The sequence below is a fragment of the Dermacentor andersoni genome, chromosome 1, assembly GCF_023375885.2.
Source record: "Dermacentor andersoni chromosome 1, qqDerAnde1_hic_scaffold, whole genome shotgun sequence".
Classification (NCBI taxonomy): Eukaryota; Metazoa; Arthropoda; class Arachnida; order Ixodida; family Ixodidae; genus Dermacentor; species Dermacentor andersoni.
The window spans coordinates 155968914-156113092 of NC_092814.1; the positions used below are offsets into that span (position 1 = coordinate 155968914).

At 46.8% G+C, this 144179-nt stretch overlaps 3 protein-coding genes and 1 long non-coding RNA gene across 6 annotated transcripts in view; 1 reads left to right on the top strand and 3 right to left on the bottom strand.

Moving 5' to 3' along the window:
- The window catches only part of LOC126535228 (phosphoenolpyruvate carboxykinase, cytosolic [GTP]-like), a 21496-nt gene extending 16433 nt beyond the window's left edge, over positions 1 to 5063 (bottom strand). The window contains exons 1-2 of the mRNA XM_055071934.2: positions 4892 to 5063; positions 44 to 310 (exon numbers count right to left, since the gene is read on the bottom strand). Of these exons, the coding sequence (XP_054927909.1) occupies positions 44 to 310; positions 4892 to 4998 (374 nt within the window). The 5' untranslated portion in view covers positions 4999 to 5063. The remainder of the gene's footprint in view (positions 1 to 43; positions 311 to 4891) is intronic.
- A 37726-nt stretch (positions 5064 to 42789) lies between these two features.
- Positions 42790 to 44286, bottom strand: LOC126535300 (uncharacterized). The gene is made up of 2 exons (XR_007600478.2): positions 43916 to 44286; positions 42790 to 43540 (listed from the first exon to the last, which is right to left on the bottom strand). It is a non-coding gene; the product is annotated as an uncharacterized lncRNA (long non-coding RNA).
- A 7-nt stretch (positions 44287 to 44293) lies between these two features.
- On the top strand, positions 44294 to 101300 carry LOC126527668 (proteasome subunit beta type-5-like). The gene is made up of 7 exons (XM_050175522.3): positions 44294 to 44489; positions 44552 to 44702; positions 58044 to 58155; positions 62899 to 62998; positions 71769 to 71798; positions 89456 to 89660; positions 101155 to 101300. Exons 1-7 carry the CDS (start codon positions 44343 to 44345, stop codon positions 101244 to 101246), a joined length of 837 nt encoding a protein of 278 aa, XP_050031479.1. The 5' UTR covers positions 44294 to 44342; the 3' UTR covers positions 101247 to 101300.
- Positions 101301 to 129349: 28049 nt separating this feature from the next.
- On the bottom strand, positions 129350 to 143865 carry LOC126527673 (uncharacterized). Of its 3 annotated transcripts, XM_050175552.3 has the most exons (4): positions 143661 to 143865; positions 143017 to 143061; positions 133867 to 134595; positions 129350 to 133688 (listed from the first exon to the last, which is right to left on the bottom strand). In XM_050175552.3, the coding sequence occupies exons 1-4, from the start codon at positions 143722 to 143724 to the stop codon at positions 133441 to 133443; spliced, it is 1086 nt and encodes a 361-aa protein (XP_050031509.1). In that variant the 5' UTR covers positions 143725 to 143865; the 3' UTR covers positions 129350 to 133440. The 3 variants fall into 3 exon arrangements, with proteins under 3 accessions (XP_050031509.1, XP_050031491.1, XP_050031500.1); XM_050175534.3 differs by having other exon boundaries at positions 129350 to 134595; XM_050175543.3 differs by lacking the exon at positions 143017 to 143061 and having other exon boundaries at positions 129350 to 134595.
- Between the last annotated feature and the right edge of the window lie 314 nt (positions 143866 to 144179).

Genomic DNA, 144179 nt, shown 5'->3' on the forward strand with positions numbered 1-144179 from the left:
AGCTTAGACATGCTCAGCACCAAAATACAGACACGGCACGCACCAGTTCCGGTACTTGGGCAGCGGCACGATACTGCCAGCCTTGAGCATAAGGTCGAGAAGGTGATTGTTCTCGGCCTCGCTGCCGTCGCAGATGTGCACGGCACTGGGTTGGCACAGGCGCTGCTTCTCCTCGACGTAGGCGCGAACATGGTTCGGCAGCACCGACAACGTGGCCGGCTGCGGCTGCTGATGGAACGACGTCGAGGTACTCAGCGCGCGAGCGCACGCGCTCATGGGAGCCAGTTGCGACTGCAAACATTTCAGGGACCTGCACAGAACGACACGTTGCAATTCAGATAATGTAGAGAGCTGCAACTGCCGCATAACGAGCAAATTCATCGCTCAGTAAATCAATGCCCTGAATCGAGGCTGTGTTGCCAGCGTCATGTGTTGAAACGTCATGTGTTGCCAGCACGCGCGCGCGCGTTCGTGCGTGTGTGGAGTAATAGGAGGAAGAGCTAACCCAATTCCCGGTTGGACGAGAATACACTGGCATCTGTTTTACCAGCAGCTAACACTACCCTTGTCCCGCTTCTCTATACCCCCCCCCCCCCCCCAATAATGTTCCCCAAAAAAATACAGAAAGAAAGAAGCCGGTGCGTTATCAGTGCACAGTACAGCTTCGTTAATCGTTCCCCTCGTACTTTATGCCCCTGGAGAGAGCCAGGCGGGCATGAGCCTGCATCGAATAACCTGCACTATGAGCTGCTGTTGAAAACGATTCGAGCACCGCTTGTACGAATCCTGCACAACGTACTAGCAATAGGCAGAAACTTGTGGCTAGGTCAGTACGCCGCCTTATATCGTCCGATATTTATGCTGCCAAATGGTGGCACCACGAGGTTTAGTATAGTTCAAGGAGCGAGGGTGATTGTAACGAACTTTGCGCGCCACCAGAGACAATCAAGGAAGACCACACGCAGCGTCTCGTTACAGAAAGAACGGACGACTAGCCAGACCACTTATTTCCAATATTGTATGGCTCGCAACGCATGCAGCCGAGGTCAGAGAAACCGCGCTAGTTCTTCACCACCTCGACGCGCAGCAGAAGACATACGTCCTGTTATCACACCAGCCGTCTTAAGGACACTTATTCAAGGTGAACAGTATTCATGACGAAGAGGCGCACAGATAAGTTTGTGCGAGTGGCTTCCTGATACCACCCAGACGCAGAGTCTAGAAGATATCAGCTGTCACCTCATTGCACTAAAGAATGGATGAGAGTTATCTTATCGATCATCCATGCGGACGAATGCCCGTGAATTTCCATGGAAACGCTCGCATGCAAGCGGCAGCCTGCAAGTGCACTGCAAAGGTTATCTCACGGCGGCCCGTCCACTTGGTCACAACAGCCACACGTGTACCTTGCTCAGGCATAAGTTCAACACCGAGCACCGTCGCCGCGCGCGAGGACCAGGATAAGTTTTAAAGAACAATAAGAAAGCTGCAGAGAACGAAGTCTCCAGGAGAGCACGTGCGAACGTCGATGAGGCTGGAATGCCTAGACCAATGTCCACGATGGTACACTATGTAAACCGAACTACTGGGACTATCAACAAGGACACAAAGGTAATTCACACTGACAGGGTTCACGTGGGAAGGTACAGTACCGCAGCAGAAAAAACAAAAATTGGTTTACTGACCCGACACTGCAAGTGCTTTCATACAGGTGGCTAAACAATGGCAAACGTGCCGTTGTGTCCTGGCAAACAGGTCGGTTAACTTGCCCGAGGAAGAGGTACCCATGCAAAATAGGCGACGGGTGCTGCGCGTATAGGCGCAATGTTAGGCCAGCAAGTTTCGGCCAGTGCAACAGTTCACAAGATGCTCGTGCAGCTCCTATCGTGAAAGGTCACACTTCAGAGGTGCGAGACATCAACATAAGATCAACCAGGGCTTGCCCAGGAGGCATAATGAACAAGTGTTGCCAACCGTCCTGGATTTTGCAGAACCGCCCCGAATTCCCCACTTTAGAGGAAGCTTTAGCGCGGGTCCAACTCCAATGCGGCCTATTAAAATACATGTAAAATGCAGGGACACTTTTCGGAGATTAAAAAAATTTGTTGCACTTGAGAGAGGATGTTCGAGTCTAGCGACTCTCGGAAGTGGAATTTCAATATAAGGCCTGAAATTCTCAAACAGAATTTTCAAAAAGTGGTTAATTTGAAAATTTTATATATATATATATATATATAAACATATATATATATATATATATATATATATATATATATATATATATATATATATATATATATATATATATATATATATATATATATATATATATAAGCACGAAGTTGAGAAATTTGTAGCTCTGCACCAAGAACAGTTCTATAAACTGCATCCATTTGAGAATCCAAAGCGGACAAATTTGATATATCAATTTTTATCTTAGGTTAATCGGTTACATTGTTCACGAGGGTTTTGCTAAAGTCCAACTCACACTTCAGCAATCTATTTAAGAGCCATGTATAATACTTCAATTTTATAGATGCGACTTGCAAAATTTTGCTATCGTTATTCATTGCCGAGTTATAGTTGCAAACCTGATAGTGTTTTCTGAAAATTTACGATTTTCAACACTTCCTAATAAAACATTGACGGCCTAAATAAAAAATGTACTACCAATAGTCACTAGATTTCTTTTACAAGCAACAAGCCTAATCAAAATTTGGTGCAGTGGTTGCCGAGGAAAATTATTTCTCCTTTCACATGTATTTAGATAGGAGCCCCGAGCTAAAGCTATGTCTTACCCTGGGCATGGACGTTGTTACCATCGGCCAAGGGGAGGAAATGACCTTCTAGCGTCTCCTGTCCCGCTGGGACGAATCGCTTCGTGAAGCCAACACTGCGTCCCCTTCGGACAGGCGTGCGACGCCAGTAAAGCGAGGCACGTTTGGCGAACCGAGTAATGTTTGTTGGTTCACTGTCGCCTTCACGGATTAACGGGAGCAAGAAAACTCCTGGAAAAGGGTGTTCTAAGACAATTTCCTCAAGGGCCCCGGCAACCGCCACGGTCGTCTGACAAACGCTCGAGCTAACTGCGAGGTCATCCCAGGAATCAAGACGCGCCAGCGTGACAACCCCTGTCTACGAGACCCCTCCTTTCTTTGTATTCAGCGAACAAGGGTGCCGGAGTGCCTGTGCGCCCCCTCGCCCTCAAGGCGGATCCTTCGGCGACTTTGGACGCTCCGATTAGACGAGGGTGTGACGGCAGATTTTCCTGGCCTAGGGACCTAGGGAGGACTGAGGTTTTAAACGGTCTTTTTCGGCTGCTCAGGTGTGCTCTGGTATGTGATCTCCGCGAAAGATGTAGTCTGCTGACCTGGAGCTCATACTACGAGAACGTTGTACTGCACACCGTGCTGCGGCCGGTACGAGTACCCGTTGTTCTATGTAAATAAGTTTGCCTTTCCTATGTAAATAAACTCCCAGTTTCGTTACTCAATCCGCTCGACCCCCTGCTCTTCACTAAAGAAGCAACCCTCGTCAAGAAAGCACGGACGACGGCGTGGGCTCGCTACCCATTACGAGACGCACCGGCGGCTTAGGCTCGAGAACGACCCTCTGGGGACGTCAAGACTCCGAGGCCACGACTCCCGAATCCTACAACGGCCATTCCTACCGTTGGGACAGCGGCACTCGTAGCCGTATGTCGCTTCACAATTCGGGTGTTGAAGCCACCCAAACTGCTCAAGGGTTGCCAAACTCGCGCTTTTTCTCCGCCCTTGTCAGTTAAGCAGTGGCGGAAAGTTATCCATTATCAAAACTTCAAGGAAAGATAGAAATAGAATTTGGAACTTCCTATTACAGTCTGGAGTCAAGAGTAACTGCCATCTAGAATACGAGAGCCTCTTGCGAGCAAAATGTTAGAATTGATTAGCTTAGCGCAACAGAACGCACAGGGCAGAAGGCATAGACACACACACACTTGTGTGTCAACGCGTTTCTGTCCTGCGCCTTTTGTAGCGCTAAGAAATTACCAAATAGTACGCTACGCCACACGTACTAAACATGCACTGTTGCTATGTAATCATGCAGAATTAGAACACGCATACACTCGCAGAATGAAAATGGTGCCGAAAACATTTCAGTTGATTTTTTGAAAATCTATAATAACTTCCAATCACCTCCCTCGCCCCACATGACCCCCACCTTCGTCACAGGAGAGTCCGCAATATTAATTCTAACTGGCAGTACAGATCGGATCAGGGGCATATGCGGACCCGGGAGGCACAAAAAGCGAGACTGGGTGTGTGCAGTAGTACTCGTCAACAATGCGCTACTGACGAGCCGGACGGCCCGCTTCTGGAACAAGGTAAGAGTTGCGAAAGCATTCAGACAGGACTGGCGAGTAAGGCAAGCGGAAATGAAAGCGCTGCAATTAACCCTGCTCGACATCAGAAGGCAGAAGTGCGTTTTGAAGGGCCACTTCTATAACACGATCATATATTAAACGTCAAACGACGCTTCGTTGCACAACCGGTACATAAAAAAAAAAAATCTCGGCACTGAATCACTTTCTTACCATTTAAGCAGCTACCACTTCGAACAGTGACAATGCGTTGAAATATTCGTTGCAAAAACACGGCGCAAGCTAAGGTTTACAGACAGCAATTCGAGGCAAATTATGACACGGAAAATGGATAGTGCACATCTAGATATGTCAGCAAGCGCCGACGGCCCACTAAACAAAGCAAAACAGGGAACGGTGATTAATAGAGGAAACGAATTGGACCCTCAAATCGCAGGTCTTCACGAAGATCTGGTGGGGCGCGTATTATGCAAGGCGCACCGAAACAATGGAGACCACTCGCCGGCAAGAGAACGAGAGCGTTCCCCTCACCGTCCGCCGTCCCGTACGCTGTCTGAGGCAGGGCCTACGCGCAGGCCAGTCGCGGCGGCGGGGGTGCTCTGGCGGACCAAGAACTGCGTCGATCCGGAGGCAGACATTTCCGAACTACACGCGACAAGTACTTCAAGTGGGCGGCGACGGTCCTGGCTGTGCTCATCACTAGCCCGTCACGGCGCCATACCAGCCGTTCTTATAGCGCCGCTCTACCCCTCGCCGCCCTCCTCGCCCAGCACCGCTGATCCAATGGCAGCCAGCGGCTGACGCAACGTCACACACTCCGTGACGTTGCGACGCGGTGCTGAAGTAAAACTGCCTCCCAACATCAGCGAAGGATGGAAACTGAGAAGGGAATCACCGCCTCGCCCCCCCCCCTCCGGCCAACAAGTGGTTTCTCATTTTTTTTTCTGGTGCCCCTTATCCTCGTGGCTTGCTTCCTTTTTATTTATTTTTTCGTATCAGCATTCCCCTTTGCCGCTGGCAAGATCCCCAATGCAAAGGACATCATCTAGAGCACAAACAGCGCATCATCATGCACGTGTATAAGAGCGATATAAACGTCACCCTACGTAGGATGATCGAAAAAAAAAAAAAAAAAGCGAGTTGGCAGCGCTTCAAGTATAAGGGAAGCAGATACTGTCCTATTGCGTGTACTAAGGAGTAGTTTGCACGTGCATGTGACAGAATTGATAAATGTCAAAAACACACGCACAAAAATGAAACAACGCCTTCGCGACAGGGTCACTGCTCACGTGCGATGCCTCCTGGGTTTAGCTGGCGGCGCTTTTGTTCTACGGCGATGCCGAGTCGTTAAACAGGAAGAAGGAAAGAAAGACATGAAGATAAGCAGGGTCTATTGACGCGCACATGCAAGTTCGATACTATTTTTTTAATTATGGGGTTTTACGTGCCAAAACAACTTTCTGATTATGAGGCACGCCGTAGTGGATGACTCCGGAAATTTCGACCACCTGGGGTTCTTTAACGTGCACCTAAATCTAAGTACGCGGGTGTTTTTTCGCATTTCGCCCCCATCGAAATGCGGCCGCCGCGGCCGGGATTCGATCCCGCGACCTCGTGCTCAGCAGTCCAGCACCACAGCCACTGAGCAACCAGGGCGGGTGCGCAAGTTCGATACTGTCGCAGAGGCAATAAACGACGGATGCGCACCTTTCAGCATCCTGAGTGTTTCTAGAACAGGGTCCATGCAGTAATTGAGCGCACGTTACCGGACGAGGTCCCCTTTATCCGCGTACATAACGTCACCGCTAAACGAGACAAGTGGCACAACACCCAAGACAAATTTCTTTAGGAAAGGCAACGGTCGGCGTGAAGTAACATCCCTCTAGCCAGCGGCGAAAAAGCGCGAAGTAAAGCGCTTGGGGAATGATACACTGAAAAAAAAAAAAAAAAGAATTTTTTTTTTTTTTTGCTCTTTCTTGAGACCTCCCAGCATTTCGTAAATAAGCATGCCGCCGCTTCAGTGCACTTCATCAAAGCTCAGTACCAATGCCGAAAAAAAAGCGCTCTTGAAAACCACGGATACGTTCTTGTGTTCCATATAATGCTATCGCCTTGCTACCAGAAGCTAATGCACATACATGCTACGTCAAGCAGCAGTACCGCGATGATTACGGGCATGAACGTAAGCGTAGTACAACTTTACAACACCGGAGGAATAAAACCCGTTCTTTGCCTTAAATTAAAAAAAGAATAACCTTCATCGGTTTCCAATATTTCCATCGCGTGAGGATATGCACTGAGGTCAAGAGCACCTGACGAATATGACGAACCTCTCGTACGCCGCTACCTTGCTGAGAAAATTCCAAATGGTCAACCTAATGTACTTTGCCACAACAAAAGAGAACAGTTACCCAGTTACCACGGCACGAAAATACGGGCCCACTACACCGAACAAGTGCGAAAATAAGTGTGTGTGGTGTGGTGCGCGCGCGCGTGCGTGTGCGTGCGCGCGTAAGCCGCAATTCAAACTCGCTTGGTCAAAACAGGCTCTCGAGTGTCCTATTCACATTGAACGCTATAAGCGCCACGCGCGGCACTGCAGAAAAATCTGTGATGATGATGATGCTTGGTGCCTTGAGACGGGCTCTCAGCATGAAGTGTTTATATATATATATATATATATATATATCCGGATACAGCAAAACATTGATGTCCTCTTCACGAGCGCACGTGCTTCTGCTTTTTTCTGCTTTTTACCAAACAGGGCAATGCGACATCAGAACAGGATCCGAAAGCGCTAGCTCCCGCTGGCCACATGCTAACACGGCTTCGCTCCATGCAAAGCAGGGCTGAATAATGGCCTGCTGAACGCGTCATAAATGTGTATCTACAGCAGTGTAACGGCAGGAGAAAGAGTGGCGAAGCGAGGCTTTGGCAGCTCTAAAAGCTGAAGCTTCCCGCCACGCGCTGCTACGTAGGACATACATCCCGACACGCCTATTGCACTCTGACTAGTCCGAAAAGAGAATCCGGCTGGCAGGTACCGACTGCTAGAGAAAGTGGGCGAGGCTGCAGCGAGCCTTATCACACGCTTGAGCGGTCCGCTCTGCCAGAGCTGACACTGTTGACAGAAAGGCCACGCGAGTGCAACTAGGACTGCTATGCGGTGCACAAACGCTACAAACGTTCAAGCAGCTGCTTTGTGCGGCTACACACTCGCGCTCAACGCAGACGCAGCAGTAAGATTCTCTTGGTGTGGTCACCGAAAAACTCGGCGTTTGTTTCTCGTGTGCTCTCGTGAGTGTTATACCCATGCTTTCCAGGCCACGTAGGAGCATATTTCGGCGCAAGGCAATAAAACTGACATTTCTGGGCTTCCCGTGAGCAGCCTACATAGCAACGGCTCTACTGTTGGGAGATTTCAGCGCACCGCTCTATAACGTGTTACCACCCCAGACAGACGCCAAATGGACAGCTGCAGCCGCAGCTCTTGTCCTAGCAAAAGTAGAGGGAATCGAAACAATCATGTCGATAAAGTAACACCTAGATGTTTCGCATATTCGGGCATTTCCGATGACGAATCGAATATCGAGGTTCTCGGTTGTTATTCGAAATTAACAGGCAGCATTCGATTCTACAAACAGTATTCTGATATTCTGCGAGTAGTATTCGAATATATGCGAGCTACTGAATGCCTCCGAAGTGAGCGGCCAAGAGAAGCAGTACGTGTGGCACGCCAACAGCTTCAACAAAGAACGTCACAAAACAATGAAGCCTAGCGTTGCTTAACGCGAGAAACCTACCTGTAATCGCCCAGACAAGACAGGCGCGCGCTGAAGGTAGACATTGCGGAAAACACACATATAGTTGCATTAAAGCACGACACTACCTTGCAATATCTGAAACCTCCATGACAGGTGAAAGACTGTCGTTCACTTGATCAAGCACAGCGCAAAACCGCAGGAAATCGCTTTTTCCAGATAACGATAAGCAGCTTGTCTTGCATGTAAAGTCGGTATGCCCGAAGCTCTCAATTTGCATGGTGCTTGGGCACAACGCAAATGAAGAATACAAACTAAGCCAATCCGTCACGCTTCTTTTAAGTTCCCGAATTTTGTAACGCACATAATCTAAATGACACGCCGAAGCATGTTTACGTACAAAAAAGCGTGAACGATATATGTGGCCTCATCGCCGTTTAAATGATCCATAGGAAAGAGTAAGAAAAAACGCATGGCGGGAGGCTATATATATATATATATATAACATCCCGCCATGAGACCTGAGCGCGTGGGTTTAACACCCTAGAAATCACAGCGCGCAGTTGAGTGCGCCAGGTGTTCATGCAGGCGGGACAGGGAGGTGCTCAAATCAACCCCGACACAACCCGATATACAAAGAAGTCCACAGCGCTATACCGCAGCTCTAGGAGAAGAACAGCAGCGCAGGCACCAGCCATCTTAAATTTCACCCCTTTAGTGACGTCTCAATGGAACCGCGATAGCGACGTCTACCACAGCAGTACCCCGGCCTAGCCATTGTCTTCGCGCGTCCGCACCAGACGGAGGGAACTGACTCGCCGCGCGCCTGGGCAGATGCGGTATCGTCGTGTCGGTGCTAGTATGACAGAACAGCTTTGGTTGCTAAGGCCCCAGCGGCTGCGCATTCCAGAGCGCTGCTCGTACATGCCGCGCCGTATAATGAAATGGTATATGTACTGAGGTAAGTGAACGCAGAACAGCTGGCGACTGCGGCCACGCACAGGCGAGTGGGGCTCGAATCGCAGTTCCGCACTAGGGTACAAGAACAAGAATGCTGCAAAACAAGTGCTCAGCGCCGTCCACATTCGCATATGGGTAATACACAACGGCTGGCAGGTGCGCTTCAGTATATTCCAATAACAAATCAGCGTATGCGTACAAGCAGGGCCATATAGCGAGGAGGTACGAGAGTTTCGTACACAAGTGTCTCTTCAAGCAATAATGCAGTTGATTTTTCAGGTCGTGCACTCTACACAAGAGTGCACGGCATTGCAGTTCATTTAAAAACACGCGCACACATTTCCCCTATGACATCATATTTTCACGTTATTATTGCTTCTAAAGCGGTAGAAAATCAGACGAGTGCAACACGCAGCCGCAACTCGGCGCAGTCCGTGGGTCAAAACCATACGGCGCAATCCGCCGGGCTCGAACTACCGCTGGAATAATATAAGGCGGCCATAACGCCTCCCGACAGCGGAGCCGCAAAACACACATTTGTGTCGCGTTCCCTCGCACTTCAAAGTGTCAAACGCTTTCGCAGTAATGACATGGCAAAATGCGCGACTCTGCCTGTTCGGACCGGCAATGCAATACACACACCCGAAACCGCATCCTCCACCAAGTTTCTCGCTCCGAGTGATGTTCGCGAAGCACAAACATATAAGCGCACGTACACCTTTCCATTCCGCGTTACAAGCGCGAATTTTGGTTGCGCTTTGACCCTACAAAACACATGTGAGAGCGACATAATGCCACTGCTACATTTTTACACTTCTGATCACAAATTATTGCTGCGTGCTCTACAACGACACACAAGCGTCCGCATTCGCACTGACGCATCGCCGGATCCTTGCCAAACCTTGCTCGAATCAAAGGAGATTTGCGAAATCCTACGACTATACTGATACCGGGAGGGTGCAAGCGGCGTGCGTCATAACTGATATAACTTGTCCGCAAACCTACGACGCTTAATTTTCGCACTTTCAGCGAAAAATGTTACTTCAACGATGAAGCGCTTAAGCGCATTAACGGTCATTCAGATAAGCCAGCAAACAAATATTTTCGAATATGATCACTTTCGGTCATTTCCACGCGTAACGGATGTATGTCTGCACATTTGCTAGTTGGCTCGTTAAAAAATATAGCGTCGTTGTATTTGTCACAGGCATCCAGCGATTCAAATTGCGGCAGTTCTCTATCCAGCTAACATTAAACCGGTTGCGCGAAAACCTTCATGCGCCACGTTCCAGAGCAGCATCGTAATTGCCATAAAACTCAGACGCGGTAATACTGTCAGACACGCCATATTTGAGGCTCGCCACCGAAGGGGGTCCTTAACTCAGCAACCCAGCCAACAAGGAGGCGCTCCAGTCGACCACGCTGCGATGGTGAACAATCGTGCTTTACAGGAGGGTTGCCGCCAACGTTCTCTGGATCGGTGTCTGCCCGCCAGAGGCACAAGTCAGACAGCTTGCGTGCCTGGCCTCGGGCCAGCTCTGCACAGTCCCATCCGTAAGCTCGCGCGAAATCTATGCTACGAGAGAAGCCTGGTGTATAATCGAGCACGGAGATAAACCTTCGCGTTCTCGTCTCCTAAACAATAACAAGATCGCTTGGCGTGCACGCAAGAAAAGGAACAAAAAGTGTTCCTCCGCGTCATGCGACAGCCCAGAAAGCTTGTCGCGCAAATCAACCAGTGAGAAAAGAAAGAAAAGAAAGAGGAAAGCAAAAGCAAAAAGAAAGAAAGGAAGAAAGGGGAAGGCTTGCGTGTCATGCTACCCGCGCATTACCCAACCACGCGCACCATTGCATCACACGTAATCCCAGTGCGGCGCGACTGCTGCCCTCTTCCGGTCGGCACGCAACTGCACCGCACGACGACCTCGCCCAGTGGCGAAGCGCATGCTGCAATGGCGGCACACGTACTTCCCATCTTCAATGCAAACAATAGGCAGTCTCAGTTCCCGCAAAACAGACAGCTTGCAAGCAAGCCGTGTGTCTGCAGTTACTAAGAATGGTGAAGCTCGTCCCATGCAGCAACGCGCGCTCAGAGTCCAGGTCGCCTCGCTTTAATCATCTTGCTTTCGCGTGCAGCTGTGACGCCTGCTTTGCCCCCAAGAATGCGGTGTGTACTGGCATAAAAGTGAAACAGTATTGATTCCGGCAACTTCCCGTATCAAGCAAGTTAAAGCGTAGAATTTCGATAACATTAAATAAAAGGTGCAGAAGGATTCTCTTCCACAAGTACAATGCCAACTAAAGTACAAGAACAAGCTGTCACGCTATACCCCAATTTTAGATAGTCACTGTCGAGATACGAACTTGCCGGTTCAACATTTTGCAGTATATAGAACAGCTTGTGCATCCAGCATATGTAAATAGCCCATCGCCGTTGGAATTATCTGATGAAGTTACTACAGTGCTGCCACAGCTGCGAAGATCTTTTGGCATCATAATTAACGTTGGTGTTTCGGTCGGCATACAGCCGTTGGCCTGTTTGTGCTGATTAAAGTACGCTGCTATGGCTATAGGCTTGCGTTATCACTTAGTCGTTCGTATTAGGATGGCCTTGTGCTGTTTATAAGACTGTCAGCGCGAACAGGTTTTGACGCGTTCCACCGCTATCCCGTTCGATAACCCCACGGACTAGGCTGACTGCGTGCTTTCGAAAAAGCTGTCAAGCGAAAAATGCAGCTTCTATGCAACAGTGACCTACCCCAATGAGGACATAACATTGTCCAAACTTTTTTTTTTCACACTTCAAACGCTTAACAATATACAGGATGTTTCAATAACGAAGTTCGTAGTCTGCAGGCAAGAAAGCAAAAGGGACGCTAATGAGAAACACTAGACCAGATTACACTGACAAAGTATCATCATCATCAGTCTGTTTTATGTCCACTGCAGGACGAAGGCCTCTCCCTGCGATCTCAAATTACCCATGTCCTGCGCCAACCGATTCCAACTAGCGCCCACGAATTTCCTAACTTCATCGCTCCACCTAGTCTTCTGCCCTCCTTGACTGCGTTTCCCTTCTCTTGGTACCCACACTGTAACCCTAATGATCCAATGGTTATCTAACCGGCGCATTACATGACCTGCCCAGCTCCATTTTTCCCTCTTGATGTCAATTAGGATATCGTCTATGCCCGTGTGCTCTCTGATCCAAACCGCTCTTTCTGTCTCTTAACGTTATGCCTAGCAATCTTCGTTCCATCGCTCTTTGCGCGGTCCTTAACTTGTTCTCATTGCAAGCTTCTTTGTCAGTCTCCAAGTCTCTGCCCCATATGTCAGCACTGGTAAAATGCACTGATCGTACACCTTCCTTTTCAATGATAATGTTAAGCTTCCAGTCAGGAGCTGGCAATGTCTGCCGTATGCGATGACAAAGTATATACTCTTTCAAAACTATTGTTGTTGACTTCGCAATAAGAGGTTGTTGACTAGAGCAGAAAATAAAGGTCATGGTTCCGTTTATTGAATTTAGCGCCGAAACCACAGCGCCAGTGCGACGTCATTTATTTTTCGAAATTCTGCCAGGTTCAGTCTGTCTCCTAAAATATAATGTAGTTTATCTTGACCCCTAGGTCGGGCACCGAGCAGACACCGTCAAAAATCCACGACGTCACGGCGAGACGATGCGGGAACGCCCAAGGCGGCGTCGCCATCGGTTTTGAGTCTAAGAGTGGCTAATTTACTAGTACAGTTCAAATTGAGCTGTGTTAGTATATCAGCCTTTAGCGCGCGCACAGTGTATTCCTACGGGGTACTAAAGAGAAAAACTAAACCAGTTTTGGCCGATCTATTATTCTTTCAAGTAATTTTCGTATTGTAGAAGGGCAATTTACTAGTACAGTTCAAATTGAGCTGTGTTAGTGTTAGGGCAAATAGCAGTGCCTATAGCCTCTACTGCAAGAATATTGGGCGGCAAAGCGTTGCGCCTCACTTCGACTGCGCTCAAGAGGAAGGTTCTCTGCCCGTTAATAGCCTTGTGTATACTGCAAGTGGAGAGAGAGGGAAGCGATATCGGTCAATGACGCCAGAGAACACTTTGGAGTTGAATCGGAGCGTTTGATGATGTTTGGATTGTCGAGTCGATTTTGCTGGGGTAAGGTGCCTCATGCGAGTTTTTCACACCACGCACATCTGATCATACAGACCGTGGATAGAGGCGTAAAACTATTTCAGTGCGGTTATATCACAGCACTGTTCGTAAAAAGCAAAAAGCAGGGGTGCGATCGGAGATGGTTGTTCGGCGCGTTCGTTCGGTTACCGGCGCGCGCGATTGGCCTACTCCGCGCCGACGTCGCCAGCCGCGGGGCGCGGCCACGTTTTTGGTGACGTCAAAATGACTACACGCTCCTGTCAATCATCCTCCCACCGAGCATTTCGTCTGCTAGGCGCCGAGAAGCCGCCCTCATTGGTCTCCGCCGTACGCAGCTCGCGTCTCATCTTTCGCTGCGCTCGCCGCCGCCGCCGCCGCTCGCCGCAGGAACGGGTGCCTACTGCGCTGTTGAAGGTGTTCTAAAGCAGCGACTGCTTCACATCCGCGCGTGTGTGTGGCACCATGCAGCGCCGCCGCATGCGAATACTTCCCAGCGTAACGGATTCGCCGAATTACTGAAACTGCGTCCCGGTTGCTTATCTAAAATGTTTGGCGCGGTACAGGCACGTATCCAGGATTGCTTTTCGGAGGGGGCTCAACCCAAAATAACATTTCCATGATAATGAGAGGCGGGGGGGGGGGTACCTTTACTAGTACAAACGTGAATAATACCTACCGTTCGCCATAAGACGCGTAAACCCACGAAAGAGAAATGAAATAAGGTATCTAACAGGTACGCCTGTGAGATTCACCTCTCCTTTACTTGACAAACAAGGAATCACATCAAATGGACTCGCGCGTGAAAGAAGCGCAGGAAGAGCACTGCCAAGAACAAGTAAACAAGCGAAAGTCTAAAATAAAGATTTCTAGTAGTGTTTTTTGAATTAGCTCTGGAAGAAATAGAGAAATACATATTTGCGGTACAGTCACAGTTCTTTTGAATCCATCGTTTACTGCTCTACCAAGTGCCAAAACCCACTCGTATTGTTATTTAGGAAGTTGCGTAACGATGCGTAGCTGCCGGTCCCGTATAGCCGCGTAGAGTGCCGGACGCTACGGTTCTAGTCGTACTGCGCCCACCGCGGAAGGTTAGAAAAAAAGCCACATAAGCACAGCAGAGAAGTGGCTACGTCAGTTGGCTCGACTGATAACTGTAGAGTCATTCAAAACACACGGAATCATTCTCCACTTCCAGCGGCGCTTTCTCTACTTCCTTCTTAAATAAAAAGATGTTGATCTATACATATCTTCACAAACAACGGTTAAATTTGTTAATTCTTTTTATTTGCCTTCCCGTTTGACTGTTGCCTTGGCTTTCTCCCTTAGTAGATCGCTTGATTTCTCAACTCCTTATGTCTCTTGTTTCCAGTTGCCAATTTTGCACGAAACGTGCTGTAGAATTAGGGAAAAACCAGAAGAGGTAACGAGGACAGTCACATTGCTTATGGGTTTAACGGTTATTGCAGCGTCTGGTGATGAACGCTGTCTCTCGGATTATTTTATTTTCCACCTTATCTGACCCATATAAAAAAAAAAAACATTACGGAGTTTTACGTGCAAAAACCACTTTCTGATTATGAGGCACGCCATAGTGGAGGACTCCGGAAATTTCGACCACCTGGGGTTCTTTAACGTGCACCTAAATTTAAGTACACGGGTGTTTTCGCATTTCGCCCCCATCGAAATGCGGCCGCCGTGGCCGGGATTCGATCCCGCGACCTCGTGCTCAGCAGCCCAACACCATAGCCACTGAGCAACCACGGCGGGTCTGACCCATATAGCGGGTATATGATTCCGAGGAACTGCCAGCGTCGCGGCCAGACTTCGCTCGAGGAAATAATGAAGGAAAAGTTAACCGCAACTGTCGTTTTCTCCGGCCGCAACTCGTTCCACGAGCACACAGACGAGCTGACTACGAACGGAATCCTTTTCCTGGTCCCTAGATCAGTCTAAACAAAGAAGGTTGGACTAACGAAGCAACAGCGTCGCGCGGGATCGTCATTCAAAACACGCGGAAGTGTTCTCCACTTCCGACGGCTTTCCTGTACTTCCTTTTTAAATAAAAAGATGTTGATCCATAAATGTTTTCACAAACAACGGTTAAGTTTCTTAATTTTCGCTTTTCCTTCCTGTTCGGCTGTTGCCTCGGCTCTCTCCCTTAGTAGATCGCGTAATTTCTGAACTCCTTGCGACTCTTCTTTCCAGTTGCCAATTTGCGCGAGAAGTGCTCTACAATTAGGGAAAAGCTAGACGAGGTAACGGGTTACATTCATATTGCTTATGGGTTTAGCGGTTGATGCAGGGCTTGATGACGGACGCTGTTTCCCATGATCTTATTTTCCTTCTTTCTGAACCATATCATGGTTCCGAGGTTCTGCCAGCATTGCGGTGAGCCGTCACTCGGAGGCAAAAGGAAAAGTTAAAGGCAGCTGGCGTTTTCTCCAGCCGCAAATCGTTCCACCAAGAGCGTGCAGACCAGCTTACAACGAACTGAATCCCTTTCCTGGTCCCTGGATGAGTCTAAACAAAGAAGGCTGAACTAACGAAGGAACAGCGATGCGCGTTACCGTTGCAATAGATGGTGACAACTGAACGCATCTCGACTTAATCGCGCGGGCGCCAAATCGATGAGAAAACTGGCCTTCACATCACAGGAGATGCCGATAACTACCGCCATCCAAAAGGAGTGAAAGATGCAGCAAAACATTGACCGCCGAATAGCTGTCGAGTCTCAAGCTTGATTAGGCGGCGCTTCAGGAATGTGTGTAAGGAGTGGTGGTGTGGGCAGGAGGGCCCTTGGGTACGTGCCTGACGCGGTAGAAGACGCAGGAGACAAGCGTGCACTCGCACTGAGCGTGCTCCTCGCGCGTCACTTCACATGATTGCCTAGTTATTCGATTGCGATTTACAGTTTTTAAATGCAATTCGCAATTCCAATGGAACGCGGTCGGGTTTTATAAGCATCAGCGCTGCTCACCGATTTGATTTCGCACCTACACCGCGTGTTGCCGCAATCATTACATGTCGCCACGCGTGTGATATGCCAAACGTCGCACCGCGACCTGGCACTCGCGGCGGGCAATTCCCGCGTGCACCCCTCCGCTCGTATCGTCACTGATCATCGGCGGCCGCGAAGACCGGCACTTCTCGCTTCGAGCAGTTTTGGTCGCCGGCACAGAAAGCCGCGGCGGCTGCGGCACGTGAGGAGCATGTTCCCTTCCGAAGCGGAGATTCGCGGCCAAGGCCAAGCGCCTGTATCATGGGGAGCGTTGCCAGACACGGCAGTCGCGCTTCGGGGATCAGAAAGCCAAGGGTGGTGCGAGTCAACGGAGGAGCTACATAAAGATATGAGACACGTTCCATCCATTTCCGTGACGCTGCCACGGGTCTGGGAGCGAGAATGCGCGCATAGGGCAAATTGTATACTGAACACAGGAAATAAAGGTATCTCGCCCACATGTGTACGAGCAGCTTAGGACACGCGTAGCACTTTTCCAGCTTCTGCAACAGTTGTTTGCATAAAGAGGTTTCACCTCCATAGATGAAATTAACAGTGCGGGGAAAAGTGAGCACCGTCTGTGTCCAGAGACCAGTAAACCACAGAAGATTCCGAACAGGCAACTTGTACATGGAGCTGGCAGCAGAAGCAGCGTGTTGTTATCAATCATTCAATTATAACATATGCAGTCCTTTTCAACCCCTCTCAATGTAGACCTGCACTGTGGCCTCGAATATCGTATGTTTTATCACCGTTAGTACGAGCGAGTTAGCAATGTTTTCCAGGCATAAACAACGTAAATAGTGCAAACATGATACCAATATCGTTCGAAGAACGCGCGAACCTTATAAGTGTCCGGAGTGTGCAGGCAGCCCATTTTCTCTTTGTAAACCAGAGCGTCTGCGAAGGAAGCGAAACTGACAGCGTATGCAATTAAATAGCCAATGGCCCGATCGGCTCTCCAGCACACCAGAAATGGGTAATAAGAGCAAGCTTGCAAGGCGCACGTGTGGGCAGGTGTCACGCTCAATCCGCGCGGCCTTCCGCCCACCTCCCGCACGCATGAGGAAAACTGCCCATGTCGCACAAAAGTATGTGAATTTCGGCTCACAAAGCTCGTGCGGACTCGATGTAAACCGAAATCTGCGCACCTGCGTGCGTCATGGGCAGTTTTCCGCACGCGTGTGGGAGGCCGTGTGGATCATTGAGCGCAAGTCGGCCCTAACATGCACTAGCTTCGTTTACATACATGGCTTAGACGCGAGCGAGTCGAGTCCGACCCGACCGCGTTTAGACATCTAGCCACGCGGGTTGGTTGAAGTCGCCTCTACGCTGGGCCAAACGCTCATGAACCAGACGGCCGGTTTTCGGAGCGGCAAGCTCCCTTAACCCAACTATATCGGTTTCACGAAGACGTAGCTACTGATCCTCCCGAAAAGACTCGTTCGGCGCAAGGCGCGCCAACCGTGCACGCGATGAATGCGCCGCAGTGCAAGTATGGCACAAACCAGCATACAACGCAAGGCATACTCCACAGCACCGCCAAATAAGATACACACACAGACTGTATTAGGCGTCGGCGAAACATACCGCTGAGTAACGTCCACTGCCGCTGAACAGTGTTGTGCGTTGTTGTGAAATCGGGGGTCCGCGCGGTCAACGAAAGTTCCATGGATGGTGCCGTGCCAGATGCCGGGAGAAAGAAGGGTTCCAAGCGACGTTGAAGAGAACGAAAAAAAATAAAGATTATATTTAAAAAAAGGCACATGGTTCAGTTTTACAACACGGCTCCAACTATCGGAGCACACTACATGCTAGCGTCTCTCCATGTCCGAGCGTCTCTGCATGTCCGAGCATCTCTGCATGTCCGAGCATCTCTGCATGTCCGAGCATCTCTGCATGTCCGAGCGTCTCTCTCCCTTCACAGCCTTCCGGATTCGCTTTTTATGCCCTTTTCTTCCCTCTTTGCCTCGTTAAGGGAATCCACTGGCCAATCACAGGCGCCGAATCATTCACCACCTCTACCGCCCCTCACAGGTCTCCAACGTGGTGCTTCTGTCTTCTACGTGCTGCTCGTGTCTCCAACGCGGTGCACCTGTCTCCAACCTGGCACAACACTGCGAGGCAACCGCGTGGCAAACCGTGAAACCACCGTTGGTTTTCCCGGGAGTCCCTGTCAATGACCCTGGCATCGGTTAGTAGCCTCTTCGTGACGGTCAGGAGGGCGTCGTTGCTGTCTTGAAGCGAAGTGAATGATGAGGCGTGGACATCAACCATGACAGCTGCGTGTCGCTGGTGCGGCATCCCCCCTCTCTGAAGGACCGCCAGGCACAACAGCGTAGAAGCCAACGGTGCAAGCAAAGCGTTGCGTTCCTCCAAGCAGTGCCACCAATATTTTCCAGCGGTTAGAAACAGATAGTGAATTATCAAAAGGGAGAAGACGAAAGACGCTGGCACACGACTGTGCTCACGATCTTTAGGTGTGTAGAAGCTTATATACTATTCATCCATTTCGCCAATAGCTTCGTTTACATGGACCGGATAAAGTCGAGTCGGCTTGTCGGGTCATGCTCGTGATAACGACGTGTCATGGTACCTGCTCTATGACGCCACACGTGTCCACGGCCATTACTGGCAACTCCAACTCCGTTACTTATGCTGGCAACATTGTCCAAATAAACAAAGGCGGCTACGACATACAGTGGTTCTTTGCGGCTGTTTCGCTTGGTGCTGCGCTCAAAGAGTTCTCGTTTGTGGCGTAGAATCGAGGTATTTCGTCGAAACCGAAAGGGCCCTTAGTGCTGATTACCTTATTTTGATCGGTCTCAAGGATTTCAGCGATGAAACCGCGGAATCGTTGCGCCGTGCGTGCAAACGTCCGGCCTACCTAGCGAGACGCATCAGTCTTTTTTTAAAGACACAGAGCCTTTCAAGCGAGCCAGATATTTAAAAAAAGGTAAAGTTATTGTGCGTAGCAGGCCTCCGAAAGGTCCAAGCACTTATTCGCGGCGTTGCTTCACAGCTACAGGTACGATACTTGACTGTTTTCGACTTTCATGGGCAACTCCGCACTGTGATTCGTGTTGCAGTATATCACGTAGCATCCCACAATATATAGGCAGTAACGTCTGTTCCGTTTATAAGTCTCTGCATTCTCTGCATAATGCTCTGCATAATTCTCTTTCTCTGGATAATTAGCTGATCCGTGTAATAAGGTAGTCTGAGGCTGATGACTGGCGCTTGTTCGTGCTCGCAGTACGCAGTGTTCGAGGTAGGGTCCAGGCTTGGGTACACAGCAGACAACCGCCGCACGTAGGAATTCTCAAACTCCGCTGAAACTTGAGAAGTAATAACCAATCGCCGCCAACTTGCGTTTCTTCCAACAGGTTTCCGAAATTTAGTGAAGGTTTTCTTTTGAGCAGTGTCACTTGTATTAGTGTAACTGCATGACTTGGAAAAGAATCGAAACAATTGTAATGGAATTTCGCTGTGTGCAGTGTCGGACAGCTAACTAGCGGTGCTGTGGCCAGGCCAAATGCTCCAAATCTGGAACACTGTTAGCAGTTGTTTCTAAATTTCTTGCGCGCAGATAAACTGACAACTCACCGCGCTGAATGAGAGAACAGCATCTTCCTACACCGCTAAACTAAATCATGCTACCAAAAGGATATGTCGCCTTGCGGCATAGCATGTGTCATGATCAACTTGAGACTTTCCAAGCTAGTCATCGTTCCTGCTACCGGTGCTGCGGACAAAAGCCCATTAGCGAGAATATTCCTGTAATACTAATGCTGGGCAAGAAAACTAAACTAACCAAACCAAATGAAGCTTAAGCATCCATCGCTAATTTATCGAAGCGCCTGTCTAAACAAAGTATCCTCCGTGATCTGGAACGCTTGCGAAATGTTTAAAATATATCAAAAGAAAGCAATGGTCCACTCGAGTCGTCCCGAGTGAAGCGTTTCTTTATAACAAAACAAAAAAAAAAACACCAGTGTAAACCACCCTTTTCCGAATGCGCAAGTTTCTTAACCATGTCGCTCAGCGTTGCGCGTCGTCAGCTATTTTCGGGAAACGATAAATGATGAACTGCTGGTATTCCACCGCGATGACACGCAATAATGGTACACAGCAAAATTCCTTCGACTTCCTTCTTTATTTTTCAGGCTTCTGCACGGCGGCATCACGACGATTTGAGAACTACGAGGCAACGTTGCAGCGCACGCTGTAATGTGAAAACCTGTGGCTGAACCTAGATCGGCTGGTTCTCGGCGCGGCCGCTAGAGGGCGAGCTAAATGGTCGCCCCCTTGGAGTCGCGAATAGATCTGAAATAAGTAGTTTGCGGAGACTCTGCATAAAAAAGGGGGTTGATACTTGCGACAGCATTCATTCAGTTGGCATTTCGAAGATGGGACGGATGACCTCTGCCACGTGTGTGTGTGTGTGTGGACACACCCATACGCAATACTTTTTTTTTCTTCCGTTAACCCCAGTAGAGCATGGCGATTTCTAGGGTTGCTCAATCAGCCCCTTTTTCAGTGCTAAATACGGCACTTTTGAGGGGACAAATGGATTCGCGCATGCCCGTCATTTTATAGAGAGGTGGACGCCAACCAATACTGTCTATATCACACAGGCGGCTTACGCTGTGAATTTTAAGTAAAAAGGGGGGGGGGGGGGGGTAGAGACAAGCATAACTCAACAACGGTGCTCAAGGAACTGCTTCTTCGCCTATGTGGTCCTTTGACCCTTTCCCTTCGCCTGTCTCTCTCTCGGTGTGTTGCGTCGTTTTCATTGCAAGAAACATGCACCAAGTAGCCCAACGACAAGTGTTAAGGTATTTGCCCAGTAGGACGACACAAAAAGGAAGACTGTTGTCAATGTGTCTTCTTTTTTATGTGTCCTCCTTGTGGCAAACACGAGAAGAAAGGTGGTTAACCGAGGGGCCCGATTTTTAATCATATCATGAGAAGCCAACAAACGAAGACACCAAGGAAAACATAAGAGAAATTACTAGTACTTAATTGAATTTAAAAAATGATAAATTAATGGCAATGAAAGTGGATGAAAAAACAATTTGCCGAAGGTGGGGAATGATCCCACGTCTTCGCATTACGCGTGCGATGCTCTCGCACACGTAATGGTGTTCAGTGTGAAGGACTGCCACATATTGTCACAAGAATAGTACAGGTGCACAGCAAGCACTTGTGTGCAAGAAGTTCAGAGATTATTACATTATAGCCTTGAGAACAGTACAACGGCTCAAGCGAAAGCCTGATGCACAGCTGAGCACGCAGCATTTTCACAGTGGAGCTTCATGACCAGCGAGTAGCTGTAAAAATAGTATCACGAGAAAAAATACGGATCCCACGCACTGCGGCAATCGATGTAAGCGAAGCTTTCTACGCTGTTTGCTTTGATTGACGATAATTAGCGGTGATGTTGACGGCGAATGTGCAATTTCTTCAGCGTTTAGTCCAATACAAGAGTGGCGAGTTGATATTAAACATTACCTTGCGTGCATCACTGCTGTCTCCGTAGTACACAGAACACACAGGGAGGGGCGTTTGCTTGAGGCGCTGTTGCACACCATCGTTCATATCTCAGAGGGTTGAGCATTATCATAGCCTCACATGGCACGTCGCATCGTGGCAGAAGTGTTACACTTTAATTGAATTATGGGGCTGTACGTGTCAAAACCACGATCGGATTATGAGGCACGCCATGGTGGCGGACTCCCGATTAATTTTGCCGCTCGGGTATTCTTTAACGTGCACCTGTATCTAAGTGCATTAGCGTTTTTTGTATTGCGCTCTCGTCGAAACGCGGCTGCCACGGCCGGGATTGAACCCGCGACCTCGAGCAATGCCATAGCAGTCAAACTACCACGGCGGGCACAGTATTGATTTGACGTGCGACCGCTTCCGTAGTGTCGCTTAGAACCTACGGCGTTTTAATGCGGCTTTGCGTTTGCACGCACTGTGTCAGTTTACATGGTGTTTATTTTTCATGAATAGCATAAGCGTGCCGTACTATACTGTACCCTTCAGTTTGCCCGTAACTGTTGATTCCTTGCCTTCTCGCGCCATTTTTTCTTTGTCCCGCCATCACCCCCTCCCCCTTTATGGGAACTGCGAGCGAAGAGTGGCAAGCATGTTATTCACTCGTTTCGCGACTGCGCCGGTTCTACGCATTCTCTGCCTCTTCACCCTGCTTCCTCTCTACAGTTCTATCGACACCCCCTCTGGACTTGCACGTTAGTAGAAAGGCAAGGGCTGCATTTTCTGCGATGCTTTTGAGGGGGTCACGGATAATTACAGCTGTCAAGAGGCTAATGTGGTGACAACCAGGGAGCTCCAGAGGGCATTGTGCACACGCGACGCGATGGAAAAGTCCAAACTAGTTTCTCGCGTCGACTTTCCTTCCTGCCACGCATATACACGCTCTTAACCACCGCTTGACGCGCCTGCAATACAACAGCAGCAGCAGCGCAAAGGTAGAAGGAAGGGGCAAAGAAAGCTTCGAAACGGCTCACCAGAGTGCACACGATCGATAGTGGCTGCAAACGCATCATGTAAAGATTTGTCATAGCAACAGCGACGCACTTTAGTAGCTCATGTGTCCTTGAGTTCCAGGAATATGAACGATGCTAGGCTCTTGTGTAATAATCTACTCGTAAAACTAACTAATGTGCGCATTCTGTCAAACCACGACGGCTACCGCCGGTCATTCTATCGGGGGGATACGGAATGAGCAAGATACTTTAATGTTAGTTCTTCCGGCAGCCGGCACCCACCCAGGACATCCCACTAATGCCGAGAGAACGAAGAAGCGTCACTATTAGGCTGAGAAAGAAAAGAAAAAGAAATACCCAGAGGCCCAATGGCGCCTGCCAGTTTTTCCGTTGAGTGCGTGAGCAGGTTATCTAACGGGCGTCTCGAAAGTTCAAACTACGCGAAAGTCTTATACGAGCAGGCCGCGTGAGTCCTCCAGAGCACCGCCACTGCGGTTTATCACGGCGTGGGCCGACTCGTTCACGTGTCCTGTCGCCTGTTCGCACACGGAAACGCGCCAAGGCTGGCCATGCGGCCGTCTGGCCGTCTGGCAGCGCCGACGATAAGCGCTGCATCGTCCACGTCACCGGAGTCACCTTGCAGTCGGCTAGATAACCCGCTCCCCTCAGACGCTGTTGACGGCGCCTCCGTCAGCGGCCTTGGGAGAGCTTCTCCGTAGGGCAGTCGCCTTATCGTGACGACGGCTTCAAGCTCGTCGGTAAATCGCGCACCGTCCTTCCCGTCCACCAGTCGACGCCTCCGGCAAAGATGCCCTGCAGCGCATGCACTCGCACGATGCGGGACCAAAAAGAGCGAGGGTCATAGCGGAGGTAACTGAGCACAGGCAGTGCAAGCTATACTACCACAGAATGACACACCAGCTGCTGCTACTTTGAGGAAGACTTGAACATCTTGGCAGAGCGCTAGTGGGCATCAGCGACAGCAACCAGTTCGCTCCAAGGAATTCACGGCGTAATGTATGCGAAAAAAAAAATACACACCCCGTGCATTTAAGAACCCGGGGCAACCGACAAAAATCGCCCAAAAGAACGGTGGCTCCAAAATCTCCGCCGAATCCATTCACTGCTTTTTTTGTATGCGCTGTTAGTATACGAAGCAGCCAAAGTGGTTATACCTGAAAGCCCTGACGGGAATTATCTCACGAGAGAGTGGTTAATGCAACGCGGCCTGCCCCAATACTGCAGGGCACATAATTGTATCTTGTGCCGCAGCCCGTTTCCAAGTGAGATAAAAGCGCCAAACCGCAATGATAAACGGAGTGAGATAAAATAATCCAACATTCCAGCCGCCGGCACGGTTTCACAATAGCCAGAGGTGCTCCAACGTGGGAGTGCCGGCAGGCCTAACGAGCGCTCAGGTACACCGGAGCGCAAATCACTTCACCTCGACAGCCGTAAAAACGCACGATGCGACAAAACAGCCCTTTGCCCACCGGTATCTACGCGGCCGCACGCGCCAGCACCAGGGTCATCCGTCATTTCCGCGGACTGCGCCTCCACCTTGGCTGCAACACAAGGACAATTAAGCGGCACCTAGACGTACTACACCATTACTGAACAGCGACACCGTTAATGCGAAAACGAGCAGTGCACGTGGTGACGCAAGTACCGAACACTTGAATCATCACTGGCAGCACCCGTAGCGACACCGCTATGCGCGTGCGCGAAAAGGGCTCAGTCGCAGGCCTGAAAGGCGTAGGTGGGAGAAATGCCTTCCATTATGCTCCATTTCAATACGCAACCTGCCACGTTTCCAGTCTGCTTCACATTACAGGAAGTTATTGTAAAAGGAGGCTCTTCCCTGTTGAAACTGATTCCGAAATCCTGCATGTATCGAGCATGTTTGCCTCTTTTCGTCGTTCCATGGCATCACTTACGACTGCAGCTTTACACCCGAACAATCCTCGCGGACAACTTTCTGGGGGAATGAAAGGAAAGCTGAAAGCAAAGCGCGCACGAGTACCTGAATAAAGCCCCACATTCTCATCCGCGTCATGCTTAAGGTGGGGAAAATATACATCTCATTTACAACAGCGAAATTAGACAAAGCACTAGGGGTGGTCGAATAGTCCAAGTTTCAAGTACGAATAGAATACTACACTATTAAAATAACTTACACCCTTTGTGGCTTATCTTGTTCTACAACGATAATGTCATCTGCCTTGCCCGCACTTCCTTTCATTAACGCTGCGAGTCCGGTACTTCCCAAGTCACGAACGGCATGCGCTTTATCAGCGTGACAGAGCATTCTCGACAGGAAAGTAGACGAGCGGAGCATTTTCGAGATACACTCTTAGTCAAAGTTACACCCTTTGGGGTGTATCTCTGCCACACAACAATAATCGTCATCTGCCTTGCTTGCGTTTCCTTTCTTGAAAACGCCGCGCCCGCTACTTTCTTGTCGGGAATGCTATGTCATACTGATAACGCGCATGCCGTTCGTTACTGGGAAGTACCGGGCTCGCAGCGTTAAAGAAAGGAAATGCAGACAAGACAAATGACGTTTATTGTTGTGCGGCAACATACAACCCAAAGAGTAATTTTGTTGTAAGAGTAAAACAAAATTACACCCTTTGGGGCGTATATTCATCCCACAACAACAATCGCCATCTGCCCTGCTTGCGTTTCTTGAAAATGCTGCGCTCGCTACTTTCCTTTCCTTTCCACTCTTAAACAGAAGTGCTCCCTTAGGCGCTTATCTTGCCGCACAACAATAATCGTCATCTGTCTTGCTTGCGTTTCATTTCTTGAAAACGCTACGCTCCCTACTTTCCTGTCGAGAATGCTCTGTCATGCTGATAACGCGAATGCCGTTCGAGACGTTAAAGAAAGCAAATGTGGGTGAGACATGACGATTATCGTTGTGTGGCAAGATACGACCCAAAGGGTGCAATTCTGTTTAAGAGTACAGTCACGTATACACTCTAAAAACAGTTTGCACCCTTTGGGGTGTATATTTGTCCCACAACAATAATCGTCATCTGCCTTGCTTGCGTTTCCTTTCTTGAAAACGGCGCTCGCTACTTTCCTGTCGAGAATGCTGCGTCACACTGATAACGTGCATGCCGTTCGTGACTGGGAAAGTACCGGGCTCGCAGCGTTAAAGAAAGGAAACGCGGGCAAGACAGATGACGATTATCGTTGTGGGACAAATATACACCCCAAAGGGTGCAACTGTTTTTAGAGTGCACCCGCGGACAACTTTATGTGGCTACGAAGGGAAAGCTACGGAAGCGACCTCCTGCACATGTGTTACCACGCCAAGTAGTCCGCCAGCGTTCGACAGTGCTTTTGGTTGCTCGGCGCAGACGCTGAATCGACGCAGCTTCCACGTGCGACGGTTTAGCTTCGCGTTTGCCCAGACGCGGAAGGGAAAAGCCGCAAAATAAGTGAACTTTTACATTCAGTGGTGCGTTTTGTCTTATTTAACTGCAGCTAATAAGGTGTGTATGTTTTCTCTTCCCCATGCTTAAACTAACGCGGATGAAAACGTGGGACTCTTTTCAGAAGCGCTCTCAGTTGTACACGCTTTGCCTCCCTAGCTTTCCATTCATAGCCACAGAAAGTTGTCCACGAGTATAGCAGGTTTATCTTTTTACGCTACAACATGCAATGTTTTCCTTGCAACTGGCGCTTTTACATGTGTCTATACGGCACACAAGTACGAGGGCGAATCATCTTTGCCCCTATTTTTAATTAGCCAAAATAAGCTACATACAGGTAATTACAAATATACGTACTATTCTACGTACCTTACACTATTTTTCCACATAATCCCCACACCAGTTCAGACATTTCTCCCATCGCAGCACTAAATTTGAGAAATGTCATCAGTCAGCGACGCACGCGGCCTCCCCGAACGCTCATTGTCATGCAAGCCTTCACGGCCGTTTGCGAACTCACACCACAACCACCTCACAGTTCTCAAAACGAGGCGCCTTTCCCCATACATGGGCTGCATTTCCCTGTTTATTTCGATGGGCCGTTTGTCGCTTGTCCCATAGAAAACGAATCACACTTCGTTTCTCGTACTATATAGCCATCATACTAGTACGCCGTGGAAGTGTGAAGAACAACCACCATCTTCAACAACTGACAGCAGCGCCGTGCCGCGGAGCTACCAGCAGATAAGGTCGGACCAGTCCAAACAAGGTCCACCGCTGGGAATGGGTATGTAGTCTTCGCATTTACAGCCGTAATTTGGCTAAAAAAGAAATAGGGGCAATGACTTTGATTCGTCCTCGTACTACAGTAATTTTGTTTCCACAACGTTTGAGCTTTTCTCCGCAACCATTTAGCGTTTTTGGTCAGCTAGTCATACAGCAGCCATTCTTTCTTGAAAAGCTTGTTTGCGACTAGACTATTGTTGAGAAGCTGTTCGCGCATTTTTTTATGACAATTAGTGACCTTATGTTTAAAACTGATCATTTGTCCCTGAAATCTATAGCTATCTTGTTAGCATTAGTTAGTACAGCATTCCTTCTGTAAATATATGCGTCCATACTTGAATATTCGATATTTAACATTGGCAATCTATTCGAAAAAGGTTATATTCGTCCACCTCTACAAAACACACTACATTGTGTTAAATTTCACTTTCTTTTTCTGCTTTTCTCTTCCGCTTTGGACAAATGCGAAACCGTCGTACGTGGCAGGTACGAAAAGTACCCACAAACGCCGCCAAAATACTTGGCGCAGTGATACCTGCACACAAGCTCCGCCCCTGTAGCTTTACCTTCATTACCACAGCATGTTGTGAGCTAGAGTAGCATTAGTACAACCCCTCCATTCGCGCGCCACCACCGCTTTAGCTGCCGAACAGCGAATGAATGGGCTTTGGTACGTGAGTAGCAGCGATGCGCACATAAAGCTCTTTGATCGCTGCCGTCAGACACTCCGCTTTTCTAAAAACGTTGAGTCGCTCGACACAGAAACACACATGCAATGTGCCATGTTACGAATGGATAGAGCGCTGATAGATGTACATAACGAAGTGGACAGTCGGCTCCGACCACGCAAAACACGCTAATACAGCAGCGAAGACACCTGTACCAATAAGAAAAATGCGGGGTTTTTTTTTTCGAAAACGCTAAAAACCCGCTAGAATCCTCGAAATATTAAAAATCCGCTATAAGAAACTTCCGAAATTTATCAATTCCTACGACAGCGAAAGAAAAAAAATGCTTGCGACGTAAAATATTTACAACGGTATACAAGGTGGTTAGTCAATGCCCTTTGAATATGCTTTTTTTTTTTTTCAGTGTCTGGCGAAGTCAATTGTGCAGAAAGATTTATGAAAAAAAACATTTCAACATAACTATTATTGCCTGCCTTCTAAAAGAGGCACTCTTAAAATAATTGTATGTGCTCCGTCTATGCAATAACGAAACGCATACGTATCACAGCTAAAACAAATGAAACCTAATGTAAAATGGCGCACACCTCCACACGCACAAAATGTACACATTATCGTCCCTGGAAAATATATCGTCCCTGGAGAATAGCAGAGTATTATAATTCTCACAATGTGCTACCGAGCTACAAGAGAGCAGTAAATCTGCTTCGCCGCGTAGACGTTCGACTGATCGGTAGCGCCTACAACGAACGCTGCTCTTTCGGGTCTTGTCAGCTGAGCATAGACGGTCGTTACATGTACACTCTTAAACAAATGTACACCCTTTGAGATGTATATTTGCCACACAACAATAATAGTCATCTGTTTCGCTTGCGTTTCCTTACTTGAAAACGCTGTACTCGCCACTGTCCTGTCGAGAATGCTCTGTCATGCCGATAAAAAAAAAATTAAATTATGGGATTTTACGTGCCAAAACCTGATTATGAGGCACGCCGTAGTGGGGGACTCCGGAAATTTGGACCACCTGGAGTTCTTGCACCTAAATCTAAGTGCGCAGGTGTTTTCGCGCAACGCGAAAACACCTGAGGATTCTGGACAACATCAAATTCTGCCGTATTGTCAGCCGATTGGCCCACAGGGCTGCCAGGGTGATTGGCTCAAAACGCCGCCGCTACAGAATTGGACAATATGGCGCAATTTTACAATGTCCACAATAGCAACCCGTCTGTTTGCACTGAGGCAGAAATCAGAGTGCGTGACAGTAAATAACAGTGCAGTACACCCGGGGCTGTATTTTCTAACGCTCATTTTCATTTTCCATTCTTTTCGCCCTTCATTGGCTCGGACACTACTCGCACACCGCCGCTATCGCTGGCATCGGCACTGGGCTTGATAACAATTCAAAATGAAATAAAACGTTACAAAATTCGGGCCTGGTGGATGGATGGAACGTAGGAGCGTCCCCTTTGAAACGGGGTGATGGTAGTTGCCACCATGCTCAGATATATTTTTTTGCCTTTTATATTTATTTACCTGTGCTGTGTGTTATTAAAATTCTCGATTTTCTTTAAATACGTCTTCCTACCCTTTTAACCTTATGTCACCTCTGCTTTTGAGCCACCAATCCTCCAATCGCCTTTTGCTAATTTCCACCGCATATTTATTTACATGACTTATTATCTCTGAACCCTAGGGCCTCAGGAAGCGTGACTGTGGCCGCATCGACATCGACATTGATACCATCACATTTTAGTATGAGGTGTTCTATTGTTTCTACAGATTTACCACACACAGTACATGTGTCTTCTTCTTCGTTAAATTTCTTTTTATAGCTCCGCGTTCTAAGACATCCTGACCTAGCTGCAAAGAGAAGGGCACTGCCTCTTGAGTTATCATAAAACGCTTCCTTCCTGATCTGTTGTTTCCAGTCTCGATATAGTTCAACACTATGCTTCTTTTCCATTGAATTTATCCAATTTGTACCTTCCGCGTTTTTAACCTGTCGTTTCATGCTCTGTCTTCCTTCGTCCTCATGTCTGGCATACTTACTGGTTAGCTTCCTAGTTCTTTTCCGCCATTGTGAGTCAACGCTCTTTCTGTATAAGTATTTAAATACCTTAGCTGCCCACCTGTTATCGTCTAATTTCCTCGGGCGTTTTTCGTATAGGATTTTACTCTGAGCTTCCCGTGCTTCGAACGATGCCCAGCCCATATCCCCCTGTACTGCTTCGTTTGTGGTTTTCTCGTGGGCACCTAGTGCTAATCTTCCCACAGCTCTCTGATTTACTTCTAGTCTCGACTGAACCTCTACCCTTAAACACAGGACCGCATTCCCGAAAGTAAGCCCCGGCACCACTACTCCCTTCCAAATACCTCTCAGTACCTCATACCTGTAGTACCCCCACAATGCCCTATGCTTCATTATCCCGGCACCTCTTCGCCCTTTTGCTATGAGAGACTGTTCGTGCTTTTCCGTGTACATCTGCCCTTTGTTTAGCCATACCCAGAGATATTTGTATTCGGCCACTCCGGGTATTTCATGGCGTACTTGGCGTATTTCATGGCGTATTATTACATGGCGTATTTCAGTGTACTTCCCAATGGCTGCCGCAACGGATGACGACGAGACGACGCCGATGTTTAGCGGATCACAAAATCATAATATACTCGCGAAACACTACGGAACAAACTTTTTATCATGGTTTCAACACTCCACACGCTGTACCTTGAAATACAGCCAGCTATGCGATGCTCAGAAGCTACTGCAGGTCGAAATTGCGGGTTCGGCTAACCGAATTTCGTTCATGATCTGGAAGAAAAAAAAATGAAAAAAGTTGGGTGGAGCGGATGGGTGAATACATTCCCTGGTGTCGTAGAACATTGTCTACTGCGACGCAGTGCCATTCACCTGCTGAACAATAGTCGCGAAAACAAGACTTGTCTCGCGATTTCTCTCGTAATTTGTCTATTGTGTCATCTTTCTCTAACCGCTATAAGCTATACTGGTAGCCGTTTCGTGTCGATGTGAAGGCATTTCAGTGAAACTGTACGCACACGCGTTCTGGCTCCGCCCACAGCTAAAATTGTATAAGTAGCGACTCATACAATTTTTTGCTTTCGGGGCGGAAGCGTACACACCCAAGGCTATAAACAATGCATGTTACGCGTTGGCCAAAGTTGGCCTCGCTGTTCTCGAGTCATTCGTGAGAAAGACGAGTGAATCAAGCAAAAAAAAAGCAAATAAGTACGGCCACCGCGCAGCACAGTCAGCAAAAAAGCTAAAAAAAAAGTTAACAAAACGAAACAGAAGAAACTCTAGGAACAATCCACACACTTCCACGCTTATGTTTCCGAAGCCCTTTGCAGGACTAATCAAGTACAAAAAAGTGACAACTTGAACACTTCCCTTTCTGCTACTACGCCCGTCTGAATCGAAGCGCGTGTTAATATTGAAATGCCTCGAGGAGGGTGGTTCGAGAGACAAAGGACAGGGCGAAGTGCCACATGCGATAGTCCGTAGAGGGAAACAAATACTTCAAGGTTACTAGTCCACAATGCGGAGCAAAATTTCGCTTCTTCGCGTCAGCCGGTCACAAATTCCGTTCGTACGCCACTATAGCGAACAGCCTTTCAAATGAAACGAAGAGGCGAGATATTATCGCAAAAACGACTTATTACGGGCTGTTCAGTTTAACTGGCGCACATATTACCTACAGACGCACAGATCTATCTATGAGCGCTCCTTTTCATTTACCGCTCCATGCTTCTCTCCTTCTCGATTACCGATGTGAACTTTTATATCATCGTGCCATGATGTAACTGTCCAGCTGTACATTGAAAACTAGTGGGAAGCCTGTACCAGCTTCCACAACGGCAACCGGCGGTCGCCGGATGGAATGCTGCAGGAACAGAACACCCAGCCATTTCGGCAATATATAACAATTGATCCACATCCCAACACACGCGTGGCCAGCACAGTCCTGACGCACGGCCCCATCGTGGCCATTGGTGGAACCACTCGCATGCCGGCGTTCGAAATGGTGCGTAGAAAGAGGGTCAAGGTAAAGAAGACGGGACACGTGGCTTCTCTGATAACATTGTCCCTCGATCTACGCACATTTGTTTTCAAAAAGTGAACTAATACCAACTACTATTCGCACGTCCACCCTTTCTTGAGAATATACGGGGCTCCTCAGAACAAGTGAAATTAGCAGAGTGAACGCTGACGCGGTTTATCCATTCTAGCTCACTTCAGCGCGGTCGGGCGCGCACTTCCGCGGTTTGCGAGGCAGACGAAAACGCGGAAGGGCAAAGCCGTCTTTTGAAGCTAATTCTGGCGTCTTTTGTCAGCGGCGATCACGCAGTTTGACTTCATTAGCGCCAGTGACGTAGAGGAAACTGCGAAGGTGCAGAAACATGCTCTGGTCAAACAGGCTGAACAGGTTTCTGCTTCCTCGGCTCGCTAAGATCATGTCTTCAAATCGAATAAAATCTTCCAAAACTGTTCTATCCCGAGGAAACGAGCGAGGCACAAATTACGAAGTCCGTTGCCTTTTTTTCTTTTTTGGCATCTTCTCCTATCTTGTTGAACTGCCATGTACTGTGAGCACTCTCAACGAGCCTTTTCGTGCATTTTTTTCAGTGAGAGTAGACTGCATCGAGAACAGCAGACAGATGTGCACGGCCGCAGAGAGAGAGAAACGAATAACAGAGATAGCTCTTGACTTCTTTGAAATCGTTTGAGGGTTTCAGAAACTATGCTTTGTCAAAATAGTTGGAAGTCTAGCTCATCCAGTGGGTGTCCCGTTTTTTAGTACAAATGACCAATTACAACGAAATCGCCATATGCGCTAATCGAGCCGCCTGGAACCCGAGAGAACGTCAGCCATCCCGCGCGCCAAGACTGGAGCAAACTGGTTGTCCTCTCTGCCACGCGGTGGCAGGCTTCCAATACCTCCCCGGGCACAGCCGATGGGACGATGACGAGGCCCTCCGCGCGCTTTTGTCCCGATGACAACGGTCGGCACGAGCAACTCCAGCCACACGCACGCTCATCGACGAAACAACGCTTTGCTCTGCAGCACGCACCCTCCTGTACATCGGGCAAGGTCACGTACCGAACGAGGTTATTACAGTGGCTAATTAGCAAACGCCACAACGGCAATACTGCCCTCCCGCCCTTCTCCCAGCGTCAAAGGTGGTTAAACGGCATATAATACATATGGATGTGTAAGAATATGACAGTTGCGTTCACACACTGTTTTGAAGAATGTCGGTGCACACTACCAAACTATCAAGAGAAATCCCTGTGACCATGTTGCTGGGCTATTTGCTAAAATCCTTCAAATTTATACCGCAGCACTCAAAAAGAACTACATTAAAAAAAAAATATTTTTCTAGATTGGTCATCGGCTTCACACACTGCCTACAAGCAAACAAAGGAACTTTGACTCGACATAAGTGGGCAATGACAAGCGCAGCCATTTTAGAACAATGTCATTCAGATGAAACGTGCATGGACAAGTGTTTTTCACACAGAAGTAGGCAATGCCTGAAACAAAGGGTACATTCCTACATTATTATTCAGTTGACAAGTTTGCATCCATTTACAGTGAAGTCCTTACTCGGTTCGATGTGTCAGATTAACACATGGTGCTATAAGGAATGTCCACAGCAAGAGCACCGATTGATGGGGAAGCTAGAGACTGAATGCTTTTGCTGTCACAAAATATTGCACATACAGGGCGTTTCAGCTAACTCGTGCCAAGCCTTTAAATATCCACATGTACATTAAGAGAATGCAACCAACTTAGTATTGTTGGTTGAGGGTACTAATGTTGCTGCACACTAGTGCTTAGTCATGTGGTACTTTTATCAAATCACATGCACTTCTTATTTTGCAGACCAGAAAAAAAATGCAGCTATCATCATGGAAAGACATTATTTGTGTATTCCTCAATAGGCTTTACAACTTCTCCATAGAAGATTTTGTAATTAAAGCAATACTTCAAATGTTTACTGAATAATTGCTAATTAATTACCTAAGCTAATTGTAAAAATATAGAGCAGAGGACAGTGAACAATACTAAGTTGATTGCATTCTCATAACGCACATGTGGATATTTAATACTTGGCACCTAAAAAGATGAAACACCCTGTAGAGTAGTTGGATGCTTATCTAGGCAAGTTAGTATGGTTGCATTGTGGGAATCAGCGCAAGAACAGCAACCGAGAAAACCCCAATCAGCAACGGGTGTTTTAGGCTCTTCTCTCAGTCAGTATTTTCCTTGCACTGCTCTTTACGACGCAAAATAGGTTACAAGGAACTGGGCACAACCTACAGAGAGCCCAAAGCCTGCACAAATGTCCTCAGTGCACATAGTGCTTACGGCCCAACCAAATCCAGAAGTGCACAAGTGTGCTGAGGAGCAATTGTAATTAAAGAAGTGATACATTTCGTAAATGTACCATTCATCACATATATTTGTCAATAATGTTTGTTTTATTGATGTTTAAGGTAACACTGCTTTCTTCACAACTTCAGACATGCTTAAATTGCTTGCATTGCAACTATATTAAGGTCACAGCAAAGAGGTGGCACAAGAGGTTACTCATGATAAACAAATCAACCAGAAGAAGAAAAAAAAAGTGAGAGAGCCAAACTATAGAAACTACTTTTTGATTCACCGCATCCTCAGAAATCGGTCTCCCCTGGGCTAAAGGTGCCAGTGAAGCTATTTCTCAAATGTTGAAGAAAGGCCTGAGCATCACACACAAACCTATTCCTGCAATCAAATGACCATGCCACAAGAGAAAAGGGCCAAGGCATTGTTTATAAGACCTCAGGAGCTGAATAACATATGCTGCACATGTCAGGAAAGAAAACTAAATGAAAAATTTCGACAAATGTCATGACAGCAACATCACTTGAGAAAGCAGTGTTGTTACCAAACATTCAAAGGATGCTGCCCACAAAATCACCTTCAAAGAAGCTACAAAGGCAAACCCCCCTGTAAAAAAAAAAAAACGGTTGTTGCTGGAAACATATATTCAAGCACATCAAATAGTGTCAATTAAAAGGATAACCACTTCACAATGTATGGTTGTGGCCTGCCGCCCTCAACAAGGAAAGGAGAGGTGATGCACAACTATAGTAGCACCACTACTCCCTTCTCTCTCCTCCACTTCATCCACCTATCAACAATATCAGGAAAATGAGCAATGCCAACCTACATAAACCATTCCCATCCCCCCCATTTTCAAGACCTTCACTTAAAGCTACACTGCTTGTTACCTGTCGTTTAACCCCGAAGGAAGGAGTAGAGTTGGCTCCAAATCCTTTCTTCTAAATCACACTTTTGTTTGGAGACATTCACTTCGTAACTAACCTAACGAGAATTTTGTCAATATATTTAGCTTCCAAACACACACAAGTGCCAGCACTGCATTTATGTCATGTCAATGTCAAAGTGAGACAATAAGCCTGTTTCTCCATGCATAACGATTGCTAAAATCTACTAGCCATATTTGCAGCATTTTACGGTGTTCGCTGAATGAATAACTTTGGCTACCGCATTTTCGTCCCTCAGTAGGTGCTATATCTCAGCTGTATCATTTTCACTTGTTATATTTAAAAATTCAGCATGATATTTATTTTCATATAGAAACACTAGTCTTTAGCCAACAGGCATTTTATTTACATGAATGCTTACCAGTCTACCTTTTTTTTTGCAAATGTTTACATAGAGGGTTCATTCCAGTAATATTTTTCCAGTCAGGATAACATGCTACGGCCCCTGCCAGCTCCATTTATTAGTGGTGAATTGCTGTATATAAAGGGGCTGAGTTGCCGATATCACAAGAAATCAAACCATCGATTTCACTCCAATTCCTTTCCAGAGGATTGTTACAGGAAGTGCAAATAATCAATTCTATTTATTACAAATCTCTGTTGCAACAGACATTAGCTGATCCACATTCTTTAGACTATGTCTTTAATACCCAGCCCCAGCCCATCTTTACATACTACACAATCTTTTTGGGGAAAAAAAAATATATTGCCCTGTACAGAGACAGCATGCAAATCTAACAGAGGTCAGCAGTAACATATGAAGAAATTATTTATTGATGGGTTTAACACCCCAAGACAAGGGCTATAAGGGATGCTTTAGCCAGAGGATTTCAAATTAACTTTGACCACCTGGGGTTACTTAATGTGCCTCCAATGCTCAGTGCGAAAGCGCTTTAGCATTCTGCCCCCACTTAAATGTAGCCACCAGGGTTGAGAATTTAACCTGCAGGCTCATGTTCAGCAAGAGATCATCATAGCCACAAAAATTACATTGGCAAAACTCATAATCCAAACTAGAGAGCTGCACAAAAGTAGGCCAGCAAGAGGACAACCACCTAAAAACAAGCCCACATGAGCAATGCAGTATCTTCAAGAACAGCACAAAATAAGTGCAACATTTCACCTAACAATTTTTTTTTATTTGGGTCACTACAGATGAAGATGCAATATGTATTTGAAATATCCATACATGTTTGAAAAATGGCAAATGATCAAATGAATTACGAATAATGGCCACACATGGTTTGACTGATCAGCATACCATATTGCACTAAGTGATAGTGACAGTAACCAGGCTGCTTTTCTGGTTTCTATATGCAAGTAGTGGATTTCAAGGAGTGCCTTTTTGAACACTCGAGAATCTAGCAAACAAAATGCTCAAGCATGAACAAGTGCAAGCCCACGTGAAGAGCATGACAAAGCGATATAAGAATCGCAAGAGCCCCTAATCAGCACTCTGTTTGCTATGGAGCCTGGTAGTCAGAGTCAGAGGTAGCATATTAAGAGCAAGATGTAAGCATGGACATGGCATGCACAACATAAGGATGGCCAGTGGTGCATTATCATAATAGAATAGGGATCAATGATAGAAAAAAAATAGTCGCAGGAGCTACAGTATAGGACAGAATGATGAAGCGGGCAAGGCCTAACTGTACAGCACTGGGAAAGCAAGTTATTGCTGATTGATGTTGAAAAACTAGTGATACATCACTACATGAAAACAGCTTGCACAGAAGTTGTGATGTGTGAAAGAGTGCAACATTATATTTATTTATATATATTAGTAGCATCAAAATTGCAATTAAGTTCACCACACAATAAAACTAGTTCTTAAATGTAAGTTCTGATTCGCTATAGGCTAAGGCTTGGCTCACAGCTGAATCTACTTTTAACTAATCCTGGGGTTTTACATGCCAAAACCACAATCTGTTGAAGCATGCCATAGTGGGGGACTTCAGATTAATTATGACCACCTAAGGTTCTTTTGTGTGGCAAAAATAAAGTACACAAGGGTCCACGCATTTATCCTCATCAAAATGTGACCGCCGTGGCTTGGATCGAACCCGCGACTTCGAGCTCAGCAGCACAACACTATAGCCATTGGGCTACCACAACGGTTCATGAAGCTACTTGCACTATAGTTTGGCGCGGAGAAAGGTGCATGCCATGTGTGGGCTACCTCAGGCCTTCAGTAATGCTTGATTTGGTAACTCTGAACAGTGTGCTAGATATACATTAAAGAGCATCCATTGGAACAAGCAAGTTGAGAACTGAGGCCATTCCATTTCATGAAAACAACCACTTCTGCACTGGAAAAAAGACAAAATGATCTTCAAATTGGATGAGCACTTGTAAGGCAGCTATGCAACCTGTAAAAGATGCATTGAGTATGCAGCTAAATAAATGTCAGACATTTTGTGACAAAAATCTCCAGGTCACCATCATCAGCAGCACAAGTAAGCTTATAACCCTGGCAACATTTAACACCCAAACTCCCTGGAGTGAAGCTAGCTTAGCAGGACTCTTTGAGGAACTATCAGGCATTGTTTGTTTTATCATTGGCCTCAGCGAGATTAGAAGAACTGGTAAATCTTATACAGTGTTGACTAACGGCCATGTCTTCTGCTATAGAGGTCTCCCAGATAAGAAGCAATACGGGGTAGGATTCTTGATCCATAAGGACATAGCGGGCAACATTGATTAATTCTACAGCGTTGATGAGAGAGTAGCTGTAGTCGTAATCAAACTTAATAAGAGGTATGGATTAAAGGTAGTACAAGCCTACACTCCAACATCCAGTCATGATGATGATGAAGTAGATCAGCTTTACGATGTTTAATTAGCGATGAGAAAAGTACAAACTCAGTATACTGTAGTAATGGGCAACTTCAATGCAAAAGTTGGGAAAAAGCAGGCTGGTGGACAAGCAATTGGCAACTACGGCATCGATTCTAGGAACACTCGAGGAGAGATGTTGGTAGAATTTGCGGAAAGGAATAAGCTGCGAATAATGAACACCTTCGTCAGAAAGCGTAGCAACAAAAAGTGGACCTGGAAAAGCCCTAATGGTGAAACAAGAAATTAAATTTATTTCATACTTTCTGCTGATCCCAGCATAGTGCAGGCTGTAGAAGCGTTAGGTAGGGTAAAGTGCAGTGATCATAGGTTAACGAGGTCTGGGATTCATCTCAATTTGGAGAGAGAAAGAGTAATATTGGACAAGAAGAAACAGGCCAACCTAGGTGCAGTAAGGGTAAAAACAGACCGATTCAGGCTGCTACTTGCAAACAAATATGCAGCCTTAGAACAGAGAGATGAAGACGACAAAGAGGTAATGAATGCAACCGTAACCAGGCAGGCTTTAGAAGCAGCAATTGAAGACCAAAACAACCAGTAGGTAAGCTATCCTAAATAACAAAGGACCTAATAAAGAAATTACAAAGAATGAAAGTGTCCAACTCAAGGGATCAGATAAAATTTGCGGAATTGTCAAAACTGATCAACAAGGAGAAAATAAGGAATATACGAAATCACGCGAGGAAGACTGAGGAAAAAATGGACGCAGCATGAAATCAGAATGAAACTTGGCATAGGACAAACCAAGATGTATGCGCTGAAAGATAAGCACGGTAATATCATCAGCAATCTTGAAGGTATAGTAAAAGCAGTGCATAAATTCTATACTGACCTGTACAATACCCAGAGGAGCCATGATACCTCCATTTGAAGCAGTAATGAACAGGTTGCAGAGGCTCCTATAACTAGCGATGAGGTTAGAAGGGCCTTGCAAGACATGAAATTGGCAAAAGTGGAATTACAGTCGATTTAATCAAAGATGGAGGAGACATAATGCTTGAATAACTGGCGGCTCTCTGTATGAACTGCCTTTCAACCTCAAGGGTCCCAGAGAACTGGAAGAATGCCAACGTTATACTAATCCACAAAAAGGGAGTCGTTAAAGAACTGAAAAATAATAGGCCCATTATCTTACTTCCAGTACTGTAATATATTCACCAAGATAACTTCAAATAGAATAATGGCAACACTTGACTTCAGTCAACCAAGAGAACAGGCAGGCTTCAGGAAGGGATACTCTACAATGGATTACATCCATGTCGTCAATCACGTAACCTAGAAATCTGCAGAGTACGATCAGCCTCTTTATATGGCTTTCATAGATTATGAAAAGGGATTTGATTCAGTAGAGATACCAGCAGTTATAGAGGCATTACGTAATCAAGCAGTACAGGAGGCATATGTGAATATTCTGAAAATAACTACAAAGACTCCACAGCGACCTTGATTCTCCACAAGAAAAACAGGAAGATACCTATAAAGAAAGGGATCAGACAAGGAGACACCATCTCTGTAATGCTGTTCACTGCGTGCTTGGAAGAAGTATTCAAGCTATTAAACTGGGAAGGCTTAGGAGTAAGGATCGACGGCAAATATCTCGGCAACTTTCGGTTTGCAGATGACATTGTTCTGTTTAGCAACACTGGAGACGAGTTACAACAAATGATTGAGGACCTTAACAGAGAGTTTGTAAGACTGGGGTCGAAGATTAACATGCAGAAGACTAAGATACTCATGAACAGCCAGGCAAGGGAACAAGAGTTCAGGATCGCCAGTCATCTTTTATAGCCTGTGAAGGAGTACGTTTACCTAGGTCAATTACTCACAGGGAACCCTAATCATGAGAAGGAAATCTACAGAAGAATAAAAATGGGTTGGAGCGCATACGGCAGACACTGTCAGACTGTGACTGGAAGCTTACCATTATGTTAAAAAAAAAAAAAAAAAAAACATGCACAATCAGTACATTCTACAGTTGCTAACGTATGGGGAAGAAACTTGGAGAATGACAAAGAAACTCTAAAACAGGTTAAGGACTGTGCAAAGAGCGGTGGAATGAAAAATGTTAGGCGTAACATCAAAGAGACAGGAAGAGAGCGGTGTGGATCAGAGAGCAAACGGGGATGGCCGATATTCTAATCGACATTAAGAGAAAAAAATGGAGCTGGGCAAGTCATTTAATGCATAGGTTATACGGCTGTCACACGGCGCACTTTTGATCGCGATTAAGCCTGATCCGGATCCACTTTCTTGGTCGTGATTGGCTCCTTTGCACAAAATTTGCGAGAGAGCCAATCGCAGTCGAGAATTTCGATTCGGATTGGTCCCGATCGTGATTAGAAGTGCACGTGTGACACCGGTATTAGATAACCGGTGGACCATTAGGGTTACAGAATGGGTGCCAAGAGAAGGGAAGCGCAGTCGAGGATGGCAGGACTAGGTGGGATGATGAAATTAAAAAATTTGCAGGCGCTAGAGTTGGAATCTGTTCACGCAAGACAGGGGTAATTGGAGATCGCAGGGAGAGGCCTTTGTCCTGCAGTGGACATAAAATAGGCTGATGATGATGACAATACTAAGGCCTTCCTCATAAAATGCAATATGCTTCTTTGCAAATTGAACTCCAATATTCCATGACTTTTCTTATCTTGTCACCCCATCCAATACCCTGCCATCATTACTTATACGATCAAAATTAATTAGCACAACAGTAGAGCCACAGTGGTCAATCAAGGCTTGAAGGAGTTGGAAGAACACAGTTTTCAAATTGATTCACAAGGAGAAAGCAATACATAGTGGCTTAGAATAAAAAGCGCACTGGTGATTAATGGATGAACAAGCTACTGAAGTTGAAAGAAAAAAAACATGTTGCTAAAAAAGGTTTGCAGCCCAAGAGAGAGAAGCATAAAGATGTTTTAATCTCAGAAATACAGAAATAAAGCAGACAAAAGCAGCTATGCAAACTCAGCAAAGTACACATGCAAAGTAGCTGGCAACATAAAATAGTGAAGACACGTAGCAGAGATGGGGTATGACCAAACTGTGAAGATGTGAAAAAACCAGCAGTTTGAAAATATGAAGAAAAAATTATAGACTACGCGAATGTGCTGTAGAAATGTAGCAAGACAATTATACAATTATTATGTATACCGTATACATTACTAATATCCGATTCCTTTTCTTTTTTGAATTAGAAGAACCTTTTAGGCAAGCTTAGGCAACATGCTGCGAGTCAAACGATTACGAATTTGAGCTAGCCGAATGGCGTCTAAAAACATTTCTTTCGTAAGGCCCTCGGCGCAAGCGACTTGTCGCTGACTAGTCGCGTGTCAACGAAAACTGGTGTCAATTAATGGAATGCTAACATCAGCCATGCCCTTGAAGACGCTTGTTAACTTACACGAATCAGCTGCGCCAGTGCGGCATGGCTCGACGGCCACCAGAAAAATGCTAAAAAAACTGGGACAAAAAAAAAATGTTTATTTTTATTGGGTCCAAAATTGCCTCACACTTGGCTCGTGTAGACGGGGTATCTAAAAAGTAAGTTCTCTTTACATAAAACTACAACACGTCACGAGAACGCCGGTAAAGCGGCGGATGCGAATACCAATCTTCTGTGGCCCAAAAAGAATGAGCACGAGAAGTGGTTGTCCGCCTACCCAAGGGTTCTGGCGTGATACGATAGACAGAAAGCTGATAGGCGATGGCATGAAAGCTATGGCGGCTGCGACAAGATCAGAAGACTAGACGATATGTGTCGATCAACAATAAATTTCTACACTTGCCGCCTCTGCAAGACTTCAAGACAAGCTAATGCATCTGCTGACAAGTTAGCTTTCACGGCTGGTCAGGAACGTTCGGAAATGCTACAAGGCCGACTCGCAAAGCGGGTGTTGGTGGCTGTGAAGAAACAACTTCGCGAGCTAATCCACGGTTGCGCAACACATCAAGTGGCTAGCCTTTCCCTACGCATGGTCCCAAACCGCTAAAGTTACTCTCTGGATTGCGTCGGCGAATTTCCGTAAAACCACCTCATACCTAACCATTGGGCAAAGCAAGGAGGCGTTGGGCAAAGACGCATGCACAGCTTAGGTCAGCGACATCTGTCAAAGCTTGCGACAGATTTCAAACAGCTGTCGCCTCATTATATCGTATCATTTCTTGCCGGTACAAGTGCATGGCGGCACACCACAGTGCACGTAAGCACACTGAACATTGTAACGGCGGAGTTACAAAAGGTTGGTTCATATAGGCTTACCGCGGTAGACATGTGATGATCTTCATCGTGACAGTTTCTACGTGGTTTTCCTACAGGTATTCGGAGTGAAGCCCGTCACGTGTAGGCGCCCACCGGGTCGTAGGTGCCGTGTGGCGTGCGTCGCGCTAGGTAAAGGGAGAGTGAGGCGGCGAGGCACTTCCATCCAACCGCCTTGCGATAAGGCGGTCCCACGGAATTTTTCCACGTACCCCTGCGACTCAAGGCTGATAAGTGGCTTGGCGGCCAGCTTCGCGACGGCAAAGTCCAAACTCACATCCTTGTTACACAAAATCAGCAGGCAGTGCACTAATTATAAAGCTTCGCAATGCTCTGTTCTATACGGCCTTAGAGCGAAGACCTACCTTCAATCGCGGAAGCCGCATGATACACGGAGAAAAAAACAACAGCGATAGAAAAGTTGTGTGATGTCACGCGAAACTAGATTCGCTATTGGACAAATACGATTTTCCTCGGCTTCCTGTTGCAAGACAAAATTGTCGTCTGCTACTTCCGACGTGTCGCTTGGTGGCTGTCAAACTTGCGCCCACCTGGCAGTATTCCAGCGAACCTTTGCTACCGTAATAACAGAAAGCCTGCACATAACTTCAATTACGCACTTACTGCCAACGGTGATACCACGCTCACAAGAATTACAGTCAACGAAGTGATGTCTCGTAAAACATTTATTCACATCAAACTCGTAAGCATACAAGCCCCGCTCAAAGCAACTAGCTTCATTTATGAATAAGAAGCAAGTGCAGGAAGCTGTCAGAAATATGGACAGTTTTAATCAGCAAACTTCAATGACAAATCTATTTTTCTTTTAGCTGCACTGCTTCTATAGTTCATAATTTTTATATAAATATATATACACATCCCAGCAGTAAGGCTGCATACCAGGCGATCACATGCAATCACTCAACAAACGAAGCTGAATAAAAGCCACACATAATAGCCACACACAATTTGAGCATATGTGTACCACAGCATATGTCTGCAATGCACAGCTGCTGCGTCCCAAACACACAAGTCATAATTAAGACAACAAGGCTTCGTCTCTGCTGAGGATATACACGACACATCACACATGATGTTCAGGACATCAAGGGTGATTTCACACGATGCACATCACGAATGCATCAACAGCATTGCCGTGCACCCTCCCCAGTCGGCACAGCATTATATCACATTTATGGACATGCTCTAAGCCGTTTCTTGATGAAAAAAAAAAATACAGATTGTTGGGTATGTGTGTTGGCGAAGTAACAGCAACCCGCCAGTTCATACTTCAGTCAATTCTGGGCTTGCGGTTCCGGGTTCGTGGCGTTCCTTGAACTTCCGAAGCACCGTTGTTCGCAACCAGGAGTTCTCGCACAAATCGAAACCGTGATAGAAACAGCTTCCACACAATGTACCATCCTGTAATACACACACAAAAAATAAGCCTAGTGCACCAGTTGCTTAAATCAGTTGCGGTCGATGTAAATAAATAAAAATTGACTACGTTTTCGAGGAGTACTCTGAGAATGCGAAACTTAGACAAAGGAACAGTGAAACACAGGTCAATCGAAAAATACCGATCATGAACTAGTCACGGACACAGTAAACGCCAATCAGCGTGCAAAACTGCGTTTGTCGAACTAAATTAGGTTTCAGAAATTAACATCGCCTGAACAGTTAAAAAGAGAGGCAAACTGCCAAGCAAAATATTTCCTGGAAATCTATACATTCTTTTTTAACCCGTGCTTTGTTTGCAAATCTTATTCTACGACGCATGAATACCAGTGTGCTCACCGATGCCCACCAGCAAAAGAACGAGCAGCAAGGCGAAAACAAACGACACTATCGCTAAAAGAACGTTTAACATTCTTCATAACCAACTAGAATATCGTCGTTCAGATTTGCGAATTATCACCAGCTTTCATTCCGTGGAAGTGGCCATATTGTCTGATAAACGCAAGCGCCATCCACCCATCCATAGCACTCGTATCGATTTTTTTTTTCATTCTTTCAAATTGTTTATAAATTTGAACTTTTTATATTATACGTCAACTTTTAACACCGTACTGACATTAAAGTATGAAACTCAGTACAATTGCAAATACTTTTTCTTTTAGTATACAACAAGCTTGCAGCGCCTCACTATCCTATTCAGAGATGCTTTGATTGCGCCTGTTGATTTAGTGGGCATCTTCTGACCGTACGTTATTTCTGTTGTATCATGGCTCTCGAAGATTTCGCGAATGTGGACTTGCGCTCTGGATTTGGCAGAGCATCATTTGATCAGCAAGACCTTCTCGCTTTTGGTGATGCCTTTGGATGTAACTTCAAATGCCACACACAGTTGGCTTTGCCTCCGTTTGCAAATGTGAGTAAGCCTCGCATGCACTTGTTTTTTTTTGCTGACGGGGTTACCGGTATGATGCGCAGCCTCGGGAAGGAATGGCAGCGCTGTTGAAAGATGATTCTGGAAAGCAGATCAAGATCCACTACGACAAGGGTACGACTACGCTGGCGTTCAAGTACAAGGGTGGAGTTATCGTGGCGGCAGACTCCCGAGCCACCGGCGGAGAATATATCGGTAAGCGCGGAGCATGACGCGTCCAGTTCAAAATTTCGTTAATATTGCGTGCAAATTGCCTCTAGTTATTAAAGACAAATGTATTGCTTCAAAGCACCGACGTTAACAAAGGCTGTTTTGTCACATTGCACGAGTGCTGATGCACAGCTTGGTCATGATACATGATTCATCATTTATACTCGTTTTCTTTTCAGTGCCTGTACTTTTGTTACATCGCAGATTGTCTCGTGGCATTTTGAGTGTCATATCTATACTGAATTAAATTAGTTCGCTGTACTCATACTTAGAAGTTTCGAGGGAATTAATGCGTTGAGGCTTCACTGTCATGGTTGTTTGCATGCGCGAACAATGAGATGTCGCTGCTGCGCTGATTGCCTGCATTGCTGCTGCGCTAGCAATGCAGGCAATCAAATTAAAGCTTCGAGCATGGGCAGAGAATAATGGCATTTTGGGAGAGCTTCAGAATGGCTTTAGAATAGGTAGGCGTTTGGATGATAACTTGTTTGTTCTTACTCAGTGTATTGAAATATCAAAAGCAGAAAGCAGACCGTTGTATGTGGCCTTTTTGGACATTACAGGAGCCTACGACAACGTAGACCGCAACATATTGTGGGATATTCTGGAAGGGGAAGGCTTAGGTAACGATTGTCTACAGCTTTTGAGAGAGATTTACCTAGAAAATACCGTTTGCGTTGAATGGGAAGGGATGAGGAGCGCGGAGAAAGTTCTTATCAACAAGGGACTGAGGCAGGGGCGCCCTTTATCCCCGCTGCTGTTTATGATGTACATGGTGAGGATGGAGAGGGCGCTAGAAGGAAGTAATATCGGGTTTAATCTCTCATACAAACAGGCACTTACAGTAATAGAGCAGCAACTCCCAGGTTTATTTTATGCGGACGACATTGTGTTGCTCGCTAACAAGCAAAGTGATTTGCAACGTCTGGCTAATATCTGTGGACAGGAAGGCAACAATTTAGGTTTGAAATTTAGTGTTAGAAAATCAGGTGTTATGGTATTCAATGAAAACAGTGAACAAACAGTGGAGGTACAGGGCCAAGAAATGCCTCGGGTAACAGAATATAAATACCTTGGTATATGGATAAACGAAGGCAATGGATATATGGAAACACAGGAAAAAAACGTAACAGTCAAGGGGAAGAGAAATGCAGCCATAATGAAGCACAGAGCGCTATGGGGATACAATAGGTACGAGGTCCTCCGAGGTATGTGGAAAGGGGTAATGGTTCCAGGACGTACTTTTGGGAATGCGGTTGTTTGCTTTAAATCAGGGGTACAATCAGGACTCGACGGGAAGCAAAGGTCAGTGGGTCGCCTCGCATTGGGCGCTCACGGGAAGACTACAAATGAAGCTGTGCAGGGGGATATGGGCTGGACTAGTTTTGAAGTGAGGGAAGCTCGCAGTAAAATTGAGTATGAAGAACGGCTGAGGAATATGGAAGGAAGTAAATGGGTTGGGAGATTGTTCAGGTATCTGTACAGGCAAAACATTGATTCACAGTGGAGGAAAAGAACTAGGAAGCTTACCAGCAAGTATGCGGCCTGTGGGGTGGGCAACACAGCAACAAAGAAGGTCAAGCGGAAAGTCGGAGAGGCTGAATTAATCTCATGGGTGGCGGCAATGGAAAAGAAACCTGCCATGAGTAACTACTGAAGAGGAAAAAAACGAAATCGGGAAAGAAACCATTTATGATAACTCAAAGGGAAGCTCATTACTTTTCGAAGCGAGATCGGGATGCCTTAGAACACGCACCTATCATGTGCTTGCTGCGGTAAAGCTAGGGAAACAACGGAGCATATTTTATTAGAATGTGAAGACGTCTACCCAGCGGTCGATTTAGGCACCACTGGCCTTCTTGAAGCCCTTGGGTTCAGCGGGAGCAGTGGTAAAGCAAACAGGTCCGCAATAGACATTAGTAAGAGGCGATTGGAGGATTGGTGGAAGAAAAGTAGGGAAACGACAAAAAACAGAAACGTACAAAAGCACAGTTCGCAATAGGGGATCAGAAAATTTGGACGTGGTAGTTCATAGTGTTTTTTTGTTTGTTTTTTTTCTTTTTTCACTGGTTAACCTAGGTAGGATATTAGGCAGCATAGTAGCAAGAGCTTGGTGGCGCAACCCACCGCCCCGTTCCAAAGGGGACGCTCATAACATCCATCCATCCATCCATCCTTTTTTTCGTTCACATTTAACCTTGCAAGTGATGAGTTAACACGTAAAAAGCCTGTTTGCTTTATTGAATTTGTAACACACAACGCAGTTTTTTTTTTTTTCTTGCTTTTAGCCCTTGTGTTCCTTTATATACAAAATCTTTTGTATGTTTTAGAATATGGTACTGTCAAAGCTGTACTGCTTTAAGGAAATGAACATTTGAATTGCTGGTGTGATTCTAGTGAAATTTAAATGACATATTTACACCATTATAATGTCCAATATTATTATATTTAATTCTTCTGTATAAGTTTTGACAAATTTATGCCTTGTACAAGCATTAAAGTGCTCTTACCAGGTTGGGCATTGCAAACAGACAAGTGCTGTAGTAGTTGATGGGGTGACAATAGTGTCTGCTGAGTATTGCACCCCTATGTGTACCACGGAAATGCGTAGAATTCAAACAAAACCGTGCACACCCTCCTCCTCAGATGAGCCACTATCCCTGTCCACAAAAATGTCACAGGTGTCTCCTCTTCATAACACACGTTAGGTCCCTAGATAAGCTTCAAGGTAGCGCAGTACTCCCACCTCCTCTAATCCACCTCCAACATGTAGCGCTGCAAGTGCTCCCAAAAGGTTTTAGACTTCTCATGAAATCATAAACAAGTAGCTTCTTTGTGTCGTACTACATTTATTATCAGTACTAATTTTGAAATTGTATTCCGTGCAGTAAATCTTTATTTGTAAACCATGCCACGTGAAAAGATACTTTGGAATCTTTTGGGGGCGCTAGTGATAATTGCAGTCATGTGGAAATGCCACCTAACCCCACTAAGCCAATCATGCACGCTCAAGGCAGGAGAGCGTGATGATGAAGAGGACAGCAACTAGATGAAAGAAGGGCACTACCTCGAAACTTTTTATCTAGTGACCTTAATATGTGCCACCTACAGCACATAAATTGCCAGCAGAAACATGAACTCGGGGATTTTTGTCAAACACAGCATGCACAAACCGCTAATGGAAGTGAACCATGCAGCAAGCGAGAAAAAGTGAGGCCCGGGTCATAACGAGTGTTCTGCATGTTTAGAGCTTATGTGGTGCAAAATCGGAGGTCGTTTTTCAGAGTTTATTTTTAATGTAAGTTTATTGGACGTTTCTTTTATGGCACAAAGAAATTTGGAAGCTTCTCGGCCCCCTCTTCTTTTCTCTCTTTCTCTCTCTCTCTCTCTCTCTCTCTCTCTCTAAACTTTGCCATGCTGCTACTGCAATTTATGCATGAGAAAGGCGTCCATGCTTTCATTAAATTAACAACTTAGTCACAGGGCAAACTTTATTACAAAAAAGAACATAAATCCATAGTTAGTGATGCTGGAATCGTTCATTGCAGCACTATTTTCTCGATTTACGGAACAAAACACCAAGAACACCGTTGCAGCTTTCGCTCTGGATACCCGAAAAGCCTGTAGATCCAGTGCAGCATGTGATAGGGTAGACCAGTGTAGGGCATTCACCCTGCAGAAAACTATGGGCCCAATAATTCCTTCCACAGCACCTGATATGCCAAGAACCCTTTTGACAGCAAGGTAGTGTCATGCTCGTGGTAAAATGGAAGGAAACTGTTTGTTTGGGTTCATGATAGGAGCGTGATACTAGAGTGACTTGCTGGTGTTCAAATCGTGATGGATTCTTTGGTGCACAGTACTATTTAACTTTTCTGCAATAGCGACATAGTACGCTCGGAAGCTGTTCATGAATTCACAGCGCTTCTCTCCTCATCTACAATGTCAAGTGTGCAGTCAACATCCGTACAAAGGCTGTCGCAGGTTTGTCATTCCATTGATTTAGTGGCACCTGCAGGCACATAGCAAGGAGACAGTGCACATTGTGTAAAAGAGTAAACTCAGCTTCCAGTTCCTTAATTATCAGAGCAGTTTGTTTAAATTTTTGTCTAGGAGCCTCAGCTTGAAATGCAGGGTATGCGAGGGGTTTGTTGTCACGATGGGCACCACCTGCTTTTTTTTTCCCCACGTGAGTGTGATTGGGGCACACACAGTCACATGATCATAACTGAGGGCCCCAATATTCAATTTTTCGGATAAACCTGGATCATAAATTTTTTTGCAGGTGAGTGTTTCTTGGATTTTATCTGATTAATCTGAAAACTCGGGACCCTTGTCGTAACATAAACATTACATGGGATGTTGGCTCCGATATGGAAGCCCTAATGCAAGGGAGCCCCGTATGAGGCTCCCTTGAGCAGATGGGCTCCCATGTTAGGAAGCCCACCACATGGGAGCCCCAACGCAACATTTAATTTGTGTCAATATTCACTATTATTACTAAACCTTTTATATTCTTGGGCTAGGATGCTCCCTGGACTGAGTTTTACAACTTCCAATATATAAAAAAGATTTCTACGAGACCTCGTCAGGTTTCCTTGTTGCATCACAGAAATTGGACACAGATGATGGAGGTTGCATGGTGCAGTAGATCCCTTTGTGACTAACTCGAAGGGACCATGAAAATTTGTTCATCTTATCAGAAGTTCGGCTTATCAGAACAATAATTGGCAACATGAACAGGTGACCCGCCGTGGTTGCTCAGTGGCTATGATGTTGGGCTGCTGAGCACGAGGTCGCGGGATCGAATCCCGGCCACGGCGGCTGCATTTCGATGGGGGTGAAATGCGAAAACACCTGTGTACGTAGATTTAGGTGCACGTTAAAGAACCCCAGGTGGTCGAAATTTCCAGAGTCCTCCACTATGGCGTGCCTCATAATCAGAAAGTGGTTTTGGCACGTAAAACCCCATAACTTAATTTAACATGAACAGGTGCATCCACAATGATAAATGAAGTAGGCTTACAACGGGGCAAAAATTACATAAGCATTTATTTAGCTGAACTTAATAGAAAACTGTGTTCAAGGGTTCTCTTGCTAGGTTTCATCCAGTCTGTGATGGATGTTTGGCGCTTCTGTGCATTATAACTTCTCCGTATATAGTTGTACGCTAACTTGTGCATCTTTTTCGTTCCAAGCTTAACTCGGATGCCTATTTTCTTGTCCTACGTGCACTAGAAGGCCTGAAATCATGTAAATTTACAAGATGACAATGGCCAGAAACTCAGTCCCCACGAACCCCAAATCAACCTGAAGTCGCCAAAGACCTTGTCTTCAAAAAGAAAAAGAAGAAATATGTAATATGAGCCAGGCTGAAACGCTGACCGACGAGCTATGCAGTGAAGGCGAAACAGAGATGCTCCGCACAACCTTGCGATTCTGCAGTTCAAAAATTTTTTTCTTGCTTAAAACAAAATTTAATCCTTTAAATGTTTTTACATAGATAGGCAGCAAAGCATACAATGCAATGCTGACTAAGCCATATTTTTACTTGGAACACTACATTGTGAAAATGAAGCCACAAATTGAGTCGGAATGTAATTGTTTTTTCATTTTTGCCTTCATATTAAGCAAATGTTTAGGTTTTATTTCTTAGAGTATTTTTATCATCTAGTATACACACATACCAAGCCCATATTGTGAATGTATTCTTCATGGAAAGAGTTACTTCTTTTATAAAAAATATTAAACAAGGGGCAACTGTCGGCTTTTTCTTAGGGCTAGAAATTATGTAAATTAAAACAAAAAGTAATAAACGACAATAGTCATGAAAGAGTACTATCTGGCGACTATGTAGAAAAATATTCGCAGTAACAGGTCAAAGCAATAACTTTGTAGAAATTTTTCTGCCTGGGATAGTTTCACTTGTGTGCGCAACCTTCGAAGCGTCCTCACAGCATTAAAATTTTTTCAAAAAATAATTGTTTAATAATTACTTCCCACATTGAGGTAAAACAGTACGATTTTTTTTTCAGCAGAATCAGATGGTTGAAAAAATGAGTACACTTGAGATGAAATGACACACACACACACACACACACACACACACACACACACACACACACACACATATATATATATATATGTGTGTGTGTGTGTATATACATATATATATATATGTGTGTATGTGTGTGTGTGTGTTAATTGGAAAGTGCTCAAAGAACAGTAATCAGCATTTACTAACGAAAGTCGGGGTAAGGTTTTCACTGGTGGAGAGCGCAAAGGACTAAGAAAAAAAAATTGGAGTACGCTTAAGCTTCGCCTTCAAGAATAGAACGCTACAGCGTGCCTGTTGACCCGCCAAGGGGTGTAAGACAATGCGCTACGGCGCAGCGATCACTTACGAGGCACCCCACATCGGACTTTGCACCCACCAATCACGCGGTGAGCACCGAGCAACGCAGCGTTCGGCGCGGCAACGAAACGTTCGCCTGAGCAAGCGGCACGAACCAAAGAACTCAGTGTCTCGGAGGGGGAAATGATCAACGCGAGCCAAACATTGTGATCGGCACGGACAGCCGGGCCGCGACGCGCCTCGCACTGGTCCCCACACAGCCCCAATGCGCTCAAACGAGATGAAGGCAAGAAGCGGGCGAGTGGCGCGCCACCTGTCAAGGCAGCGCTGTACATTGCGAGGAAGGGGCCTTCTGTGTTTGCCGCAAGATGGCTCTGCGTGTGCGGCAAGCGCAGAAGAAATGTAGCGGAAACGTACTTCGCTACACGTTTAACTGCGACTTTTATAATTTACCTGCTCATAATTACCGATCTACATGGCAGTATAACTTTCTAAGGCACGTTTCTAAGGCAACACCGCATTCACTAGAGGCGTTTTTGCCCCTCCTTGAACCATCCAACTCATGGCTGAGTGGTAGTGTCTCCATCTCACACTCCGGAGACCCTGGTTCGATTCCCACCCAGCCCATCTTGCAAGTTGTTTTTATTTATGAATTGCCTTCCGGGATTTGTCGCTCACGGCCGACGCTGACGACATCGGCTTTTCTTCGACACGAGCTCCTTCACGCTGTCGCGTTAAAAAAGAATCTATGCTGTAGTGTAGATACTCTGTAGCACACCGCAGTGCTACCTCGAAAGGTGCAGGCCTAGGGAGAGTTCCTCCTACTCCCCCCCGGCCTAGGGAGGCCGGGGGGAGTAGGTGGATGGGTAGGAGGTGACATTTTGGACAGGATCATGCAGCCACTGTGTCCTACGCCCCTGGTGCTACGCTTATGTTCCGATTTCATTCTGCTTTTCAGACATGGTGCTGTCTCGTGTTTTCCACAAATTACTGACAAAAGTTGGTGCACGTACCAACGTTTTTAGATGCCTGGCAAAGTGAACGCCTGAAAAACAAGGTTTTCTGAAGTGTTTCAAATGAAATGGGAAAGAACAGTAAATATGCACCTCATTGAGGAACAAGAAAAATGATTGACCATAACTGGAGCCTCCCTGGGGATCGGCGCTCTTCAGGTTGTGTCAACTTGCGGTGCAACTGGCAGTTTCCATAAAACCGCAATAATGGCATGTCACAAAACAAAGGTGCTGCTGGACGTGACTTTAGAATCAACCGGTTCTCTTCTCCCTTGTGGCCGCGATGGCAAGACATCATTGGAGAGATAAAGGGGTGGGGCAGGGGGAGTAGGTGGATGGGCAGGAGGTGACAATTTGGACAGGATCACGCAGCCACTGTGTCCTACGCCCCTGGTGCCACGCTTATGTTCCGATTTCATTCTTCTCTTCGGACATGGTGCTGTCTCGTGTTTTCCACAAATTAATGACAAAAGTTGGTGCACATACCAACGTTTTTAGATGCCTGGCAAAGTGAACGCCTGAAAAACAAGGTTTTCTGAAGTGTTTCAAATGAAATGGGAAAGAACAGTAAATATGCACCTCATTGAGGAACAAGAAAAATGATTGAACATAACTGGAGCCTCAAATTTCAGAACAATAGCCTGTGGTTGGAAACATTTGTTCACGCTTGCACGGGTCACAAAGTGATAGCCAGCTTCATGCATGAGGGTAGTGCAGCCGCAGACAGTGACAGAGTAAAAGAACACGAGTGCTGTCATTACCGTCGTGAATTGTTACAACCAGCTTGTATTTCAGTTAGTAAAGATTTCACAATCTTGATTTGATCACATGACTCTGTCCTCGAGTGCTGCCGTCTGCGCTTCGTCCGTGGGTGGTACAGACGGCAAATCTCTGCTATTTATCACATCTGCGTATTGATGCTCGAGCACTGCACATATTGATGACAAACATTGCAAGGCTTTGTCCACATGCTTTTACATGCGGACGAGTGCCTAAACCCATTTGGCTGGCTCATGGGACCATAGCAAACACAAGTCCTTCAGAAGGGGAGAAGGCAGTGGCCCGCGAACGCAAGAAGGGAAGCAGAGCATCGACAGGGAGTAGGGGTGCTTCCTGGCTGCGGTGTCCGCTTACCCCGACCTTTGTGTGGATAGCGTCTGCTCGTCTTCCTTGAGTTTGTAGTACATTCTTGATGGTGAGGAATTGTTGGTATTGTGGGGGAAGGGGACATTCCTCATGACCATTACCGTAACTGTATCGCACAAAGCGCCCATTCGAACTATTCCGCGGGAGGCAAAGCTATCATCAGTCGGCGTTCCTGGAAGTGGTATCCCTCTCATGTACTAGCTCATATCAACACTGATTAGCTTCGGTGATTGCAGGAGCTGGCACTCTTACACCAGAACACGGCCGATGTTACTCTAATCCCTATTCGTGTTCATGCAGCTTGCAAACCACGATACCCATACATGTGCGATACCCATACTATATTACAGTCGCAACAAAATTGGTGTCAGTAGTGCAAACAACTCTAATTTCTATGCACCTACACGTGTTCCGGGGTAGCTTACAAACACACTCCGACTTCCTCTAGCAGTCAGGCCTCAACAGCCGGCTTTTCCACAGGACCTAACAGTGCCGATGGCAAACCTTCTCAAGGAAGTCGCTGCACAAACAAACTGCCTTTTTTCTTTTTTTTCACTTAGTCGCTCTGTTGTAAAGTAGTTCCTTTTTACTCTATACTAACCTCTCCCCTTACTGTTTTACCCCCAACCCTCTCCCACTGCTGAATGCTGTTCAGGTGTCAGCAGACTGCTACTAGCAGATAGCTACTGCGGTCAATAACAATTTCTTTCCCTTCTTTTTCTTTTATTTATCTATCTGTTCAGAGGCGCAAAGCTATATTTATCATTTCAAGCCTAAAACCTTCGTTTAGCGGGCCTGTGCTTTGGAGGATGCTGAATAAAAGAAAAGTAGACGCTAGGAAGAAAAAGAAACAAAACTAGTTGACGATCACTGTCATTCAAGGTTCCGTCGATTTAAGTCTCAATCTGTCTCCATTATTACAGCTAGTGTTGTGTTCTGCCAGGGCAGTAAGCACTGCAGTCAGCAGGCCATCAACAGAGACGGTTTCCGCAACAGCGGCCCGCACTCACGCGACAGCGACGTCATAAAGTGGCAGTGACTAACCACTTGCCACGCCTATAGCCACAATCAATTAGCGGCACTGACCATATTACACATAGAAAGGTTCAACCGAGCCACTATTGAAAGCATCAGCCGTGAGAAGGCCACCGTGCGCAGCAACAAAACAGTGATGCCTGGCACAACTCGTCCTGAAACGAAGGGAGGCGGAGGGTACTTTTCTCAACTGCAGCAGATCACCTGTCGCAGTGTCACAACCTGGTCAGACCGGAGCATGTTGCGACGGCTAAGAGGAGATTTTGTTCCCTTTTTTGAAACATGACTGAGTGGCATCGCCTGGTGGGAGAATCTGAACTACACGCAAGATGGCGACAGGGATACTTTCGCCTTAACCAAGTTCATTTTAAGGAGAGTTCACTGTATCACAACCAAACAACACATGGGTCAGTTAGCCCAGTTAGCAAGTAAAGCCTTAGTCACAGGCTGTGATGTGACAACTTCACTGAAAACCAAGACTGGATAATAGGCAAAAGGTGAAAGGTGTGTTCTGTAAGAAGCGACAGCAGAGAACTAGGCTTGTCCCGTGTTGAATGCAAATAAGTGCATGGTGAAGGATGGAAGAATTTGTGATATGGGGCAGCAGATGTTCATGCTTCAATGACACATTTTTGGTATGACTTGCAGCTGCTGCAACATGGTTTGCGATAAGACATGTTGACTACCTCCTTCTTCGAGAATATCACGAGGAGTCGTGCTCGGCACACACTATGCGAAGCCATGCCCAACATAATGGAAGGCTTCAATGATTGCAGTAAAAGTTGACGTAAATGAGACTCAGTCGCACATTCAAGGACTTGAAGCCCCATACACTATGAACTGAACAGAAACACTAAACCACTTTCGACATACAAAGTATTACTTCATAACCATATATTAGTTATGAAGTAATATAGTGGTAATAGGTTGATCTTTATAAGATAAAATGAACATTTTATCTTAACCCGCCCCCCTCTTCTTTTTTGTCCTGTGCCAGCATGACATCAGGGATTTCAAATTACTTTTTCGTATTTTGGCCACTTCCACCTTGTAAAAGTTCTTGGAACTAGCCAAGTCTCTAGATTAATGCAGTCGATTGTTACTGATAAAAAAATTACTAAGCCTGAGCAGATGCAATCAAAATTTATGACATCACGCCAAGCGGGTGTGGAAACTGCAAGGTGGCGTCGCCACCAGCTTTCATTTTTGCCTATATCCATGTCAAGCATCTTCTCGCGGTAAAAGTGGTTTTCTTTTGGTATTAGAAAAGAGTAATATGCTAGTACAACTGAAATAATTTTTCTTTTGTGCATTTAAGAATTTCCCTTTTTCTTCTTTTTTTTTTTGTCTTATGTCCACCACATCATCTTTGTGTCGTACCGCTTTAAGGTTGTTCTTAGATCAGTCAAATGTTGTTAGCTATATTATTTAACTCCTGGGTGAAGGATTGACAGTGAAAGTGTACCATTATATCAAGATAAAATGAAACTTTTCTTCTTTTGAAATTTTTAGTCTTCTCCATAGTACCAGTTGCTTTGCACTTTGTTAGCGTTGTAAAAATTAAAAAAGTTCTGATTGTGTGAAACCTTCGTGTTACCTGGAATTGCCTCATATATCTCGAATATAATGACATCTTCAGAAATCTGAACATAATTATGTATACCTGCCAAGTTTTAATATAATGGGAAATGCCTCGTATTTACGGCTTGTTTACTACTGTTAGTAGCCCTGACACCAGTAAGTATGATTTTTTGCTCGTGTCCGATTTCAGTAGTGAAGATAGCCTTGTAGCAATGGTGCATTTGGCTTTCTTACTGAAATGGCCTAAGGAGATAGGGACAGTGAATTGAACAGGGCAACCGTTGACTAACTGATTGTATTCCTTGTGGTGGCACAATAAGTAGCAGCAAAGAAATCAACCGATGGAGTGGGTGCGCTGCGGTGCCAAGCTTGGCTCTCAGCCATTGCTATAGCAACAGCGGTAGGCCGAGCCTGGCCATGCTACTGCACCTCTTGCACATTCGTTGTGCGTCTGCGTGGCACATGCGCTGATGCCAGTAGCATGCATGTGTGCTGTGTTTTGTGGAGAGACATTAGCAAACGAAACATGTCTTCATTTCATTTTAATTAATTTACTCGAATTATACCTCATAGGCTCCATGCCATGCCTTCATGGAGGGAGGTTACATGAAATTGTGCTAGGCACAGGAACAAGAAACATGGCAAATAAACAAAATACAGAGATTGTGTAAGAAAAACGAAACAAGAAAATGGGGGAAGGGTATCCCAACGACCGTCTGTACGGTCTTGAGCTATGTCAGAAACAAGCTTTTAGGGCAAGGGTGCCTTGTATTACAATTTTTATCTAGGCGTCGTTCAAGTAGACAAATGCTTTGCTTGCTTCTTTTCTTGCGACATTTCTTGTGTTGCCCAGTTCTCTTCGTACCTTGTGGCGGTCCCATGAAGGCGGAAGCTTGACTCTTTCTGGATGCAGAAATTGCTCCGGCTAAAGTGAATATTATGATGCACTCGAACAGTTTTTGCTGTCATTTATTGCTGTGGAGAGTAGTTGGCCGGGCTCAGGAGAGGAGAAAGCAGGTGAGAAACGCTAGGAAGTGGAGTGGAGGGAGAGAGCAAAGAAGGGAACTAGGCGCCCGGCGTCACTGCTTGACGATTCGTCCTGAATTAATGCATTGCACAGCGGCAGAGTCAGCGCTCCTGTCTATCTTGCTCTGTGATTTTAAATGCGAATCAATCATCTTTGCTATTTGATTCGTATTTGTGTATGTTCAAATATAAGGAATAACAACGCTGATTGTAGTATTCTGGGGAACCCTTGGTACAAGTGATGACTGTTTCAAATGATTCGGCTCCAGGAGAGCAGCAGTTGTTGGCCAGAGACACCATTTCCCAAGCGAATGCATGCCATCTACGTAGTTTTGCATAAAGGATTCCACAGTAAAAAAGTTGGGCCATTTTGTGTCGGAATCTAGGATAATATCGTGGCATGGAAGGGGTTAAGCAGTCTGCAAGTTGTCACGATATAGGCGCACAATGTATTATTTGGATAATCTCGGCACATCAGCATCCTTTTGAAGCAATGTACAGGGCTGTAGTATTACACTTCACTCATTCATCAAACCCAACTGGTGACATGCTATTGTTTCATTACTGCCATTATTACATTGCACGAGATGATCACAATCACCTTTTAGTTATTTCTTGTTTACAAACTCCTCAATTGATCGAATGTGTGGTTGTAAACGGCATTACATGTATCAAGTAATTTAAATAAGCTTATTTAATCAAAGGTACTCCACGCAATCTGGAATCTTATATTTAAATCTTGCTATTTGAGCACTCCTACTACCTTGTTTTGGTCCATTGCTATGAGTAGCTACTATGTCAATCGAAATGCCAGAGAAGATTGCATGATGTCTCGTGAAAGACTAAGCTGCCATATTTTCATGTCCTATCTTTCATTTTTAAAAGCTGCTATATTTCAGCTTTGATTTGCAGACTGTAGGTAATTCATATGGTAGTATTTGATCAGTGTGGAGGTTTGGGCTTGTCGGTACGTCATCTTGAAGGCTTTTCGGTGTAGTGCAAACACATGGACGCTAAGAAGTACAAGACATACGCACAGTGCTTACGCAACTACTCTGCGAAAATTAATCCTCATTCCATGTCCAATGAATGGCAGGGACTTGACCATGGACTTCATATGCTTTTCGAGTTGAACAATAGCTATATTTTAATACCATTGCCTATGCGCAGGCTCACAGACGGTGAAGAAGATTATCGTGATCAACAAATACCTGCTGGGAACCATGGCTGGCGGGGCTGCAGACTGTGTCTACTGGCAGCGTGTCCTTGCTGAGCGGTGCCGGTAGGATACATTTTCGTTTTATTTCTGCGTGTACTGTAGGATGAAAGGCAAGCATCTGAAGCTACAGTTGTCCATTCGTAACATTCTTGACCCTGCCTGTACCTTGGCCAGGACGGGTTTTGCAATGGAAAGTTGGGTGCACCTTTTTCAAGGTTCTATATAGATGTGGCAGGGTGTTTGGAAACTGATTGTTCATTTAACAGCACCTTGTTTCCTTGCCATGAGCTGTAGTATCTCTTTCAAAGTTGTTTCTCTCTTTCTTATGCTAATGGCGCTGTAAACAAGCTTATTGCATGTGTGTGTGTGCACGTGTATGTGTGTTGGGGGGAGGGGTGTCACTTCCAGCTATGGTCAGATGTTCCCAGCACTTGGGTCACAGCTTGGCCTAGGCAATGTTCAAGTAATTCTGTCAGCCGGACCCATTGAAGGGGCCAGGCTTGCTTCTTTAGCGGTGTAGCTAGTAGTGGGGTTATTCCATTGATGTTAATGTTTATCTCGGATTGGTGTTCGGCTGCCTTTGACTGTACAACACTACAACAATTTGTGCTCTTGACATTCATTTTTAACCGTATGTGCCAACAAATTAATTGTTATACCCGTTCAATGCTTTTTGTCTTCAGTTCATAAATAAGTGGCAGCACTATGCATTGAGAAAAGGTTTTGATAAAACTAGTAGCATGTGCTAACAGCTCAAGTAAATTTATACCTTTTTGGCAGCTCCACTGTTGCAGTAAACATGATGCTTCCTGAATGTGAGTTTAACTGACTTAAGTGAGGCAGGTTTCTGGCCCATTTTTCACACATGTAAAGAAAATAAAAATAATTCTTATAAATGCAATTGGCTTGTGGTAATTGCGTAACTAAAAATCCTTCGACATTGTAAGTGATTATACCCTGATTGTATGAGGCACAAAAGAACAGTTGCTCTTAGTAGGAAAGTACAGGCCAAATCCCCATTACAAACTAATTTCACTTGTAAAAACAGGGGTGTAGATAGCAGAAACATATCCTTCATACAGTGCCATGTCTGCACACGTGACTGCTACACGTCTTCAGTTAAAGAAATATCTGCTTTGTATAAAGCCACTCCTATACAAGTTAGACGAGCATCACCTTTCCTTTCTATATGTGCTATGCTCTGTTCTGTTTGGTGCTGCATTGAGTAATGTGCTTTGATAAAAAGAAACCAGGAAGCATGGCAACTTGCTTTTTTGTTCACATCACTCCAGGGCATTATTCCTTACTTTGGCACACTTCCAGTAGTGCTTCAATCGTATAATATTTTATCCTATACACAACTATTCAGTTAACAGCCATTAGCTCGCTTACCTAAAATATTAGCTAAGACAAAGGTTTTCATGGTGCAAAAGTTGCGTTCCATAAGCACCAAGTATTATTTTTTTGCTTATCTCGAATGCTCTTGTTAGTGAGATCTGAATGCCTCTTGCTGTTGTAGTAGTTTTTACCTTTGCATGGCATAATGCATAGTGCATAAACAGCAGCCATGGGGAAGCATGTTCTCTATTATTCACACTGCACACAGATGGTTGTGCCGCAGAGTGGCCAATGCGAAAAACGCTTCAAGGATTATCCCCACAGTGCTTCCATATGGCTCCGTCTTTGCAGTCGCGTTTCTGATGTGTGGACAGCTTGTATTTACACCACGAAAATAAAACCATTTAAAAACGACGGAATATGTTGCGTGGCTCAAAGCACCAGTCAAGTGGTGAAGGATGAAATGAGTCTTAATCCCTTTCTGACGGATGAGGGTCTAAAAAGCAGTGGGCGGTGAAGCTCCCAATAGGCAAGTATGTGATGGTGCCAATGAAGGTTTGTATCGATCACGAAAGCATAAGCATTAAGGTTTTACGACATTGCGGCTGTAGCTTACGTGATTGGGACATTCAAGATGACATGAAAAGACAAGCTAACGAGTCTGCGCCTATGCTCTACGTTGTAAGGCTGTCAGAATGTCACCATAACGGCTGATTACTTGTAGACCCATTAGGCAGCTGTTTCTGGGTTTCGAGTACCAGCAGAAAATGAATGGCGCATTAATGTTGAGAGGTGGTCGATAGCTTTAACAGGCCATTTGTGACACTGCGTACGTTCATGTGACTGTATTTTCAAGTACTCTTCCAGTCTTACTTTTTTAGCACAGTAGCTATGTGACGGGTTTTTAACGTTTTAATCTATCGCGCTTGAAGGACTATGCAGTGCCACTCTTTGGTAGAGCAAAAGAAGCAACTACCATAAAATCCCGAGAGATAGCCCACCTAAAATTGAGAAAAAAATCGAGTGAAAATATAACGTGGGCTAACTTTCAGTGTGCAGAAAAAAAAAGTTGAAAATGTATAGCAGCCAAAGAATGAACACATGCTTATTAGCACTGAATTCATTCATTGTCAAAACTGTCAAGTAAACAGTCGCTGTCACTTTGATACAAAAAGTTGACAACCTCCTCATGTGCGGGTGTTCGACATGGTTGGTAGGACTGCGGAAAGGGGTACTACGAAAGCAAGCTGCTCATGAAGCTCTCCTGTCTTCTGGGCCCGTATTCTGAAATGTTCGCCTTCTGCAAAACTATCACCTTGTCCACGCCTCCGCGAACAGTGAGTGCTGATTGGCAGTTTTGGCAAAACCGGAAAATAAGCAGCGCCATCTCGTAATTCCGGCCTACGTCATTTTAACGTCATGGTGTCGATGGGTGCTCTCGACATGTATAGAATAAACGAACATGTCTTTTGGCGTTCGGTTGGTGGTGGAGTGTAGTAGAGATAAGATAGGTGGTAGTTTATAGTAGCCTTTTTGGTGGCGTCTTACACGCATTCTTTCACGGCGATATTTGTTAATTCATTTAAAATAAAACATTTCACACTTCCTTATTCAATTTATTTTACCTAAAGCGGCTGTAACCAACCGTAGTCACTGCACAGAACCCGTACTGCAGCCACTACACTCGAAAACAACACACCCAAGCCACTCTGCACTCACACGGTGAAGTGTTCGATAGCGCGTGTTGGTAGTGCACGCTGACGTCCCGGGTAAGCTGTCGCTTGATTTATTGAACATGGCTATCGCGGCGGCAAAACTATCGCAGGAGGCGAACGTTTCAGAATAAGGCCCCTGATCCATTGAGGCGGTTCTTATACCGTACCACTTGAAGGAGCGCACGACAACTTCCTCGCTCACGGCTGCCGAAGCCTTGGAAACAGTCGACAACATCCTGTCGTGATGGCTTCTCAAGATTCCCTTAGATGTCACTGCCCCAGCTCGAACAAAGCTTGCCCAGGTCTCCCGAATGCTGTCCTTGAATGGTTTCATCCAGCCCGCGTTAGCTGGCTGCACTATCAATGTGCAGCCACCCAGAATGAATACAATGTCGATGTCCTTTGTCATGAGGGCCTTGCAAATGGCGTTGATCTTGAGGATTGGGGCCTGGTCCAGGACAAGCAGGTGCCGGACCATGCGAGCTTCCTTGCATGCTCTTGTAGCAGACGATTACTAACCGCCCTTCTCGCCACTCTCTCTTCTTGCAGAAATTCAAAAAAGGCAGTCGTCAATCTCCTCGGAAAACACAGATCGACCGCTGTTCAACAAGTGCTTAAACTTTCCTTTTCCGTGACACTCCTGAAGGAAAGTTTCATAAGCACAGTTCCACTGCCCGACTTGCTTTCGGTCTTGCCCAAATTGTCATGCGGTCTTACGTTGCTGCTGGCCTTTCGGTACCATTGGACAACCTCCACTTTTTTCTCCACATTGAAGCTTTGCCGCATCCTTGCGTTCCTGCTTCGCGATGAAAAATGAAATGACGAGAATCGGGACATGTTATTTTATGGATCTTGCATGTGGCCTGCCATAGTTCACTACAAAATTGTGCTAGAAACAGGGGTGGGTTATCTCTTTTGATTTTGCAGTAATGTAATTTCTCTTGATACCAACTACGATGGCTGCATTTTGATGGGGGCGAAATCAAAAACACCCGTGTACCGTGCAACAAGCAAGCGCACCATTCTGGGTATGCATGATAGTCATTTATACTTGCGCGGGGTGCGAAATGTTATAAATTTGAGAATGCCATTTATATATTTACGCGAGGTGCGCAAAGCGTGGCAAGGCACGCTGACAGTGTGACTGAACAATACAACAAAAAGCTCATGCATATTGATACGACTGCCTTCATCGGAACTAAACTCGCATTCCTATTAGGCTTGCCTTGAATGTGCAATGTCTGTACAAACAGCCCTTGAATAGTAGCAGCTTTAGTGCCTCACATCTTGACGGATGCCGCAACGAATGAGATAGCCGGCGTTCAGAAATTCCTTGTCCTCCTCCTCCTCTCTCTCTCTTTTAGAGGTATGAACGTGCTCCATCATGTCTGCTAAAGACATCTGCTTTGCAAAAATGTAGCGTCATCGCTACCTTTTTCCGCAGCCGGTGGAATAAGCTTGGCGTGCTATGACACAAACATGCAGTCTGCAATCCTGATAATCTTTGTGCAGGCCATCATGGATCACCTCGTGCACCCCCTATAGCATTTGGTGCTAAATGTACCACTGTTTTACCAGTGGGGATGAAAAATTGTGGTCAGTTCCTTGCTGTATGACCTTGTATATGATATGTTTTGTGTTATCATTTATTTATCATTATTTCTTTAATGGCCATCTGCATTTCTTGTAAGGGGCATTTCAGTATCAAACATTTACCTCGTTTTCCTTTCCTCCCTGCCTTCTCTTTTCACAGCATATATGAACTCAGAAACCGAGAACGGATCTCTGTAGCAGCAGCGTCCAAGCTACTGGCAAACATCCTTTACAACTACAAGGGCATGGGGCTCTCTCTGGTTAGTTGAGTGCTCTGAATGTCTTCAATTTGAAATTGGCACTTGTCTGTACATCTTTATGCACCTTCCTCAAAGGGACCCTCTAACACAAGTAAGATACCGCTTTTTTGTCATCCGTGTAGAGTGACAGAGTATAGAGTGGGCTTTCCGCATTGTCACACCACCAGTGTTGAAGCATTTATTACTGTTCATCACTATGCTGCCGCAGTTTTCAGTGGTGCTGTTAGGTAACCTATTCTATGCCTTAGACGAGCCGAGTTCATCCACGCGTTTCTGGTAAAAAACGGCCAAGGATGAGCGGTGGTACTTGTTATTTTCTAGCAATGCTACAGACAGGCTGGTTTCGTCTCGGGGCTTTGTCGTAATTCTTGTAGATGGAAGCACACAATCTGTGGGGCAGCACAAACACGAGTGAGTTTATTGTTGCAGATTAACATAAACAGGTTGGCAACTTGGGTCTTTCAAATGGTGCCACCGGCAGCTGAAGCTTTGTTGGTTTCCTTGTGAAAAAGAAAAGCTGCCGAAAAATCGAGTGATTCAAGTGTACTGCTCTTCGACTGAAGACACTGAGATTTTCAATGGACTCGGCTCGTCTTCTGAGAGTGACACTTTTAGTGACTTCGATGTCACAAGGCACTGGTGTGAACTCGATGTAAATAAATCCCCTCCATGCCCGTCTCGCTTCCCATTTTTGGTGGCTCTAGTTACAATGTTTGATGTGGAGGACACAGGTGACCCATTGGAGTACTTCAATGTGTACTCTGCAGGCAAACATAAATTTTCATGTTTTCTTTTTATACCAATCGCACGGTATACAGTACAGGGCTGTTAAGATTCAGTTTTGCAATAATAGTTAAGATTTTGAATAAATGAATACCTAAAACATTCTCAGCAGTGTTCGTAAAAAAAAAATTCACAACGAAAATTTGAGCCATTTTTGGTCAAAATTCTGTGTAATAGTATGGCACGAAAGGGGCTAAAGAAGTACTGTCATCTATCATGCCACTAAAGATCGTTTAAATGCAGAAGGGGTTGCAAATATTCATGATCAGCCTCTGTGGACTATGTTGCACTTTTTCTGTTCATGCTTTTCAGATGCTATCGCTGGTATCTTTCCTGCACATTCGCTGTGTCTGTGGACCTTAAAGGAACTGACAACTGGCCAGAATGTGTTGTGATGTTGATGGAAATGAAATCGCCATGATTTAGTGATATAATCCAGCACGCTTTTCATGATTTAATTAGGAATTATAATTTTAAATTGGCAAAGAAAGTCTCAAAAACCAGTAAGTGGCGTGGCCTGTTGGTGAAATCATGGTACTCCAAATGTAGTATACGAGATTACGTAAGACTACTGTTACTAAGTTCAGCATACTTATTGCTTAAAATTTCAGCTTGTATATTATTAGACACTTGCAATTTATTCTATGTGTATTATGAGGTAAAGAAAAGTCCACACTAACGAGTGGCACACATGTCCCACTATGCGTGGTAGCGCACATAATGCTGTTGTATATGCACAAGTTCGCAAGTAAGTACCCAGAGTTGTGTGCTCTCCCTATGAGATAAGAAATGCTATCGACTAGTGCCATAAATTTGTGGCAACACTACAATATTAGTACTGTGGGGTTCTCCTCCGTGCTCTTAGGACAAAGGAACGACAACACAGTAGCGCAAACAACCACAAGGGCATTTATTGCACCTTTCATAGATCAATGCCTGCTAGCTGAGTTGCTATCCACCAAACATGCCGATGGGTGCGCAACAAATCTAGAAGTACGACTTGCCGCGACCGGATAGCGAGCGAATATGTTCGCCCCATGCTGGATCCCAACGCCTGGTTGTTCGCGTGTACGGTCACGCGAATGGTGGCGCGTTTGAAGGCGGCCACGCGAGACAGTCTCGCAGAAGCATGGATCGGCGCCCGCGCGGGACGTCCGCGTCGCTCGACGATCTCGAATCAAAGAGGAAGCGCCTTGTCTTTCGCCGCCCAAGTAACCCCGCCTGTCGGCGGCGTTAGCAGCGCAACACTCGCGCCATCTCTCGTACTGCGCCTCAACCACTCCGACCGCCGCGGGCGCCAGGCCACGCGAGCCGTGCGGGAAAAGAACATATCGGGGGACGCGTGAGAGTCGCGCATCCCCACATCCCCCCAATCTTAAATCACTACATATTCCGGCGAGACATGTGACACGGTATAACATCAACCTGTGCTTCGCGAACAAGATTGTACATGCAACAGTGGCCGCGCTGAGGAAATGTCCACACGCTGTCCATAACATGCGAGCCGACGTTGTCCCTGGGTACACCGCTGGCGTCCGCCGGTCACAGCAGCAGCTTTGCAGACTCGACGGCACGATTCCCGGCCAGGACTCCGGAAACGGCGACGCAGTAGTCAGAACGAGCAAGCGAGAGCCGCAGTAGCTGTCGGTGACCGCCGGCTCTTTTCAGGCGGCCGCCGAACTCGCCACAGCGTCACCATTGCCCGGTGATGCTGTGGCGATCGTAGTCCGGGGCAGCAGCGCAGATGATGTGCAGGTGACGGCAAACCAGGGGTGACTCTAATCACGCTGCGTGCACTCAACACACTCGGCAAACACTAAAGTAGTGCAAGGGAGAGGAATTCTGCATGCGCATCGCCCACGTGGTACGATGTTCAACTCGGCTAGCAAAAGATCGGGCAGCTACTCAGATGCTAAGTTCACGTGAACGAAGCTCGCTTCCTTGAGTCGAACAAGTAATTTCAATTCGTGCGAGGCTAAATAGAATGAGGGAAGCAAATTGCAACACCTCAACGCCACGGTCCACCAGATTGTGTCCCTCCACGTGCGACAGGCAGCTTCGTAAAGCCTTAGGCCTAAAGCGTCGCTACCCTGACAACAACTGGCATCCAAAAACAACACCCAAAATGAGCGCAACACAGGCAGCCGCGAGGAGACGTCAGCTCTGTGAGGTGGTCCTACTCCGCTCGGTGCACACAGCATCCGAGTTGACGGCGCCCACCGTCCCAGACAGTGTCGGAGCGCCCGGTGCCAGGCTGCAATACCAGTCAGCCCGTAGTGGCACCCGTGGCCCGCGGCCACCCGGCTCCCAGAGCCGCGACTTCATCCGAGTCAAAGAGATAGAAGAAGCTATTTACATAAGAAATTCGGACCACCCACGAGGCTTCCGTACTCACTCGCTTCAGGCTTGGCAATGCTCCACGGGCACTGAGCCTCGCTCTCTGAGGATGCAGACCACGTGGCTCTCGTACCAACGAATGTCATTAAAAAAAACACTTGCGAAAAGGCTTAGCATGTTGACAAGTTCAAACACACTACAGCCACCGTCGCCTCGCTCAAGAAAGCACACCGCCAACGCTAGCGATCAAAATCCGCGCTAGCCCTACACTTCGGTTGAAACAAAGGTTTCGAACGAAGCAAAACTGTTAAATCTATCGTCCGATGCCCCAAGAGCCCCACGTTGGGCAGCCAGATGTGGGGTTTCTCCTCCCGTGCTCTTGGGACAAAGGAACGACAACACAGTAGTGCAAACAATCACAAGGGCATTTATTGCACCTTTCATAGATCAATGCCTGCTAGCCGAGTTGCTATCCACAAAACATGCCGATGGGCGCGCGACAAATCTAGAAGTCCGACTCACCGCGACCGGATAGCGAGCGAATATGTTCGCCCCATGCTGGATCCCAACGCCTGGTCGTTCGCGTGTACGGTCACACGAATGGTGGCGCGTTTGAAGGCGGCCACGCGAGACAGTCTCGCAGAAGCATGGATCGGCGCCCGCGCGGGACGTCCGCGTCGCTCGACGATCTCGAACCAAAGAGGAAGCGCCTTGTCTTTCGCCGCCCAAGTAAACCCCGCCTGTCGGCGGCGTTAGCAGTGCAACACTCGCGCCATCTCTCGTACTGCGCCTCAACCACTCCGACCGCCGCGGGCGCCAGGCCACGCGAGCCGTGCAGGAAAACAACATATCCAGCAACGCGTGAGAGTCGCGCATCCCCACAGTACACATGTGGCTGCGGCTATAAGCTGATCTGCAGCGTCACTTCACTTTCGAGAGCTCGCTAAAAAACATTCTTGATTAGTTAATTACCAAAGCAGTTGGACAAGAAACCACAAAAACACGTAGCTCTTATCGCAGAAATATTTTAACACTTAGAAAAACATAATCGCAGAAACATCGGTTTGATAAACTAATACCTTCTCGCAGCTACGGCCGCACTTGTGTGCCTCCCACCAATGCCGGCGCATAATTGCCATCACGATCACCTATCACTGTTTGCAGCATGCTTGCAGTGAACTACTACATACTGACTGCAGTTTGGAAAATTCTGATAAAGAATGTTCCGCAGCGTTTTCTGCTTTACCACTTCATGATTAGACACTCTGACTGGTAGGCTTTCCATAGCACAAAAAAAAAAATGGATACCATGAAAATTGGTTGTCAGTCCCTTTAATAGAGGCTGTGGGCTGCTTCGTACAGGGAAAGCGGATAAAGTAAAGAACTGTTTCTGTATGTACAACATAGTGACTTGGTAAAAATATCAGTAGTTTGTTTGTGAGCGACTTTCTTCAAAGAGTTTGTCACTCTGCCCTGCGCACCAGCACTGCTAAGTCGTGTAGAACTGCAGGGTGGCCAGGCCCGACTGTTTGACCAAGTCGCACACTGTTTTGTGAGCTGCCTCCCACACGTGAGGGGGGCCATGTGGCCATATTTTCATCTTGGCGCTGTCGGCCGCCAGCCTGTGCGCGCGGTAGCAGCTCAGAAGTTCCTCCCATGGTACCTTTAAAAGCACTGCGCAACAGGAGCTGGTGTTAGAGGGTCTCCACTTCACCACACTTGTTCCAGGCATTCGTAGCCATGAGACCAAGGCATTGCCTGCGTGCTTGCATCCACACGCACCCGACGCGCAACGGTAGCAGCCCTGTTAAAGGCCAACCGCAATTAAATTTTACTTTGACTAAATTGGTTATAAATAAATAGTATGTACTATATACCACTGAAGCAGTCTTGGAAAAGCCTCAGTTCTGGTAATTGTAAAGTTTTCATATTAGCAGCCTCTAAACAGCACCTAAGTATATGACGTGTGCACCTGGTGGTTAGTAGCCATGACGCAAATCCCAGCAAATTGCCTCCACAATTTTTCAGTGCGCTGCAGGCAGCCACAGGCACCCACAGGCACCCACAGGCGCCACTCAATCTAGAAAGTCATGCCGAGCATTCTAGGTCGTGTGTCAGTTCTGGCAAGCAGTAATTGACATTCTTTTTTTCTTTTTTTCAGTTTTGGTATAACAAATGTCTGCTTTTGTGAGCCTTTCATGATTCTTCCACTCATACTTAAAGTATAAAATTTTGCATAGATGCTCCTCTGTATCTCCACTATACTAAAGGGAACGTGACACGGTCACCCAAAAAATTTGCACTTTGCCACAACAAATTGTAGTAGAGGGTTTATTATGGCTATACACGTGTAAAAACTGGGCAGTAGAAGCGCATTTCTGTCCAAAATATGAGCTAGAACTCGCCGGCTCCAAGCTCCACCCTCAGGCACCGAGCGCCATATTGCCATGCCATTTGTGACATCAGCCACCACACCACGCGAGGTCGGAGCACAGCTGCCATTTGTTGCTCCACATATTGCGTGCCTTGTCTTCGACATTGCCAACTTGCATGAAGAATCAAGTGACAAATATTTGAGCAGCAGAAGCAGTGATGGCGTCACATACGCTGTGCATTTTGACTTTGACCCCATTGCCACCAGCTGAAGTGATAAAACATGGCCTCTGAGATTTGTGCACGTTGGCTGGCACACACAAATCTTGTAGGCCATAAACGAAGGCAGCGTAGTAAACGTGGTCAACATAGATTGCGACATCGGTGTTGCTTGAAATGCTGCTGATGCCTTTCCGCACTGTAGAGTACCATAGCTTTATTTTTCATATTTCATACGTGCAGCGCTGCTTAGTCAGCCTTCACAGGAGACGAAGTCTCGTGCTGCATCACACAATGCAGATTGTTATGTGCGTAGATTGTTTCCTGGCATGCATTCCATGCATGCATGTTTCTTGGATCCATACTCAACAAAACTGATTTTGTTAAGCTGCCATGCTTTCCCACCAGATTTTTTTTTTCTCTCTGTGTAGTTGCGTGGGGCATATGTAAACAAATGCCCATGCACATGTGTCCATGGCGCAAGGATCTTGCGAAGTGTACACTTTTGCTGAACCTTCACTTGAACTTGCATTATTACAGTCTATATTGATTTAAAAAATAGCAAGGCTGATGTTTGGCCGGGGCACTGCCTGCCGGATGGGTTGGTGCGCTAACACGGCCGGCATCCTGTCTTGCCGCAGCCTCAGCTTTCTCACGGGTATCCCAAACTTGGCAAGCAGGTGCAAATCATTGTTGTAGCTGTGTTTCATGAAGTGTTCTAAGAACCATACAAAAGCGTCAGGTGAGTGCCAGTCTTTCTTGCCGAGATTCATCTCCCAAGCCTTACGCTTGAGGAACCTGAAGAACAATATGGAGCACTCCTTGCTCCGTTCACTTTGACACCCCACAGAGCTACATAGGCACCACAGAGGCATTGTTTCAGACGCTGCAAGTTGAACAATTGCCATGGCAAGCTGAACAAAGCAGAAGTTTCCTGCATGCGTGCACAGCTGAAACACTGGTTCTTTACTGGAAGATAAATGCTCGCTCGGCAAACAAGCAGCTTGGGACGTCACAGCTCGCGTGCTTGCCAGTGTTGCTCGACTGTAATGCTTTTCGAGTGTAATATAAAAAATTCGATTACAAATTACGTGCTGGCTCAAATGGGCTAAAATTGTGCCACCGTGTTCTTGAACGCACAAGGCTTACCTCTCACAATATAGAAAATTGGTGTCATGTCCTCTTTAAACAAGGCTTTTTGCACGGTGCAAAATTCTGTTGCAGTTGGCCTTTAACTGCAGTCGCAATAATGTGCAGATGTGCTGTCAAGGGACCATATAACAATCAATTTAATTTGCCATCCTTTCTCCTCTTCTTCACTGGCTATGTCCACTTGCGTACAGCGACGAGCATTTTACAAAATCAAGCTTGCAGAACTTTGCCAGCATACTCAGGTAACACTGTAAGACGTGTTGCATCACTACTTGAGCATGCAAAGAAGGATTAGCATTGACAGCTGGGTTAGAGAAAGCAGTCATCTTGCTGAGGAAGATATGGCAGAAAACAATATTTTGCAATCCTTTGGCAGTACACAGAGGGCTTTTACATTGCCTTACTCAGTGGTCACTAAGAGCACACCCCTTGCTTGATTGAGTGAGTGAGATTGAGTGAGGAGTCTGCGATTCACATTAGTTCCCTGCGCATTTATCATTGACTGTTTTCACAATTTTTTCTCTTGTTTGCTCTGAAACTTGTCTATGTTCGCTGTGTATTTATCCTCAGCTATAGTGCCACAATTTTTCTCTTGCTGACTGGGATTGATCACATGTGTCTGGTCCTGAAATAAAATTCCTGTGTTGTACTGCCACGTTCCCTGCATACTTTCTTTAGCTTGGAAACGAGCGTAAAGCATGCAGGTTGTCCTGGGCAATCATTGTAACATTCTGAAGCTCTCTCTCTTTTTATTTCTTTCTTTCTTTCTTATTATTTTTTCTTTTTTTTTTCCCTGGCATAAATATAGGGTGACGTCGGATACAAGGAAAAAATTAAGTCCAGCATTGAACAACATCCTCTCAGTTTATTTCAGTGCTCTAGAATATCAAATTGAAGTAAAGTATCGTACTGCTAGAGCATTAGAAAATCTGTTCCTTTGCACATTTTGCTGAACGTCGCCTCATCGCACAATCAGGTCGAGCAATGAGTACTTCGTAGCTCATGTTATCTAAATGCATCATAGAGTCATAGCATGCTATTCGACATAAATAAAACAAGGAAAGCGCAAGTGAAAGAATCGTACGGTAACAGCCACATCCCACGCTGCACGCATACTGCGACAGTTGCCCAAGCGTCGACAGCAGCGCCGCCACTGCTGGCATGATCACTTGTTACTCTCGGAGGCAGCTGATACTCTCGCCTCCCAGTCTAGCCACCATAACAGAGAAATCCACTTTCTGAGACCAAGATGGCGGCGCGCTGTTCCAGAGATATTGTCGCTTGAAAAACTGTTATTTTTCGATTTTCGCAAAACATTTCGCAACCTTGGCTGATAACACAAATTTTTTAGAGCACTTCTACGTGGTTTACAGTGATGATATTTTGGAAAAAGAGTTATGGAAACTCAAAATATGATCTTCAAAAAATTTATTTTTTGCCCATTTTTCGTGATGCGAAAGCTGCGTCCCCCCTTAAATGAAAGTGCCTTCCTTTTCCGCAACGCCATAGTGTCGGCGCCGCACAGCAGATGCTCTGAAGCGAGTATTTTCAGTGGCGACATACAGTGGTTATTGAAGGCATTGCCAACAATGCTACATCAGTCATGCACTGTCACAGTTTTTAGGTGTAACAATGGCAAAGGTAAAAGTAACAAACAGGAAGCAAATACATATGACTGTTATACTGTGAAGTAGGAGAGGCTCTCCCTTCAGCTTTGTTATAGTGAGGTGTCACTGTCAATTTCAAATGTTGCTTTTCATAAATATACCAAGCATTGATACTGATGTGCTGATAGAAATTATTTGTGTCAAGTAAAAATGTTTAAATTCAGACAAATACTGTCATAAGACATAACATTGTCTTATATTTCTCATTCTTATGTGCACATGTCTTATTTCATTTCTAGGGCGTCATGATCTGTGGTTGGGACAAACGGGTAAGACAAGCATTTGTTGTTTCTCCATTTTTTTTTATTGTGTTAAAGCTAGGTATGGGTTTTGAATACGCATTGAATATTTCACACTAAGATATTATGTAACAGGCAACTAGTAAAGTCTGTTTACTGTTCAGTCTCCTAAACAAAGTATCGCAAATTATCAGAAGTGAAATAACAATGAAAGCTTTTGAAGCATTGCAAAAACAAAATGGGCATTACAAGCTTCATTTTCGGTTTCATGGTGTAAGCTGACAACCTGTGATTTTTGCTTGTAGTCTGCAATTTAGTGTTTCTTGCAGTCTAGTCATGCAGCAGTTTTATCTTTTGTGCTGCAACCAGTGATGTTTGCCTCGCAATGGACCCTTTTATGTGTATACGGCTCACAAGTCCTTCAGCAGCTTTTTCTTTTATTTTTCCACAATTTACGGTGTTGTTTCTTTTAACAATTTAGTGTTTTTGGAAAGCCAGTCATACGGCAGTCACTCATTCTTGGAAAGCTTGTTTGCAACCAGGCCATAAAGATGTTGAGGGGCTATTCGTGCAGTTCTTTTAATGGCAGTTATTGATCTTCTTTAAAACTGAACCTAACTGTCCATGATGGTACACTCTTTTTTTCACTAATCTTTGCAAGCATGATACTTAATTATACCGGAAAAAGTATTTTTGCTGTACATATATGCATCCGCATTTGACTATTCTATATGCGGTTCGATATTTGACGCTTGCTATTTCTATTCAAAAAGTTTATACAGTGAAACCTCGTGAAACCGTAGTTGGCTGGAGCTTGGAAAAGGTACATACTAAACGGTAGTACTGTTTAACCAAAATAACATGAGGCCCGCTTAACTGTCGAAAATGGAACTCGGAGAGAGTGCGATGAAAGGGGGAAAAAAAACGTGCAGTATTCATTCACTTCACGCTACAAAAGTGTTATTTTCGTTTGATGCCGCGGCGGCCTAGCGGGACGACAGCGGCCTCAAACTTACTGAAGCTGCGTCCCAGCTTTTCAGCCAGCCCCCTCTTCTCGGCAAACACTCGCATGGCAGATTCCTTGTTGGCATTACGTTTTCTCCGTGCACGCGCGCAGTAGTGCTGCAGAAATCCCGAGGCACCTTTTTTATTGCCGGGTGGCGGAGTTCGGAATACATGTACTTTTCGTTTGGAATAGTTAGGTTATCGCGCCCCTGTTCTCGTCGCGACGATTGCATTCATGAGGCTGACGTAACACGCAGGGCCTTAATCGCTCGTGCTGTCACTTCCGTGTCGTCCTCATCACTGTCGCTAGTCGACACTTCGGCCACAACAGAGGCAACGATGGCGAAAAGTTGAACCTTGTAGCCGACATCCCTTCGCAGTCGCAGCAGCGCTGCCGAGCAACTTCTTCGCATTCCAAATGCCACACACTGTAGTCAACAGCAGATTCCTGTCACGTGCCAGCGCAGACTTCCTCGTGTCACGTTCGATAGCACGGACGATGTCTAATTTTTCTTCTATGCTGAGCACCCAGCATCTTTTTTATCCGAGCTTCAGCATGACACGAGTCCTCGCTTGCATGGCGCCACAACACTCTCTGGCACGGCATGGAAATGATCTTGATGTGGCTTCATGCGCAAACGCACAGGGTGCTTGGAGGTCGTTGTTCTGATCTGAGGCTTGTTGTTCTGCCGGGCCGCCCGATGGAGACAACACGCCGCTGTGTTTACGCGACGAAAAGTGGAAACGCTACGTTTTAACCGGTGCGTAGGCAATAAGCTGGTACGGTTTATGCGGATACAAAGCGCATAATGTTCAATGGCCGCTGAGTCGTGGATTTGACTTTACTACTTTTAAACCGAAACTACTGTTTAAGCGAGTACGGTTTAACGAGGTTTTACTGTATTCACCCACCTTTAGTTAAAACATAATACCACTTTGAACTGTAGCTGACCGCATATCTATAAGTGAGCGTGGCTTGTATGTCCTCTGTTCGGTGCTTCCACTTCTTCAATGACTTGCACTGCGAAGGCTACAGCGTAGCAGGACGTGCCCACAACACTCTACCTACTGAACGTCACCGTGGCGCGCAATTCAAATTTGACTTTGGATGGATGTTCGAAGTATATGCCACTACTTCTGATTTTTCTGCCTACCACGCCAGATGCGGTTGTCCTCAGCGGACTTGTCGCGGCACCCTGCAGCTACACGCAACTGTAGTGCATACGTGCAGCGTTTGCTTTGTGCACGACAGGGCTTGAGTGTATGCTCACACTTGTATGCTCCAGTCTGGCCGTGCTACGTGGTGCAGACCAGCTTTGTCCTGCACCAGCTTGACCGACGGATAGTAGCCACATGGAACTTGCGAATTTTGAAGCGCTATTGAAGGCAGACTCAGCTCAATATGAAGCGGAGTCTGCCAAGGCGTCAAACCAGGAGCAGCCAGAAGTGAGCGCGCGCTGGCAAGCGTGTGTGTGGTCTGACCTTAAGTGCCGGGTGGTTTGAGGCTAGTGGAGAGCCCAAAACTAGTCTAATTTAGTGAGATCTGACGCGAGCAGGGTGAGCAGACTATAGTTGGGTCCTTCCAGAAGTTCGTAATTATTATAGAAATTCAAAAGCAAATTTTCGCTCGCTTCAGCCTGTATATTGAACTGCATCAATATATATATATATATACGCAGCAACTGTAGGAAGAAGCACATTGACCCAAACACCCTTCTTAATTGATGTCAGCTATTGACCAATAGCAGCAGTGTGTGGGAATCTACTACACTACAAAATAAAGTGTCCAGAAAAGAGTGAGGAGCAGGCTTCTGTTGAAAATAGAGCATTTAAGGAAAAGGTGACAATGTGCTCCACTTGTGAGCTCCACCCACTGCACACAACTGCAAAATTTGGGTGAGATGTTCACATTATTGTATGCTATTCGCGAACTGTGTTTTTCACCAAGCCCGAGGGGTGGTTCAGGACCCCTTTAAAGGCAGTTTTCATCAGACTGTCTAGTGGTGCCCTCAGTGTCATCATCATCATCAGCCTGGTTACGCCCACTGCAGGGCAAAGGCCTCTCCCATACTTCTCCAACTACCCCGGTCACGTACTAATTGTGGCCATGTTGTCCCTGCAAACTTCTTAATCTCATCCGCCCACCTAACTTTCTGCCGCCCCCTGCTACGCTTCCCTTCCCTTGGAATCCAGTCCGTAACTCTTAGTGACCATCGGTTATCTTCCCTCCTCATTACATGTCCTGCCCATGCCCATTTCTTTTTCTTGATTTCAACTAAGATGTCATTAACTTGCGTTTGTTCCCTCACCCAATCTGCTCTTTTCTTATCCCTTAACGTTACACCCATCATTCTTCTTTCCATAGCTCGTTGCATCGTCCTCAACTTAAGTAGAACCCTTTTCGTAAGCCTCCAGGTTTCTGCCCCGTACGTGAGTACTGGTAAGACACAGCTGTTATACACTTTTTTCTTGAGGGTTAATGGCAACCTGCTGTTCATGATCTGAGAATGCCTGCCAAACGCACCCCAGCCCATTCTTATTCTTCTGATTATTTCAGTCTCCTGATCCGGATCCGCGGTCACTGCCAGCTCTAAGTAGATGTATTCCCTTACCACTTCCAGTGCCTCGCTACCTATCGTAAACTGCTGTTCTCTTCCGAGACTGTTAAACATTACTTTAATTTTCTGCAGAATAATTTTTAGACCCACCCTTCGGCTTTGCCTCTCCAGGTCTGTGAGCATGCATTGCAATTGTTCCCCTGAGTTACTAAGCAAGGCAATATCATCAGCGAATCGCAAGTTACTAAGGTATTCTCATTAACTCTCATCCCCAATTCTTCCCAATCCAGGTCTCTGAATACCTCCTGTAAATACGCTGCGAGCAGCATTGGAGAGAGAGATCGTATCTCCCTGCCTGACTCATTTCTTTATTGGGATTTTGTTGCTTTCTTTATGGAGGACTATGGTGGCTGTGGAACCGCTATAGATATCTTTCATTATTTTTACATATGGCTCATCTACACCCTGATTCCGTAATGCCTCCATGACTGCTGAGGTTTCGACTGAATCGAACGTTTTCTCGTAATCAATGAAAGCTATATATAAGGATTGGTTATATTCCGCACATTTCTCTATCATCTGATTGATAGTGTGAATATGGTCTATTGTTCAGTAGCCTTTACGAAATACTGCCTGGTACTTTGGTTGACAGAAGTCTAAGGTGTTCCTGATTCTATTTGCGATTACCTTAGTGAATACTTTGTAGGCAACGGACAGTAAGCTGATCGGTCTATAATTTTTCAAGTCTTTGGCGTCCCCTTTCTTATGGATTAGGATTATGTTGCCGTTCTTCCTAGATTCCAGTGCGCTCGAGTTCATGAGGCATTGCATATACAAGGTGGCCAGTTTTTCTAGAACAATCTGCCCACCATCCTTCAACAAATCTGCTGTTACGTGATCCTACCCAGCTGCCTTCCCCCTTTGCATAGCTCCCAAGGCTTTCGTTACTTCTTCCGGCATTATTTGTGGGATTTCAAATTCCTCTAGACTATTCTCTCTTCCATTATCATTGTGGGTGCCACTGGTACTGTATAAATCTCTATAGAACTCCTCAGCCACTTGAACTATCTCATCCATATTAGTAATGATATTGCCTGCTTTGTCTCTTAACGCATACATATGATTCTTGTCTATTCCTAGTTTCTTCTTCACTGTTTTAGGCTTCCTCCGTTCCTGAGAGCATGCTCAATTCTATACACATTATACTTCTTTTTTTCAGCTACCTTATGCTTGTTGATTAACTTGAAAAGTTCTGCCAGTTCTATTCTAGCTGTAGGGTTAGAGGCTTTCATACATTGGCGTTTCTTGATCAGATCTTTCGCCTCCTGCAATAGCTTACTGGTATCCTGTCTAACGGAGTTACCACCGACTTCTATTGCACGCTCCTTAATGATGCCCATAAGATTGTCTTTCATTGCTTCAAAACTTAGGCCCTCTTCCTGAGTTAAAGCCGAATACTTGTTCTGTAGCTTGATCCGGAATTCCTCTATTTTCCCTCTTACCGCTAACTCATTGATTGGCTTCTTATGTACCAGTTTCTTCTGTTCCCTCCTCAAATACATGTGTGCCTCAGAGTGTACATGTGTGCAAATTTAGATTCCACTTAGTTTTCCTACAAGTTTTGCTTCTTAAGCGGTCATTCAGTAAGCTTTTTCTATACCATTTCACTTTTTTTCCCTCTAAAGAGATGGGAAGTTGTCCCCTTGAAGTATGGAGCTATTTCATTCATATTTTGGCAATTCAGCCCAGTAGTGGAGGTGGAATGTAGACTGCAAAGGTCAGCTGTGGGTGCATCCTGACTCAAGTCACTGAAATGTATAGAGAACTATTCCTTCTCCCCCCTCTGCTTTAACTTTATTCCAACAGCTTTGTTAAATGCGTAAGCATTTCTATGTTCACCCAATGAGAACAACTGTCTGTCACATAAGACAATCGCTTTTAAGATAGAGCCCACAGCAGTGAGCGAGTTTACCTTCTCGCTACCTGTTGCTTCAACGCGAACGAAGCAGCGAGACCACAGTGCTCGTGAAGCTCTTGGCACACGCCGCACCCTGCCCCTTTCGCAGATCGTTTTCAAGGTATGGGCCCGCGCGTCTCTCAACACGAAGCGGCGAGAACACAGCGCACGAAGCTATCGGCATTCAGCACTTTCTGTCCACGTCACAGATTGCTTTCAATGTATGGTCTGCGTGGCCCTGCTATACGCAGCTGCCGCCGGAGTGCCGGTAATCAGTTCATAATGGTTTGAAGTGGATGGATAGGACGATAAATAGCAATAATGGCTTATAATGACGGGAACATCATCAGCACACTTAGCGCCGCCACCTGCGGTACTTTGCTTGCATGAACAATGCACCTTGCACCGCCATCCGCAGCAGTTCGTGACACTGCAGCGCTGTCGTTTATATTGGTCGGATCAAGTTTCATAACATTGATAATAACACCAATCTGTGTCAAGATGAGCAAGTGGTACAATTTTTACGCATGCTTAGACGACTCGTAACGAAGTTTCTGCGTGAATTTTTTAAAATTTCTGCATGAACACGTCCTTTCCAACCAAGAAGAAAGGCCCATCCACAAATAAAAGGCCACAGTTTGTCAGCAAAGACTTTTGCAGCAATAGTAGAAGCTTTAGATTAGGGGGATGCAAGTGTTGGGGTGCAACAGTGTTGGTATGCAAGTGTTGGAATGCAAGTACAGTTCACTGAAGGAGGCCGCTGAGCAGATGAAGCAGCTCTGCACAGTGTGGTATAAAGCTCCTGGAAAAATTCACAAGGCCCAGGAATCGGCGTAACTGGCGCAGTGTTGTAGGCTGGGGATAATCCTGGATGGTCTTGACGTGGGACGGGAGAGGGTATATACCCTCGGATTATATTGACACGTGTACTTATATTTATCGGGCGACCACGTTTCGCCGCCTAACAAATCTTATCGCACAGCGCGGGACGCGCTTGCATGTATCCGAAGTTTCTGGAAAGTTATCGATGCTTCTATCCACAGTCTGTTGTCGACGAACCTTCTGTTATCTGATTTATTCGCCTGACTCGAATGGTGTAGAACTTTGTGGAAGGCACGCGGGTCCCAACGATTAGTCTGGAACATTCGACGATCCTGTATAAAAGCCGACGCGCTTGACCCGCTCATCAGATTTCCGACGATCGCCGACTGTGTTCGCCGCTTTCGTTGTGCTATAAGTGTAGCCTGTTTTGTGGGCACAAGTTCGCCCAATAAAAGTTAGTTTTCTCGTTCACAGTATTGCTACTGTGTTCTTCTACGTCACCACCACGTGACATCTGGTGGAGGTGCTTTGCGTTCATGTACCGGACGCCCCCACAAAGCCGTGACCCAAGCCCTCACTCGGAAGACACCAACGTCGCCAAGAACCAGCGAGGTAGCCGCAGGCTGCAAGGACTGCCCCCGGAGCACGGACTTTTGCCTGAGACGACTAGGAAGATGGCCACCACGTCAACCCCAATGGCAGCCCCAGCGTCACCCGTCGTGCTGCAGCAGCCCAGGGAGCCTCCGACGTTCCGCGGTTCAACTTCCGAGGACCCGGAAAGCTGGCTCGAGACGTACGAGAGAGTCGCTACCTTTAACAACTGGAACAGCGACGACAAACTGCGATATGTCTTCTTCGCTTTGGAAGACGCGGCCAGGACGTGGTTCGAGAACCGAGAAGCCACCTTAACGACCTGGGAACTTTTCCGAAGCGGCTTCCTGCAGACGTTCGCAAGCGTCGTACGCCGAGAACGAGCCCAAGCGCTATTAGAAACCCGGGTGCAGCTACCTAATGAGACGACCGCGATCTACACGGAAGAAATGAGCCGTCTCTTCCGCCACGCCGACCCTGAAATGCCCGAGGAGAAGAAAGTCCGCCTGCTGATGCGTGGTGTGAAGGAGGAACTTTTTGCCGGAATGGTACGAAGCCCACCGAAGACCGTGGACGAGTTTCTTCGCGAGGCCACCAGCATCGAAAAGACACTCGAGATCCGAAACCGGCAATTCGACCGCCGCACAAACTCGACGAACTACGCCGGAGTTCAATCACTGGCCACCGACGACCTGCGCGAGGCTATCCGAGCGGTCGTGCGGGAGGAGCTACAAAAGCTGTTCCCATCATCACAGCCTCAAGTGGCTTCGATTGCCGACGCCGTGCGTGAAGAGCTCCAACAACAACTTGGAGTAGCCCCTGTATCGCCCCAGCCTGAGCCGCAAGCGATGACCTACGCCGCCGTCGCACGCCGTCAAGGTCCCCCTCCGCGACCGCGCCAGGGCCCTGTCACGCCGCAGTTCCGTCGTCCGCCGCCGCCAGCGCCAGCACGACCACCCGTCGCCCAGCGGACCTACGCGAGGAAGACGGACATTTGGCGCGCTCCTGACCACCGCCCGCTCTGCTACCACTGCGGAGAAGCGGGGCACATCTACCGCCGATGCCCATACCGGGAGATGGGACTGCGAGGTTTCGCCGTTAACGCGCCGCGGCCACAGATTGGCGAACGACCTCGCGATATCGCCGACTACCTCGCCGCCACTCAGTGGAGCCCTCGACGAGCTTCCCGTTCGCCGTCACCAGGCCGCTACCTGTCGCCGCAGCGCCGACCATACACTGGCCCAGCCCGGGGCCGGTCCGTCAGCCCATATCCGGAAAACTAAAAGCAGCAACCGATGGAGGTGCGGTTGCTGTTCGTCGAACTGACGAAGATCCTCCGCCGCCGACGAAAACGACGAAGAAACCATCTCGACGACTTCATGACGACACGCCGCCGTCCCGAAGAAGTCGGGAAGCCAAGACTACACCGACGAAAGACGACTTGACGACGCGACGTTCCAGCTTCAGATCAACACGACGCAGCCGTGATCCGACGCCAAGACCCAACTGCAACGCCAGACAAAGAACCACCGACCTCGACGTGCTTCTCGACGGCCACGCAGTCACTGCCTTAGTCGACACAGGGGCCGATTACTCCGTAATGAGTGGACACATCGCCGTCCAGTTGAAGAAGGTTAAGACTGCATGGGAAGGCCCTCAAATTCGGACCGCTGGAGGACACCTGATTACGCCGACAGGAATGTGCACGGCAAGAATTACCATTCACGACCGGACTTACCCTGTCACCTTCGTTATCCTCCAACAGTGTTCACGAGACGTCATTCTCGGCATGGACTTCCTCAACCAACACGGCGCAGTCATCGACCTGAAGTCGAAGTCAATAACGCTGTCGGAAGATCATGCAATACCGCCGGAGAGCCCTCGTAGTCACCACGCCTTGAGTGTGCTTGAAGATCAAGTGAGCATCCCGCCTCGCTCCAGCATTGTTATTTTGGTCGGCACCGAAACACCCGCTGACGTAGAAGGCGTCATCGAAGGCGACCAACGTCTACTGCTCGACCGTGAAATTTGCGTCGCAAGAGGGATCGCTAGACTGCACGGAGGAAACACGAAAGTGTTGCTGACAAACTTCAGCAAGGAGTTCAAGCACATCAACAAGGGCACGACGATCGCATACATCGAGGAAATTGTGGAAACCAGCGATGCCTTTGTCCTCTCGGATTCTATCGCATCTGCCCCGACAACCGTAGTTCCCGAGCCAGACTTCGACATAAGTCCAAGTCTCCCCGTGATTAAGCAGCAACAGCTCAGAAGTCTGCTTCGACGATACAAAGGCTGCTTTTCGACGTCATCGAGGATTCGACAAACACCAGTCGCAAAGCATCGCATAATAACCGAAGAATGCGCTCGACCACTACGCCAGAGCCCTTACCGAGTTTCGACGCGGGAACGTGAAGCTATAAGAGAACAAGTCGACGAAATGCTGCGCGACGACATCATCCAGCCGTCGAAAAGCCCGTGGGCATCCCCTGTTGTCCTGGTAAAGAAAAAGGACGGAACCCTACGTTTCTGTGTCGATTATCGTCGACTGAACAAGATCACGAAGAAGGATGTATACCCCCTCCCACGGATAGACGACGCATTAGATCGGCTCTGCAACGCTAAATACTTCTCGTCGATGGACCTCAAGTCTGGCTATTGGCAAATTGAAGTCGACGAAAGAGATCGCGAAAAGACCGCCTTCATCACCCCAGACGGCCTCTACGAGTTCAAGGTTATGCCATTTGGACTGTGCTCGGCGCCTGCAACGTTCCAGCGCGTGATGGACACGGTTTTAGCAGGATTGAAGTGGCAGACCTGTCTCGTTTACTTGGATGACGTCGTTGTCTTCGCCGAAAATTTCGACGAACACCTTAGGCGGCTCGCAACAGTACTCGAGGCCATCAAGTCATCAGGGCTCACTCTGAAGCCAGAAAAGTGCCGCTTCGCCTACGATGAGCTTCTTTTCCTAGGCCACGTCATCAGCAAGTCTGGAGTCCGCCCCGACCCGCAGAAGACAGCTGCCATCGCAAAGTTCCCGCAGCCCACCGACAAAAAGGCAGTGCGTAGATTTCTTGGCATGTGTGCCTACTACAGGCGATTTGTCAAGGACTTTTCACGCATCGCTGAGCCGCTGACACAGCTAACTAAATGTGACATCGAGTTCAAGTGGGAAACGCCGCAGGCCGATGCATTTGAAGAACTCAAACGACGCATGCAGTCGCCGCCCGTACTTGCGCACTTCGACGAGCTCGCCGATACCGAAATCCACACTGACGCCAGTAGCCTAGGCCTCGGTGCCGTCCTAGTCCAGAGAAAAGATGGACATGAACACGTGATAGCTTACGCTAGCCGGTCGTTGTCAAAAGCGGAAGGCAATTATTCCACAACGGAAAAGGAATGCCTAGCCATCGTTTGGGCTACAGCGAAATTTCGCCCCTACCTATATGGCAGGCCATTCAGAGTGGTCAGCGACCATCACGCGTTGTGTTGGCTAGCTAACTTAAAGGACCCTTCAGGACGGCTGGCACGGTGGAGCCTCAGACTACAAGAATACGACATCACTGTAACATACAAGTCCGGTCGAAAACACTCAGATGCCGATTGCCTATCACGCGCCCCCATTGACCCGCCGCCGCAAGATAACGAGGACGACGACGCCTTCCTTGGAATAATAAGCGCGGAAGACTTCGCTGATCAACAACGAGGGGACCCGGAGCTAAAAGCCCTTGTCGAGTATTTGGAAGGGCACACCGACGTTGTCCCTAGGGCATTTAAGCGTGGATTATCTTCGTTCACGCTTCAAAACAACCTACTCGTGAAGAAAAACTTTTCACCAGTCCGCGCCAACTACCTTCTTGTTGTTCCGTCGGCGCTGCGTCCAGAAGTACTGCACGCCTTACACGACGATCCCACTGCTGGGCACCTCGGATTCTCCCGGACGCTGTCGAGGATACATGAAAGGTATTACTGGCCGCGTCTTACCGCCGACGTCGCCCGTTACGTCAAGACATGCCGAGACTGTCAACGACGCAAGACACCACCGACAAGGCCAGCAGGGTTACTACAGCCGATTGAACCTCCTCGTCGACCATTCGAGCAGATTGGGATGGATTTGTTGGGGCCGTTTCCGACGTCAACATCCGGGAATAAGTGGATCGTCGTGGCGACGGACTATCTCACCCGATTCGCTGAAACAAAAGCTCTACCGAAAGGCAGCGCAGCCGAGGTGGCGAAATTTTTCGTCGAGAACATCCTGCTGCGACATGGCGCCCCAGAAGTCCTCATCACCGACAGAGGAACGGCTTTTACAGCAGAGCTCACCCAAGCCATTCTGCAATATAGCCAGACAAGCCACAGGAGGACAACTGCCTACCATCCGCAAACTAATGGTCTCACGGAGCGCCTGAATAAGACCCTCGCCGACATGCTAGCGATGTACGTCGACGTTGAGCACAAGACGTGGGACGCGGTCCTGCCGTATGTAACCTTCGCTTACAACACGGCGGTGCAAGAAACAACACAGATCACGCCGTTTAAGCTGGTTTACGGCAGGAACCCGACGACCACGCTCGACGCCATGCTGCCCCACGTCATTGACGAAGAGAATGTTGACGTCGCTAGCTATCTCCAGCGCGCCGAAGAAGCCCGACAGCTCGCCCGCCTCCGGATCAAGAGCCAGCAGAGGACCGACAGCCGACGCTACAACCTCCGACGACGCTTTATCGAGTACCAGCCCGGTGACCGTGTTTGGGTTTGGACCCCTATACGCCGACGAGGACTGAGCGAGAAGCTCTTGCGTCGCTATTTCGGACCGTACAAGATCATCCGACGTATTGGCGTACTGGACTATGAGGTCGTGCCAGACGGCATTTCGCTGTCACAGCGGCGTCGCTCACGACCTGAAATTGTCCACGTTGTGCGACTCAAGCCGTACCACCAGCGTTGACGAACTTTGGGACTTCGCGTAACTGACTTTTAGACTTGATTTCTTTTCGTTGTTTTGTTACTTATGTTTAATAAGTGTCCTTTTGTGTGTCGCTCTCTTATATTTGTAGCTTCGGGGCGATGCTTTTTAAGAGGGGGGTATTGACACGTGTACTTATATTTATCGGGCGACCACGTTTCGCCGCCTAACAAATCTTATCGCACAGCGCGGGACGCGCTTGCATGTATCCGAAGTTTCTGGAAAGTTATCGATGCTTCTATCCACAGTCTGTTGTCGACGAACCTTCTGTTATCTGATTTATTCGCCTGACTCGAATGGTGTAGAACTTTGTGGAAGGCACGCGGGTCCCAACGATTAGTCTGGAACATTCGACGATCCTGTATAAAAGCCGACGCGCTTGACCCGCTCATCAGATTTCCGACGATCGCCGACTGTGTTCGCCGCTTTCGTTGTGCTATAAGTGTAGCCTGTTTTGTGGGCACAAGTTCGCCCAATAAAAGTTAGTTTTCTCGTTCACAGTATTGCTACTGTGTTCTTCTACGTCACCACCACGTGACAATATGTGATGGCCCAAAAACTCAAGCTCAGATGCGCCAAAAACACTCGATGGCGTACACAATCACCCCGTACTACTGTAGATGTTGGAACAAAGCAAGTAGATGGTGCTCATTATCTTCAGGCGTAGGGCTGGCGATGAGGACATCAAGGTACGCGAACACAGGAGGCTCTGCGTGACCTCAGCGATGAACTACTGGAAGGTTTTAGCCAAATTGCCAAGTCCAAAAGGCATCCACGCGTACTCAAACGAACCAAACTGCGTCGTGATGGCAATCTTAGGTATGTTGGCGGGTTCGATGAGAATTGGGTGATATGCCTTAACCAGGTCCACTTTGCTAAAAGTGGCACAGCCATCGAGGCACAATGTAAAGTTTTGGATGTGAGGCAGCGGGTAGCTGTTGTGGCCAGTCTTGGCGTTCAACGCTTGGTCTCCACAGGGACGCCAGTCACCAGGATCATGCCTGGGCACTAGATGCAGCGGAGAAGCCCGCGCGCTGGATGACGGGCGTATAATGCAGAGCTGCAGAATGGGGTCGAACTCCCGTTTGGTGATAGCTAGACGGTCCCCAAACAAGCGGTGCCGTCAAGGACCTGCTGTTGGACCATGAGTGACGATGTGGTGTGTCACCGTATGTTTAGGTGGCTGAGTGAGGTTGCATGGCTTTATTAACTCCAGAAAATCCTCCAGGATCTTTTTGAACGGAGTGGAAGATATCGGCATGCGGATGCCCATAGGAGCAAGGTCAGACAGGACTCCAGAGATGGAGAGACGAATCTGTGAGGCAACGTTGCCGCACGCTGACATCCAAGTCGAAGTAAGAGAGGAAGTTCGAGCCGATGATTTGGTGAATTACGTCTGCGATGGCAAAGGCCCATCAAAAAGTGTGGCTAAAGCTGAAGTCGAGGGTGAGAGATCAGAGTCCATAGATCGTTAGAGACGAGGCATTGGCAGCACGAAGCAACTGCCCTGACGACCTAGAACGATCAGCCTTAGTTGGGAGAACCATGCTGATTTCCGTGCCCGTGTCTCTAAGGGATGGGGCGCCGGAGAACTTGTCAGTTACCATAAAGAGGCGGCTGGAACAACAAGCGAGACCACACACTGCCATCAGTGATCCCGGCAGGCATTTCCCGGCCATGAACAGGGAAGTGTGCACTTTGTGACCGAGACGAGGCGACTGGGTCCTTTGGGGGGGCTCCGGAGTGCTGCGATTGAGGCCGCGAGGTCATCGATGCAGGCTTCAAGGCGTGAAATCGCCAGGTCTGTAGGCGGTAAGACAGCAGTGAGGGACAAGGAGTTTGCCTGATGAACTTGATCGGCAAGGTCCACCAGGCGGTCGAGGATGACATCGCCACATCGCGAGGACGAGGCGGATCAGCTGGGTAAGGCATCGGAGGAAAGGTTCTCGAAGCAACACGTGGGGGCGCTGGTCATCAAGGTCTGCCTCGGTAAGAAGCTGCTGGAGGCAGGTGCGTTCCAATGGCATGAATCTCTCCAGTACCTTGGTCTTGAGGTGCTGATATGGTGTAGTGCCCGTGAGGGCACAAAGAACGTCCGAGAGCTTGCTGGCAACATCAGGAGGAAGGACTGAGGCGACATGGTAGCAGCGCGTTGCCTCGGAGGTGCTGCGGTAGAGGCAGGATTGCGCCTCGATCTGGTGAAACCAAACATGCAGGTTCTGGGGCCAGAAGGGTGGGAGGCGAAGCTTCAGCGACGAGGCGTCCTGCGGATGGGAATCCTGTTCTGAAAAAGGGTTCGGGCGGATCAGTCATTGTGTTCGTAGTAGGTCACCACTTGTAGGCTTATGCCTCAGGCGTGAAGGAATGAGACAGCTGACCCGAATCGACGCCGCAGTAGAACTGCGAGCCGTGGCTTCACGTGGCACGGCCAGGCGCAGTCTTTATTTTCTTCTCATGCGGGCGCGTGCTATCCAGGTTCTAGGTGCCGCCCAAGGGAGGGCGCTACAGGTCATTTGCAGTGGCAAAATACAAAAGGAACTAGAGGAGAGACTTTGCTGCTGCAAAAAAAATCAGAATTAAAAGAACCTTTAGCTTGGCATGTGTGTGTGGTTGATAATTCAAATGGTACAAATGGTATGCTTCAAATGGTACAGTAAACCACCAAAGCATTAAAGGGGCTCTGAACCACCCCCTTGGGCTTGGTGAAATAACATAGTGCATGGGTAGCATACGCTGCTGTGAATCTCAGCCAAGGTTTACTGTCGTACACAGTGCGTGGACCTCGCAAGCAGAGCGCAAAGTCACCTTTCTATCAAACGCTCTCTTTTCAACAGAAGCCTGCTCCTCATTCTCTTCTGGACACTTTATTTCGTAATAAAGTTGATTCCCATACACAGCTAATATTGGTAGCTGCAGTCTGCTACGTAGGGTCGGTACTGCAGCCACCATGGGGTGCCGCCACAAGAGAGAGAGAGAGAGAGAGAGACTACTTTATTCATCAGAGTGGGGAGCTAATTCATGGGCTCGTCAGGAAGGCCAGGTGGCCGCCAGGCAATACGTGACTGCGACCTCTTCGACTTGCTCCACGGCTCGGAGTTGCACGTCCGGGCTGGAGCTAAGCAGGACTGGCTAAGCACACTGCAGCTCACCGAGGACAACCGCGTTTGGCTTATGTTTAGTGCGTCGCAGGCACCAAAATCTGAAGTCATGGCATCCAAAATGAAATTTTACCTGCATGCCACGGTGACATTTAGAAAGCAGAGCGTTGAGGGCGCATCCCCCTCCACCATAGCCTTCACAGTGCAGGGAGGGCAGTGAAGAGGGAACGAGAGCGCAGTGGAGGCAGTGTTTAATTGCCAGTAACTCGGCTTCTGCCGAACGGACTCAAGTACTTTTTGTAGCAAAGTAGCTCTGAAATAGCCTATTTTCACTTCAAATGCCTTTCTGCACTTCGATAAAAAGTGGCTCAGGGCGCCTTTAAGGGGGGAAGAGGCGTTCAGAAACCTTTATTTTTCTTTTTTAACTAAGTTTAATAAAAATTGTCTCCCAGAAAGGTTTTTCTGCTGATTTCAAAAATATAATTACTTTTTAAGTTGACTGAGTGGTTCCAGATATAATTAAGATTAATCACCTATTGTTTATCGGAACAATTGTATTAAGAGTATCAGCCAGAATGTTTAAAAGGCATATGGCTGGATACTACAGAGTGTAAGCAACACAACTTTAGGACTACTTTTTTTATATTGCAGGTATTGCCAGTTTTACAGCAATTTGAAGTTCAGTCTCCAGACGTGGCAATCAAGTGGTGCAATTAGTAACCAGGTTTTAAAATTTACAAAAGCGAAAATTGAAAAATCTGCTCCTAGCATTGTGTAGTACACACATGTAGCTACATGCCGCTGCTAAAATTATGGCTCTATGTGCCCTGAAGATCGAGATAGCGCTTCAACAAGTTTAAAAAGCACCAAAAATGAGATTCTGAGAAAACTTGAAAAAACAAAATGAGCTTATTTTTATAACAGAACACCACAAAATATTTGAATGTATACAAGTGCTATTGCATTAGTAGCCTCCAGCTATGTAGTCTGTCTGGCTAGTGTCATTATGATGATGCCTTCTGAGCACCCGCTGCAAGTTTTCAGCAGCTGCATGCTTGGCAGACATAGCCAGCTCGTTTGTCATGGCAGCAGTGTCAACGCGATCTAGTAGTTCCAATTTTCGGTCAGTAGCAGGAGTTGACGCTAATGCTTAGTTTTCCTTGAGCTTCACTGTCAATACGCCGAAAAAATTCCGGCTGCAGAATAGCAGTAGCGTCGTGCCGAAATGTCGATGACATGCGGCTATTGTCAGGAGCGCTTCGGGGAACTAGGCCTAACATGCCATTGGGACCTCTGGCGTCGCTCGACTGCGGGAGTGGGCTGTTATCGATGTCATCGGGAAGTGGCACGGTGGAGCATCGTTTCTTGAAGTTGTATGCCGACTTCATCTTCCTTCCCTCTAATTTGTACAGGGTCCTGAATATCTGGCTGCGCATGTTCAAAAAAACATTTTGCGCTCACCGGTGCATTGCTCTTGCTAAATTTTTCTTTTTTAACGTAGGTAGGACATTTGGCAGTATAATAGCAAGAGATTGGAAGAGTTCCATAGGGGACGCTTACAACATCCATCCATCCATCTCGGACCAGCTTTTCAGACGCCATTTTTCCCCATAGACGAAAAGTTTCTCATTTTTTGTCTTAAAAAACAAGCAACTAATTGTGCCAAGTGTTATACTAAACGAAGTTGACGCCTAAATGCGACCATTCTGCAAAATTTGAGCAAGAACGCTGCAGCGGTGAGCGCAAAATCTTTGTTTGAACACACGCGACCAAATATTCCGGACCCTGTACTTCGGAGTCGAGGTCAGCATCTATGTCAGCGTTGCAAACGTTACGCACGGCGTGTGCACAGCGGTCGCGGAGTGATGCAAACGACGCAAGTCCAGCTAATGGCATGGCTAGCTTAGGGTCTCGTGCCTTTGTCGACCAATTACAGCACACATTGGGTCATCTTTTTTAGGCAGAATTTCTTCACTGCCAATGCGCAGACGGAACCGGTAGAGGCGAGAAAATGACGACGAGAGACTGCTCTTTCAAACGATATATGGGTCGGTGCAACCGAACGACTGCGGGGGTCGTCACGCGCCGTGGAAAAAAATGCTTTTTTTATGGAAACTTTGGCTCGTATTTAGCCGACACTGGTGCCAAAAATTTATATTATGGCTAAAATATTGATTTAGAGTGAGCAAAACTTGGCGAAGTGGTAGAATAATAGTTGGAAATTCTGAAAATACCGGTATCAAAGTGATCTTCTTTTTTTTTTTTTTTCGATTTTTTGGTCTCTAACTCTGAAAACCGAGTACTATGAAAATAAAGTTTCCTCTGCTCTCTTCTACTTGTACGTAGGTGCCTGAAATGCAGAAAAAGCATGTTCTTGACCCAAACTTTGTAATAGCTAAGTTGGAAAAGCGCGAAAGTTTAGACATGCATCCCAGCTAGGTTACCCTGACAGACCCTACATAGTAGAGTAATCAATTACCTCTGCCATCTGCTGCCTGAAAAATAACCAGTTGTAATGATTGTGTAGAATATTTATATCGGTGAGCTACCGTGTTTTCATCGGCATGTTTTTGTAGTGAGCACAGGTTTAGTGCCTGCATCGGCACTAAACCTGTGTTCACTGGCAGAGATTGCGAGCGGTAATGATGCACTGCAGGAAAAAACCTTGGCTTCCTTCTATGGATTTGCAGGGCCCTGGGCTCTACTATGTGGATAATGAAGGCAACCGGCTTCCAGGTAGTCTGTATTCATGTGGCTCTGGATCAACATATGCCTATGGTATCCTTGACAATGGCTACAGCTACGAGATGTCAGATGAGGAGGCCTTTGAGCTGGGTCGCAAAGCCATTTTTCATGCCACATTCAGGGACTCTGCCAGTGGAGGCATTGTACGTGGTAAGTACTAGTTCTGGCTTTTTGAAATGACTTTGGTGTATCCCTTGGAGTACCCCAAAAGAAGAAAAATCAAATGCATTACCGTATTTGCATGATTCTAATGCACATGTTTCTTTAATAAAAAGTGTGGTCAAATTGACATGCACGTTAGTTGTAATTATTTCGACTCAAAATCAAATACAGTACTGATACTCACTTAAAAAAAACTCATTGGAAGATAGCTAGCCACACTGTCATCGAACAGACGTCATCGTTTTACATCTTGGTTTATGGTCGCCATTTTGCAGTTTGCTATATGCCTGTCATAGCGCTTCTGCTCAACTAGTCCAGTGACTGGATGGAAAAAAAGGCATTTTCATTACTAGGCATCCTTCAAGCGTAAGGCGATCCTTCTGGCAGAACAGGGTAACTGGGCAGGGTTGCATGTGTTATGCATTCCCGAGACGTGTCGGCAATTGGCAGTGACAAACGAATTTTTAATGCATTATATAGAACTGAAGATGACTTTCTGTGGATGGCAGACAGCGAAAAGGAGGTGTCGTAAGACTTCGACAGCGACTAGCCACTAAGATTCAGCGGTGTGCGTGTCTGTGTGCTTTTGTATATTCCATAAGATTTTTTCAACACGTTGCGCGTCTACTCAGGTTTCATCACTTGATGTGCATGGTAGAATCTGCACCAAGTTATTTTTGGGGATATTTGGGTGGTAAAATAACTGTGCATTACAATCGGTGGCGCGATAGAATCGTGCAAAGACGGTAATTGAAATGTGGTAATTGGCATGTGCTTTTGATGCTGTGCCAGCACACCTATTTTACACTTCGCAATGTGCCTGGTGCGGTCACAGCAGGGCCAGTAAAATTTAGCAAATCCTTCTGCTAAATTCTTTGCCACTCTTATCATCCCCCTTATCTCCAGCATAACGAAATATCGCTTCCGCCATAAAGCAATGCCGAGACAATAAGTAAAAACTTCCGTCGACGTACATGGTCCAACGATTGAATTACAAGCACTTTATCTGAGAAGTGCTTGCAAACGCACCTCTCAAATAGCGTGCAGCACAACAACCGCTCCCGCATGAGCGAAGGGTAAGCGGGGTGGGGTGGGGGGTATGTTGGCGCATCTCGGCGGTGGCTGCCCATGGCTGTAAGCGCACCTGTGCACCCTGCTTTAGAGGTAATCTGCCACTTGTGCAAAGAGTGGCCATGCCAAGAGGGCGTGGCACCGTGTAAACTGTCTCGCTGCACGTTTAGTATTGGAGGTTGTGTAATCTTGAGTTTCGATTACCCGTTGGAGTGAGAGGCAGACGAAGCATTTGCTCCCCTTTGCAGCCACGGGGGTGGAGTGCACATGAAAGCGGGGTTGGCTTCGCTTAATTCGTACTGCTGATGTGAATATATCATCGACATGGCATGAAACCGTATCATTTGTCGCCAACTCCCAAATTCATCAAAATGAATTTTTTTCTCATTCAAATTTGCTTTTCTCGATTGCCAGATAACTCGGAAAATTCTGCAGCCCCTCTCCGTGTAAGAAAAAAAATCGATTGGCGACTGTATATATATTGCATAAAAGGTCGAATTTCAATAGAATGAAATTTTGATATAACAAAGCAAATTGCCGATTTTACCTACTTCGTTATATTGAGGTATAATTCTATAACCTCAAGCAAGGCTCACCAAAGTAGGCTAATGAAATTTTGACGCTAAAGTTTCGTTTTGCAGAACATTCGCTGTTGGTGCTGTCTCATTTCGCATCGATAAAATTCTCATGACAGCAATTCTTTCGCTTCCCTGCTAATGTCATTCTTTCGTGAGTCACCTGTATTTGCCGTATGTTTTTGGGTGTGGTGTCAGCATACCTATTTCACACTGTGCATTGTGTATGCTGTAATTGCAGCACTATGGTGTTCCGCCTGTTTCTAGCCTCAACCGACAATAATTTGAGATGCAGTTCTGCCTTGATTACAGTGTAATCACTATCCAGCATGAAATAGATGCACCAGTACCTCAGGCAAAATCACATTGAAAATGCATTCCACATGGTTAATTCACTAACCAAAAACGTACTTGTGGATTCTTGTGGACCGCTAAGCAGAGCTGACACAGCATGGACACATGGCTGCAACATTTGTGAAGGGGTCACCACAGGCGCTACTAAGCCAAGCTCTCTCTATCTCGCTAGGCACCATCACATATACCGTATCTTTCTGCATATAACCTGCACCCCAAGTTACAACAGCTCGGAAAGAAAGTACACGCGTATAATCCATGGAAATAACTTCCTACAACATTGCTCAAATCTGCAAAAGACAGTCACGGTCCACACCATATCTTCGGCCAGCTGCTGTTCCCCGTTCTTTGGCAATACTTATAAAGCTGGATTCACACGGTGGACATTATCATAGATGAATCAGTCATGTGATATGCGACCTGAATTGGATCACTTCGCAGTTAGCATTCACACGACGGAGGATGGCAGCACGGATGAAGCATCCGTCACATGGGCAGCGGCAGTGGAGGAAATGTGACAGAGCTGAAAATCTCAATGGTGATTGAGCTCACTGCCACAACACTAAGCACTTTGCACAGACTCAGAGATCGCTTTAGGAACGGGTGACGTGCGAGTTTGCTGGCGCCGCATGTGCTATTTGCTAACTACTAAACGCAAAATGTCGAACCGTAAAGAAGAGGAGTTTGGGCAGCCATGAAGGAGAGGTGAAGGGAGTTTCAACACACGGGTGTGTAGAGGGTTGGTTTCCCTAGGAGATAACGAAACTTTGAATGGCGGAGATCCTTGTGAGGTATGGCAGCGCAGTACACACTGCAGTGAAGCCACACCTCAAGGTCCGCCATTCGAAGCATGCGCTGCCGTGAAGCTGCACTTTACGGTGAAATTTGCAGATAATCTGCACGCCAACTTTACTGTGACTTTTGGTGCGAGTTATATGCACTAAAATACAGTATGTCGGTGTTCTCAAAGCATGTGCAATCAGAATGTGCTAGGCCCACCTTTTCTTTCCCAACTTACTGGCATGTCTGAGCTGCTCTTAGTGTAAGATCACAGTTTCATTACCTTGTGTGGGAGACACGTTTCAGAAAAAAATGTACATCGGCGAGATTTTCGTGCTTGTTAACTTACCACTTCAGGTCATTGCAATTGCCATCAACCATAGTGACCCCCAAATGTCTGTGGCATAGATTTGGGACACACAACTCTAAGCAGTGGTTTAAAAATGCTGTTTCATTTCCCTGGAATGCTCTTGTAGTAAACAATTTTCTCAATTTAGGGATGTGGTTAAGCATCACAATTTTGCTTGGCACTTAGCAGAAATAACCCACACAGGAGTGGTAAACAAAAGATGCACCACTGTGCCATTTGCTAGCCTAAATTATTCACAGCTGCACCAGTATTTTGTCGCTGGTGCTGAAGTGGCTGACTGGTAATGGTGACTATAAAATTAAACATGTAAAAGATTTTTAAAAAGAAGACAGTCCTGGAACTGGTTATGAACATAGCACCTTCCAGCTCTTTCCAACCAGTTATGCCCCCATGACTTTGACAATGTACACGTGCTAAGTTTCTTGCAATATACCCATTCTGGCATGCACAATGGTGCATGCAGCAGTTGTAACCAGCATCAAGGAAAATTATGTGCAAGACCAACAAAACAAAGCAGAACACCAGTGCTGAAAATCTGAAGATGAACTGTGATACAACAAACAAGGGAAAGGAGGAAGAGGGAAAAGCTATTGTCCTCTAGGTGTACACCCATGAGCAAAAGTATAAAAACTATAAGCTCTGTGGAACTTATTTGTAATTCAGACACAAACTGAAATTGGTGAGTGCACTGGAAAGTTCGCAATACCAAGTTTTGTCTGCAGTCCTCAATTTCCTGTTATATTCATAGGTGAAGAAAATCAGCTTTATTGTGGAATCCTTAGTTCATACACTTTTGCTTGGGAGAGTTGCATATAAAGCTCAACTTGAGTAGAACAGTGACAATGCAGAAACAAGACCGGAAGCAGTGCTGCCTTGACTTTCACAAACCAGTTTCAGAGCGTTTACTCTGATACAGTGGCACAAATACAAAGAAATACTTTCAAATACGTGAGGTCACCACACTGATGTATCAGCACTGGGGATTTGAGTGCAGGAAGTTTGGCTGTCATTTTCTTTTCTAGTGATAACTACACTCCATCTCGCAAGTTGTTTACAGTGCTGCCGAAGGTACGAGGAGTACGCGGGCAATATCTTTGCGCAGCAGAATATAATTTCGAGTCTAACAGTCTGATTAATGGCAGGATTAAAGAGATTTCTTTTTGCTTGTTGCATGATATGTTGCAGTGATGTGACATGTAGGACCTTTGCTCATGCTCATCATATACCACGAATTCAAAAGCTGCTGAGCAGATGACACGGTGTGCAATTGCAAAGGAGTGAATGCACTTGAAAAGGATATACTACAGTCAGCAGTACCTCCAGCAGAATTCGCACACTTCCGCGTAGCACCCACAGAGAACACTCTACAGTCAAGTCTTTCCAGGCTACAATCTACAGTACACCTTTCTCAAAATGCTGTGCATTTATCGAATCTCTGCCTGCAATGTAACAGAGTTGCTTGTCAACTTCCAAATAAATACTTTCGGTGATCTTTTTCTCTCGCATTGCTAACCATCATCAGGCAGATAGTGAAAGGCCATCGAAAGCTCAACTAACATCAACAACACTAGCGCTTACTTGCTAGGTCACATTGGTAACCATTAGTAACAGTGTCTGCAAATGCTGCCAGCTCTTCTGGAAAAAAGTAACCAAATGTAATTTCGAAATAGAGTGCCCCAAAAAACCATTTTAAGGTGTTACAAGCAAAGAAACGAAAACCCACCAACATGCAAGAAATGTCATAAATCGCTTACAGTAAGCCACATCATTATGTCATGTCCAGACACTGAAACACAGAGGCGGAAACATTTTAAAAAATTTTATCACTTGCATGTACCTTTACACCCTGCCTTAATATTGGGCGATGATCCACTAGTGCCATTCACTAACTTGTTAGTTTTTAGATGAAACCGGTTATCTACATCGACTTTAAGGTAACACAGCTATTGTTGCCTTAATATTGGATCTCATACTGTCCTGTGACTGGCGCAGCATGGGCTTAGTCGCTTTTGCGCCATTAAACCCTGATTAACTAACTTCATTGTTAAAGGTAAAAATACATGACGACCACAAACAAATGATAATGATGTTTCGACTCCTGTACGGGAGCTTTGTTCACAAGGCTCATGATAGCCTTGTCATGAAATCACAATAGCCTGATGCATGCATGCGCTTGCTTTCACTTTGGCACCATTGGCCCTGTGCACGTATTACATGTCCTGTCATGACACTCTTGGAGCATCACATGCATCCTTGCACTTGAACATCCTTCATCACGTTGGCTTGCTCCCTTCGTAGCTTCCATGATTTAGAGCTTCAAGTTTCTTTCACAAGCCCCCGCGGCTGATAGCATCGCAAATTCTTTCTCTATGGCATCGCGGGCAAAGGGGCGCGAATGCTTCGTTTGCCTCTCCCTCCAAGGGGTCACCGAAACTCGAGATTACGCAACCTCCGATACTAAACATGCGGTAAGACAGTTTACATGGTGCCACGCCTTCTCGGCACGCCCACTCTTTGCACACGCGGCAGATTACCTCTAAAGCAGGGTGCCCGGCTGCGTATGTGCTCAGCCGCGCTTACAGCCATGTGCAGCCACGGCCGCTGAGACCAGACGGACGCCAACTTGCCCCCCACTCCTCCCCCACCCGCTCCCTCGCGCGCGCTTGATCGCATTAGCGTGAGCTCACATCCCTCCCCGGCTTTCCCTTTGCTCGCGCAGGAAGGCGGCACTCCTCAAACCACCACATTTCTTGTCTCACCCTCGCACACTTTCACTCGCGCCTATAGCACAAAGTGCATGGGGCGCGATAGGATCTTATCGCATTTGGACTTTATAAGGAACATGGTGCGCTCCACTTAGGCTGTCCCTCTTGTCGCACCAGCGCTATTTGAGGGGTGCGTTTGCAAGCAGCTGCTTGTAATTCGATCATTTGGCCATGTGCATCCGCTGAAGTTTCCATTTATCGTCTCCGCATTCCTTTGCGGCGGAAGCGAAATTTCGTTATACTGAAATCGCACATGCACGTCATTATAATTAGGTTTTAAATACAATGTTTTCTATGGACAAGGGGTTAGAAAAGTTAAATACTTTGTTATATCGAGAATTTCGTTATATTGAAGTTTGTTATATCGTGGTTTAACTGGAGATGTCTTGGTATTACAGTCGAGCCCACTTATAACGATACCGGTTTTAACAATGAGAAGCTGCTGTACCATTAACTTTTGTATGTTTTCCGTGGTGAAATAACCCGCTTACTACAATGCCCCCATGCCACATTATCGGTTATGACGAAGTCTGGCTGCTGGGTGTCCATGCGGAAATGTTGTCAAATGCGAAACCCTTGAATAGAAAAAAGAAAGAGAAATTCGAACTGCTGAACGTTGTCCCTGTGTGGTGACCCACTTATGGGGGCAAAGGTTCGTGTACTCAATGTTTTAACGGTTCTCTTAGGCGGAGCCTCCGGGAACCCAATTGAGGACAAAGCCGTTGGTTTGAGCATACACACAAAGATTTTTAATCAAACTAAAAAGGCAAAAAGCAAATAGAAAGAAACAGAAAGCATGCATAAAATAAACACTCAAGCGGACATTGCGGTAAGGAACACACATAGGGCTTTAACGAGGGCGCGAGTCCGGGCTTGCCACGAGGGCGGGGACGCGGCAACGCGGTGAGAAGGTGGCAGAAGGAGTGGCGCCGGTCTCACCAAAGGTCGCGGCGTAAGCTGACCGACCGGGCGCCGGGAGCGCGCCTGCTCTGGCGAGGCGAGGTAACGCTGGCGGCTGGGTGGCAGGAGTGGACGGCAGCGGCGTTCTGGCCGGGCAGAGAGCTCGGGCCCGTAGCCCGACTGCTCCCCTCTCGCCCACGGCGCGGAAGCTCGAACGCCGGCATCGGGCAGCAGGCAGCACGGCAGACGGGGGTAGTGTTCTGGCCGGGCAGCTGGCGTAGAACTCGGGCCCGAAGCCCGACTGTTCTCGTCCTGCCCACTGGCGCAAAAGCTCACCGGCCTTGAGGAGCTGACGGCACGCTCAGGTAGACGGGCGACGCACAGGAACAGGTTGGCAGGAGGCCCCGGGCGGTTGAAGTCCTGGTGGGCTCGGGTCCGGAACCCGACGGCCCGTCTTCAACGCCCGCTCCGGTGGTTGACCTCCTCCTGCCGTTGCTTCCTGGGACTCTCCTGGCGTCTCCCCGGCGTCTCCCTGCGTGTCCTCTTGCGTGTCGCCCCCCCGTTCTGCCAGCGCACCACGCTTTTTCTTGTGGTCTGGCCGATTTGGCATTCTCGGATTGGCTGCCCGACGCTCCGTGGTCTTTCTTGATTGGTTGCTTTTTTCTTTTTGTTGTCTTTCCTGCGCCGCACGTTCTCGTGCCGGACGCTCTTCGTCGTCGTTGTTTTCCTTCTTCCACCTCGGCGCGCGTGCACTCAGCGTCGTCTGCTCTCGACCGTCCCGATCACGGCACCATGTCGCGCACCACACATCACACCCTGACAGCCACCGCACACTCATTTTCCAGCCTTCTCCATGCGCCTCTGTCCCGTCGCCCTTCCACCCCTCCAAACACTAATGGGCCATGTCCACAGCTCTATGCCGCACCACCATCTGAAACACGAATGGACCACGCTAACTGCGCTACTGCCAGATTGCTCGCTGGCTTCTCATTCAGCACAGCTCGCATTCATCTTTATTGGTTGCGTCAAAATCGTTGCTGGCCATGTGGTTTCCGAGCCTCGTTTGACTCGCCGCTGAAACAGAAGATGGCTGATTCGCCCGCTAATCCGCCTGCTGATCATCGGCAATGCATGATGTTGCCATTGAAAAGAAACTAAGTGCTTCTAACCTTAGAAACTAAGTGCTTCTAACCAATGAGGAGATTGTCGTGAGTGTGCTTGCATCGGATAGCGACGATGACGACAGTAGCGATGACGTGGTAGAGCAAGCTGCCTCACCGTTGCCTTCACGGGAGGCCCGGCAGATGATTCAGTCCCTCTGGTGCTTTGTTCTTGCGAGGAAGCTTCCGCTGCACTATGTGGAGCACCTGGATGCCTTGGAGAAGGGTGTCTGCAAGTTTCGCGTAAAGCATGCAAGGCTGACGAACATTTCTCATACAAGCCAGTGAGAAATATGGGGCGAGATGCTTGTGGCGTTTCTTATGGATTTCTCAAGCTTACAAGCTGCCACGGGAACCTTCTCTCATTTTTTAAAAGGCCCCTTTGGGGCCATCAAAGCAATGCTTTGGTGGAGCTCACATATTGCTTGCCATCTGTGACTCCTTTTTGCAGTTATATCAGTGCCATTCTTCAACGCAGATAGCCACGGCTTGTTACACGCGATCAGAGCGCCTAGGAAGGAGTTATACAAGTGAACACAATCAGCAGCTGGATGGAGGAATGTGATGGGGAGGGGCACTGGCCTCCCCGCCATTATAGTTTTCTCACAACAGCCCGGCAATCCCCCTATTTTGATTTTTCATGCAATCCAGTTATAAAAATTATCGGTTATAACAAAGGAATTTTCGTGGCACTTCAGTATTGTTATAAGTGGGTTCGGCTGTGATGTGGATGCCGAATGCAATCGTTTTCAACATCGAACAAGCATGGACATGAAGTTTGAGTTCAGTATCTATTATGGCGCCAAGAAATTGTGCTTCATTTGAAACCAGTAAGTCATAATCAGCACTGTTAACAGAAGGTTGAACTTTGATTGAAACACCATGAATGTGGTTTTTATGGAATTGATGAGCCGCTGGTTATTTTTTGCACCATAAAATAATGTTTAGGTTAATGTTTAGACCGGAGTGTGGGAACTGCATTACTGTATATGAAGATTGTTGTGTCATCAGCATGTAGTACTGTATACATTTTGTCTTGTTAAGAATGATAGGTAAGTCATTAAAGAGCAAAAATAAGAGGGGGCCTAAAATTGATCATTGGGGGACTGCTACCTTGATAATTTTGGATGACAAGATATGACCAACTTCTACCTTCCGAGAACGGTTACTCAAGTAGTTTTGAATAAAGTTTAGAGAAGGACCAGCTATGCCGAATGATTCAAGTCTGACAAGCAGTATGTGATGATTTATGGTATCAACGGCTTTCGTCAGATCGATAAATACAGATCCCATAATTAGGCCCCTGTCAATAAATTGCTAACTTCTCTAATGTGATAGGTGCCAGTTCTGTAGAATATCCTTGACGAATTCCAAACAGCTGAGTGCATAAAGGTTGTATTTTAACAACTTATGCATCAAGCATGATGTGTTTGACAGTCACATTCATAAGTGTCCTCGTCTCTGGGGCACTTGTACCCCCCTCCCCCACCCCCCTCCAACCTCGACCCCCTTCGACTTGTGCTTTCCTCTTCATGCTGAGCAAGGTGATTGTGCAGCACTGGACACCTGTGTTTGATCAACGTTTATTAACAATGTAATGGTGTTCAATATTTGTTTAGCTTAGCTTTCATAGAATTGCCATATTATTACAGTCAAACCCACTTATAACGATACCAGTTTTAACAAAATATGATTTATAACAATAGGCTGCTGCACCGTCGACTTTTGTATGTTTTCCATGGTGAAATAACTCGGTTACTACAATGCCCCGATGCCGCATTATCTGTTATAACGATGAAGTCTGGCTGCTGGATGTCTGAGCCGAAAGGTAGTGAAATGCGAAATCCTTGAAAAGAAAAAACGAAAACGAGATATTCGAGCCGCTGCACGATGGGCCGCTGCTCCAACAGCCGCTGCATGCTCATTTTCCAGCCATTTCTGTGCGGCTCTCTCCCTTCGCCCTTCCACCCCTCCAAACACGAATGGGCTGCGCCCATAGCTCTACGCTACCCCACCCTCCGAAACACAAATGGACCACACCAACTGCGCCACAAGCAGATTGCTTGCATGTTGCTCGCTGGTTCCTCATCCAGTACAGCTCTGCGAACAGCTTAATCGCTTGCGTTCGTTTTGGTTGGTTGTGTCGAAGTCGTTCCTGGCCACGCAGTTTCTCAACTTCGCTTGACTCGCCAGAGAAATGGAAGATGGTTGATCCACCCGCTGATCAACGGCAATGCACGACGTTGCCGGTGAAAAAAATGTGCACGGCTATAGATTTTGAAACTAAGTGCTTCTAACCGAACGTCGTGAACGTGCTTGCATCGGATAGCGACGACGGCATCGATGACGCGGTAGGGCAGGCTGCCTCAACGTTGTCCTCACAGGAGGCCCGGCATGATTCAGTCACTCCGGGGCTTCGTTTTCGCGAGCAGCCTTCCACTGCACTACGTGGAGCACTTGGATGCCTTGGAGAAGGATGTCTGCAAGCTTCACGTAAAGCATGCATGGCTGGCGGGCATAGACTTTTCTCGTGCAAGCCAGTGAGAAATGCATGGTGACATGTTTATGGCGATCTCTCCTCAGCGTTTCTTCTGGATTTATCAAGCTGACAGGCTGCCACGGCAGCCTTCTTGCAATTTTTGAAAGGCCCCTTTTGGGGCCACCAAAATGATGCCTCGGCAGTGCTCGCATATCGCTTGCCACGCATGACACCTCTTTGTAGTTGTTATAGCAGTGCCATTCTTTAATGCCGAGAGCCACAGCTTGTTACACGCGATGGGAGCACCCAGGACGCAGTTAAATGAGTGAACACAATCAGCAGCCGGGCAGAGGAAGGTGGTGGGGAGGGGCACTGGCCTCCCTGCCTATATAGTTTTCTCATATCCGCTCTGCCATCCCCCTATTTTGATTTTTTCATGCAACACAGTTATAACAATGGAATTTTCGTGGCACTTGAATATTGTTGAAGTGGGTTCAACTGTATGTGTAAGTTCTTGCCTTAGCTTGCTTAGCTTGAACAAAAACATGCACGTTAAAGATCCACAGGTGGTGAAAATTAATCCAAAGCCCCCCCCCCCCCCCCCACTCACCCATTATGACGTGCCACTCGATCAGATAATTGTTTTGGCACTAAAACTGCTGGTTCTTTTTGAACCAAGTGTTTCATTAAACTCTGGCTAATCCCAGCATGTATGGTTTTCCTTTTTTTTTTTTTTTTTTTTCTCATCTTGTGTACGCTTCTTCGAAGGCTGGGTTTTGTCGTTTGTTTGTCATGCAGAATTTGCTCTAAATTTTCCAACAAAAACACCTCTTCTGATTGAGCTGATGATCAATTTCTCAAGACACACAAGGGCACATGCTAAGATCTAAAGCCATTCATACCTACATTGTGAATAAGAGGTGCTTGCAACACATGCACAAACAGTTTTATGCCTGTGCCTGTACTGTTTATGTCAGCCAGTCAGTAAGAGCCAGGGAGATTATTAATCCTGTTGTATTTTTGTGCAGTGTACCGTGTGAAAGAAACTGGCTGGGAGTGCATCAGTGAAGAAGACTGCAAGGACTTGTACTACAAATACCAAGCAGAGAAGATGCAGTGATACTTTGTCTCTGCAGTTTTTCATTGCACAAATAAACAGTAATCCCAGCTGTAACTAGATTAGTTTTCCTTTTCTAAAGTGTATGTGCTGTTCTATGCAGACCAAAATTGAATCACCATTGCTTTTGACATTAAATGCCATGTCACACAGTCTTGCAAGGTTTAAAATGAGCATACTGGTTTCATGATTACATACGAACACAATGCATGCACTAATTGTAGCACTTGCTTTTTGTACACTTACAATTATTGCATAGTATATGTGGTGTGTGTTCAGTCAGGTTTCCTAACTCAGAAATTGGTCCAGCAACAGCAGCACTCGTGCACAGCATTGTGTCCAATATTCCTAGTTTGTTGAACTGAACTTTTGCAATAGGTGGGTAACTGGTGGTGCAAGTGTGGAATTATTTGGTTATATATTGGTATTTATTCAGGCATTATGAAACAGTTCCAGCGCACATTTGGACAAGGACGAGGAGAGAAAGACAACACGAACGCCGGAGGGGCGCCCAGCTGTCCGTACTCGTCCTTGTCCAAATGTGCGCTGGAACTATGTTTCATAATGCTAATCATAACCAACTAGCCCAGCTGTCCGTACTTATCGATATTCAGGCAGTTATGTGGTTCTCTGGAAAGTAGCTGAAAGTTGTGGTTTTGTGAACTCGTTGCCTTCTTCACTTCTTTTCAGATATAGTTAACGGTAGCCAGCTTCTGCTCATGATTTGCCAAGTTGTTGCAAGTGTGGTCAAAACAATGGGAAAGCTTGATTCTACACACTGGCTAACCACGCCCTCTTTTCCTTTCTCCTTAATTGGTACTTCACCACCACACTTGGACAAATAAAGTTTATTCCTATCCTATCACCACCACACTTATTTGGTGAAAAAAATAAAAAATGACCACACGGGCAAAGTAACATGGCACAACACGGGCGTCGACCTGGGCAGTGACCACTACATCCTCGAAATTACGATACCCAACCAATCGCGGAGAAATACCATTATACATAAGTGGACGGACTGGGACGAATTCCGTAAGGGGCGCCTCACCACAGCACAAGACATCACAGAGATCGAAACCTGGACGGCGGAACTCCGCGATGCAGTGCGCTCAGCCACAAAGACCATAGAAACAGACGAGGACGTCTTCATCATGGACAGCCGCCTGGCCCACCTGATAGAGGCCAAACGTTCGATACAGGCGCGTTGGAAGCAGCACCGGCTGAATCGCAAATTGAGGAAGAAGGTGGCTGACTTAAATAGGGCCATTGAACAACATTGCAGGCTCCTGTGCCGTCAACAGTGGAACGAGATCTGCAACCAAGCTGACAGGGAATTGCATCGCAGTTGTACATGGAATCTATTTCGGCACCTCCTAGACGAAACAAAGACCAAGTCAAACCAGCGCGACCGCCTGGCCCGCCTCATGCACACCATCACACAACAACAAGGAAAAGACGCTGTTATCAGGAGCCTGGAAGCCAAGTATCTGCCAGACACGCCAACGGAAACCCACCCGCCGTATGGGGGGCCGCCCAACGCGTGGCTCGACCGAGACATTACCATATCAGAGGTATGGGTAGCGCTGCACGAGCTCAACACCCGCTCAGCAGCCGGCCCAGATCTCGTTACAAACAAGATGCTACGCAACCTGGACGACGCTTCGATAGAGGCCCTAACCGATTACTTCAATGAATGCTGGCATTCGGGCAAGCTCCCCCGACAGTGGGAAAACGGCAAGAACGATCCTGATTCCGAAACCGGGCAAACCACTGGACATCGGCAACCTGCGTCCCATCTCGCTGACGTCCTGCGTGGGCAAGGTGCTGGAGCACGTGGTCGCCAACCGGTGGCAGGAATACCTAGAGAAGGAAGGCCTCTATCCTGACACGATTATCGGCTTCCGGCGCAGACTCAGCACACAAGATGCCATGTTACAACTCAAACAAGAAATCGTCGACAACAAGACACAAGACAGCAAAGTAATTCTGGGTCTCGATTTACAAAGCGCATTCGACAAAGTCAAACACTCAGCCATATTAGGACAAGTATCAAGACTCAACATGGGGGTAACGAGCTACAATTATATTCAAGACTTCTTGACCAACCGCATGGTAGAACTGCACGCCGGAGACCTCAAGCTCCCCGAACACATGCTCGGTAGTACGGGTACTCCACAGGGTTCGGTCATATCGCCGTTGCTCTTTAACCTCGTCATGATCGGGGTAGCGAGGGCAGTAACGGGGACCGGCGTCCGGCATACGATCTACGCCGACGACATTACCCTGTGGGCGGCCGGCGGCACCGACGCCAGCATCGAGCAACAGCTGCAAGCGGCGGTTACCGCCATCGAGCAGCACCTTGATGGCACAGGCCTAATGTGCTCGCCCGCCAAATCCGAGCTGTTCGTCGTCACACCGCTTCGACCGGGACGGAAGCGCACTCCTCTTCGGGCGTGTGATCGCATCAAAATTGTGACTGCATCGGGGCAACGCATCCCCGAAGTTCCCAAGATCAGGGTCCTGGGCCTGCTGCTCAACAAGAGCGGCCGCAACGACGAGACCATCAACAAGCTTACCACCAAGGCAATGGACGCCATCCGGCTCGTACATAGTCTCTACACGACGGGCGGGCATGCGTGAAGACAGTCTCGTGCGCCTTGTCCAGTCGTTCGTGATCAGTCACATCGCCTACGTTGCGCCTTACCTTAACTGGCACGTCACTGACAGGACCAAGATCAACACGCTGATCAGACGGGCTTACAAGACAGCGCTGGGTTTAATGGAGACCACGAGTACGGCTCGGCTCTTGCAGCTCGGCGTCCATAACACCCTAGAAGAAATAGCAGAGGCGCAGCTCACCGCGCAATTCGAGCGCCTCTCTACCACCAAGACGGGCCGCTGTATACTGACGTCCTTGGGTTACAACCCCCAAGCTCCCAGCCGGCAACCGTGCGAGATCACAGATGAGGCGCGGGCCCACATTTACGTGGACCCCATCCCGAAGAACATGCACCCAGAATACAACCAAGAACGGCGGCAGGCGCGGGCCAAGGCCCTCACCGAGCAACACGCCCAAGACCCGCACGCCCGGTACGTGGACGCCGCGGAATACAAGCGGGAAGGCTTCGCGGCAGTGGTCGTTGCGGCGGCTACCGGCACCAAGACAACGGCAGCGAGCGTGCGGTGCACGAACGCCACAGACGCCGAGGAGGTTGCCATCGCTCTGGCGATCACCGAGGCCGAGTGTCGCACCGTGCTCAGCGACTCGAGGAATGCCGTGCGCAACTTTGCCAAGGGGCGAATATGCGCGCCGGCGGCCGCCATCATCGGCAAGCTCCAACTTCAAGACCGCGGCAGCACCGTCCGTATCAAGTGGTTCTCGGCACACGCCGGCGAGTGTGCATCCTCACCGAACCACAACGAGACGGCCCATTTGGCGGCGCGAGCGCTTACCTTCCGCGCCCCCGAGAGTGACCGTTCCGTGTGGTGGTTCGAAACCAAGGACAGATTGACTAGTTATGCCGAAGTAACAAAGTGTTACCGCTTAGCTCGACGGACAATGCCGCCTCCCCACCCGGCACTCAGTCGGGAGGAGGGCGTAATCCTAAGACAAATACAGACCGCGTCACTCCTCGCCCCCGCAATGCTGCACGTGCTTCACCCAGAGCTCTATCCGAGTGGGCTGTGCGGTGTTTGTGCAGCGGGTCCGGCGGACCAATGGCACATCATGTGGGACTGTACCAGGTTCCCGACGGCAGCTACCTCCAGGACTTACCCGCCAGAACTTCAAAGTGCACTGCAGTCAGCAGACAAGGACTCACAACTATGGGCCGTCCAGCAGGCCCAGGGTGCACTCGAAAAGCACAAGCCTCATGACCCACTACAAACGGGCCCAACTGGGCTAGTGCAGCGTAGGGTATAACCCCGGGTCGACGCTTGGCCAGCGTCACAACTCGTTAAATCGTCGTTTGCCGGCACTTTATTAAAGTTATTCCTATCCTATCCTATGTTCTTTATTGACGGGCACTGTATCACTTCAGGCAATTTAGTTTATTCATGTGTTCAAAAAATACTGTTCCTGGTTCAACCACGTTTAAGTGAGGATGCGGAGCTGAGAGGTCAATTTTTGAACAGACATGCTGATTTTAACAAAATTCTTCAGGAATCCTTGTCTTGTCTTTAGAACATGTTGTAAATTTCATTACTCTAGCACAAATGCAAAAAAAAGTTGCATGTCCCATTGAGCAAATGAGTGTGTTGCCTTAGGAAAACTATCATTTTAAAGATTATGAAGATAAAGCTTTTCTGAGTAACTAAATTTTCATGTGTGTGTTTTTACTGTGATCAAGAAATATATAAATTTTTTCTTGATAGAACCAATTTAGAAATTCAAGACATCCATAGTCTTGTTCCTCACAAAATTTCCTGCCTAAAAACAATCTTGCAAACAATTTTTGTCATTGCAGTTTTAAAACTATTGTTATATGCAGTCTTGTAGTGCAAATTGGCCAAAAAGTGCGAACTGAGAAAAATTTATTCAGATTTCAGAATGTGCCATACTGTCTCGACAGCAGTGCTCAATCGAATGCCCCTGCTGCACAGGATGAGCCATTTCCTTCAACTCAACACTGCTCACAGGAAATTGCTTTTCCAGTTTTTCCACATCGAAGACATTGTGGCAGGCATAGTCTACCACAGTGCCAACCACCTGCTGATCACAATAAACTAGCATAAAAACACATAGAGCAATATAAAGATGACCAGCGCCGTCGATTAGGAGGGCTGGGCAGAAAAACCCCTCGGGTGGGAAGAATGGAATGTCGAGAGTTGCATCCACAAATCCCGGCTTCATTTTTGGTTTTACAGAAAATCTGGACTCTGTGTGACCAAAAATGACTTTTTTTTTTCTTTGCATGTTTTTGGTTACTCTCAACAGAAGGTCTCTATCACTAGAAAGTGCGAAAAACAAGCTTGCTAACGAGTGAATTGACTCCGCATTTGGCTCCTCTCCCGCTCTACGACGACATCTTGAAAACTGTGTTCGACGAAGCTGCTTTCAACGGGAAACGCATTCACCGCCAAGTAAAAGCAAATGCTCATTTTCTCCTTTCTATCAGGCAGATAATAACCAAACTTGGTAAGGGGCTTCTTTACATGTATGTTTAAATATCTAAAACAAACAAAATTAGAAAATGGACTTTTCTGGTGATAATAGCCATGTTAGACCCACATCCCCCCTTAAATCTCTTCACCCATGATGCCACAGGCACAGCAGCACGATGTGCAAACCGTACGTAGGCTTCTGTCATGCCGACACATACTGCGGTCGAGCACCTAGACCTGTGTAACGAAGCACTTGTGTGCCCTCTAGCTTCCATTCGCCCACTATATAAAATTAATGATGTTCTTCCTTGCATCACGAGCGGGAGCGTATAAATTTGTCCCATTCTTGCCTCGTGGCTTCCAACGCTTCAAGAATCCATTGGCACACAGGCAGGCACACTTGGGAAGAAAGGGCTGTTTATATGTATGCAGTTGCATATTTTAGTATATATAACTTAGTCAATGCTTGACTGGTTCGCAGTGGTTTATACTGAATAGTTTGGCATTTTTGTATGAGTGTTTCGAAAATTGCTGTATGTTGATAAATCTAAGGACATAGCAAATATAGGGTGTTTATTTTTTGGACTATAGAGACTTTTTAAGAATCACCTATGGCCGATAGCACAATTCTAATCCATGAACTGGATTACTTGAAGAGGCTGCCGTTACTTCCACGAAAAGGCAAAATGTTTGTGCTAACTTCCAGTTTTTACTATGATCCTGTACAAGTGCAGGAAACTTGTGCATGTACAATTACATATCACCTTTGTGCACTGCATGCGCAATTAGAAGTGCCAAGGAAATGGCTCTAAATGTTTAGTACTAATAAAACTAATAGTGCTTAAAATCCTTCACGAATTCGTTCGAGAGAATTCTGGATGGAACCGTGCTTCAAAATTTATCTGTGCCAGGCACGACATAGAAAGGACTTGCAAGATGCATGTTTGCTGCAATAATAGTACTGGGGGCATGACTGGGGGCGAAGACTTACGGAGTTGCCATCTGTCGGAAGCGCCTCCCTTGCGTAGTACGAGGGATCACGCGGCGCGCTCATAGGTGTGGCTTACGGCGCTTAATAAAAACACGCGGCAGCCCTCCTGTACATTTCTGTAAGTACTCTCAAAACTAGGGAACTTTATTACCGTCTAAATAATAATCTTGCGCTGACTGAAAGCACAGTGAAAGCCACTGCACGCGGTCGCCGCGATGGAGTCTCCCGAACCGGCTTGTTGCGTGAAAGGTCAGCAATCAGCTGAGCGCAAACTATGTGAAATATTGGCATGTGAACTCGTTCATCTTTTACGGGTGAGCGCTTTTAACGTCTAAGAAATGCACAAGGTTCGGCTACAACAGACAGCGGATAGAAGCATCGATAACATTCTAGAAACTTCCGATACATGTAGATGCGTCCTGCGCTGAGCGATAGCATTTCTTAGACGTTAAAAGCGCTGACCCGTAAAAGATAAACAAGTTCACATGTCAATTAGTTACAGTTAGGCCTTGGCGTCGGATCACGGCTGCGTCGCGTTGACCTGTGGCTAGTACATAGCGTCGTCAGGTGGTCTTTCGTCTGCGTATTCTTTGCTTCCAGACTTCGTGGGGTCGGCAGCGTGTCCTTATGTAGTCTTCGTAGCCGGCGGAGGATCTTCGTCAGGTCGACGAACAGCAACCTCGCCTCCATCGGTTGCTGCTTTTAGTTTTGCGGATATGGGCTTACGGCCCCGGGCTGGGCCAGTCGGTGTATGGACGGCGCTGCGGCGACAGGTAGCGGCCTGGTAACGGCGAACGGAACGGTCGTCGAGGGCTCCACTGAGTAGCGGCGAGGTAGTCGGCGATGTCACGAGCGCTTTCACCTTGCCTCGGGCGCGCTGCGTTGACGGCGAAGCCTCGCAATCCCAGGTCGCGGTATGGGCATCGGCGGTACACATGGCCAGCTTCGCCGCAGTGGTAGCAGAGCGGGCGGTGGTCGGGGGCGCGCCAAATGTCCGTCTTCCTCGCGTAGGTGCGCTGGGCGACGGGTGGGCGTGCTGGCGGCGGACGACGGAATTGGGGCGTTACAGGGTGCGGTCACGGAGGGGTACCTTGACGGCGGCGTCGGTCATCGCTTCTGGCTCTGGGCTGCGGTAATTGAGGTTGCACCTCAGGAACTCCAAGCGATCGCTGAACCTCATCGTTCACGATGTCGGCGATCGAGGCCACTTGAGGCTGCGACGAAGGCAAGAGCTTGCGCAGCTCTTCACCCACAATGGCCCTGATGGTCTCTTGGAGATCACCGGAGCCCAGTGCTTGGATGGCGCAGTGAGGCGTGAGCACTTGGTGGTTATATTGCCTAGTGCGCATTTCGAAAGTTTTCTCAATCGTCGTTGCCTCTGTCAAGAACTCGGCTACGGTCTTCGGTGGGTTTCGCATCAGTCCGGCGAAAAGTTCTTGCTTTACGCCTCGCATCAAGAAACGCACTTTTTTCTCTTCGGACATTTCCGGGTCAGCGTGCCGGAAAAGACGGGTCATCTCTTCCGTGAAGATGGCGATGGTCTCATCGGGTAGTTGGCCTCGGGTTTCCAGCAGAACTTCGGCCCTTTCTTTACGGATAACGCTCGTGAACGTCCTCGGAAAGTTACTGCGGAACAGGTCCTATGTTGTAAGGGTGGACTCCCGGTTCTCGAACCAAGTCCTCGCGGCATCTTCCAAGGAGAAGTAAACATGTCGTAGCTTATCCTCAGAGGTCCAGTTGTTGAAGGTCGAGATCCTTTCTAAGGTTTCGAGCCATGTTTCCGGATCCTCCGACGTAGCTCCACGGAAGGTAGGGGGCTCTCTGGTGTTACGTTTCGCCTACGACGCGCGGTATAGCCGGCGCGGATGCAACGGACGCCGGGGCTTCGTTCAAAGCGGCGGACATTTTGGCCCGCTCAGCGCTGCCGCAACGCTTCCTCCCAAGCGCGTCCAGGCATGTTTCAATGCCACGTGTCTTCGTGTGTGCGTGTGTACATGTTGGTGCCCACGCTTGTCAAAGCGCGGCAGCCGGGGAGAGGAGCTCCCCAACTGTGAAGCGAGGAGGTCTGACCGGCGCCGGCCCGGCGGATGCGTCACCTTCTAGTCTCAACGTGTCCGCGCGGCGCCGTCACGTGCGCCTCATCGCGAGCCGTTCCTTCTTGCCCTCGACTCCGAGAGTATAAAAGCAGCAGCCCACGGACGCCGAGAGAGGCTGCGATTTCTTCCGTCGAGTAACGTGCTCTCCCGTCTCTCCACTTCGGTCGACCTGACCGGCCGCTCTTTTGCGATGCTTTAATAAACAAGTTGTTCTGTTAGCAATCGACTCGTCCTTTGCCAGGACCTTCGGATGCTTCCAGTTGTGCCCCAGGCCGCCAGGCCAACGCTACCCTTGGGGCTTGCGACCCAGATGCAACACTGGGCTATTGAAATACGATGAGTGACACTGGGGCTGCCATTGTGGTTGCCTTGGCCACTTCTTCTTGGTCTTCTCAGGTAGAAGTCCGTGCTCCGGGGTCACCTTAGGGCCAGCTGTTGAAGACGGCGGCTTGCTCGATGGTCCGGGACTACGCTGGTGTTCTCTTTGCTGTCCGGGCTTGGATCATGGCTTGTCGGGGGCGTCCGGTACATGAACGAAAAGCACCTCCACCAGATCGTCCAGATGTCACGTGGAGTGACGTATGAAGAACACAGTAGCAATACTGTGAAAGACGAAACTAACTTTTATTGGGCGAACCTGTGCCCACAAAAATAGGCTACACTTAAAGAACGGCGACAACGGCGAACACAGTTGGCGTTCGTCAAAATCTCATCAGCGGGTCAATCGCGTCGGCTTTTATAGATCAGTTGTCGAATGTTCCAGAGTGACCGCTGGAACCCGCGTGCCTTCTACAAAGTTCTGCACCATTCGCGTCGCGCATACATACAATCAGATTACACAAGGTTCGGCGACAACAGACAGCGGATAGAAGCATCGATAACATTCTAGAAACTTCCGATACATGTAGACGCGTCCTGCGCTGAGCGATAACATTAAAAGCGCTCACCCGTAAAAGATAAACGAGTTCACGTGTCAATATGATCTTACAGTGGGCGGTCTGTATAACGAAATGGCGCATAACGGAACGGAACCTCAATGCATGCAGCGATCTCACGGGTTCGCGGCGACCGACTGCGCGTCTGCATGCATGTCCGCGCACAATATTTCGCTTTCACTGTTAGCGCCTTTTCGCACCATGCCGTGAGCTTTACGCCGCAGCATATGAGCATTTGAGAGTACACTAGCAACCACTGTTGCGTTGACGCTATCAGAACTGTTCAAAAATAATTCCGTGATAAAGACTTCGACGCCTAGCTACGGCGACTGTGATGTGCCGTCGCGACGATTCAATATTTTCTTCTAAATTCTTGGACGTTTCAATATTATTTCTAAAGTTGCGTCGCACTGTATACAGTCAGCGGGCGAGTTCGCGCTGCTTCTTTTTCGTAATCCAGTGCGTTAATTCATAATACAAACATGACCATATGCCATGCCTTTATTTAATGTGCTTCTTACCACTCCCTTTCCATTCCAGTGAACTTGCCAGTGTCTAGCATCAACAAGTTCATAGACCAAACCGTCGTGACATTAGCCGGGCAGGGAGCGCGGGCGAACATCTCAGTGCGCGTTTTCTGCTACTCATCGAACATCGCAGTTTCGGCGCCGTAGCAGAAATATCCCTCGCATCTGTACTTGCTGCATACCCGAGTTGTAGCCGATGGCTGTTTGCCGGTTCTAAGTTTCGCGAGCCAAGCTTCACGCAGCTCCGTTGCGTTCGTCCGGCACCGCGGCACCGAGCAGTAGCCTACCATGCTGCCCGCCTCCAAAGGCAGCCACTACATATTATAGTGATCTCAAATGTTATCAAGTAGACACCCAAGGCCGGGAAGCCTTGCCACTTAATCAGAACCGCAGCGCAGGTGGGCCTTAAACTTTCGTTTTCAGCTCGCTTCGGCGCTTCCGAAGCGGCCGCTGTGTCCACGTGATCCCTCATGCCACGTCACGCCGACGGTGGCGCCAGCTATTCCAGTGGTGGAGCTCGCCGCCAATATCAACATGGGTCCTCTTATTTTCTTGTTTTAAGCTGACGACCTTCACTGGTGCATTTTCTAATGTAGCTCACATTTTTCATGCAAAATTGCACGTGAAACTGTTCACGCACTTTTGAACATTATATAGCTGATTTTTCTGTTTTGCTGAATTCCGGTTGATATTAAGCTTGAAGAGCTAATAATTGGGTGAACCTTCAAATTTTCATCAGAAAAGTTAGCCCTCACAAATCGGCTCTGGAGAACCCCGCAAGGTGGAGGAACGCTCTTGAAAATGAAAAATTGCGATCCAGCCGACTAGCATGAAGTTATAAAGGAAACCCATACAGGTTTATCTGAAAGAAGGCTTCACCAATGAAAAAAAAAAAATATCCTAGTCCGGGAATCTAACCCGGGACGAAAGCCTCTCGAGAGCAGTTGCTCTACCATCTGAGTTAACCAGGAGGCTAGCAGATTGCAGAGTGAGGCCGAATTAATAGACAACTCGAAGCACTCTCGAAGCATGCTTCTTGCTGCGGTCGGATAGATGACGATTTTTCCTTTTCTTGAATCTTCCTTCACCTTGCAGGCTTCCGCAGAACTGATTTTCCATATTCATGTGGTAGAGTGACCACCCCCTGTAAGGCGTTGATCTCGGATTCAATCCCTGGAACAGGACAAATTTTTCTTTCCATTTAAAGAACATGTATGGGTTTCCTTTGTAGCTTCACACTACAGTTGGGTTGATGACAATTTTTTTTTTCATTTCAAAAGTTAGCTGTGTATTTAGCTTTGATGTACTTCATTAGTGAAGTATGTGTTTGCCAAAGTATATTGTGCTGAAAACAAATGCAACACTGCAATTTTTCTTTCAGATTTGCTAACTGTTCAGATTTGAGACCTCTGTAGAAATTCTCATGCCAGTGTTTGTCTTTCAGAGGAGCTCTTTACATGATATAAACTTCCAGATGAAACTGTCCAGGAAGCTTTTTGACATCGCAGTTAAAGAGATTCTTAAATATTTTCGCTTCCTCCAACCTTTCATCGATATCGCCAAATAACTCTAAACTGTTTCTGCGAGCCGCGGAGGATTTATATCACAAATGGTTATGTCAATTCTGCCTCATTTTCTGCACGGAATTTTGCACAATACCAAAGCGCCAAAATCAAAAGTGTCTCATCTTGGATCTCTATATTAAGTTTATTCATTGAGCCTGTTAGGTCAGTGCAAAATGTCAATTTTGAGGGTCGCTCGTTGTTGGACAGCAACGGCTCACGTTGGTTCTTTCCTGCTAGAAATGGCTTTATTTCTTCTTCGAGGTTGAAGAAACATGACAAAACTTCCCCATAATGCAGCCATCATGTTGCAGTGTAATAGTGCGCATCCACTATCTCAGCTTGAGCCTCTAAGGAATATGCGGAAGTGGCGTAATTCATAGCCAAAACAACAGGCTCTAAATCAAGATGATACCAAGATGGCGGATAAATAATCTGACGCTTTTTAGCGCAAAAACTCGAGAAAAAAAAACACAGTGAGAGGTGAAAGAAAAGGAAAGACAAGCGCTACACTTACAACTATTAATTAGGCAACAACCTTAGGCAACAAAAAGCCTAAAGTGGGCGATGAAGCCGAGTGTAATGCTAAAAAAAAAAAGGCACAAGTGGTCCCGTACCTTCACAGGGTTAGTCACAACCTTAAGAACATGGCGAACAGGTATGGAGTACCTGTGGTTTTCTCCGTCCCGAACAAGCTGGCCCGTCTCCGCCTCTGAATCACGGGTGGCGCTACGAATGGGTGTTGTTAAGAATGGCCGTACGGGGTGGCAACGTGCCAGCTTTCAGCCCGCTGCACGTGTTCCAAGCCCACCAGACGGGGCGCCCTTCGGAGAACTGCGAAGGGCCGGCAGCCACGTGGCGCGCGATCAACTCGGGAAATTGGTACTTGGCCGAGCCATCCGGGACAAAGCAGAGTTCTACGAAGCCCTCTGACGTCGGCACTGAAAGCTGGGCGGTACCGAGAACTGTCCGGCCTTTTCACCTGTGTGTGTGTGCAACACGAACATTTCCGTCCACTGGGACTCCGTCCACGGGGACCTCGAAGAGTGACGTCGAACGATGACGTCGAACTTTGACGTCAAGCGGAGAGCTTATAAGCAGCGTTTGCCGGCTGCTAGAGCGTGCTCGTGTCGTGCTCTTCATTCGGAGCTGAGTGCTCCTTGTCATGCTAGAAATGAACTAGTGAGCTGTGTGCTCGTAAGCTGTTTGCTGTATGTTAGTCTTGCGGGCTCCATATGGGAGTCGCGCTAGTCTGCCAATGTATGTCCTGTTTTTAAATGCAAATCCTGCAATTAAATCCTGCTCGCCTAGCCCTGTCGTCCCAAGTTCATCTCTACAGCTACGTCTGCCAAATCTAATATCTGGTTGGCAGCGGTGAGATCAGCCTACGGCTCATAGACCAACCTACGGCTCCTAGATCGGCCTACGACTCGGAAACAGCAACGGCAGCTGACGGACGTTGGCACATGGTGACCGACCGGCATCCTGATCAAGTTGGAGGCGACTTGAGATTGAACACCTCTTGCAACTGACAGGATACGGCGGGGAAGGACTGGTGATATGGTGCTGCTTCAGTGGGTAAGCGTTTGGTTTTGGCTGTAAGATTTACCAGGCTTCAATTTCACTGTGTTTTTGGATTTGATTCGCTGGGATCTTTTACTTGTATTTTGATTTGCGTGGGTATCGCAACAAGTATTGTGTGACAGCAGAGCCAAAGCTTAAAGTAGCGACCATGGTCCTAATGTGTTTGACGAGAGCTGACCTGTTGTGGTTGTGTGAGGAGATCGAGGTGGACATAGAGGAGGACTTGACGGAAACAGAAATTCGTAAGACAATTCTCGAAAGTGAGAATGATTTGAAATTCATAGAACAAATGGGCCAACGAATTCTAAGCAAAAAGCGGGAACAGGAAGCAATTAGGCAAGAACTGGAAGACCTTAAGCAAGAACAGGAAAAAGCAAGGCAGAAACTGAAAAGCATTACACAGGAAGAAGGCCTAACAGAAGTAACGAGGCAGTACATTGAGGCATTGAACAATGAGATTCAAGGTTTTGAGCAGTTAATCGAGCGAAGTCAACAGCGGCTTGAGAAATCTGTAGGCTGGACGCAGCGGAAGTGGGAGGAAGTAGACAGCAGATTTCAGTCGAAAGCCGACAGAAGTAGTAGTACCTGTGAGAATAGCAGCACGTTCATAGGTGAACTCGAAGTGCTAGCAGCTAACGAAGCCTTAGTGACAGCAGAGGCCGTTAAAGGCCAGAGTGAGAGCGACGAGGTGCTGTGCCAACAGAGGACTGTAGAGACAGCTAGGCCAGCTGCGAACAAATTGGCACAGTTACCGCGCGTGTGCGTCGCATCTCATGGTAGCGAGGTCGTTAGCGAGGTACAGAATACTACGGACTTGACAGACGCGAGCACCCATGTCGAGTCAGATCTGCGTGCAGAAGTGAAGTGCGAACTGGACGATGCAGTTGAGAATAGTTCTCGGGGTGGCGAGCTCCGTAGCTCACGAGAGAACAACTGCATTGTTCAGGGATCGGTGCGGCTCTCCGCCAGTCTAGATAGCCTAGATAGGGATGATTCAGTTGTTAATCATTCGGACTGTGCGCGTGAGACAGCGATCGATACCGACGGGCTGTGTGAGCACAGCGTGAGCTGGGCAATGCAGTAGAGGGCAGTTCGCAAGAGTGCGAGTTGCATAACTCGAGTAAAGCCTGCTGCATTGTGCCAGAGTCGGTTGAGCTGTCCGCCAGTCGAGGCAAAGTGAGAGTAGATTTTAATGTAAATCACTCAGACTGTGCGGGTAAGAGACCGATCCGGGCCGACGAGATGTGTAACGGCCAGCACGAGGCGCGAGATGACGGCATGAAAGAGAGTTCGAGGAGAAAGCGCCGCAGAAAGAAGCGCCGAAAGGATCGGAATGCGGTGGCTAATGTAGCGAAGCCAAAGACGGCGACAGGCGGGAAAAGGCAGGGCGCGAAGAAAAGACAGGTGCGGTCGTCACGGACGATGTTGACGCATCAAACACGTTCGAGCCACCGGTCAAAAGGGGACCGAGAAGCATGTTCTGCACGGACGCGGACAAAGGGCACGGGGCAGTTAAACTCCTCGTCGTTCCGTAGTTATTTTCGAAGCTCAGCGTGCAGTACCAAGAAGCGCAAGGTGGCAAGTCGAGACCAGGTGGGGAGTAGCGACGCGGTCAATCGAGTTCGTGAGGAAAGAGGGGCGCCAGGACGCAAATTGGCAGGAGACTGTAACGTCTTGGGGGAGCTGATAGTGAGTCAGCCCTTTTGTTGTTCCTCGGCAGCCAGAATAGCTTTCAAACCGCGACCACCTCGAGTACGGCTCAAAAGTATGAGTCAGTTGTAAATGCTTGGAACGGGAGGCCAAGGGAGCTTCCGCGGAAGTAAAGCATGTTGTTTTGTTTTATTTTTGAGCACTCGGATAATTTTCGCGATTTAAGTTTCTTTCTATATGTAAGGTATGAGCTCTGTTTATGTTTTGTTTGAGAAGCTCGAGATTTGAAAGACGCGTTTTAAGTAAACATGTAGTTTCGCGAGGTGTTCATTAATAAGTATGTAGGCTTTTTTTTTGTGTGTGTAAGTAACCTGAGTGTCAAGGTTATCTGTGAGAGGCCTATCGTAACGCGCGTGTGTGTTATTTAACCTTCTTTCTTTTAAGTGTTTTTTGAATTTTCTAAGGTTAAGCGCGTAGATTTTCAGTAAGTGCACGATTTGCACTGAGAAGAGCTCTTAAGTCCATTAGCGCGTGTCCTGTGTGGACGGAAAGAAGCAGATTTATGTCTGGGTTGCTCGTGTGTGTTGAGGGCAGCCGTATTCTGACTTCTCTAGTACGCGTGCGTAGAGCTAGTTATTAGAAGACACATTTGTTCAAAGGTTCCTCTGCGTTGCGTAAGTTACGCAAGTTTGGTTGTTTGTTTAAGGAACGTGTCCTGTGTGGACTAAAGGAACAAATGTGAGTCAGCGTGATGAAAACTTTGTATGATGCAAGCACGTGTTCGGAATAGGGACCACAAAGCTAGCGCGATTGTGATTGCGTACCTGTGGAGTTGGCCAGACTGTTCAGTGGCAACAGTACGTGAGATAAGTACGCCACTGCGATAGGGTAAGAACAGGCTGTTCGTGAAGTTAGGCTGCTTATGTTATGTTTGGGTATTGGTGTTTGAGAGCCTTCGGTTTAATTCTGCGTAAACCTTTACTCTTGTGCAGCACGACAGTCAGGTTTGGTCGAACTGAAAGGGGAACGTGAACGCTGGCTTTGGCGGCACGAAATTTTGGGGCAAAATTTGGGATTCCCAGTTGAGTGACTTGCATCGGAATTGTGATAGGAGGCCTGGTGGGTTAGCAGCTGATTCCGGGCGTTTGAACGCTGAGCGGTATTGTGTTGCCGGGTCGGCTCTTCTGTGCCAGTTGTTGTAAGATGGTTGAAGGCATTCCAAGTACGCAGGGGTTGCAGAGAGCAAAGCCATCGTCTTGCTCGCCGGCCATTCTCTTCCTGCCCAGCGGTTGCCAGCACTGGCCAGGCGAGATGTTCCGGGCCATGGAGGAGCTGTTAAGAATGGCCGTACGGGGTGGCAACGTGCCAGCTTTCAGCCCGCTGCACGTGTTCCAAGCCCACCAGACGGGGCGCCCTTCGGAGAACTGCGAAGGGCCGGCAGCCACGTGGCGCGCGATCAACTCAGGAAATTGGTACTTGGCCGAGCCATCCGGGACAAAGCAGAGTTCTACGAAGCCCTCTGACGTCGGCACTGAAAGCTGGGCGGTACCGAGAACTGTCCGGCCTTTTCACCTGTGTGTGTGTGCAACACGAACATTTCCGTCCACTGGGACTCCGTCCACGGGGACCTCTAAGAGTGACGTCGAACGATGACGTCGAACTTTGACGTCAAGCGGAGAGCTTATAAGCAGCGTTTGCCGGCTGCTAGAGCGTGCTCGTGTCGTGCTCTTCATTCGGAGCTGAGTGCTCCTTGTCATGCTAGAAATGAACTAGTGAGCTGTGTGCTTGTAAGCTGTTTGCTGTATGTTAGTCTTGCGGGCTCCATATGGGAGTCGCGCTAGACTGCCAATGTATCTTGCTTAAACTGTTAATATGTAAATAAATCCTGTTCACCGAGTTCCTGTCTACGAACTTCATCTCCTTCAAATAGTGGCAGCGGCGAGATAGTCCGACGACTCCAATATCTGGTTGACAGAGGTAGGACCGTCCGACAAATCTAATAGTGTACACTTCAGCACGTTAAATGTTACGTGCATTGCTCGACTGGAGTGATTCACCCGATTCCGCTCAGCTGTGACAAGTGCTACATTGGGCAAACTGGGCACTGCGTCAACGATCAAATGAGGGAGCACATAAATCTTTCAAAGAAGGATACGACTGCACACTTGTCTACACATTACAGGTCTTGTCCCGACTGTGAACCACAGTTTTTTAAGGTCGGGATACTAGGCAGAAGCAAGAACAAAACTGCACGTGAACTGTTAAGAGGCCTACCATGTCCAAACCACTGGTCTAACGTGCATGAGTCAAACTACTGTTACGCCTTATGATTCGGAATTGAGATTGCTAAGCATTTAAAAAGTGATAACAATGCCTTCGGCTGACTGGCGTCCTTTGCGTGTTTTATGCGTTTGCGCATGTGTATGTTTGTGTATATTATATAGGATTCTCTGTTTTCGGAAAAAACAGTTGCAAGTATAACGCTCGTATTTCCTTATGCCTCACACTGTTAGTCTTTAGCTTTTGCGCTAAAAGGATCATGTTTAGTAAACAACTCGCCCAAGAAGAAGTTATCCTGATGACGGATAAAAAATTTGCTTATTTAGGGTCATGTGCACGTGGGTGCCACCTTAGGTCTTAGTGTGTTGATTTGTGGTGCTTTTGATGACTTGCATAAACATTTATGGTTGTGATCACGTGCATGAGGTTATATATTCATGCTCCTTTCTAATCCTTGTCCTTGTCACTTCTTTTCGTGTTCCGTGTATACTTTCGCACTGGTTATAGCATGATGGAATACCAATTTGCCCGGTATCACACCTTGCTTCAGTCTAGATCATGACATGTCTGCCTGTTTCATACGAAATGCTTGCTCAACGAGCAAGCAGTGCAAAAACGATCGGCCTCAGCAGTTTTGCCGATTTCCACACTGACACCACTCTTTACCCAGTCATATTTGCTGCCAGTCAGCAAAGGCTCCTACATTAACCATTGCGAAATCTATGAATGCTAAGTCATGTTTTTATTGCTTTAGCAATTGTGTGTACACTCCCGGCAAATTTTCGTTGTCGTGATTTCTATAAAAGTTCAAGTGGGATAACATCGCTGCCGCGCGCCATAGGTGCGAGAGTGAGCCGAGAAGTACTATGGTGAATTGATGCGGCGGTCCCTTCTCGCGTTCGCAAGGGAGGAAGGCGGGGAAGGTGCGCGCCGTCTCCTCACGCGCGCTAGGGCGGGCAGTTTAATGGCACATCACTACTCAAACTGCGGTAAAACCACAGTGGTAAAACCTTCAGCGCCATCTACGCTGCCCTCCCCCGCTTCGAATTTGTCTCTCGCGCGCTCTCGCCCCTCGATGATGGCGCCCCATTCTCCGGATAGATGAATGTTATGAGCCTTCCCTTTGGAACCACCAAGCTTTTGTGCCACCAAGCTCTTACTATTATACTGCTACCTAGGTGAAAAAAGAAAAAAAAAGAAACAAAAAATAGCCCCACAATGAGTTCCCATAACCAAATTTTCTAACCCCCTACTGTGAACTTTGTTTTTGTACGTCTCCGGTTTTTTGTCGTTTCCCTACCTTTTTTTGCTCCAATCATACAATCGCCTCTTACTAATCTCTATTGCGGACATGTTTACTCGCTGATCTCCCTATAAGCTAGCGCCACCGTCGGCGTGACGTGGCATGAGGGATCACGTGGACACAGCGGCCGCGTCGGCTGCTTCGGATGCGCCGAAGCGAGCTGAAAACGAAAGTTTAAAGTCCCACCTGCGCCGCGGTTCTGATTAAGCGGTGAGGCTTTACCGCCTTGGGTGTCTACTTGACAACATTTGAAAGTACTGTAATAGGTAGTGGCTGCCTTTGGAGGCGTGCAGCATGGTAGGCTACTGCTCGGTGCCGCAGTGCCGGGCGTACGCAACGGAGCCCGGTGTCAGCCTTATTCACACGTAGCTGCTGGGCAAGGAGCTGCGTGAAGCTTGGCTGGCGAAACTTAGAACCGGCAGACAGCCATCGGCTACAACTCGGGTATGCAGCAAGCACAGACGCGAGGAACATTTCTGCTACGGCGCCGGGACTGCGCGATGTTCGGTGAGTGGCAGAAGACGCGCACTGAGACGCTCGCCGGCACCCGCTGCCCGGCTAATGTCATGGCGATTTGGTCTATAAACTTGTTGATGCTAGATACCGGCATGTTCACTGGAACGGAAAGGAAGCGGTAAGACGCACATTAAAAAAAGGCACGGCATATGGTCATGTTTGTGTTATGAATTAATGCACTGGATTACGAAAAAGAAGCAGAGGGAAATCGCACGCTGAGAAGACCGATAAACATACAGTGCGACGCAACTTGAGAAATAATATTGAAATGTCCAAGAATTTAGAAAACAAAAAACATTAAATCGTCGCGACGGCACATCACAGTCTCCGTAGCTAGGCGTCGAAGTCTCTATAACGGAATTATTTTTGAACAGTTCTGATAGCGTCCACGCAACAGTGGTTGCTAATATACTGTCAAATGCTCATATGCTGCAGCCTAAAGCTCACGGTATGGTGCGAAAACGCGCTCACAGCGAAAGCAAAACATTGTGCGCGGACAGGCATGCAGACGCGCAGTCGGTCGCTGCGAACCCGTGCGATCGCTGGACTGAGGCTTCATTCTGTTATGCCCCATTTGGTTATACAAACAGCCCACTATAAGAACATATTTCACATAGTTTACTCTCAGCGTTTGGCTACCTTTCACGCAAGAAGCCGGTTCGGGAGACTCCATCGCGGCGACCGCGCGCAGTGCCGTTCACTGTACGTATTCGGTAAAGAGATAGCGTCTGTAAACGATTCTGTGCTTTCAGTTTGCCCAAGATTATTATATCGACAGACAAAAACTTCCCTAGTTTTGAGAGTACCTACATAAATGTCCAGGAGGGCTACCGCGTGGTGTTTTTATTGAGCGCCGTAAGCGAAACCTATGAGGAGCGCGCCGCGTGATCCCTCATACTACGCAAGGGGGGCGCTTCCGACAGATGGCGACTCCGTAGCTCCTCGCCGCCATATAGATCACTGTGTTTACTTTCCCCCTTCTCTCGCCGAACCCAAGACGACACGTTAATTTGAGGGATCGCTAGCCGTTTGTGCGCAGGCGCGAGTAAAAGAGGGCGCAAGGAGAGAAAATCTGGGGGCTTTTGCTCCTTTATTATATATGACCACAGAGAAAGAAATATAACTATGATATGACTCTGCCTAGGCACTACGTAGGAGGTTTCTTAGCACGTGTTGTAGGCGTTTGTCCCCTAAACATGCCGGTATAGCGGAGTGGGGTCGAGTTTGTTTACGCTCGAACGCTGGCTGCCGGCGCGCTCAAATAGGTGAAGAAGCGTGCACTGATGCCCAATTTGGCGACCGCTGTGTCGGACAGACTATCTCGCACCTGCGGCGCTCGTGCTAAGTCAGTCGTGGTGGATCATAGCTCTCTCGCACCATACGCGTCGATCTAGAAGGCAACCGCGGTTGAACGCAAGTGGTTGAAAGGCCGCCGGTGACGATGACTGACTCGGCACCAGCGCCGCATGCGCGAGAAAGTCTGTCCCACGTACCTTCAGTGGCAATGTTCTGACTGGTGTTGCAGAAGTCGCGGGGCGCGATAGTGCTGAACTTAGCGTCACAAGTTGGCGGCTGGACGTAATTATATTTATTAAATCGTGTTTTTTACTAATTGTAACAACGTGTCATTATTTCGCATTATTGGCGGGGCCTGCAGGATACCGAAGGGGCAACGGGGACACCAAAGCTAGAACCCGGACTGGTCCGTGGGTTGGGGCTCGCCGAGACCTGCGCGTGCCATGCGTGTATAAGATCGGCTGTCCGCTATTGCGGACAGCCAATTTTTTATTCGAACAGCCCCTGGCACGCTTCGGCCTCCGCGGCCCCAACCTACGGGCCGCCCTGCTTCCTGCTTTGATCTCCCCGCTACTCCTCGGGTGCCCTGGAGATCCTGCGCCGCCTGCTTTATTATAACCTCAGGTGCTCTCCTGAGGCCGCGTTTGCCAGTTATATGTGCCCTCCTGGAGCAGTGCTTGTAAAAAAAAGCGACCCGCGACTTATACAACATCAGTCAGAACCTTGCCACTACAGACACAGCGATCACCAAATGGGACGTCCGTACCCACTGCCTCACCGCGCGGGCAGCCAGCGGCGGAGCGTACACAAACTCGACCGCACTCCGCAATGCCGGCATGTCTAGGGGACAAACACATACATAAATAAGGTTCTCGTACTGCAAAAGAAAAGTGTTCGAATAATCGACAATATTGATAATACAACTACCTCCAAGTATGCTTTTGAAGCACATAACATTGTCCGGGTCAATCATTTGTATCACTTTTAAGTTGTTACAAAAAATGTATTTTTCGACGGCATCCGGCCATTGCCGATTTTTATTCCACTCTGGCATCTTTGGACATGCGTCATGATAACACACACAAGAACTATTAATGCACGGAATATACCACGTTTTCGCACAAGCTATAAATTACAAATGTCTTACAACCTACCCCTTGTTCTAAACACATATAAACACACAATAGGATATACCAAAGCTGAGCTGCGGAAATATTTTGTTGAAATGTGCTTGATTATTCCTATTTAATTCTGAACATTTGTATGACCATTTGAGCGTTTCTATTTTCGATTTTATTGTTTAAATTCTTGTGCGATAGATTATTAGACTCTGTATGTATAACTGGTGAATGTTTTCTCTTTGTTGACTGTAACTATATTGTATGTGTGTCTGATTTCTGTACCACTCGTGTACTACTGCTTGTAGGGGTTTTCTGGACATAGTCAAGCTGCTCATGCAGCTTTTTGGCAGAAAACCCTCCAGATGAACCTGGAAAATAAACTTACTTACTAACACGCGCTAAGAAACCTCCTCCGCAGTGCCTAGACAGAGTCATATATTCAAGGAGCAAAAGCCCCCAGATTTTCTCTCTCACACCCGCTCCTACTCGCACCTGCGTACAAACGGCTGGCGATCCCTCAAATGAACGTCTCGGGAACCCAAGGGCTTCAAAGAGGCCAGCGGTGCCTAAATTGACCGCTGGGCAGATATCTTCACATTCTAATAAAACATGCTCCATCGTTTCCCTAGCTTTACCGCAGCAAGCACATGCTTCTTATATCTCGCTTTATCGGTGCGTGTTCTAAGGCATCCCGATCTCGCTTCGAAAAGTAATGAGCTTCCCTTTGAGTTATCATAAATTATTTCTTTCCTGATTTCGTTCTTTTCCTTTTAAGTAGTTACTCATGGCAGGTTTCTTTCCCATTGCCGCCACCCATGAGATTATCTCAGCCAATAACTTTCCGCTTGACGTTCTTTATTGCTGTGTTACCCACCCTACAGGCCGCATACTTACTGGTAAGTTTCCTAGTTCTCTTCCTCCACTGTGAATCAATGTTTTTCCTGTACAGATACCTCAACACTCTCCCAGCCCATTTACTTTCTTCCATATTCCTCAGTCGTTCGTCACAATCAATTTTACTGCGAGCTTCTCTCACTTCAACACTTGTCCAGCCCATATCACCCTAGCCTCCAACCCGCCGTGGTTGCTCAGTGGGTATGTGGTGTTGGGTTGCCGAGCACGAAGTCACGGGATCGAATCCCGGCCACGGCAACCGCATTTCGATGGGGGCGTAATGCGAAAACACCTGTGTACTTAGATTTAGGTGCACGTTAAAGAACCCTATAGGTAGTTGAAATTTCCGGAGTCCTCCACTACGGCGTGCCTCATAATCTGAAAGTGGTTTTGGCACGTAAAACCCCATAATTTTTTTTGTATCACCCTGCACAGCTTCATTTGTAGTCTTCCTGTGAGCGCCCAATGGAAGGCGTTCCACTGACCTTTGGTTGCCATCGAGTCCTGATTGTACCCCTGATTCCAAGAAAACAGCTGCATTTCAAAAGTAAGTCCTGGAACCATTACACCTTTCTACATACCCTGGAGCACCTCGTACCTATCATATCCCCATAGCGCTCTGTGTTTTATTATGGCTGCATTTCTCTTCCCCTTTACTGTTATTGTTTTTCCTGTGCTTCGATATATCTCAGTAAAACTTCTGTAGGGGCGAATTGGTACATGTCCAGCGAAAGAATAGCGCAAACGAGGACGACCACAAAATGAGAGGGACACACACAGAAGCGCTTCTGTGTGTCCCTCTCATTTTGTGGTCATCCTGGTTTGCGCTATTCTGTTCCATATATCTATTGCCTTCGTTTATCCATACACCAAGGTATTTATATTCTTTTACCCGAGGTCATTCCTGCCCTGTATTGTGACTGTCTGTTCACTGTTTTCATTGAATACCATAACACCTGATTTTTTAACGCTAAATTTCAAACATAAATTCTCGCCTTCCTGTCCAGATATTAGCCAGACGTTGCAAATCACTTAGCTTGCAACACAATGTCGTCCGCATAAAATGAACCTGGTAGCTGCTGCTCTACTACTGTACCCGCCTGTTTGTACGAGATTAAACCCGATATTACTTCCTTCTAGCGCCCTCTAAATCCTCACCATGTACATCATAAACAGCAGTGGGGATAAAGGGCACCCCTAGCCTCAGTCCCTCGTTGATATCAACTTTCTCCTCGCTCCTCATCCGAATTCCCACTCAACGTAAACGGTATTTTCTAGGTAAATGTATCTCAAACGCTGTGGACAATCGTCGCCTAAGCCTTCCCCTTCCAGAATGTCCCACAAAATGTAGCGGTCTGCGTTGTTATACGCTCCTGTAATGTCTAAAAAGGCCACATATAACGGTCTGCTTTCTATTTTTGATATTTCAATACACTGAGGAAGAACAAATAAGTTATCATCTAAACGCCTACCTATTCTGAAGCCATTCTGAAGTTCTCCCAAAATGCCACTGTTCTCTGCCCATGCTTGCAGGTTTAATTTGATTGCCTGCATTGCTAACCTTTGTATTACCGATGTAATGGTGAACGGTCTATACAAGTGAATTCTTTCTCCCCCCCTTACTTTTATAAATTAAATTAATTCTACTTTGTTGATAACTGTCTGGTATTCGTCCATCTTTTAAAGTTTTTTCCGCTGCTTTCACCAGAGCTTCCTTATTACTTTTTGGTCCTAGTTCATTAATCAGCCTAATGGGAACCTCGTCTAGCCCTGTGGCTGTGCGCTTAGGAATTTTCTCTTCCGCTTTCTTCCAGTTGAAATTTGTCAGCACGAGCTCCTTTTCCAATTGGGTTTCTTTCATGCTCTTTTTTTCTTCTAATACAACCTCGTAATTGCTTTGGAAAGATTCGGCTGTTATTTTTCGGATGTAATTTATTGCCGCTTCTCCTTCCGTCTGTTTTCATCTTCGTCTAGGATATGTTGTTGTATTGTTGTTGACTTCCTGCCTAATAATGTTATGTGGTTCCAAAATATTCTAACTGCGGCCTTCTTTTTCTCACGTATTTCTGACAACCAATGTTCACTTTCACCTTTTAATTTTGCTTGCACCAGTATTTGAACCATAGACTTTTTCTCCCGGTATATTTCCCATTTATTGGTTACTTCATCCTGCAGCAACTGCGCCTTCTTTTCCTGCCTGTGCTCTCCAAATGCTTTCTGTCGTTCTGCGATCGCTTCTCATATCTCCTTGTTCCACCAGCTTTCCATATTTCTGTCGTTATTACACTTAGAAGCTGACCATATTCCCACTCTTTACTTGGCCATTTGCCAATTTCTTCTCGACTCTAGTGACTATATTTGCTATTTGTTCAGTCTTCAAATTTGGACTGGCCATATTGCGCTCCTTGCTGTCTTTCCCAACCACATATCCCATTTTTAATATGATGCGTTTATGGTCACTCCCTATGCTGCTATACCCTTCCTCATCAATGACTGTTTCTCTCAACTTATCATGAATTCATTCTGTCATCAGACAGTAATCAATGGTCAATTGTCGGTTTCCCACTTCCCACGTGATCTGCCCTTCACACTTAGGGCCTGTATTCACGATAACAATGTTATGTTGCTCACAAAGGTCTAGCATTGACTTCCCGTTGTTGTCGGTATAGCCATCTAAATCCTGTATGGGGGCATTCATGTCACCTAATAGGACAATTTCAGCACCATTCCCGAAATGGTTAATATCAGCACTTATGCATTCCATTAACTCTTTATTCTTCTCTGTGCAATTATTTCCAGTCCACAAATACGTAATGCCCAGCCAAGTTTTTTTTTCCACTCATTGTACCTGATAACCAAAGATGCTCTAGACATTTTGAATTTACTCTTTTCCATTTGGCTCTCTGATGGATGAGCATTCCGACTCCCCCTCCCTTTCTTTCCGTCTTAGTTCTGTTGCACCCTTCCTAAACATAATTCTCAATAACTGGCGGCTCTTCTGAGTTTCTAAGGTGCGTTTCTTTAACCGCATACACCCCTATTTGTCCTCTATTTAACTGCTCCTCAATCTCTGCCCCCTTTTCCTTTCTTCTGCTGCCCTGCATGTTTATGTAGCCTATTGCATGGCGACCTCTCTTGCTTTCCTCCTTTTCTTGCTAACGACGGCGATGCTCTTCTGAGGTTTCCCTAGGGGACCTTCTTCATTACTATCTACACTGGCCTCCTGAGCGCCCGCGGGCCCCCTAAAAAAGCAACAGCGCGACCACCAATTCGCCAGCCCACTTCTTGTGCCAGCCTGTAATTGAAGTGGATCCCGTCTCGTTTAAAAACACAACACCTTATCACTTCCCTGTTTACTTCGACCACCTGGAAGCCTTTCTCTCGGCTCATTTTCCATATTGCCTCACTAGCAGCCATTACGGCTTTTTGTACGTGACTGTCACATACAGGCACCTCCGGCACCGTGCACACCACGATCTGCACCTGAGGGGATAGCTCGCGCAAGTCGTCCACCCCCTTCGCCAAGCGCTGGGCTAGTCCTGTCCCTTTCCTGTTCAGGACGTCATTTAGCCCACCTGCTACTAAGACAAGGTTGCGCAGGTGGGCATTTTCCGCTAGCTTTTCTTTTGCTCGCTCCAGGACAGAACCCAGTGTCCGCCCTGGAAATGTCCATACCGCCACTCTTTTATCGCCTTTCACCCTCTCCACAATTGCTTTTGAGCAACTAGCCATGTTTGAGTCGCCGGTGATAATCACCCTTTCACTCTCTCCTACCTCTCCCTGCTTCCCTTTGTCCTTTTCCGCGTTATTTGAACTCGACAAAGGGCATTGTCCCCTGGGTTTCCGCTTCTTCCGCGCGGCGGCCTCGAGGTAGCCGCTCTTTCCAGCTAATCCTTCATCACGCTGCATGCATTCCACGTATTTCGCTGACCCTCCCTCGCATGTCGCGTCGGGGGTCTGCGTTCCATTGTCACGCACATTTTCGTTCACAATGGCGGCCCTGTTCAGCTTTTCCTCGGCTGCTTCAAGTCTCTTTTCAACTACCTTCCGTGCAGCACGCTCCCTGTTTAGCTCATTTTTGAGCTCTTGCACCTGTTTGAGCTCTTCCTGGAAAGCCTCCATTTTCTGCAGCCTAGTATCGACATCACATTGTGTGCCGGTTGATTCGATGCCCTCTCCATTCTCATCCGTCTCATCTGCCTTGAGAGACCCCCCGCGCACTGCTTGCTTTTCCGTCCTTCTCGCCATGTATTGGACGGCTTTTTGCAAATACTACAATGCTATAATAATGCTACTACTGATGCAAATACTATAATACTATATCAATGCAGAGCACGTGCCTTTTAGCAAGAACCGATACGCACAGGATCCAAATCCTCAAGATGTCGCAAAGCAACTCTCAGCACTATTTCAAAAGCAATCAATGCCGCGGAGACCGAAGGTGTGACACGCTCTCGCACGCGCTCAACCACGCGGCCACGCTCTTACTTTCCTACCAAAGACACGCACAGTAAAACCACCTAATAGCTATTAATCATGCCACCTCCATGCTACCATTTAAAGACTATGCACTCAACGTCCCAACCGGCTGCACGTGTTGAAGCACGTGGCGCGAAAGGACGCTCTAACAATCCTGCAAAACCAAATGTGCACGAAACACACCCGCGCACCCAAAATACGAGACAAAAAAAAAAGGAAAAAAAGAAAAACCACCCAATTACTATTTAAAGGCAAAAATCAGCAAATCAAAAACAGAAGGAAGCTCAAAGCACGCCCAAAAACTTATGATTTCGTCGCCGCCACGGAGCCCCGAAAAGCACGTCCATTCGCCACAAAATCTAAGCTTCGTCCTCGTTCAGGAGCTTCGTTCAGGAGAAACGGCCGTCGACGCTGAGTGCGCCACGGCGCAGGGATGCGGCAGTGAGTACACTGCCCCTATTCTAGTACACTGTAGCCGGTAGCCATGAGAACGCCGAGAATAGCGCTTGTCCTCGTGTTGTCAGGATTTGCAGAAATAAATCGAAAGTATGAATTAAAAGCCGTGCACGTCCGCGTCAACAGTGATGCAGTAAGCTTTTAAACATAATAAAATTGTAGTGAAAAGGTACGGTCAAATTAAAAAAAAAACTCAAATGATGTGGGCAACACACCTCTGGTAATGACACTTTGCAGAGCCCCCTCCGGAAACTTCAGAGGGGTCTCCGCCCCCCCCCCCCCCCCTCAATAGTTGGCGCCTATGCTGCATACCCCCAAATTCAAGCTGGCCCGCCCCCTACTCTTAGCTCCCCCATGCATTTTCTATGGAGCCCTATGTATCCTATGAGTATTCTCTCTAATCATTTTCATATTTTTTTGTTCCAATTGTTCCATATCGCTTATAGAGCTACCAATCATCTATTTACACTGTTGATTAAATGTCTCAACTTCGGAAATTACGCATTTTTTCAACAGATACATGGCATTACACTTTTCACGTGACGGACAAATTTTCCTGTGATATTCGCCAAAGAATGTAAAAAAGAGTGCATACTACTGTTCAAGGAAGATAAACTGCGTCGACATGGTGCACAACGAAGGAGCGCACGACATCCGCGGTTACATCGCGCGGTGTGAAAGCTTGGGAATAAATACCTCGGAAACACTTATTTAGAAACCTCCTACTTAGCTCACATATGGCGCGCGGACGGCGAAGTTTGCGCGACCGATCCGGTGCATCCATATCTTTCTCCGCTCCTCACAAAGCTTGCCAGACGGCAGCGTAAAAAGCTTTTTTCCTTCATTGAAACGAATACGGAAACCATAGGCGCAGCAACTCATGACGAAGAGTAGAAACAGTGCCAAGGAAGCGAGCTGTTCTTAACGACGCGCTCACGACGGAAGCTACCGTCACCATATAAACCACGTACTACGCACACTACGGCGCGTATTCATTCATTGCATCGAAAATGGCGCTGGAGAAACGTCCGAAAGCGCGCTTTCTCGGATGAAAAGAACAATGGAAAAGCGCCCGCTGTGTCGCTATATTGATTCAATGCTAACGCATTACCGTCGACAGTCATCGTGAGAAGGGTTCTGCCACAAATATTTTACCTGTTTTTACTTCCATTTGTTATGAAGCTTACAGTAGTTTTTATTCCTCGTTTACAATTACAACAGCAAAAAGAAAAAAAAAAGCTTTTTCTTTTTGGCTTTCTTGTCAGTCTGCTTCAAATGATTCATACCCCCACAAGAAAGACAATATTACATGTGCTTTAAAAGTCTTGTTTATTGTTTCTACAACATGATTTCTATTGCAATGAAAAATGTAGATGGGCATGCTTTGAAAAGAGGGGAAAAAAGAATCTGACAAGCACTGCCTCCATAATACAAAGTAGCAAGAAAGAAACACACTAGAAAACCATGTAAATCACACAAACACAAGCCATAACAAACGTTTGGCACAATTCTCCTCTGCAATAGTGCAAGCACCTTTGTAGTGGTTCATCTTTGGCTGACTGGCCAGCAGAGAATGTGGGGGAGAAAAACCAGGTATCTGCAATTTGTCAGCAATGTTTAATGGTTTTTGAAACATGTTGAGTTAATGCAGCATCTAACACTGTTTGTGCAAGGCCCACACAACCTTTCCCACAAGTGCAAGGAGTGCTGTGAAGTACAGACCTTGCAAGCCAGCTCAATTTTCTGCACTACATACAGCACCGCTGTGGTTCATTACCCACATTTGTGTATTTATGCAGCACCCCAGCATAACAGACTAGATTCTATTGATAATGGTGTTCAACATGTCCAAATACAAAAAATTCCTGTTGCACTTCTCAATGCATGGTCGCAAAGAAACATCTGGACTACCAGAGATGCCGTAGGAGGAGGCACTCAATCATAATTTTGATCACCAATATTAATTTTGACCACTTGGGGTTCTCTTTCAGCGCACTTGAAAACTAAGCACACCTCCTCAAGCATACTTCCACATCCCCAACACCAGAATACAGTCAAGACTTCCCCAAAGCAAACTCGTAACTTTGTAGTCAGCAGCAGAATGCCTTAGCATAGCAGAGCAGGCAGCCACTTTAGAAAGAAGAGAGAGAAGGAAAAAGTGCACATGCAGCTACTTCCCAGCACTTGAGAAAAAGGACATTCATGCCCCACGCAGAGTGTACAACTTTGCATTAGAACAGTGGCAGCACACACAGCAACCAAAACAGACACATTTAAGTTTTTCATTATGCCTGCATTAATTCAAGGCAAATGACACTGCATGCTGCAACACTGACAGAAGGGCACTGTAGAGCACCTCAAGTAGCAAGTTCAGGAAGGCAATGGAATTGTAGGGACTCAAAGTCCACAGGTGCAAGCCTAAGGACGGTGGCACAATATCGCACTTTATATTTTGTCTTCAGTAAATAAGTGACGAGCATGTCCATGAAAATGCAACACACCTGTAGTCAAAAGCTACAGGCATAACACAGGAGAGATTTGTTTCAACACCTTGGCACACTGCCAGGGTATGACAAGCGTTACCTATGCTTGTACACAAACACTGGAGGGTGCTTTAAATGCCAAGACATTAACTTAGTTTGTGTACAAATTCAGTTTTTTGCCTATGCCACACTCTGCAAACTTTTGTATGCAGGCATACTTAGCCAACGAGTATCAACACTGTTACGTCACTGAGCAGTACCGCTGCAGAGCTTTACCCAGGTGAAAATGTTTAGGCAAGCACAAGCCGACCCATTCGTGTCAAATAAAAGCTACCCGTGCAAACAGAAAAACCTGACAAAATGTTGATGGGTGCTTCTCACTGGTGATCCCCTGAAGATGCCAATACCACTCCGCCAATCATATTAACAGCTCATGGGCATTAATCATGCATGTGCATCTTGGTATACAGCAAGCAGAGAAGCTTGCTTTTTAGCTGGAGCAATAAAATGAGTCGCAAGGGAGCTGCATTATGCTTGCACCAGATGCACTAACACTAAGAGTAAATGTCAAATCATATACTCCAAACTACACAAGGAAGACAGCTAAAACTCCTGCGACAACTCTCTTCTCACAGCCTGCAGCATTAGTGTTACTTTAATTCCATTCACATTGAACAAATGCAAGTTTGCCATTGTTTTTCCCTTGCAAGAACATTGGCTACACAGTTATAGGGGCTCTACAACACAAATTTAGCTGTTTCTATTTTTCTATTCGGGGGGGGGGGAGGTCACAGTGCCAATATTGCAGTTATTTTATTCTATCTGAGAAATGACGACACTGGTACTGACTGCACCACTGTATAATGGCTGTTTTCAGCAGTGCTGTTAAGTAATGTTAGCTAACGTCAACTAATGCATTGCTGGTTAAACCCAGATCATTTCAATATTGTTGTAGGTGCATGAAAACACTTCAACAAAGAAGAAACTGGCTATGCCACTATTCATGCTTTTTCCATGGTCTGTATGTTGCAGAGAACATAAGCTGCTTCCACAGGCAACTTTTTCTTTATTTTCTTAGTGGGCAGGTGGCCAAAAACTAACCCTTGTAGTGTGTATCACAGGCACCGAACTGACATCAAGCACTCCATATTAGGGGGATTACCTACCTGGTAGAGGAAGAGTGCATGGACAAGCAGATGTGCGAGAACAGAACCTCAAATCGGCTCACATAAGCTGCATGCCTCAGTGCATGCCCAGAAGTACCTTTGGTGAGGCTGGTGAGTACCTTCGGTGATTGAGGTGAGGCACCCACCTTGTCCTTTGTAAGCATTCAGTTGGTGTTCATCCTGTCAAAGATCACCACTACAGCTGAATCCTATTGGCTTACTTCACATGGCTGTTGTTACCATGTGGCAACAGTGCAGTAGATGTCTTTACGCAACAAGTCTTATTTGGGCTACAATTAACGCCACCTAAAAAAGAGTTGGCAAGCCACTTTTATAAATGTTTTTGAAGGGTGCTCATTCTGTTCAGCACCATTTTTGTATATACCCATGCAAACTTGACCAATTTACAAAAACACTCATCTTTCAGTAACCTACTCCACCTTGTGTCTCCTGTCTTTGTACAAGAAATGTGAAGAAAGAAACTATAACATCAATGTGGTCAACGTACATAAAGTTGTTTTTGCTTATAACGCTTGATAATAACAAAGAAAATGACAGGGCAGACACTCATGCCCCCCTTACACTACACAAGTCAGTCCTCACAAGCCGCACTTTCTTGACTAACACTTTAGGGTAACTGCCAGTAGCTTCAATGCCACGCTGCATGTGATCTTCTTTCATTGGCTTCCACACCAGCTAAACAAAAGCATAGTGCATGACACTATGCAGTACAACATGAAGCCATGCCATGACTATGTCTTCATGCTCTACCATGTCCATTACTATGTCTTCCTTCTCTACCATGTGAAAGCACGTGTGGCAGAATTTGCCGAGCAGGCATGGCAAGAAACACAAAGGGGTCATGTTTCTATGCCGCTCCACGACAATGTTAAAACTAACAAAGTAATTCAATTACCTGTTGGATTCATGCACGACCACTACAGGAAACAAATTTGCACCACAGCTTTCAGACTTGCACAGTCCGCAAATTGTGCTTTTATGGTGGTGTAGGCCGAGAAAGCGAGGAAAACTAGCACAATCATCCTGTACATAAACATTTTAGTGAATTAAGTAGATGATTGCAGTCCCAACAGGGCCTGTGACTACATTCCTGCATGGTGATCATATTGAAATTTTTACACACACACAAACGCACACTCAAACGTGCAGAATGAAAAAGGCAGGAAATCAAAATTGGTGCATCTTCTACATATGAGTATGTTTTCCTTAATGATCCATCCATACAGTTACCAGACGTACTGACTTTGACAGAGAACAGTACCAGGAAATGAACACTACACATTAAAAAAAAGAAAGAAAGAAAGAAATTGAGCATTACGACTACACGCAAGAGGACATACGTCTACTAGAAGATTTTTTTTACAAAGGCGTGACAATGCAAGGCTAAAAGGATAAAAGCAGAAAAATAAAAACCTGGACATTCAAATCTGCATACATTTCCACACGTGTATCACTTCGTTAAAGGATGTAATTCTCGCAGCACACAACTGTTCATCTTCTGCTCATGCATACATCTCTTCTAGGAAACAAAACTTGAGCAAAACACATACTGAATTGCAATGGCTGCAAGAGGTCAGCTGGTGATAAGCCCTGCCCTATGGGGTATGGGGCCGTCGCACCTACTAAGTGCAGGCACAGAGTGACACCCTCCAGTGCCTAAAGACACGCAAGTCCGGCTAGTACGGGAAAATAATTTCCGAGCTGCAGCAGATGCAGGCGGCACTCTCACAGTCAGTGGCGGGGACTGGCCAGACTGGCAGGTGGCTGCCAGTCAGGTTTGAAGCTGCCGGGGCCGAAAGGGGTTGTCTGGTTGGGGCTGCCCAGCTGGGGGGGCATTGGCGGTGGTGCTGCCGGCACCTTGCTGCTGGAGCCGCTGGTAGAGCCCCGCGAGGGGACCACCCCCGGCGAGGAGCAGGAGGCTCTCGGCTGGCTGCTGCTGCTGCTGCTGCTGCTGCTGCTGCTGGTGCTGCTGCTGCCCACTGGAACAAGGGGGGGCGGCGCATTTGTGTCGGCTCAAGTCCCGGGGCTCGAGGAACCGGCGGCCGCACTGGGAGCAGCCGAAGGGCCGCTCGCCCGCATGAGCTCGCAGGTGGCGCGCCAGCTTCTCTCGGCGGCCGTAGCTCTTGCCGCACACTAGGCAAACGTGGGGGCGCTCACCTGTGTGCACGCGCCGGTGCCGGGCCAGCTTGTCCTTGCGGTAGAAGCCCCGCCCACAGAAGTCGCACGGGAACGGCCGCTCACCCGTGTGGATCATGGCATGGCGCGTCAGGTGGTTCTTCTGCGAGAAGCTCTTTCCACACACCTCGCACCGGAACGGCTTGTCACCCGTGTGCGTCCGCATGTGATCCAGCAACTTGCACCGGTAGCTGAAGCCGCTGCCACAGATGTCACAGGCGCAGGCCTTCTCACCATGAGCTGCCCGCACGTGAGCTCGGACTCGCTCCGCTGAAGCAAACAACTTTCCACACACCTCACAGGGCACTGCCCCAACGGCTCGCTCTGAGCGCGTGTGCTGGCCTAAGTGCTGCTGCAGCTCAGAGGCTGCCTTGAAAGGCACCTTGCAAGATGGGCAGGGCCACAGTTTGTCCCCTTTGGGGCTCTCAGAAGCCACTGACGCTTCCACTTTCTGGGCAGGTGCAGCCGCCGCCTTGTGTGGCTCAATGCCCGGGAAGGCAACAGGAGCTGACCCCAGGCTGCGGCCAAAGTCGCTTGCTGGCACCTGTGGAATCTTGAGCGTTGTCAGGGAGCTGCGTGGCTGTGACTTGACTGCTTTGAGACCCTGGTGAGCAGCCTCCTCAGAGTTCTGCACCACTGGTTGGGGCACGCTGCTGGCTGCTGGAGGGGCAGTGGCGTGAAAGTTGGCCAGGTGCTGTCGAGGGTCAAATCCTGCACAGCCCCCATCAACACCCAGTGGCAGAAGAACCCCTACAAAGCTTCCGTCACCAGCACTTCCCGTTTGTGGCCACATGCCAAGTGCGCCCTAGAGGTCTGATTTTACCAAATAGTCTTAACTGTACAAGTCCTCTTGCTCTCCATACAATACTAGCACTTTGATGACTCTATGTGTATTTCTTGTACCAACTAAATTAGAAGATGCTTCCCTCCTGAGCAGGTTTATTCGAACATCTATTCCATTGTGTTTTCAGCATGCTGTTCACTCACTATCTTCACACTAATTTATCAAGCTCTGGAAGCAAAGACAGCTGCAGTATCTTCGGCACATACCTTGTGGCACGCCCATTTTTCCTTGGTGACATAACAATGAGTTGGATATTTGCAAGAAGCTTATGCGTCCTTTACGCATACCATTCTTCCTTGAAGAAATGTATTCGCAAACCATCCATCAGAAACCCCTAAAAGGATGGAGCTTTTTGCTCAAGAAATATGTTATTGGGTAAAGCGAGGAACTGGGCTAGTTGGTGATGATTCATTCTGAACTGTGCTGAGTGAGACTAATCACAGGAACTAACACGAACAGACATACCTCACAGGACAAGTCTGGTCGTCCTGTCTGATCTGTCAATTTATGTTAGTTGCCATTAGTCTCATTCAACGCAGTTCGGAATGAATGTTAAAGGGTCCCTGAAACAACTTTTTGTACTACTTACTCTCTAGACATACAGAGTATCTCTAATGGCATGCTTTTTTGCAAACGTTTTATGTCAGCGAACTATTTAACATAGTAAGAAAACATCGCCGATGTGTAGAAGAGGCTCCTGTGAACATGTGAGCCAAATATTACTGCACTGCATACAGCAAGGAATCTACAATATTGTGGCAAACACAGCGAAAATCACCTGCTATAGCCTCCACGTCATCATGCAGTGTCATCGCAAGCAGCAATGCCCACCAACAGCTATTGGATGATATTGTGAACATTCGCAGTAATACTATTATTGCTAATTTTGAGTTAAATAATTGAAATATATATATATATATATATATATATAATGTCTGCGATCTCAAAAAGACAGAAAAACCAGTTCATCTTTGCACTGCCAGTCTACACATGACAACTGCATGTAGTCGCACCTGTTGCATGTGGCTTTCAACATAGCAGCGGCATGCTGTGTAGTGTAGTCTACCACGGCTACCACAGGGTGGTGCGACGAGCCCTCTTGTCCCCGAGACACTCAACATTTGGGTGGGGTTTTGCCCCCTTGGTTTCTCCTCTGTGTAGCTCCCAGTATGCTATTGGAGACAAAAGAGAGAAAGCCTCTCATCAGTGCAATAACTATTTTTAACTCTGCTTATATACTTGAAGAAAAAGTTTTCGAGCAGGAGATTCATTAGGCAATGTCCTTTAGTAGTGAGGTCATTCTATTGGGTGAAGCGTTTCAGGTACCCTTTAATACTTCCGTTACTGCTAGAAATGTGTTCATTTTCAGTGCTTTTATGTTTTAATATCTTATTTCAAGACATAGTAGTTGCAACGTATACTGAGATACATAAAATTATAGCCTGATCACTGGTGTTTTGAATGTATGTATAGCAGTAATAACTGCTCAGACAATTTCTGATAATTCTTAGGTGAAACTTTAAAGAAGCACCTCAAGGAACACGAATGAAAGTAATAATTTGCTATTCTTAGTATAAGTACTTAAGAGTAAAAAAAAAAGTCTAGAATCTACAAGATATGCACCTGATACCTAGTCCCCAACTTGTGTAAGTCAGATGATGAAAATCTTCATTAACATATCTTAAAAAGAGGGTTGACATGGAATCAGACTCACTCCAATACCCCTAGTCTGGGACTCTGTTGGCAAAGGCGGCTGCCCATGCTCTCTCAATGAGCTCCTGTTGGCTCTCGAGGCGAGCTGCCTCCTACCCCTCAGTTGCTGGCTGACTTATGGTATCTAGCGTCCCGATTCTTTTGGCAGGCCTAAACCATGTGGTAAAGGTTCGTTATTCTAAAGTGACGAATATTCGTCATTCCAGTCTGTGATGCTGAAGGAGGTCCACATATGTTATTAGAAGGTTTGTGTACACAGAGGTGTCGAAGGGGTAGTGGAGATCCTGGGGGAGAAACGCTCGGGGAGCAGTGTGTGCACACTAATTCCCCACTATACCCTCATGTCCTGGTAGCCATGCTTGACGTCAGCTTGACGATGCTTGATGTCAGCTTGTGCCTTCAACGTTTCGAGATCTTAGCTGCTAATTGCACGATTCTACCCTAGATGTAATTCCTGAATGTAGTTTGGGAGTTTGTTAGGATGAATTGTGAGGTGCAATGGGTTGCTCTCGCAAAAAAATTATTAGGATTTGTTGGTCTCAATACTAACCATAGTGAAGCCCATGCTGTGGAATAGCAGTACGTATGCAAATGTTAAAACGGGTAAGTTCCTGTTCCACAGAGAGTATCGTTTCTGCTCATTGCAGCAGGCACCTAGTTTGTTTTTCACTGCATTGTTTAGGCTAGCGAAGAAATTGTCAGGTCAGGGAAGTGTGCAGACGCCTCCTCATACTTGATTAAGGTGTTTGATCAGCGTTTCTATACAATAGTCTAGTGTGCGTTCTCAACTGGCACTGGAACTTCCACATGGTTTGATCAGTTCCTGTACAGTGCTGTACAGTAATGTGGAGTGTTGCCCAATATTGTACATTAATGAATAAGGGCCCTTGCACAGGCAGTGTTCAAATTTAAAATATTAGACAGCTAGTCAAGCTTCGGTAAAAGGTTGGCCTGAAAAGACTGTGCTTTGGGGGAGTGAAAACCACACACAACGAGGATTGCTCATAATTATTTGTGCATACCCTGTCAAAGCACTGATGGATAAAAGCAACCCAGGGTGAGAAAAATGAAGTTGCACTTGATATTAGCTGTACACAATTATCGAAATAACAAGCACCCATGAGCAGCTACTGCTGTTCGAGACATAGTTACAACAGCCGATATGTCGGATCGGAAAATTGAGCACCCAAGAGACGCTTCTGCATCTTCACTGCTGTTGCTGCCATTCAATTATTATGTTGCTAAATTGATAAAACCACAAATTTTGCATCGTTTCATTGAGGAAGTGCTAGGAACACTGGAGGCTAGTTTCAACGATACCTCTAGTAGAAGTTTTATTATTTCAGACACCCCAATTTGCCAAAAATTGACAAATCTGTCAGCTAGTTAGAGTTCAGTCATCATTACAAACGATGCATAATGTTTCTAGTAGAAAAATTTCACCAGAAATGTTTAATAACACATAAAAGAACTGTTGATCAATTTTATTTGATTTCCATAGGTGCGGTAACAAAAGAGAAAAGAGCTAGAACTGGTTAGACATTACCCTCTTCTCAAACAGCTGCGTTCTTCCAGAACTATTATTCTATGTGGCCATGGCTATGTCACACCTCCTTGGCGCAGTGACGAGAGTGTTGCCTGCTTTTAGTCTATTTTAGCTGAATAGCCGTGCGTGTTCCCACGTTGCCTTAAAAGTAGTAACGTCATATTTTCAACTCTTAATTTTTTGTTAAATGAAGATCTGAAACTTCTAAATCCCAGAAAAAATACTTGCAAGCCTCAGAACACCCTAAATAATTTAGAAGAGCACTTGCAGGGGCACAGCACAGCAAAGCGTTTGATATATTGAATGGGGCGGTGAACGAGAGTGCGATACATGCATAGTACAGCACTATAATTTTGCATGGCTTTTCCAAGGGAAAGTTACAACTTTATATATGGACAATAATTCGATATATACGAGCTTGACATATCCGGGATCGACTGTATTAGAAAAAGGTTTAATGGAGCAGCATTCCAATCAAATTGCTCGCCAGAGTAACATCGCTCACCCATTCTATGTAGAACAAGCAAAGGCAACTGAAAATGTGTGGTGTAGCGCCGACACTGCGACCTGCAGTGATGTTTATGTTTAAACCCTAATAATGAATTACAATTACACAGCGCACTCAAATTTAGCACTTGATCACAAGGGCCAACTCTGTGCATTTGTACAAAATCATTTTAGCACATCTAAGTCTGCCTCGCTCCTCTTGCACCATTTGATCTAATTACTCGCTGCCACTGTTTCCCTGATAGCCATGCAGTCCACAGAAAAAGTAAAAAAAAAAAAAAAAAAGGTGGCATATGAGCTTCAAGTTGATTTGTTTGACGTAATAGTTCTTCTGCAGAAAACTGCAAGCTGGAGACAAGTAATTATTTAGGGAAAATGAGACATCCACCCAATCATAGCAGTTGCTCCCAAGGAAACCCATACAGGTTCCTCGAAAGAAAAGCCTCGCAGTTGAAGAAAAATTCGTCCTGGTCCGAGACAAATTTTCACGGACCAGGATAAATTCTTCAACTGCGAGGCTTTTCTTTCGAGGAACCCATATGGGTTTCCTTTGTAGCAATTGCTACGATTGGGTGAATGTCTCATTTTCCCTTAAGTTGATTTGTTCTTTTGAGAGCAATGAAAATAATATCCGTTAGTGCATTAAATGTTTATGGCTTCATTTAGCTTCACACTTCACAATATTTTCGAAAGCAAAAGCACCCACTCAGAACACAAAAAAGAAATAATCACAAATAACATGTGAAAAATTTCTCCAAAAGCTCTCTACAGGGCTGACAGTACGGACATATAAAAAATAAATACAAGCTGCTTTCTGAGTTTAATGGGCACTACGACAGAAAAACAAAGGTATTTTCAATGCTACAAATGTGCACCAGCCTGCTCTGCCTGTTTAGTGTGCACGTAGCGTGTGTAAAATAGGTGCTTTACACACAACTGCCAGTAAGGACACATTTCAGTTATTGGCTGCACAAATTCAGGTTCCACAAGCTGGCCTCTATATGCATGTCTTCCTGACCTGCAGTCCTGAAACTATAACGTAACTGTTGGAAGCTTGCAGGTTAGTTTTATATTCAGTGCTTTTAACCCATGTTGTTCTACATCACAAGGGTTTCGCACTGCTACCAAACAATCAAGGAAACAGTACACACATTGTTTACTCTTTTGTTTTAAGTCCACAACATCAAGTCTAAATGAAACTTCTAAAACCCTTGAAAGCCAACATTAATCCGCTCTTCTCATATTTTCTTTCACACATACAGATAAATTAAAATTGTTCAGCCATAACCAAGACTAGAAATGGCAATTACTGTAACATTAGGCTTCAATCCAAACCTGGATACATTTTCTTGCATGATTTGCGGCAGATCACAGGCACTGTCTTCTTTGTCATAAGGAATACTCCAAAAATTACCTAATCACTCTGAAAAATTAACTTACCCACATTTGCTTTCTAAGCATAGTAATGGTTCCTGCAGTTATTAGATACATGAAAGAGTTTCCTGCTCTGGTGCCTAAAACCCAATATGCACAGAGCAGTCCACTGTTAAAGGGAACACAGTTGAGTGCAGAGCATGTCCGGATTTTTCTCTTTCCAAGAGTACAACCGCCTAGATTTGCAGCAGATAACTGTCGTTGGTAGCTCTGACTCATTTCAACACACCTGTGCAATGTACTGACATTGCTTCCACAGCCACTTGTAGCTAAGGTGCCAGCAAAAAGAGAGGTACACATTTGAGTGTTCCCTTTAACAGTGGACTGACTGCACTGTAGCAAGTTCACAACTCAAGACAACATACATGTCTATGGCCTTATACTTTTCCGTCCTCTAGTTTTAGTGACACCTCATCCAAGTAGTGGCACAAGAATTACTTTCACTGCACATCTTGCAGATATGTGTCATTAAAGAGTTTTAGTGTTCCTCACATATTATATCAAAACCATAGCTAAAATCCCAATACAGCTTTGTATGCCTTTATTTTTTTTTGTATTTGAGTTTTTAAAAATATTGATCAGTCTCATGAAAGTTCATATACACATAAAAATCTACTGCAACAGAATGGTGGCCCCACCTGCCAAGACTACGGTGAACAGAATAACTATCAATTCCAATCCAGTGGAATTGATAATTTTTCATTGGCATTGCTGCAGACAATACCTACTTCAGAATTATTGTGGACAGAAATGGTAAGTCATACTGAAAACATGATATTAAACTAAACTTCATACAAAATAGTACCTCTGTGTAAAATTTGAACAGAGATCATCAGCCAGCAGTTTAGCATTAAGTCTTGTCTACCTGGCACTCCTATTTGTACATAAACAAGGTAACAGTGCTTGCTGGTAGAACAGAAATACATATTAGGCCCCACCGTTAATGTCTTAAGACTACTACTAACAAAAGGTTTTTGTCTTGTAAGTCGTAGCAGAATAAGGTCATGCATATTTGTGTTAGAATTTTTACTGCAATTAGAATAAATGTCAATTAGTTCTGATGGGGCTCAATATGTTAATTGGTCCCAATTTGAAGTCACTGAATGTCTATGCCATGAAACAACAACAAAGTAGCATAGCTACAATTTGAGCCCTCAAATCAATGGATCAGTGGAGAGCAGCTTTAAGATTTTTTTCAAAACTTCCAAAGTTCGAAATTTTGCCATAAAACTACCTATTTGTCTTGAACCATGGCACTGCTTGGTGACCCAATTTTTTTTATTGCACATAGTGGGCAAGTCAGTGAAGTAAACTGCCATGTGTGTCTGTACATATTAGTATACAAGCTTGCAAAACGGAGTGTTAAACTCTTTGGGCTAATTTGGGCGAATGGGTCCAAGGGTGCTTCCCAATGATTATATTTGACTGGAATATTGGTTTTCCTTACCAGAGTTTATTCGACTAATAAAGTATTTAGTTTGTTGGTAGCATTACCGACTATTAGGTTTTTATACTCGTAATTTCCGCTAGGGCTTGTAAGTGGTCATAATGGTAACTGCTATAACACTGATCACAAGGATGCTGCATGGCTTGCACTGCAACGGTAATCGAGTGCAGCAACTGCTGGCACATCTGTGAGGTCAGTGCAGCCCAGAAATTGATGCACAAGTACCACCATGGCCACATTTGAGGTTGCATTCCTTGTGCCTGCTTCCGTGAACATTTTATAGCGACAGTATGTACAGACACCGACAAAAGTGGTATACTCCATGCAGTGGGAGCCGGAGCAACGGATGGATGGATGGATGGATGTTATGAGCGTCCCCTTTGGAACGGGGCGGTGGCTTGCGCCACCAAGCTCTTACTACTATGCTGCCCAATATCCTACCTATGTTCACCAATGAAAAAAAAAAAAAAAAAAACCCACTATGAACTACCACGTCCAAATTTTCTGATACCCTATTGCGAACTGTGCTTTTGTACGTCTCCGTCTTTTGTCGTTTCCCTACTTTTCTTCCACCAATCCTCCAATCGCCTCTTACTGATGTCTATTGCGGACCTGTTTGCTTTACCACTGCTCCCGCTGAACCCAAGGGCTTCAAGGAGGCCAGTGGTGCCTAAATCGACCGCTGGGTAGACGTCAACGGCAAACTGCATTGCAACGCCATCTACAGGCAGCATCTGGGATCGAGACAGCCAATGGGTGCCCTTTATTATCTGCAGGCATGTCGCTTGACTAGTGTCAATGTAGATGGCGTCGAGATGCAGTGTGCTGCTGCTCTGGCTCCCGCTGCGTGGAGTATACCACTTTTGTCGGCACCTGTACTGTACCACTCTACGGAGAACAAAAATGGATTAATACACTTCGAGAAAACTATACAGTGGTAAACTATGTTTCGCACAGTTAATAAAACACTAGACAATCTCACATCTACCATGCTTGTTACTTTGCAAAAGACACTCGGGAAGTGGTTCATCCCAAATATAGCAAACCAATCCACGAAGGAATTAAAAAAAAAAAAGCATTTTAGAATCATGCTTACAATCTCACTAACAGGCCATTAGCAAGCTTATTCTCCAATATTCAACTAACAGGTATACAGTCGCACAATGTGAGACAAAAAAAAAAAAAAAAGAACGGTGGCTGTCAACAATTACCTTAACAATTTTAAATGATGATGTGCTAAGCATACTAAAGGCACAAATAAGCTAAGCACACTGCTGCGAGAGAGTACGTTGAGATTTTAGCCGTGTGAAAACCTCGCCATCGCTATTATTCGCCAATAAAAATACGCTAGCAATGTGCAAAAAAAGTACATCTCGCTGCAAACAATTGGTAATCAAACAGCTCCTCGAACTTTACTTTTCCCCTGAGCAACAATCGTACTTCGCGAATTTCGTACACGATCAGACAAACATGTGACAACATTCCCGCAAAAACAAAGAAACTGACTGCACTTTCCCGTCATATTTAAAAGAATGCTACCAACTTCTACTCAGGCAAAAAGAAACAACACTATCTTCACTATGACCTTTCTCCAGTCTTTCGACTTAAGCATTCGTAGAACAATTATTTGATCGAACTCACCGTAACAGCTGCTCGCTTCGGCAATCAGCAATTTGCCGTATGTTTCTGCAATAGAAGCGCCCCGTATCTCCATCATGATTCACGTAGCGCAATTATGCGGGATGTTCGCGATAGCCAATTCGTCAACCGAATTTCATCAAAGCCGCTCTGCGGTGTGCTCCTCGCAAGGCCGTGCTACCAGTGTGGTTACAAAACAAAGCCCAGAACAAAAGATCCCAGCAGCTATCAGCTTCACTGTTCAGCATCACATAGGGCAGCACATCGTTGATCAGCCATGCACGGTCTTTATGATGTCCTGCCTGCCTTCCAGTACTACGGATCACAAAGGCGGCACAGAGCAACAGAGCGCGCGGAAGCCGGACCGGTGGCCCACGCTACGCTAGCATCGGCTTGAGCGATTATGACGCTCTGCTTTGTTTTGCTTCGTGCAACAGAACTATTTGCTCACTTATCTAGGATCTCGATACTCGCGCGCCTCATTTCATCGAACAATTTCACCGGCAACGGCAGGCAACGGCACGAACTGCGCGGCTCGAACGGAGGGGGGGACAGCAACCGATTCGGGCAGACAAAGGAGCCATGGACGGGGGGGGAGCCCCCAAAAGCGGTTCCGCGCGTACCCCTCCGGCGTACCACTCACTCACCTGGGAAGGCGGCTGGAAACACAAAAGTCGGTGTGCAGACAACTTGTTCGGGCGTCGAGGCCATTTCGTCAACTGCATACTGTATTTGCTACGGCTTGTGACATTCCCTACGATCGCTGGCAAAAATAAAGACGCTCAACAAAGTGCTCGATAACTGCTTTCGGCCACCCGCAACTTCGATAGCAGCGCCGCTACGCCACCAGTGGCCATGCCAGAAGTGCTTCTTTTGGATAGCTTCCTGGATCATAGCTGGATAAAAAAACGTGTTCATGGCTGCGCTCGCGCGCGCGCGCAAGTGTGCGCGAAGGCAGTGAACTTTTTTTTTTCCTGCTAAGCTCACATGTAAAAAACTGCCTCCCTGTGACAGTGTAAAAATGCTTGAAACATCATAGAATTAAAAGGGCCTTGTGTGAATAACGTTTCCCACGTAGTTACCTACATTAGTATTTTTTTTTACGCCCACAGCAAGCAAGCATACAGCAACACTCTAAAAAAGTTTGCACCCTTTGGAGTGTATCT

Excerpts from the sequence above, each read along its gene's own strand:
- LOC126527668 (XM_050175522.3), top strand. The coding sequence starts at position 44,343 with ATGGCTCTCGAAGATTTCGCGAATGTGGACTTGCGCTCTGGATTTGGC. Across the intron at positions 62,999-71,768 it reads AGGGCATGGGGCTCTCTCTG|GGCGTCATGATCTGTGGTTG; the intron begins GTTAGTTGAGTG and ends TTTCATTTCTAG. Across the intron at positions 89,661-101,154 it reads CAGTGGAGGCATTGTACGTG|TGTACCGTGTGAAAGAAACT; the intron begins GTAAGTACTAGT and ends ATTTTTGTGCAG.
- LOC126527673 (XM_050175534.3), bottom strand. The coding sequence starts at position 143,724 with ATGGCCTCGACGCCCGAACAAGTTGTCTGCACACCGACTTTTGTGTTT. Across the intron at positions 143,062-143,660 it reads GTTTCCAGCCGCCTTCCCAG|AAACATACGGCAAATTGCTG; the intron begins GTGAGTGAGTGG and ends CTTCTATTGCAG. Across the intron at positions 134,596-143,016 it reads CGAAGCGAGCAGCTGTTACG|GATTTGACCCTCGACAGCAC; the intron begins GTGAGTTCGATC and ends GGGGCTGTGCAG.